This window comes from Thalia democratica, chromosome 7, assembly GCF_965202585.1.
Source record: "Thalia democratica chromosome 7, ktThaDemo2.hap1.1, whole genome shotgun sequence".
In the NCBI taxonomy this organism is placed as follows: Eukaryota; Metazoa; Chordata; class Thaliacea; order Salpida; family Salpidae; genus Thalia; species Thalia democratica.
In genome coordinates, this window is record NC_139171.1 from 37996127 (window position 1) to 38140305 (window position 144179).

Sequence of the window (144179 nt, forward strand, 5' to 3'; positions counted from 1 at the left end):
ACACTAACACACGAATCAGGTCAAGTGTTATGAAAAAAAACGTAATGTTACTGATAACAGCAAAACAACCCAAATAGCCTTGAAATTTTAGTTATATATAACACGATTTAGTCATAGTAAGAGATATTATCTACTAAATTGTATGTACCATCAAACCTTTTTTATAATCGTACTAGATTTCTATAAATTAGTATAAAGATATGTTCAGACTATTTAAGAATTTGTTGAAAAATGAATAAAATATTTTTTTTACTTAAAATTTACTTAAAATTTATAACCGAAAGGTTCCTTTGTACACCAGTCCTTAGACCAAACTTTTTGAGCGCTTTTTTTTTATTGTTCAATAAACAATACTTGAAACGGACCATTTGTAGTTGTAGTCAAGATTTTGGATTTTATTTTTTTATGTTAAAAAAAATAGAAAAAAAGTAAGTTATTTGTTTATTAGTTTGGAATTTGTAACTTTTATATCAAGTAACTTTTATAGTTATGGACAGCAAAATATAAAATAAATCTTTTATATTTTTTCAAAACATTTTAACCCTATTAAGAGTATATAAATAACTCTGTAAGTTTTAAAAAATAATAAAAATGCCTAATACCTGTTTTTGTTGATTAGCATCTAATAGCTTTTTAATGTATTTCTTTCATAGTTTTTAATTAGAAATAGTTTCATCTGTTGTTTCAAAATATAACTTAGTTTCTAGAGATTATGTTAGCTAACAGTGATTTGAATAGATTTAATAAAAAAGGCACAGAACTATTAAAACACATTTGAAAATTAGAAACAGCAATGTTAGCTTTAAAGTAGACTTGAAATAACTTTACTGAAAAACTAAAAACCCTCAAAATTTTTGCAGCGAATGTCAAACACAGAAATGTATAAACATATGATCAAATAAATAAATAAATGTTATAATAAATAAACCAACGAATAGGGGCAGCATATAAATATTACAAAATAAAACAAAACTTTTTTTAAAAGCAGAAGTAACACACGAAATGTGGTTTTCTTTTCCCTATTCTTACAGGTAATAAAATTGAATATAAAATTGTAACATTAGAACGATCGGAATGTAGTAGTAGGTAGTCTGCTTTTTTTTTTTTGATTAATTCTGACAGTTTTTGATAATTTGGTTAACACAAATCGGTTAAAAACCATTAAAATTAATTTTTTAATTCTTTATAATAAAAACACTGAGCAAAACATCTTTCGTTTGCTATAAAAACATTATCAACTCTGTTGATTTTTTAATCGACTTTATTTATAAAAATCTAAAACAATGATTTTTTATTTTATATTTTAGCTGCGTTACAAGCTGAATTATTTAAAATTTGAATTTTTTATAGTTTAAACAAACTTTAAATAAATATTTAAATTTTATAGGAATTGTTTATACAATGTTGTCTTGAATTAAAAGTTTGAAATGAGTTCAAGTGAAAATTAGTTCAATTTTGATTATTTATATATGACTCATTAGTTTTTTACGACTTAAAATTATACTTGAATATTTTTAATTCGTTCGTAATTTTATTTTATCAATACTTTTCAATGAAGCAAGTATAAAAAGATTGTATCCAATTGTTAAAATTATTTTTTAACTATGACTAGTTAAGCAAAGGAAAAAAAATATTATCAGATAGAAAATTTAAACTGATTTACATTTAAGATATAGTAAAATTTGATTATTATTGATTGAGTTTGTCATACAACTATGCTTAAGTTTAACCTTATGAAAAATCCAACTAATAGTTAAAGTTTTAATTGTAATAAATAACAAAAAAAATAAATTATAGGTTAGGACTAAAGTTGTATTTAATAACACATTTATTAATAACTTAAAACATTAAAAAAAAAATAAGCGTAAAATTCCGAGATGTAGAAAAATTTGACATAAATTCACAGAGTTTGTAGTAAAACTAAAGCTTGATAAATAAAATTGAACGGGACTTTAACCAAGACTATTTCTAAATTTAAAAATGAAACAGGTTGTGATTTTTTCGATATAGTTTGTAGCTTTTGCCAATTAGCTTGTTAAACTTACAACGATAAAAAGTTTAAAGTTACCGACTTTAAATTGATCATTTTAATAATGATCAAATCTAAAGTGATAAAGTTTAAAAAGATCGATTTTAAATATATTGAGTTTAAAATGATAATATTAGACAACTAAATTTTTTTATTAATCAATTTTGAAAGGATCAAAAGTAAGAAATGATCGGCTCTTAATAAGCGGCACTCACTTGTATAGTTAAAATAAAAGAACAACATCTTCATGTCCAAGTGTATACGTAATAACTAATTTATAAAAATACATTGAGCACTACAAACTAGAAACTTAAATCTATTGCATAGTAAAAAGGCATTGAATCACGAACAAGGATAAATGTTGTTCAATAAAATATTATCTTAGACTTTTTTTAAACAATTTTTATTTTGTGACTGAAAGTTTTTAGAACTTTTAAATATACTCTCAATCACTTTTCTGATGAACTTTTAAACAAACTATTTTAACTACACACTATTATTTTATTTACTGTCATATACCATTAAAAAGCATTATTGAAAGTTTAAGTGTTTTAAAGCTTTTTTTAACAGTATTTTGCTTAAAGCTTACTTAAACATTTTCTCAAGCTTATATCTAAACATTCTTATGCTAGTTTCACGTTGATAATATTTTCTAAAAACCAAGGTTTGGATATGTGTGATTTCAGCCTGCTCTATAATTTAAATAATATTTCCTGCAACAACTCATGCAGAACATATAAAACTGAGCTTTTAGTACACAATAGAGCTTTTAAACAACTATTTTGTTAAATTTTTGCTTTAAAACAGTTTGTTTTTAATTTAGTTGTTACTATTTTTGAAATTACGTTGCCCAAAAATACTTTTTTAAGAAGTCTGGATTCTTTATTTTGTTTAGCAAGAGTACAAGTTGTATAACTTTAACAAGTAGAAACCAGCTTAGTTATATATTGTAGTAGTTACGTAAAACTTTTTGTTAAAAGTTTTTAATGTTTTATTTAGGTCTAATAGTGTGTTTTCTACCCCAATTCGTGTGAAAATGGTGTTTTTCATAAATAATAAAATAATAATAAAAGGCCTTCTATCAGCCGGGATCGGCTATACGTAAATGTGCATAGAGAATAAAAATAAAAAGCCTATTAATGCAATAAATATAACATACAGATGATAAATAGAAAAATAAATAAATAGAAAAAAGAAATTATTTTGGTTGTCATTTCTTCATTTTCTTCGGTTTCTTAAAGTATTCTTTTTCCCTTTCTTACAGTCTTTTGTGTACAGTACTCTAAACTCTAACTCATCAATTCTTATGTTCAAGCTTATCATGTCACGCTTACATACGTTCTGAAACGTAATTTTGGACGACCTCGGTTGCGTTTACCAGAGAAACCATAAACGTTAGTCTTTGTGCGAATGCTTAACTTTTAGTTATTCCAAACTCTTGCACTCAAAAGTGCCTGAGGCCTTACCAATGCGACTATTTATTTCTGTGTCCATAAATGTGTTTGACACAATATTTAAGCCAAGGTATACAAAGTTTTTTATATTTTCGATATCCTAGCCATTGTTTATTTTTTATCTGTACTAGAACTAAAATAGTATATTTTGAAGAAATATCTTTCCGATTCTCGTTTTAATGATTCCCGTGTTAATCTTGCGTTTAGATAAGTCTAAGATAGTTTTATAACGTATTTATTTTAATTTAAAACTATTTTCTTAATTGTATTAATTTCTTTTAGTTTATTTATCTTAGCGGTGGTTCGTATCATGTTGTACTACTTAAGGTTTAAAACTTTATTTTACAAGATAAAATTAGCCTTTCAGTGTAATAGTTTTGTTTTTGTTTAAAAGTGTGTACACCTATTTGTGTACTAAACTAATGCTATTTTTTGTAGTACTAGATAAAAGTTATTATTTTGTTACTCAATGGACGCCCTTATTCATATGATCATGTTGTTTTGCATTAATATAGGGTTTAAGTTGATTCTTTACAAGTAAGACGTACAGAACAATGTTGCTTTTTTTCATCTAATTTTTTTCATATTATAGATTATAATGTATATTTAGTTTTAAAAACTTATTAGTATGTAGAATATATCTTTAATCATTTATAAGATAACTTGAACCTATTTTAATTTTAGTTAATAAACTTAACTTATCGAAAAAAGTAAAGCATAAATAACCAATTTTAAATATAATATTCAATGTAGTTTCAAGTTAAACTATAACTAAATTTTACCTCAATAGTTAAGTAAAAAACTAAAAAAAAAACTCTTTAAATTTTTTTTTGTCATAGTTAGTGCTTTTCTAAACAATTTTTTGTATGAAAATAATTTTTATTATTTATAAATTTACAAATTTTTTAATAATTACTAATAGAGTTGTTTTAAAACTATCAAAGACGCTACTATTAGTTTTTAGTAAAAATAACTTTATCATAAGGTTTTTTAACATTTTTGAATAAAATTTATTAACAAGAATAAACGGTAAATTTAAAAACTTGACAAATAGTTTTGTTGACCTAGTTTTTAACATACTAGCTTAAGAAGCAAACTTACTCTTTATTAAAGAAGTAGATTTTGTTTGAAATAACAACTTGAAGCACATTATTAACAAAGAAAGTACTTACAATGAACAAATTCGGGTAGTGGAACTTTTTTTAACTAAGTTGGTTAAAATCATTCGTAGTTTTCATAGTTGGCTTAAATATGGGTACCCAACCTTTTTTTTAGCTGGGCTATGTTTTGAAGATAAGTATTTATGCAGGCGAAAAAAAGTCTTGATTCAGTTGAATAAAATTTTTAGTAAAGAACAAATTATGTAAGTAGAGTATGTTCTGTTTATATACCTAAAAGATTGTTTATTTTATTAAAAACTGACAAAAACACATATACCAAAAAAGTAATTATGAGTTCTTAAATAAATTATTTATTGAGCAGTTTTCCTTTAAACCTATTTTCATCATAAAACCCGCAAGCTACCACGGAGACCTCATTTCCCCTTACACATTCCATTGGTCAATGGTCAGGTCATTTTTGGTTTTACTTTCATGTATTTTCAAGTGTTTATCAAACATGATTTTTAATTCCACTAATCATATTTATTCGAACTTTACTGTTATATTAAAAAAAAATCAACAAAAACTCAACAGAAAAAATGAAAAATTATGTAAGTAATACTTAGGTGTTAGTATATATTTATATATATATATATAAATGAAACATTAAATTTACTTAGTTTTGTTATGTCATAAGCTTATTTCTAAAACGTTCCAAAAAATTATTTCATATAAAATAGATCTCATGGTTTTGTTAAACGAAAAAATCAAGAAATAGAAATACTTCATTGATTTTATGCATTATATTTTTGATCATTTGAGCTCAAAAGCTTTTACTTATTGAAACGGTTTTAGATACTTAATTTATATTGACCTTAGTACAAAAATTTTAATATTCGAAGATTAACATGATGTATCAGTAGAAGGTTACACTAGTTTATTGTTTAACTTTTATTGCGTTAGCTGTTTCCCTGCAGAAAGTATAAGGTTACAAGAAGTTAAAAAGAATAAGGTTTTATCTTATATCAAATACGATTTTCTGAATATTTTTATAAAATGTTGTCACGACTTAAATCTAGTGAGTTTGTTTTTATCAAACTTTAAAGGAGTACTTAAGTACAATTAAGATTATCATTTATGATAATCAATTGTAATTTGTTTAAAAAAAAATTTTCTCTAAAAATAAGCAGGTTTAAACTTTATATTAACAATTTTTATTTAAATTCAACCGTTGGAACTGTTTTAGTTTTAGGTTTTACTGTTGTTAATCTATAGTTTGAATAAGTTAGGTCAAGGTAATAAAACATTTTATTGTTTTACAGCTACGAGAAATTAAATAAAGCCAATAAGAATTTTTTGCTCCATTACGTGCCATTTGCTATGTTTTTAATATATTAGGTTTTTTTTTCACTAAAATAATTTCTTATGTAAATACTATTTTGGCTATCTTACTTAACAAAAAAACAGACTTGTAAATTGTTTAGTATCGTTTTTAAAAAAATAAGTGAAGAAAGTAGTAAGACTGTAGTAAGAATTAAGTTAGGTTATACGTAATTTTTTTCATTATGTATAACAAGCATTTTTTTTTAATTTACATTTAAGCTTAATACGTAGACTTAAATAAATCAAAATTATTAAAATTAAATAAGAAAATTTATTTATTGAAGACTAAAACCATAAGTAGTAACTTTAAGTACACATTCGTGTAGAGAATAAAGCTTTTTTTTTACAGTACCTAAACTTTATTAAAAGTATGTCACAAAACCCAATAAAACTTTTCTTTAAATTGCAAAAGTATCAGCAAAGACTGTATTTTTTGCTATTTTTTTCTGCAATTTTTAATGCGTTTTTGGCCTTAATACCAAATGTTGCATTATACATTCCTGAGTTTGAGTGTGACCTTAAGGATGTACTAAACGTCAGTGTTCAAGCTTTGCAGGTAAGTGTAGCTTTTTTTTGATAGAGCTATTAAGATTCACAACATAAATACATACAAGATTTAGATATGAAGTTAAATTTTAAAAACATACAAACTTTTGATAAAGTTATTTATAAATATAACTTTTAAAAAATACAATTTCATTATTACTAATAAATTATAAATTAAAAGTATCGTTTTTATACTAAACTTTTAACTATGTTAAATAAACTTGTTACTTAATTATAGTCGTTTATGAAACGAGTAACAAAAAAGTTTGCTTCTGTACATATTTTTTCTAACCATATAAACTAGTTGTATGTTACGTTATTTTATAACTATCAGGAAAAGTATTAACTTAAGATCCTCTTTTTACTTGTTTTAATGGTATAATGTTATTAAAACCAATAGATTTCTACCAACAAACCATTTTTTAAATTATTAGTCATAATAGTGTAAACTGTTACTTATTTTGCCTACCCTCAGTAAAGCTGAGATTTTTTACGCCGCCATTGAATAAGAACTAGACTGCACCGAACGACCATCAAAAACAGTCCGTGTGAAATTCTACAACCTGTTTTAGTTCTTATTGAGTCTCACCATGCATACATAATCGCGAACAACCGTTGTGTCAGTCAAGTGAAACGGTAATAAATGTATATTCATTGAGATTTGAATGATAACTTAAATCTCAGATAGAATTAAAAAGTGTTTAGAAATGCACTTAAATAAAACACTTTTTATTTAAACAGTTTAAAAAGTTGTATCAAAGTTGTTTGAATACTTTTATTTTGTAAAGATCGTTTTAAAATTATTTTTTTATATTTATATGTTTATATCGTTTTGTTATATTATATATACAAAGCAAGTTTAATTATGTATTATTAAACTATTTTTATATGAATTAAAATTTAACTAGAAACGTACTTTAAAAGCAGAGAGTTTACTCGAAATATTACCAAACTCATTATGTTATTTAACTAAAAGTCAGTAATAGAGGAATAAAAATTATGCAATTAAAGCATAATTTAGTTTTAAAAATTTTAGATACTAATTAAGTTTATTGCTGTTTTTTAAACAAAACACATTCATTAAGAATTTAATGTGTTATTAAGCAAATTTTTATCCGTGTTTTTATATTTAGGGTTTAAAAGATTAGTGGTGAACATATCATAGTTGTTTTAATTATTGAGCAAATTTGTTTTCAATTTTTTTAGTCTTTGTACAGAGTGAAAAACATCAAAACAAAAAAAAAACTTACTTAAGAAAATTGAATTTAATTATTTTCTTTATGACAAGAAAAAACAGGACCAAAGCGTGAAAGACTTTTTTCTGTTAAAAGAAAAGTCTGTATATGGAAAAGAAAAGTATTCTGGGTGTAAAATGTACGACAGAACTTGGCAAGATTACATAAGTTTATCTTCTTCCACTTTACTAAATTGTAAGTTACACTTTAATTATTTTTTATTCATAAATATAAATCGTTTTTATGAATTATTTTATGGTTTTCTGTTTACTATAATGTAATATAACAGCTATTGCGTATTAACTGTTAAAATATTTTTTACTGGTGTATATGAGCTGAAAAAAAAAATAACACAATAGTTTTTCTAACTGTTTGAAAACTTGTGGTTGTCTCGGTGTTTGAAAACCAAATTTATAGAAAAATTTATCTGAAAATTAAGCTTATAACAAGCATTAATAAGTGGATCAAAATATTCTAATCCGTGGGAATTGAACTTAAAATAAGTTTTTTCATTTTTACTAAACTTAAGTTATAATATAAAAATAAGTTAATGTTTGCTATGTGCCTGGAACCTTACATGTAGTGTAATTGGAAATTAATTTGTTTTACATGTAAATGTTGATGAACAGTAAAGTATTTTTAAATAAAAACATACTTTATCTTATCTTTTTATCGGGTAAAGATATTTTATCGAATTTGATACACTATATGCTAATTAATTTGTAAGTAAAAATAAAATATTTTGAAACAGGAACTTATTTTTTCTATCTTTTTATCGAGTTATGATAATTAGTCAAATTCTATTACACTATATTGCTTTTGTAAAGAGTTGTTTACTTTATTTTCTTATTTGCATAAAATAATATTAACCTGATGCGCCCTGCACAGTTTTAAAAAAGTTTCAAATAAACTGGCTTTTAAAACTAGTTTGTTTAACTACTAAATCATGCTTTTAACAACCATAAAAACTTTTTTTACTATTATTATTAAACAAATTTAAAGTTTATCTAGTTACATTATTTTAATAAACAATAATTAATTTAAAGTTTGCCACTTTTTATACATATACCTTTTTAAAAAAATTATATTTGTTATTTAATTTAGCTTGTAATTTTTAAATATTATTTTTTTTTACAAAAATGATGGGCAAAATATCAAAGTTTTTAAGATTTTTTACCGCCTTTGTTTTTAAGTTTACATAAAACTTTGTTCAAAGTTTAGGTTTCAAAAGCGAAGCGCCTTACTTATATAACTACAGAGGTTTTAAGTACATAAATCATTTAGCTAAACTTTTGATTTAAATGATCATACTAATACATAACAATTTTTTCTACAAAATAATACAAATATTATTAGTTTTTTTATAAAGTTTAATTTAAAAACTACATTAAGTTTTTTAGTAGTTTTATTTTTAAACTACTTTCCTATCATAATTTTTTTATTTTTTTATTTTGTAATCACTTATCATTATAAATAAAAGTAAAATTCAAAAGTTTTTAACATTTAAAATGTACTTATAATAACATTTTGGATTAAATTTTAGCAAACATAACTTAAAATATTTTAAGTTAAATCATAAAAAAAAATCGTTTTTGAACAATTTTTGAAAACAAAAAATGCGTTAAAATTAGATGAAAATTTTACGATTTTTTAAGTATAGTTGAATAATTTTAAAGGTAGAATAAAAGTGCTTTCGCTTTAGAAAATTTTTGTTACCAGTAAATTTTTAAAACTTTTTTAACATAGGTTTACTAAATAATACAATGATAAAAGTAATTATTTAACAAGTCTAGTAGAAACTCAGGTTGTATTTTCGTATAACAGTAAATGTTTTTTTTTTCTTTTTTTATTTTAGAACTAAATAGATATATATGCTAAAGTAAATAAATACAATATTCAAATAAATGCTGTAAAGTATTTTGATCAATAACATGTATTTAAATAAAATCATAATTCTAAACAGCTTCTAAATACAACACAGCTGTGAGAACCTGTCCGAAACAACTATTTAAATTTGAAAAAGGTGAAAATTCAGCAGCTGTTGATGTCAGTTATTTAATTTTAAATTTTTTTTTTTATAATAAAATTTTGTCTTTGTATTTTGAAGTTTTTTTTTTTGAGTAGAAAATGCAAAATTTTACTTCATTTTAATTATTTTTTTAACTTAAGATTAGTTTAAATTCGATTACTTTAAAGTTTGAACTATATTGCGACAACAAAGACAAAAAGAATTATGTAATCACATACTATATGCTTGGAATGCTTGCTGGGTCTTTTTCAAGTGGATATTTATCAGATAGGTTAGTAATCTTTGCTGTATAAAACCTGACAAAAACGATAAGAAGTGTACAAGTGATTGACAACAATTTTTTAACAGTTTGCACTATAATATAAATATTGCTAAAATTTTTTGTTACTTTTTTAAAGTTATTACAAACTTTTGATTGCCTAAAAACTTGTTTTCACAGATTTGGTCGAAAAAAAGTTTTTCTTTCCTTTCAATTTCTGCAATTTATTATGTTTTTTCTCGCCGGTTTCGCATCTAATTATGCTACTTACTGTTTAGTAAACTTTGTCTATGGGACAAGCGGACTTGTAAATTATATGACAGCTGTAGTACTAGGTTAGGTTTTGGTTTTAAAAATTGTTAATCAAGCAGTAAAACGTTTTAAAATTTGATTAACAGGTAAGCAAAATTATAAAAAAAACTTTTTTCAAGTTTAATAAAAAAAAGTAAATTAAGTAACCATAGATTAGCATGAGAAGTACTAAAGATGATGTTTAAACATTTAAAGGAGCTGAAATGGTAAGCAAAGAGTTCCGAAACTTAATGTCGATGGGAGTACAAATTGCCTTTGGTGTCAGCTACATGCTGTTTGCTTTCTTTTCTTACTACATAAGAGACTGGAGGCAATTTTATTGGGTTGGCGGTGCAATAGGCTTGGTTTACATACCATACATTTGGTTAGGTTTTTTAACTTTCATTGTAATTTTGATCGAGGTAATAAAACTCTTAATACTTGAAATCCTTATTTTTTGTTTGAACAAACAGCATGTTTAAAATCAAAACACAATTTACATTGAACGGTCTTTAAAAATTGTTTTTTAGGCTTATAGACGAGTCACCTCGTTGGCTTCTATCAGTTGGTAAGAATGAAGAAGCGCAACAAATCATAACCAAAGTGGTGGAAATCAATGGAGATTCAAAGTTTAGAGATGAGATGTCGACAACTCGCCTCAGCCAAGTTGAATGTTGCGATCGTGAGAGTTGGGCAAAGCAGCTGAAAACTCTGTTGAAGCACAAAATTCTTTTTTACAGGCTGATCGTCATGGCTTCAAGCTGGTCAGATTCACTGTTTTGGGTTATGTTTATTTTCAGTGTTAGGGTTATCATTTTTTACTAAATTACAACTTTAACCGTGTTAATTACTTTTAATTAATAGGTACAGTATACTTAAATAGTTTTATCTAAAAACTTAAACATACAAGTATGCTTTTTATTTATAAAAATCAGCAAGCAAGAAGATAATTTAAAGATTGAAAGCTATTCTTAGAATTAAAAACAAAAAAGTTTTATAAAGCTAAATAGTGTTTTTAATGTAAAAAAAATAAAATTGAGGAAAGTAAAGAATTTAAATACAATTTACACCTTAAAATGTTGCTTATTTGTTGGAAGCTATTGATGTAATAACAAGTTAAAAGCAAAGTTATATATTTTTTTAACATTATTTAAATAATTAAATTGTAAGTTATAAGTTGTATTTAACTACTACGTTTAAATTAAAGAAAATGATAACGTATAACCAATTCAATACTTTTTACTTTTCTATGTAATTTACTTAATTTATATGCTACTAATTTATTAAATAAAACAAGTTTTATTCGGTTAAGATACTCTAAAATGTTTTTCACTAGAATTTTTTTTAATACTTTTATTGTTATGTATATTTATAGATCATTTTCTTTTATTTTATTAACTATTACTACTATGTTTTACTAGTTTAAGAAAAACAAAACAATGTAGTTGTTATCTAATTTATGTTTAATTGTTTGTTATAGAATTTAATGATTTAGTATTCGAACAACACAACTAAAAACAATTTAATAAATTGTAAAAGTTTTACAATTTATACTAGGGCAATACTTACTGTGATGTACTACGGTATTGCTATGACAACGAACGAACTGGAAGGTGACCGGTTTCTCAACTGCTTCTATTCAGGACTTAGTGAATTCGCGTCCTATTTCATATCGTACGTTGTAGTTGAGGTTTTTGGTCGAAGAAGCCCTTACATTTTGTGTAACACCTTAGCTGCTGTTACAATCGCTTCAGCTCCATTTCTCGGACTGAGTAAGCATAAATTTAAAAAATACATTTTTTGCTTATAATTTTAATTTTCATTCAAAAACAACCTTAAAAATAATAAAGTTAAAATAACTACGTTTTTTTCATTTTTTAGTATTTAATATTTGATATGATTTTTTTTTAATAAAATTTTATTAACATAATTCTTGGTCGCAAGTAAACGGTTATATCAGGTAAGTTTTTAAAAAAAACTATCTGTAGAAAAACAAAATTTTAACAATTTTTTTAATTATTGAAAGATTTGTAAACACAGAAAACAAATCTTATTAGATTTACAGTTAATCGCTTTAACAAATTGATAACTTGTTATCTTTGAGTTTTTATAGATTGGATCAGATATATGATAAGGCTTAAACTTTTATACTTTTAAATTTTATCCTATTCTTTTATGGCTTTAAAGATTGACTTTAAGTTTTAAATAATAATTTTTTCAATTTGTAAAAACTTTGTAGTCTTAAGGCAATAGTTTGTAACATAAAACTGCAGGCAATTTCAATAATTAACATTTTAGAATTTACACTGAGGTTTTTGAAGGTGTTTTTGATTTTCAGAGATTTGCTTAACATAAATACATGTAAAAAATGTTTTCTTTTTTTAAATTTAAGATGAACTGTAGATGCTTAAAATAATGTAACTGGACAAAATCGTTTGAAAATTAATTATGTCTGTATATATATTCAGTGTTTAAAAAGTACTGGTTTAAAACTTTTAAAAACTTTTTAAAGACGACTTGTTGGTTTTTTCAAACAGTTTTAAAGTTTATAAAAGTTGATTATAATGTATTTCAAACATCGTTTCAAAACATCTTAAACAAGCTAAACTCAGTTTGTTTCTTAAGCAGTACGTTAAGTATATAAAATGGTATTTAGTTTTAGTAGTACTTTAGTTATTTCTATTATTAAGCTAACTAATTTTTTATAAATACTATTTAAAACTTTAAGCACCAAGTTTTTTGAAACGCGAAACTTAGTAAAACATTTCAAACTAACAGTAAATCCAGCTTTAAATACATTCACAACGATTGTGGCCAAGTTTTTGTGTTCTATTAGCTTCTACATCGTTTACGTGTATACTCCCGAGCTTTTTCCTACCCAGCTTCGCCTCACATCTACAGCTTTCGACGCTGGTTTTGCGAGAGTAGGAGGAATAGTTCTGTCCTTCATCATTTACTCAGGTATGTTTTAAACTCAAGTTAAAGACTTTTAAAACAAACTTGTAAATTAATCTTGTTTTACTTTCTCTAAAAGGTGCGTTGAACTGTAAATAATTTCATTAATTATGAAAAAGTAAAAATATTGAAGTAAATACTACAAATAATATCTTATCTTTTGAGTTTAATGACTCAAGCATTACGAAAATTTATTAAATTTTTTTTTTTGTTTCCTTTCAAGTTAAAAAGACCTTTGTAGATAAGTGTAAAATAATTCAGTATAACTAACTTAAATAATTTTGTGTCACTGAAAACGAAGCTTTAAATAAAGTTAAGTAAAATTAACAAAGTATTTACGAAAATATACTTAACAAAGTTAATAAACTATGAGAATTTAATATTTTTTTAGTCACGTACTCGCTTAATATTAGCATGGTGTTAAATTTGCACACTGCTAAGCTTTTACTTTGGTCTCTAACTTAATTTTAGATTTTAATTACTATTCCCTTATTAAGGTTTTAGAGGTTTAATGTATAAATTATATGCTCTGAGGTATACAGAAGCTAGTAAAAAACATAAAAGATTCTGTGCTTGAAGAAACATTTAATACTTCGTCAAACAACCGCATCTATTTGTTTTTCGTTATACAGATAAACTTTTGTTTATATCCTAATTTAAAAATAACTACAACTTATTACTTACTTAACTTTACTAATTGTAACTACTTACTAAAACACTTTGATTTATTGAAAAAGTTAAGCCAAGACTTTAAACTGAAAAGAATTTTGAACTTAAAAGTTTCTAAAAGTATTTTGAATAATGTCATCTAGAAAGTTGGTATATATTTTCACAGACAAGTTTATAGTTTCACCAATTGTTGGAGTTTTAGTACTGATTCAAACAGCCTTAATGCTCAGTATTCCAAAAACTCACAACGTTGCGTTGCCAGAAAGCATACAAGAAGCTCTTGCATTGAACAAGTTAGTCTTTATTGTAAAATACTTAAAGCAAAAAGTTTTATTAGTCAAAAAACGTTTTAGCTTATATGCTTTGAAACCGTTCTTATCCATTTCATTATAGCTTAGGTTATCGTAATCTAAAACAAAGAAATAAGCTTTGTTGCTATCTTACGAAATTTTGTTCAAGATATTTTTAAGTAACTATCTGTAAAAAAGTACATCAATTGAACTGTAGAATAAATATTTTTTATACCAAGCTACTTATTTAAAAATTAAATATTTTAAGTATAATAAAAGTAAAATATGTTTCCTAAACTATATATTTTTCATTATAACAAAACACTACAACAACAAAAAATCACAAAATAATAATTATTGCTCAACCTAGACGAAGAGTATAATAAGCTTTTTCATTGTAGCTGTATTAAGAAAAATATTAAAAAGTGAAATGACCATATAATCTTTGTATGTATGTTGTAGCAGTAAATTAGTATATTTTAGTTAGAAGAGATGGTAAGCACAATTTTTTTAAGTATAAAAAAAGCGAAGAGACAAAGTAGAAAGTAAAGTTTCTAGAAGTTAGTATTTTTAGACCATTTTTTACAACTTTGTTCGGCTTAACAATAAAAATTAATACCTTTGTATACTACAAAAGTCAACTTTTAACGAAAGTTAAATATTAGAAATGTTTCTTGTACTCTGCATTATTTTGAACTACACATTAACTACCTTTAGTATACAGCGTAGACAGTAAATAAAACTATTTTCTTATATACTTAGGAATTAAAGCCAATTAATATTACTTAAAGTAAAATATAAAAAATTTTACGATCAAAAAAATCGAACGTGTAATTCCAAGGTATATATGACTACCATAAAAGCTTTTGTGGCATGAAAACAAAATATCATTATTTTAACTAAATATTTAATTTAAAAATATAAAAATTTACCAGATTTGCTCATAATGTTTTTTTAGACTAAACTTTTAGAATAACGTAACACTTAATATTATCAATATTTTTAAATTTTAGATTATATAACCAATAAAAATGTACTAAAACATATAGTTTTATTTTTTACAGAGGGGTTTTATTTTTTCAAAGCAAAACTGTACTCAAAGATGAATTAAAAACGAAAATAGATTTAGAACCATCTGAAATTGAAGAGCTTGTGCTTAAAACAAATCAATAAATAAGTACGAAGAACTATTTTTTCTTATGTGCAGTTTTTTAATTAAGCATATATTGCATAGTTAAAGATTTTTACTGTATATATATTCATATACGTATTGCTATACAAATTTCGATTACAAAATAATGAGGTCAGTACAAAATAATTTATTCACTACGTTTATAATGTTTTTTTGTTTAATTTACACTTCATAATAAAACACAGATATTTTAATTTAATAAAATTATTTGTGATTATACTGATTTTATTATTTTTATGAATTTTATACGATCAATAACTGTTTTTTTTTTTTTGAATAACTTTTGTTTTATTAGTAAAAAACTTTTTTGTAAATCTATTGTTTGTTTTTCAAGTTGTTTTATTTAAATATAATGTTTATTCATAATGTTTATTGAACGACAAAAAATAACCGCTCAAAACCTTTCTCCAAGGAAATGGTGAAGGAAAAACTTTTCAGTTTCAAGTCACACACAACGGATACAGTTTAACGTCTTATCACGTACATAACTTTAAATTGTAATAAAATATTACTTTAGTATTTATTTTAAACAATAAATTTTTGAGGTGTCGTAGCAATATATATATTTTTTTTTTATTCAAAAAATTTTTTATACATAATATAGGTGACCGTTTTCAAAACCAAATATTTAACAGTTATGATTAAAAAACTAAGTAATAATCTGAAAAAAGTGTTTGTACTAATAACGAAAAAACTTGCAAAAATATTCTGAGAAATTAACTTAATTATAAACTATTATAAATTCTAACTTTAGTTTGACTAAAAGTTATTCTAGATAGTTAAATAAGTAAAAATTACGAAAAATACGTGTCTATCTACTTTAGACTTTTAGAAACACATAATATGTTTTATTTTTAGAACTCTAAGTACATACTTGTATAAAATCTCGGCAAAATTTTAAATGTCTTGAAGTTTCACTAATAATAGTTCAATCACAAAGTTTTTAATAGTTTATACGCTTTTAAGGAAAATATATTTTAATTAGATGGTTTAAACAGTTTTAAAATGTTTTGTTATCAAAAGTTTTACACGATGTCTCAAATTGGAAACGAGTCAAAATTGTACACAGACAAAATTGCAAGAAAATAATTTTGCACCAAGGGTCAGTTTTGCACGAGAGTAAAAAAAAAACAGAAAAAATATAAATGTTATTATAAAAAATACGAAAACCATAAATGAATAAGTAAAAATAAATCAATTAAAAAGAAAAAATAGCTACCGACCGAGGGTAAGGGTTAGGGGTAACAATGATAGTAAAAAAAAAGATAACAAAAAAAATAATAATAATAAATAAGTTACCGACCGAGGGTAAGGATTAGGGGTAACAGTGATAGTAAAAAAAAACTTAATTTAAAAAAAAATTAAATTACTAGAAAAAAAAAATTAGAAAAAGTTCAACACGTGCAAAAATGTCTCTGTGCAGAATTGTCTGCCCGTGCAAATGTGTCTTCGTGCAATTTTATCCTCTCGTGTAAAAGTGTCTCTGTGCAGAAGTATCTTCGTGTCATTTTATACTCTCGTGCAATTTTGTCCCCTCGTGCAATTTTGTACGCTCGTTCAAATTTGACAGCTACCCCTTAAATTAATTGTACATTTTGGACACTTTACACTAATCAATTATCTTTAGTATATAAAAATAATTACAAAACTTGTATTACAATTTTTACATACCATGTAAAAACTATACGTATGATATCATATCACATTATTATTCAATTAGCAAGAAAATAACTAAAACATAATATTTTTTAGTACGTAAATGGTAAATAATTTCTTCTTCAAACAGTTGTTTGTCTGTCAACAAAAACGAACAGTTTTACGTAGTATGTAAATATCAAAGTTAAAACTTTCTTTAGAAAAAGCATGAGAGGAAAAAAACGTATGCAAGATTTATCTCTTTATCAGTTTATTTTATCTATAAATATACCTTTAACGGGGATAGGTCTAATATGCATGAAGACATTTTTGCACGAAGGGTCACTTTTGCATGAAAGTCACTTTTGCACGAAGTGTCATTTTTGTACAAGAGTATAAAGAATATACAAAAAATGTTTAAATAAATAAAATAACTACTCAATAAAAAAAGCAAGAAAAAACGTTACTGACCGAGGGTAAGGGTTAGGTGTCACAGTGATAGAAAGAAAAAAAAAAAAATAATATAGAAATTATTAATAAAAATTTAAAAAAAACAAGAAAACTTAAACAATTGATAGAAATGATTTAATAAACAATCAAAAATGCAGAAAAAAAATTTACCGACCGAGGGTAAGAGTTAGAGAAAGTGATAGTAGAAATTAAAAATACCATTTTAAAAAAGAAATAAGAAAAATAAGAAAAACTAATAAAATAAAAATTAAAAAATTCGTATAAAAATGTCTTCGTGCAAATGTGACCCTTCGTACAAAAGTAATCCCTCGCGCAAAATTATCTTCATGCAAAATTGACCCTTTGTGCAAAAGTTTTCCTTCGTGCATATTTGACACCTACCCATAATTTACATACAGCAACAAAAGTTTAAATTTAATACTTTTTTTTATTAGTAATTATTTTCACTCATGTATTTTTACAGTAATAAAGTTTTTGCGGTTTAATTTTTTGCAGCTTTTAAGAAATTAATCAAAGCAAACATTTTATATCTCCAACTCTTTTAATTATAATAGTTATTTTTTAAACAAGGTACCTCTGTCTCGAATACTAACACATATTTTAAATACTTTAATTTTTAGTTTAGTTTTTGAAATAGGACTCTTTTAAAATTAATCTTTCTAGCTGTTAAAAATAATAAGGCATACTTTACAAATAATTCTTTTATAAGTTGGTTTTTATTTAGTTACAGAAAAAATTATTCATTTTGAACTTGTTTTATGATGTGTTTAAAGCATGCTTTCTTCAATTTTCAATAACTGCACAATAGGATAGGGTATATACTCAACAAAAATTAATATATTTTTTTTAATTTACTACCGTTTTGTTCTATAATTCTTTTTTCTGATCATCTACAGTTTTTATTTCGCATCTTTTTAGGTATGTCTTCTTAATCGCTAAACTTTTCATTAAAAAAATTAAATAGCTTAAAAAGAGTCGTCTTATTTACCTTAACTTTTTTGAACAAAACTTTAATGTTTAAGAAGTTTTTTAATAGAGTTTTTTTATGCATACTAAAACTTGAATAAATTTAGTTAGATACTTTTTTGTTTTTTTCAACTTAATCATTCTATCAATAATGTGGAATAACAGATATACTGTCTTTTTTATATATAAAAAATGTTCAAGCAGAAGCATTTTAAATTATAAAGAGTTGCTTTTATGAATTTTTGAAAAAAAAAAGCAAAAGGTACATAAAAATTACAAGGAGTCTCCTAGTTTTAAGTTGAAACTGTTGTTATTTAAAATTGGTTGTTTTATGATTAAAATATTAAGACTTTGCCTACGGATAATATATATTAATAATTTTTTTTTTAGATATTCAGACGAAATATAGAATAAAGACTTAATTTGAGTAAAAGTTTCTACAAACGTGTTTATTATTATGTTTTATCTAAAATGTAAAAAAAAAAAGCGTACAAACATTCAAAATAGAAATGGTGGTCCATGGTTATCAAACGATTATTCTTTGTCGCCTTTTTTAGACAAAATCCTAAATTCTTAAAAAAAACCCTTAACATTTAAGCTGCTCTTGTTTTCGGTAACAAATTTATTTGCAAAGGTGAAAATTAGAAGTTAAAACTTCATTAAGCAACAATTTATTTTGAATTTTGAGCTTTAAAAATACTTCTAAAAACTTTATGTTTGTCAGTAGAGAAAAAAAATGAATCAGTAGTATAACTCAGCTAGTTTAATGCCAAACATACGGCTGAGTCGCTTTTGTTAAGCTTAGATTATTCAAGCAGTTAAAATACAGAACATGATTTTTAAACTAGAAAGTCACTTTTAACTAGAATTATCATAGAATTATTAGCAACCATGTGAAGCATATTTTTCACGTTCGTAGATAAGAGTGTGTTTATGCTGATGATCGCAAAACTATTCATGTTTGTTTTGTGCAACATCTTACTAAAATCTTACGTAGTATGTTATGTAATGTGTAAGCACACGTATTATAACTTAAACAAAAGCTTTGCTTATTTGTTTTTAAGTAGAGTCAAACTGTATTGAAAATTAAAGCAATTTGTAAGAGTTAACACACTATCATTAAAAGTATCTGATGTTTTAAATAATCAAGTTATATAATTGTGTCCACAAACTCTTAAAATAAAATAAAAAAACTTTAGATTAACCTTTTTAATAATGTAGTTAACTTAAAATCACATTAAGAATTGTATTTATTAAATAAACATAACAGAGAGAAAATTTTATTTTATGTTACTAGTTATTTGGGACACGTTCAAAATCAACCCAGTCGAATTCGAGAACCGCTTACCGATCGAGAGTAAGGGTTAGGAATAACAGTTAGTAAACAAAATAAATAATAAATAAAAAAGATGCAAACAATATATAAAATAGATTAGTAAACAAAGAAATAAAAATCGAATGGATTTTTAACGCAGGTGGATTTCGATAGTATACCAGTTACTTAGTCTCAAATATTAGTAACAGATATACAATTTATAAAGACTCATATTATATATAATAACCTTTTTTACCAAAACATTGATTTTATGTTATGTTATAAATATTGTATAAGCAGGTGAACAAACCTTTAATAAACGTTTTATTTTGCACATGCTCTATATGTTTGATATTAAAAAAAAAGGCTTTCAAACTATCTATTATGGTTTGCAAAAAAATTTTAAAGCATACAAAAACTTGAATTATTTTATTAGCTTACTGTAATTGTTATTTTTTTCGTGTGTTCGCTATCACTGTGTAAAGTTTATTAAGTAGATACAAACTTATTTGTTTGTATAACTATCAGTGGCTTTAAATTAAAACTATAGACGGAAAAAGATTATCTCAACTAAAAGTTTTATTAGCAATACTTATTTCGCACTCGTCTATTTTTAAGAAACGTATATTTACTTAGTTTTTAATGTTGAATGTCTGCAAGACTTGGTCTAACAATAATTGTTTTACATTTATGTTACCTGAAATGTTATTTCATGCACATTTTAGAAACAACAAACTATTCTAAAATTTTTACAGGCAATATTTGTATGTTGAAAAATTAAATGTTTTTATTTATTTTTTGGCTCCAAACTTTCCAACCAATCTCTAATGCTTCAGGTTAAGCAACAAAGCTTATAAAAAAAAAAAAAGATTTTTTTTTTGCTTTCTGGTGCGTACAATTTACCACAATACTCCTATTTAGCTCATCACAAAACAAACGAGATGAAGGTATTTAGCGGATCATTTCTGAGTATTATTTTTAAATTTGGTAACTAACCAACCTAAATAGGATTAGTACAGTAGGTTCATAACGGTTTAAGTAAATACAAAAACCGAAAGGTTTTTTTTATACTAGATCCAAGGACCATTTAATTTAGGCGCTTTTTTGTCGTTAAATAAACAATACAGTTGTTTGAAATATTTATTTGAAGAACATGATTAAATAAGTTTGCTGGTGGTTGTATTCAAGGGGTCGCTAAACTGTGGCCCGCAGACCAAATGCAGCCCTAAAAACCAAAATTTTCTGCCTGCAAGGTAATTTTTAGTTCAAAATATACCTTTTTAAAGTATTTTAAAAGAAAAGAATTTCAATATTAGCTAATAATTAGGTTTTTAATTTAATCATTATTCATTACCAGTGCTCTACTATTGCTTACCTTATCATGTTTTTAGTACAAAATAGTGTTTTTTATTGATTAATACAAAAACTTTAAAACATCTTCGTACGCGGAAGACTTTTCCAAGGTAAATCAGCCCACGACTTGTAAAAGTTTGCTGACCACTGTTGTATTCAAAGGTTTTGTTTCTAAGATTGATAATTACCTTTTTACTATTAGAATTTGTTCATAGACAATATATAAAGCATATAAAAACGTTGTTGGTATTTTATGAATCATAATCACTTGTTTTGTTGAATTAAGTAAATATTTTTAAATATATATTAAGACTATTTTTTAGTGCTCCTTTATAGCATTTGATATTAAAAATAGGCAAAAAGCTCCAAAAGCATAAAACTAATAAATTATTATGAAAAATGAAATATGAACTTTGATATCAATAATAGTATGTAGTACACATACACTTCATATAAATGTTTTATTGCTATTCATCATAAATAAACAATGAATTAATTACTTTTAAAAACTAGTTACAGTAACAATAAAAACTTGCTGACAAATATGACAAAAGTACAATTATTATAACTATTTAACTTGAACATACGATACTATAAAAGTTTCTCTTTAAAAGAAACATTTTTAAAGAGAAAATAAACTTGAATGCTATAAGCAATTATGATAAAATCTTTAACTTTATTCTCCCATAAGTCCATGAAAAAAAAATACAAAGCATAATTATAAAAAGTTTTTATCTTCAAATTATATTCCTATAGTTTTTTTTTTAAAGACTACCATACTAACAACTATATAGACTTTTTCAACTTTTAGCCCTAAAGAAAATACATTGCTATTTATATTTTATCTCATTTTAGAATAATTTTACTAAAAAAGATAATTTATACGTACAACTTTTTTATTGGCGACGTCTAACCCTTGTGTAAACAAAACGTCACATATCAATGAATGGGCAGAACAAATAGCTGTCAAGTATGTAAATGCTACTCCATTTGGTATTCCAATTATGCAATAAATCTCAATAACCACTTCTGAGAAAATTTTACCGGCTAAATGTCAATTTATTTTAAAAAGTGCATAATCACGCACTGACCGTTACACAGTGGCCGTACAATAGAAAAGAAAGTGCAATGACCTCATTTGTACGTGTCATTTTGCTGTTTATGTATTGCGTCATTTTTACGGACCATGACTTTGGCACATCAAGTGGCGTAGTTGACAAGGGTGGTATAAAAAGCGAGCTAAGATAGTCAGATTTAAGTTTTACGAAAAACGATAAAAGCTACTTGTAGATGAAATTTAGATACTCGTATTCAATACAATATACTTCTAGTATGCAACATTTCAATCTTTACTTTTTTTACGAGTAGTTCGTAAATTTGTAGCTGAAAATAGTCTATTAATTTATTAAAATACACATTGTAAAATAAAGTAAGACTTGTTAAATAATTATATAATTACTTGTTTTAGATAAAACTTTAATTACTTAAATTAATATAGTTTTTAATTCTATTTATGATTGATTTAAATTGTCTACATTTTAAACAAACTAAAACTTAGATTTCAAGTATATACTAAACAGAAAAGTTATACTAAATATCTTTAACAGAATTATAGATAAATTGAACCAAAATGACCTATTATACGAAGCAATCTCTTGTTCTTCTTATATCAGTGATGTTAGTAATTTGTTGTTGCGAAGGAAAAAGTCTAAAGTCTTCTCGTGTTAGTGAATCTAAAACCTCAGACAAGTCTGATGGAAGTAAAATGGTTCCTGTACATTTAAAAGAGCAAAGACACAAAAAGGTAAATGTTAAAAGTAACGAACTTGTTAATTTTTACTAATTATTGTTATAACCATTTAAAGTATTTGTTTTATAGCGTTTAGAAAGAAGTTACAAGATTAAAAATATTTATACAAAAAAAAAGTATTTAACTAGCTGAAATACTTCACATCAATATTGATTGTAAAACGTGTACTAGATTGTTTGTATAAAAATGTTTCTTTTTAAGTTTGAAAGAGTTTACAAAAATATTTTTTATGTAAATTGAACAATATTTCAGCACAGCCACACGAATCGACATAACAAGCAAAAAAGTCTATACCAGAAGCTCTTAGCTGAGAGAAAAAGAAAACTAAGTAGTTCGTCAAGTAAAAAAATTAATAATCTGCAAAAAAGAAAAACTCTTTCAAGACGGAAAAGAGTTGCTGAAAATGAGCTATTACATATTTTAAGAAAGTTACAGCAGCGAAAGTTCTTTAACAGCTTAGAAAACGAAATTATGAATCAAATGTTAGGAAATAATTACTAATAACTGTAACAAAAACAATGAAAGTAAAAGTATTAGTTTGTATATTTGCCCAGTGCTGTTTTAAAAAACTTAGCTTAATGCTACTACGATATTGTTTATTTTTGTTTTTTTTTTGTTTTTTTTTTATAAGTAATTGACTTTGCTACTGTCAACAACAATCATACCATTTTTAGTAATTTAAATGTCTGTTTAAAAAGCTGTAAGTAAAATCTTTTAAAGCCTATTGTTTTTACTTTCTTTATAACTTAAAAAAAAATTATGTTAGAAAATCTTTATTTTTTTAAAGAAGTATACTTGTTTTTTAGTCTATTGATTTTTTTTTCTTTACTAGACTATCTAATATTAGTAACATAAAAATAATAACTAAAAATTTATTTCAAAACTTTTTATAAATAAAATTGTGATAAAATGCATCAACTCTTTATTTTAAAACTAATTCATACCAACAATTGTTTAGTTGTTTTTTTTTACTTTATTTAAATTTATAAAACATTCTGTTTTTTAAATAAACAAGCTAAAAATATTCTTTTTGAATTTTATTGAAAAATAGTAATGTTCTTTGAACTTTTATACAACGTAAAAATTAAATTTAAAAGTTTATGATTATTTTTAATAAAAAAATCCTTTTACCTAAAAAACCTTTTTTTTTTCATAGAAAAAACTTTTCAATAAAAACGTACTTTTACTTGAATCTATAAACAAAAATGAATGTATAGTACTCTATAAGCAACTTATGTGATAAACTTTTTTAAACTCTCAAAAAACAAAAAATAAACTACAATAAAACTGCGGTCTTAAGTTAGTTAATAGTTTTTAGTTAAGTTAGTACCTTAATTGATGCACTAACTTTTAAAGACATTAATCTAATAAGTAAATTCATTTTCACACAACATTTTTTTTTCCTTTAACCAATAACTTTTTATAAAACGACTTAAAAGCCTCCTAAAAATGTTTATAATTTTTTCGCGCTTATTATCTTATCAACTAATTTAAGAATAGACTCTTTAAGAAAGTTTTGTAAACACTATTAGTATCGTTTTAAAACTCAAAAAAGTTACAACCTTAGATGCTTAGTGTAAAAGAAGTATTATATTTAACATGAGTTTGCTTTTTTAAGCTTATTGACTTAAGAATTAATTTAGTCGAATTCTACAATTAAGTTCTTACTTTTCCTTTACGCTTAAGCATTAAATTGATTTCAAGTTTAGTTAAGAATTAATTTTTTTTAACTGTTTGTTTAATATTTAAGTTACCTATTTTATTGTCTTAAAGCAAACCATCTATTTTATAACGTTTAACCGTTAAACCGTAAGTGTACAGCACAACTTTAAAAAAGATTTATTATTTCTATCTTTTTATTTTTAGCTTTTAGTTCTTTAAATTTTATTTACTAAACTTTGAAAACTTAATAGATAATTAACAATTCGTACATACACTTTTACAACACTTAGGCCGATCAGACTTTAGTTTTTATTTTTTAAATTCTTGTCCTGAACATAATTTGTTTTATCTAAAAAAATTTCATCAAAAAAAAAATATCTACTACCCTCAACTTTATTAAACATTAGATGTTAAAACTTTTAGCTTCTGTTTCAAAACAATATTTTTTTTGTTTTTCAGTTTTTGTACCAAATTTTAAGCATTAGCTAAAAAGTAATGATTCAATTATAATTATATCCTCCATGGCTTTTATACTTTGTAAAAACCATTTGTTTTATGCACTGATGAGCTATATAAGCGAACTTTGTTGTTAAAATAACTTTAAAAAAACCTATGTTTATTCATTTTCATGAAGTAGAGATCGCTTACTGTTTTGCTATCAATTAAAATTTCTATAAGTAAAAGTATGCCTAAATGCTTTGGTATTTAAAGTAGATTTTTAAAAACGCATTTTTTTAAATATTAATCTTACAATGTACAAGTAGTATGTTATTCAACAAAAAAAAATTTCTTGCTGTTCGTGGATAAAAATTGCTGTAATAAAATAAGCTAGTATAGGGATCGGCAGAATTAAACATGCGAGATACTTTTCCGGTAAAAAAATACTTTTATAAAACAAAAAAAAAATTGTAAAAATTTACTATTAGTTCTTATTTAAGAGCTTTTTTACGGATTCTCTACTAAAATGCTAGTTTTATCCCAATTTAAAAAAAAAATAGTAATTTTTTTACTAGTTATAATATTTATTTTAAACTATATCGACCCACGGAAGACTTTTTTCTATATAGTGAGGTACGCGAACAACTTTTTCTAAAAAAATTGTTGCTTATAAAAGATTGAGGACCACTTAAAAAGCATTTTTAATAATTATAAAATGTTTAAGTACATTTTACATAACAAATTAAAATGCTAAACTAAGTAATAAAATATAACACAACTGTAATAATCATCTAAATAAGCATACGTATAATCAGTATAAATTATACAAAGTAAACAAAATAGTCAAATTAACAAACACAAGAGTGGTTTATAAAACCAATAAACTATTCAAAATAAATAGTAAAAAATATCCGCCCACAACTTTAGTCATGCAATCCATGTATGTTTTTGTAAACAAATATATTACGTAGAACAATCAAAAGTATAAAAGTTAAAGTCTTCAAAAAATTTACCTAGCAAAATCAAATTGTAAAATAATAAAAACGACATTGGGAGGTACAGAGCGTTATTTAAAGTAACTCAGCAATCGGTCAAAATTTAACTAACAGTTCCAACTTTTTTTAGATTAAATTACGGATAACTTCAAAGTAATACAAACAAAAAAAGCAAAATTATTCATCTAAAAGATTAGAATTAATTTACGTTTTAAGCCCAAAACGTAAACTCTGTAGGCAAAAGAAGTTAGTTTACTCGACGAATTTGTTCGCTTCGTTGAATGAACACTGATGTTATAAATGCTTTATTTTGTTGATTATTAGAAGTAACGTTTAAAAATTTGGTCCAAGGACCTCGTGCACGAAAAACCTTTCGGTTATTGAATAATGCATAGATTAATTATTACAGTTGTGTTATTGTTTATTTAACGACACAAATACGCTCAAAAAGTTTGGTCCAAGGACCTGGTGCACGAAAGAACCTTTTAGTTATTGAGTTGTACACCAGAACAGTTTAATGTCATGTCCAGGACATTTTATTAGTAACTTTGTTTTTAAAAGTTATTATGTAAAATATGTTTAAATGATTCTGCTTAATTTCGCTACTACTGTGGTGTACGACTCGATAACCGAAAGGTTCCTTTGTACACCAGGTCCTTAAACCAAATTTTTAAGTGCTTTTCTATCGTTCAATAAACAATAATACTAGCTAATTTTATTACAGCAATTTTTATCCGAAATTTAAACACTGAAGAGCGTTGAACAAAAACAGTTTTTTTTTTGTGTCAAACTCATTTCTAGATTAAACTTATTTGTGAAATGTTTTTTTGAATAAACTATTCTTAGGATTAAATATTTTAAAACTGGTTATAAAAACTTAATATTGGCTGTTAAATTACTAAAAAATAATTTTTGCGCTGCAATGTTGTAGCAATTACAGTTAAATATATTACTGATAGCAAAACCTAGCTTGTTAACTACAAATAAAATACTATTTACTAATTATCAAAGAGTTATTGTTAATTTGTTTAGTTTCAAGTATAAAAAATATTAATAAACTACTGAGTAATATTTGCTACAAATGTACATAAACTTAAGCAAATGTCACTGACGTCAAATTATTGTTCGTATTACTTTACAAGTATTGAACTTTATTTAGCATTGAGTTTTCCTATATATATTTGTTTAGTAACAAACATTAAGAAAAATTAATTACCAGTGATTTTTTTAAAATGATACGTTATTTTTTTCTATACATTACAACTTTATTTAAGAGAACTTTTATAAGAACTTATTATAGGAAAAAAAAATTAAATTGGATACAAGTTTATTTACTTAATAACTAATAATAAACGGCACTTTGTTTTTACAGATTTACCACCAATATCTAATATCCCCTCTTCAATTGTAACGTTAAGCAAAATTAAAGAAAGCTCATCAAGTGTAACTTCAGCTACCCCTTTGAGGAATAACACAAAATTAGAGAAAAATAGAATTATTTTCTTAATTAAAAAAAAACTTTTAGTGGCTCGTTATTTGGCAAACACCCACAAGTCTAAATCTCAACATTAAAGACAACAATGATAAAATCCTGATACTAAAATCCAAAATGTAAGTATGCACCAAAAATGCACACCAAAAACTTGAATATTTAACTTAATATCATAACAGAATTAGTTAATACATATTTATACATGTAATATAATTAAATTTCAGCAAATCAAATTTTGTCAACGAGAAATGTGTTAGATTTTGGGTTTAGAGCAGGCACACGACAGATATATCTCACAGTATAATTTTAAAGTGTTTGAAAAAATGTACATAGTGTTTAAAGAAAATAAAAATAATGCTGACACTTTACTTAAGCATCTAGAAAATACTGAAATATTTTTTTTCTGTTTGTTAAAATAAGTACAGCTACTTTACAAATTAACTTTTAGTAAAATACCTTTTTGCTGTTAACTAAAAACAGTTCAAATAGTTTTAAACTTATATATTTTTTTAAGTAAGTTATTCAATTTTATTTTTAAAGTAACCTATGTTTGAGAAGTATTTCAGATATGTAAGATCTATTAGTTAGAGCAAAAGATCCAGTTAGTTTTAGAAGCAGTATACAATATAATTTTTAATTTCTTTTAATAATAATTATTATAAACTGTTTTTATTTGAAAAACAATCTATTTAGTTATACATTGAATTGATAAGTACATAGAATCTTAAGTATCTATGTTAATATACCCCTTCATTTTTGAAACGTTTCTATCATTTAAATAGGTAGTTGAGACATTAATAAAAGCTATGTGCACATTTAAAAAAAGACTAGTTAAAAAGTGCACAAAAATTTAAATCGAAAATAACGTATAAACGTCAGGTTAAAATATGTTTTGTCATCTAAAATTGTCAATTCCCAGCTATTTTACAGTGGTTAGTTACTTTTGTAATTGTTTTTGAAAAATGTTATTATTAGTCGTTTTCTGCAGCATTAAAATAGACTTATTTGATATAAAACAAAAAAACAAATACGGGTAATAAATACACTTGAAAAGGCTTTCAAGAACTAAAAATTTTTTTTTAAATAAAACTCTAAGTTTTGTTTTCAAAAATTTTGCATATATTTTTTTTTGTTAATACTTAGTTTATACTCAAAAGAGTTTTCATAATACTTTAAGCTATTTGAATTCTAAACTATCGACACTATTTTAACGTATTAATATTTTTTAACTACTTACTTTGCAATATCGCAGTATGTCTTAAATTAATATTTTACAGATTACTTATTATTATAAAAGTTTGTACTTAAAAACAGATTGTTTTTTTTGTGCTTCTATTTACATTAAAAACTTTTACAGTAAAATCTAATACTTTTAATTAAAATGTATAGCATATTATTGCAATAAAGATACAAAACACTTGAACAAAACTTTTTTGAACAAAAATTTAGAAGTAATGTTGTTTAAATTAAAAAGACAAAAAATTGTTTGAAAACTATTTATCATCCAAGTCTAATATACATTATTCAATAAGCTTGTTTTAGCTAATTTAGTTCTGAAAAAATATTCTTAAAAAAATATTCAGATTTAGAGCTCTTACAAACAACTTTCAATCCAAATTAACTTTTAAATCACTCTTATTTTTTAGATTAATTTTAAGTACGTACAAGTAAGCGTATCATAACAATTTGGTTGTAAAAAATCTAAACTGTCTTAAATATAAGAATAAAATCACTTGAGTTTTACAACCGTTAAACAAAGTACACTTTTGAACTACTCTGTGCATTTTTATTTAAAAATTTATCAAGTACAAAAGAAAGTTTAAATGTTTTCAATCATTTTATAACTAATTCTTACAAAAAGCTTTCGGTACCTTCAAATCACACTTTATCTTTTACATATTAATCTTAGAAACAAGTTGTATAACAAGTTGTATAGTATAACTTTTCTGTCAATTTTCTACCTCGGTACCATTTTCAGCAACTTTTACTTTTTTAATGTTTAAACAGTTTTACATAAAGCTTTTTGAAAACCTAGTAAAATTAGACACTACTCAAATGTCTTATAGTGCAAGAAAAATATTGTATAAATAAATGTTCTCCTCATGTACATTACTTAAAATTACGAAAAAATATTTTTTAAGTTTGTTTATTAAGCTACAGTAAAGAGGTAGCAGTAATACGACATAATAAATAAACCAACAAAGTAGCTACAACAAAAAAATAAATATTAAATACAAGCGAAAAACAGTCGTGTCATATCTAAAAGCTTGGGAATTTCTACTGATGCAGCGAGCAACGCTGAACCGAATAACGAAAAGCAGAATGTCGAAGTTTCTCTTTCTATCGCTGTACTCTGTGAGGCCGCGCAGTTCTACTCCAAACTGCCACAGATGTCTCGAACGTTTTCTTCTACGACGATGCCCCTGCTGTTTGTGCACCAGCACTCGAAGTCAGTTGTGCACTGTGCATATTTTTAGAATTACTATTTAGCTCCTAGTCAACTTAGTTTAAATGTTCTACAGATTAGTACATGGAAATTGTTTAGTTAGGTGATAAAGTTATTTTTGTTTTAACTGCGCTTATTTTATAGCTTATTTGCAAAAGTTTTATTTTAAGTTTTTTTAAGTTATAAATACAATTTTAGTTACAAATAAATGATACACATGATAGAACAAACAAAGAGTACAATTACATGTAATTAAAGTTTTTTTATAAAACTTTTCGTTTCTTAGAACAAAAATTAATCATACCTGAGGAACAGTTGTTTCATACATACCCTCATCATCGCAATACGGCTTCCAGTTTTTCCTATGCTTATTTTCAATTGTTTCCCAGTGTTCGTAGTGGTCGTAACATGGTTCCTATAACGTTTTCAGTAAGGTAAGTGATTTATCATAACTAGCTCATAAGTAGTAAATTTTGTTTACTGTAGAATGTTTTATCCGCTAGCGTGCGATAATAGCCAGTACACTACCAACCTCTGAACTTGAAAATTTCTTTGGAATGTGGTTTTTATCAAAGGGGCTGCCAATTGGTGTTTCTTTTCTGTATTTTTCGTAATCACTTTCTTCTATCATCAATCCTGCCTTTTCAAGAAGGTCTATTTGTTCTTCGTCACCTGTAGATTTAAAAAGAAAAGTTATATTTCGATATGTTAACTATTTTGGTATCAAGTTATGATTATAACTATAGAAAACTTGGGAGTAGTTTAACAAATCGAGATAGTCAAAAGATTGTGTTTTAAGAAAAAACTTAACAAAAGCTCACTGTGTTTAATAAGATATACCTTTAAAAAAATGTTTTTACTTATAGTTATGCTTTTTTTTTGTAAAGTTCCTTGTTTTTTTCATCATTTAAAATTTACAAGCTTTCAGAAGTCTATACTTTTTATTTTCTTAAAAATTTTGAATTTTTGCCTTGGGTTATAGATTTAGTTAAAATAACTTTTTAATAGTGCATTTCTATCGCAATTAAGTTAGAGTATTATTTCAGGTTGTAACCTTGTGTTCTATAAAAAAAAAAATATTAATTGAAATGTGATAATTTAAAGACCAATTATTAGTAAGAACTATTCACTTCAACAGCCGTTTGATAATTATTGCTTGAATAGACTAACAACTTTTTCATATTTTGATCTATAGAAAAAAGTAAACAAATCAAACTTGTTTCATCCAAGTTCTTGTTGCCGTATCTGCGGCCATATTCAATCATCAAATCGAAAGCTTTTTTGTCCTGGCAAGCCGAAACATACAAGTCTGATCTGGTGTAAGGTGACAAGACTCTCGATGATTTGGTCGGATAGCAAACTAACCCATCGTCGCAAGGAACCAGCAAGTATTTGAAAGTGTCACATACTTCATCTGGTAATTTGTAAATTGTATAAGTACTAAAGTTGTGTAAATTTTTGTGAATGGTTCGACTAAATAAATGCTAAACGTTTTAGTTTTACAGTTAGAAATTTCAAAATTATTGTATACTAATATTTTTAGAATATATCTACCATTTATACTTATAATTACACTTTTGTTTAATGAAACAAGAGTCTTATGATTATTTTTATTTTATACTGATAACTTTTTAAAGCTTAAATTTCTTTTAACTTGATACTTACAAATCCATATTACCTTTTTCTATCACACAAAAGTCGCACTCGACTCCGTAGTACGTCATTTTCCTCACAGTCCTGCATCCTTCAGTGGTAAGCGGTTCGCAAATAGACTCGTCATAGGTTTTCGGAAGCCATATTGGCTCTTTGAGTATCTCCGGCTGCACTGCTACGTAGTCTTGGTCGTCAATCTCTTCTACTACGGGTTTGCCCGCAGCATACAAACAAAAAATCGAAACAATGAGGAGCGTGATTTTTAACATTTTTATCGATCAGTAATGTCTGTCAACAAAGTAGCGATGTAGTATTTTTTAATGATATGTTTGATGTTCTCTTAAACTTTGAAAGCTTTTATACATGTTAGATTTTTTCTCAACTTTTATGTCTATAACATATGCCTCTCTCAATTTCGAATGCGGCTACTTTGTCGCTCTCGTTTTGTCATCTTACGAGTTACGCTTGAGTAAGCAAAGTTTAATTGCGCGACAATATTGTTACTCGCTATAACTTAAACTTTTTTAACTTTAAAATGAATTAAGAAAAATCAGTAAGAAACTTATTCCTTATTTTTTCTTTTTTAACCATAATGTTTTCAATAATGTTACATAAAACAATAAAGTTATGTAAGTAAAGTTAATAAGATAAATGCTATTTAGAAAAAACTTATATAGTATTCGAGCAGATAATTTTTTCAGTAGTCGTTAAACTTTTTTAAATAGAAAATAAAATCAATCTAACTGTAAAACTCACTAAATTACACAAATTTGTTGTGTTTTGAGTAAATTTTTAACTCTTTATATATTTTTATTGGAAAACATTACTAAATAAACAATTCTTGTACTATCTTCCATAGAAAAATCTATAGAAATTAATATATTTTTTAAAGTTTATTATTTAGAATTAAGTGTAAAAGTATATAAATTGACTAACATTTTCAAAAAAATAGAGTACAATTCTGTTCACTATATAACAAAAGTATTGTAAGAGGCATTTTTAAAAGGTAGTTCGTGTGTACAAAAGAAATAATAGATTTAAAAAATACTATACTTAAAAAAATCACGTTAAGCTTTATCTAACTTTTGCTGCAGTATGCAAATGCTCCAACAAAAACAGTACATAAAAATAATTTTAATAATATAAAAATTTCAAAATTATTATTTTTCTATAAACTTTTTCTACAAACGATTTGTTGTAATTGTACTATTTTAAATTTTCTACTTAAATTCAAAAAATGTTAAGTTAAAGGTGTTTTAAATACTTGTAAATTTCTCGCACCCTTTAACAAAAATAGCACGCGTCACAATTGACAGTAAGTTAACTCATCACTGAATGTTCATTAACGAATAAAAAAAAAATTTTAGATTAGTAGTTTTCACGGTGTGCATAGAAATTATTTACTGTGCTCAGTAAATTTTCGTGAAATGAAAAGGCATTTTTAACACCTAATTATAACATAAGTCAAAGTTCTCAACACGTTATCTATATATTGAGAAACTAAAAACGTATAAATAAGTTATACGTTTTTAAACAATAATTAGTTTTCTCTTTTGTTTAGTGTGAAGATTAGTTGTTTTCTGGCAATTTTCTGTGCACAGCGTTTGAAAAATGTGAACCCACTGCTTTGATAGGTATTAATTTACCTTTAGTTTTTTCAGGATTAAAAAAAATAATAGTTTGCTATATATATAATAATAACATATATAATATATATAATATTGATACTAGCTTTTGTTAAAGCAATTTAATGTATAGCATTTTCTATGTTATAATTTTTCGTTTAGCTTAATAGTTTGATTAGATTTTACAGGTTTAAAAAAAATTTCATCAAAGTAGTAAAAACACATAGTATAAGTGCGAAAACTATAAGTAGTACGTTTTTTTTCATACAACTAAAGATATCTATGTTTTATTGCTTTCACGATTCCTTTTATTTATAATACTTTTATATTAGACATGAAAATCATGCTAAAAAGTGTTAACCAATGAGCGGGCTTCTAATCTAAAGGTTAAAAAGCCACCATGAACTGAGATTTGCTAGCATGATATATTGGCCGACTAACTTATACTTCCTTTACAGATGAACTTTGAAGCAATCAATTAACCGTTTCCGATAAAACTTACGGAAAACGTGACTGGCTTTCAGCCCGGCCCACATTTTTCGGCTCGTAATTCGTCAGATAACCTAATGATGCAACATGCCACCTACGATCAAAAGGCCAATGAAGAAAACTCATTTGAGCGGCGCGCAAAATTTGCTGTTTGATAAACAGGCCGCATCAAGATAGGCGCTGCAACACGCGAAGAGAGAAGCCAAGGTCACCAGTCGACGGCTCTTTTCATAAAATTTTCCGCTCGCGAGCGGCTTTTTGTGCGAAGCCGGAAGCCGCTTCGAGTGCTTGCTATAACCACACGCTAGTTTGCACCGCGGTCGAAGGCTGTCGGTGTGAATAGATATTTTATAACTTTTACGCAAAAAAAAAGAGTAATAGTTGCACAAGCTACAATCTTTACATAACTACCTATTCTAGGTAATATTAGGCTTACTTCGTTTGAAAAAAAAATTGCGCACCTTTATGTATATGTCGCTTTTTATGTTGTGAACAAAAGTTTAAGTGTGGAAAATCAAATGACATACAAACAGATTTGAACAAGCATTTTCTTTTCTTTGAACTCTTTGTAATTAATTTACTTTGTCAAGACTTTTTGCTTTGCACAGCTGTTTTTTAAAACACAAGAAGGCTGTTGTATTTAAAACACTGATAAAACCGCCAAGTTGTAACTTGTTTTACTAAAAAACTATGCTTTTAAAAACGAAAATAAAACTAAGAGTCTTACGCACTCATGCATTAGCATTTTTTATTTTGCGGTTTTTATACGAAAATTGTTTTGACATAAATGTATTAATATTTATTATAGTGAGGAATTTTTTTAGTTCAGAGAAATATCATATTCTAAACAAACTTGGAGTGTTTAACTGGGAATTTACCGAAAAATTCCACTTTAGTTCCTTTTTACAATATAGAAAATAATTAAAATGTGAATTTTTTCCAAAATTCATAGTGATTTTAAGGCTTTATTGCTATTAGAAATGTTACAATTTTGTTCGTTTAAAAAGACACTTGTTTTGTTTTATCAATTGCTGCTTAATAGTATATAGGAACTTAAAACGTAAAAAGTTTCTGTTTAATTATTCAAGTTACAAGTATATTTTAACATCAAATTCGCTAAGCTATCATCAAAAAAAGGTAGGTATTAATTAGCTTAACTTAGCGAAAAAACTATTGTAAACATTTCTTTTATTACTTAGCTTGAAATTAATGCATAGCTAAAAACTTAAGCTGGGAAGTTTAGACTAACATTTCAAACCATAAGTTATTTTGTGCTTATAACTTTTGTAACAAAATTATAAATTTATCTAAGAACACTATACTAACTTATATTCGAACTACTTTATGCTAATTTAACTACAACTTTAGAAATTTTTACATTCAATTTAAATGTTTTATGAATAATTTTTTACAAATAAAAATTTGTACTAAAGTTTTTAAAGATAATCTTTCTAGTATATGTATGTTACTAAGAATAATAGTTTTAAAAATGTAAAGTAATTGCCATAATAACCAAAAATGCGGTAAAAGCTTAAACTATTCAAAACTTTGTGACTTGATTTTAATAATTCATTTAGTTAAACAATACTTATTTTCTCAATAATTGATCAATTTAAAGTCATACAATTAGATTGAGCCTATTCTATTAGCATGCAATTATATAGTGATATTTAAAAAAAGTTATTAGTCGTAATAGTTGAGACTTAAAACAAGAAAGTAATTTTAGTATATGAAACGCAAATTTAAAAGTAAATAAAATTTTGGTGTTTCTACCTTATCGAGAACTGGTTACAAAAAAAATTTCAAAAAGTTTAATTAATTTTTCTGAAAAACCCTATAAGTAACACTAGTATTTATTAATATGTTTTAATAAAGCGATTTTAGTGCATGATAGAGTTATCTCAAAAAAAATGATTGCATTTTTAATGTTTTAGTTACAAAACGTATACAAATAAACAGTCTAAATAACTAAACATTTAAAACTGGAATAAAAAATGGTGTATAAACATAACACAAGTATTTTTTATAAAATTTAAACTAATGTGGTTAGTTTAACTGTTTTTGTATAACTTTTAAACTTATTATATATGCTATGAAAAATAAAACTACTTTTAAATAATGTTTTAGTGTGAATAATTAATATTTAATTTGCTTTATTTTTTATTAAAAATTAAAAACATTTCAAGTGTCAGACTGCAAAGCCAAAGTGAAACTTTAAAAAAAAGTCACATGAAATCAAAAGCGTTTCATTGGTTTTACAAAATATTCAAACTTAACCTAATAACCTTCCGTACATAAAATTGCTTTAGTCAGCCTACCAAGCATCTAACAATACACTAAAAAGTGGCTGATGCAACAGTGCGTTGTTTGAGGCCCGGCCAATGAGCGGCACTTAAAAGAGAAGCTTTTGTGTAGAGCTTTCCTGACAAAACCCCATTGACTAAAAGGTGTTGTAATCACAATAGCCATGTGACATTCCGTACATGCCGAGAACGAAACGCGGATGTAGTAATTTCCAAGTAAAAAGAAAGGCTCGAGGGTCGATTGTAGCCTTTAATGGCGCCTTGGCATTGACTCCGGTGACTTTTGTAAGTCACAAGACTGTAGGGCACTTGAGTCTCGGGCGACAAAAGGAAACTGCGGCTGTACTAACAAATTCACGGTAGGCCAGTTAAAATTACTATTTCGAGCACCAAGTCACGGGTTTTAAGACTGCGGTTTGCATTGCGTTGTACCAACACATTGTATGTGCGATCGGCCTTTCTCAAGAACTTTTCCGGTAATTGTGCGCTGCGCTTCCCAGACGTGCCTTTTACTTCAATTCAACCAAAACAAAACTTGCATAACGCTTATGTCAGCAGCTCGTTCGGGAGATAAAATCTTGAGGAAATTTACTGGATCGCAGTTCAAATACAGTTGATGAATGCCAAGTCATTTCCTACGTCCGGTGTGGTCTTAGTTTGAAAAAATTTTCAATGTTTAAATCGTTGAATTTTTAATTATTTTACAATATTAAACGGTTTCTAAACAGAAACTAATTAAAAACATTGAAAAAGTTTTTGATTGATTTCGTTTAGCTTAAAATATTTTTTATCGATATTGACTTTTATATTGCTCAATTTGTCAAAAGATTAATATAACACACTGACTTAACGCCTTTTTTGTATCCAATAAATGAGTTTACCTTAAATAAATTGATCGTAAACCACACCACACCTACATGTAGTTCAATTAAACAGTACCTTCATTAGTTTGACATAATAAATTCTAAAGTAAAACATTAAAGTGTCAAAAGTAGTAAAGGCACATTTTCTTAGTAATTAAGGACTATATTGGTGTGTACTTATAAGCATTTAATAAAACAATACTTTTTATTATCAATCTATCATTATTTTATGTTCTTCGTTTAATTCAGTCGCTAGAAGTGGATTAATCTTGTAAAACTTGTGTAGAAAATACGTCACTGTTGAAGTAGTTTGCGGTGTAATGTACAAGCTTGAACATCAAACTTTTGGTTTTAACTTTGTTGTATACCAACATTAAAGTTTTACAAGTGATTTTATATTAAAACTTGTGGAATGTAAAGTTATTTTTTTAATAGTTTATAGCGGATACTGATTTTAAATTCAAATACTTCAACTATCACACATCAGTTTAGTCAATTTTTGACTAATTTATATTTGAAAAGTTAAGTAATTCGTGTACTTGTAAATGTTTTCAGTATTTCACAGTTACGAGTTTGATTTGCAATCTTTTTAAAAAAGTTTGTTTAAGTTTGCTATTTTTAGTAAAAAACATATTAGGTATATAAACTTTGAATATTTTTACAACTATAAAAATTACTAGAACGCATGTAAGCTTAAATTTAAAAAATTATGTGTAAAAACTTTTTATTTTATCGAACGAAGCTTGTAAATATTATTATTAACCTTTATATTTTATTTCAATAAACGGTTTTATTCGAAACAATTTTATTCTTCATGTTATTTTGTTTTTTGTTTTGTTTTATCTGTTAACATGAAGACATAGTTTTTATCATTTTTTTATGCATTGTTTTTTAAATCTTTAAAAAAATATTACAACTTATACTAATTAGGTAAACTATCTGTACAATTAAAAACTTAAAATTAACTTAACTGTTAATGCTTCAAAAAGCTAAAGTTTTTTTTTAATTAAGACTTTGTATATTTTATCTTTAGCACCGTGGTCTTAATTATTGAACCTTTATGATATTTAGTCAAACATTGTAAATTTTTAAAGTTCTTTTCTGTATTTTTATTGTAATAAAACTTTAAATAAAAGGTAGAAAAAAGATAAACTTATATGCTGATTTTTTTTGATAAGTATAAATAGTTTATGTACCTTCCGAGTTTAATAGATAGATAAAGTTGTAACATTGGAAAGCGTACATAACAACTATAACAACTATATAAGAACAGTCGTAATACATAATTTAAATACTATTTTAGAAAACAATTTTTATACACTTGGAAAAAGTGCTTTAGTATACTAAGCGATAATTATATATTTAGTTAGACACTTCAGTTAGACACTATTACTCAGAATGATTTAAATAAAATTTAATAATAGTTATTATCATCGAGTCTTTTGTATATATTGTGCATTAAAATTTGTTCTATATATCAATACAACAAGTAGAAATCAAAATATTATTAAATTAAAATTTAAAGTTTTTTGGTTATATATTCCACAGTCTTATTTTTTGACTAAGCCTTAATATACCTAAATCCAACTCATTTTGTTTATCTACTTCCTTTCTAATAGTAATTGTTTTTGAACAATACTCGACAACTCATAAAACTGTATCCTGGTTTGTGACTTGATAACCAAAAGGTTTTTTCGTACACCACGTCCTTTGAAAAAAATATTGAGTGCTTATTTTTTTCTTGTTCAATAAGCTTAACATTTTAAAGACATTTTTACGAAAAATTTTCTTATGAAAAACTAGGTATATTTCAAAATTGGTATTTATTTAAATCAGTTCTAAAACAAACCAATTGTTCTCTCTAAATAAAATTATGTTTCTAAGTTCATAAATTTTTTTATAATTATATGATACATTTAGATGTTCTGGTAAACTTAATTCAGCAAAATATAAGTTCAAATTTTTAAACCATGTTGTATTTTTTTTTGGAGCAAGTTTTTACAATAAGTCTTTTTAATATCTAAAAATGCATAAAATGACTTAAAGCTATTTCAATTTTTCATAAAATTGAGATGTTATCTACAAACTCTTGTAATAAATACCCTTTAAAAAAAGTGCGTGTAAAATGTTTAAGTAATTGTGTTATTTTTGTATCGTTCGATAATGGAACGTAGAGGTCAAATAAAGTTATAGGAAGTATGGATGTAAGTATAAAAAGGAATAAAATTTCTCCGCACCTTTGTTTAATATTCTAATTCAACATTAGCATACAAAACTCAACGCAACAATCCAATTGGTAAACATTGCGACTTTTAACATCTGCTCATAATCACATGCAAGTTACGACTTGCAATTTTTTTTGTTAATCCAGCCTAATTTAAGTGTTAAATTAAATTATTATCAAAAACTTTATTTTTCTAGTTATTTGCAAATCACATTTTTTCGTTCTAAACCACTAGAATAAAACTATAGCAGCTTTTTTTTTTTTTTAACTCAAAATTTTGATTTTCAATTGTTTGATATTTTTTTTAGTTTTGGATTTTAGCCTGAGAATATTTACTCGTTCTTTAAAGTTATAAAATAAGTAGTAATTTTGACTAAAACAATATGTCTGCTTACCAATTTTATTTTAAATAAATTTATATACTAACACTAGTTTAATGCTTAATTACTTTATTTAGTTTGCCAAAAATTACTTAATTATATATTTTTTTTTATAAATTATTTTAATATGTTCTGATTGTCTAAAAAAACTAAGTTAAATAATAAGAAGAAAATATTACCAACGAACTATAACTAAATTAGTTTTTATGAGTCAAGTCTACTTAATTTTTTTTTCTGTTATCTAAAAATATTATTAAGTGTTTGAAATAGTAGTCGTAAGCTAAAGACTTTTTAATTCATTTTTGTCGGGGTTTAAATGAATCTATACAAAAGTTAAATTCAAAAAGTTTGATATTAAGATTCGAAAAACATAATTATTTTGATTACATTTAGTACCATAGTTGTTATAAAATCTTTAAATTATAAAAATTTAGAAAAAATAATTATTTAACTAGTTTTAATAAAAATAAGTGTTGTTGGTTACTTATTTTTGACAAACAACCCTACATAAAAGTTTTAAAATATGTTTAAAAACAATAAATTTATAAATTTTTTCTGAAAAAAAATTCTTATCGTCTATATTGATATACTAAAAAAGATCAAAGCTACTCTGTTTACTACGGGGTAAAATCGTGATAATGAAAAAATACGCAGTTTTATCACATCTCAATTTCTTTGTTCATAAAACAGTTTGTATGCTTCGACAAAGTAAAGCTCACTTTTGAAAAATTCATCCAAGTTGTTTTTACTAAAAGTATAAACAGAGTTATTAGCTTCATATTACAGTTTTGAAAGCAATTTTTAACAAAAATTAATCGATTTTTAATTATTTCGAACCTATTCTTGAATTTAACATTAACTAGAACAGAGTTAATGTATAACATAAATTTTCAGTAAAAAAACATATATATTTTACGATAGTTTTTAAGTTTAAAAGTTACAGATCACAACTCACACAAAACTTTAGTAATCAAAAGCTTACAGTCTATTTTATTAAAGCTTTCAAGTTCAAAAACTCAGCGATGTTGATAAGACTTAAATAATCAAAAGTTATCTTGTACGAATAAAAAACGATTTTCCGTAACACAAAATAGTTTGCAATTAAATTTCTGGATAACCTAAATCTATAACCTTGATGTGCCATCAAAAGTAAAACATGAATAAAGTTTATAAATAAAACTACATAAAGTTAGTTCATTATAATGTATATATTTTTGTGACAGACACAAATTAGATCGAGTAAAAGTTAAACAATAGATTAGATTAATTTTTAATCTTTATAGACTCTATATTTAAATGTACAATGAAATACTTAAAATAGATATAAATAAACTTAAGAACCCTTTTCAAATTTATTTAAGACAATAAAAAAAATTAAGTTGTAGTACTTTTTATGGCAATCACTAGATTATAATAACTATTATTAACACTCAGACAATATCTCAATTATTAATTCATTCAAAAATTAAGAAAACTTAGGTGTATGTTAACAAATTAATAAAAATGCTTTTGGACTTATTTTAAAATGTACTTGCTGGACTAAGGTCAATTTTTTAATGTAAAAACTTGAATTTTTAATGATTAAATTAATAAAAACATTTTTTACGCTTAATTCGTTTTAATGTTTCTTCAAAAACTAAAATTAATCAAGCTAACTCTATTTTTTAATCTTTATCCCTAGCTAAAAAAAGAAGTTTGTTTCTAATAAAAAGGTACATAAATCGAAATAAATTGTAGTAAGTAATGATTTTTTAAAACCATCAAAAGATATTTTGACCGCTTTTTTGCTAACATTTTTATATATAAACTAGCAGAATAAGTAAGCTCATTTGTTAACCAAAAAACACTTTTAATAAGTTATGATATCATGTTACTACTATTACACCTGCAATAACGTTATGTTACACCTGTAACTTTTGAATATTTACTTTAATGCAGTTAAAGTTCTTAAAGAACTTATAAATCTAAAGCAAGGCCTTTTATAAGTCGCAAGCCGCACTCTAAAGAGAAAAGTCTTTCGCGGGCCGTAGTCGTTTTAAAATGGTTATAGTGTATCATATAAAAACACTGTTTAAAAAAAAAGGAATAAAATAAGCAATAAAAGAGAACTAGTAGTTTAAGGATAATCATTAAATAAAAAGCCTAATTGCGAGTTTTTAAAGGAAAAAACTTTTCTTTTTATTAATAAAAAAAGTTATATTTTTAAATAAAAAGTTCCTTGTGGACCGCAGACTTTATTTTGAACCGCCACATTTGGGGGCGGGCCGAAGTTTGCCGACCCCTTAATTAAATTATTACTCCTCTCATATGACTAAATCCAAAATAAAGCGTTTTATAGTTTTTAAACACACATCATCCTCTTACCGTTTTCATTTTTTTGTTTAAAGCGTATATGTTAGTTATTAGTTTACTATAAATAAAGCAGAGCAATTTATATTTCCAAAAAAAAATCAAACACTGTTTTACTCACGTTTAAAGTTTAATCAATATATTTTTAGAATATATCAAAAGCTGGAAAAAAAACAAAAATTTATAAAGTGTACAATTTTTGAAACAAATAAATATAACTTGATAGTATATTTAAGCTTTCGAAAACGCTTTAAATTGAGTGAATTATTAAACTTTTGTTTATTTTTTTTAATAAGTAAGTTTCCAATAAACGTGCAAGTTTCAAAAAATTGCCCGGGCGAGAAACTTATAGTTTTACATACACGTTTTACATACACATTACTTATTGATAAATAATAATAAAATGAAACTGGTAATCTGAAAACTAGTAATCTAAAACAGTATTTCTGAAAACTGAAAAACTTAAAAAAAATTTCATATTTTGTAAATTTAATTTCTGTTGGAGTTTAAGGTTGCTGTTTTTAGAATTTACGGGTTTTTTCGTAATGAACACATATCTTTTTCTTTCAGTTTTTAATTTGTCTCTATTTTTCAACTTTTGTAATGTACGTAGTTTGCAGCCATTTTTTGATTTGAAATTAGCTCTTTTTCAGTTTATAATGTCCAATTTTATGTAGGAGTTTTATTTGTTTTTCATTAGGTTCTAAATAATAAGATAGTTCGGTTCAATGCCCTTTTTTATGAATGTTAGTTTGTAATAGGATGGGTTCGGTTGTTTGAATTTATTTCTCGTTGATCCGACAAAAATTTTAGTTCTATTTTTTTCGACCGTAGTTCTGGACACTGTGCAACCCCTAGTAAAAAAAAAATAAAAATAAAAAATGAAAGAGGTTCTAATTATATTATCCAATGAAAATTTATTTATTTTAAAGAACTACTTGTCTTTTCTTAACAAATTTTTAAATGTTGAATGTAAGAGTATGAAAAAATGTAAAACTAAAACATTTAATGTTTTCGTAAAGAAGTTTTACTTTTGTGCTGTGCACTAATTATAAACAGCCAATACTAGTTTAAAATTTAAAAAGAAAATATGTCATAATAAGTTTATAACTTTTGAGAGCCTGTTTGTAAAAGAACTTTTCAAGTAAACTGTAAACTTTTTAAATAACATATTAAAAATTTAAATAACATATCAGTAATCAAAATAAGATTATGCTCTATTAGATAAATAAAAGGGTTAGGGGTAACAGTGATAAAAAAAGTTATACAATTTGTTACAAACAAACCCAAAATTAAAGTTTTGGGTGAGATTTGATCGGTTGGGAGCTGTTTCAGCTGATAATTGGTTCGGGTGGAAATTGTGAGTATACCTGCAGCCTTTTTATCTAAGTTTAATTACATGTTTGTGGAAAATAATTTTTGTTAAGAAAACTTTTATTTGCTTTTAATGTAAAGCATTTGAATTTAAAAATTAAGTTGTATTAAATCAAATTTCCGCACACTTTTTAGCTATCCTTTCAAGAATCGCTTTTTAGTTTTAAAGGTTTTTATCATACTAGTTTACAAAAAATAATAACTAAAATTAATTAATATTTAACTATGTCGTTTCAGCTGCTCAACCAAGAAATTAGTATAGTGCCTTTTTTTTATTGGCATTTAACTTAAAATATTTTATCTATTAAAGAAACTTTAATAATGTTAATGCTTTAAATAGTATATTTTTTATAGTGGTTCTTCAGTTTTCATTAGTTTAATTAAACTATTTGTAGGTGAATATATCATTTTTCATTAAGCAAAAGCTATTATCTAATAATTTATAGTTACCTAGGGTTTTCAGTTCTTGTTTCAAGCTTTAAACATGGTTTTGTTTTAAAATACTAAACAACAGTAAATATCTACTAACAATATCTACAAAAGATGTGAAATTAGTTGTTAGTTTTTGTCTCTAACTTTTGATTTATTTTTTCTTAAGGTAACATCTACTAAAATATATGCATGTTTAACAAACATAAGTTAATTAAAACTTTTTAGAGACACTTTCGTCTCAATAAATAACTTAAATGCTATTTCAGGTTTATTTCTACTAACGAGGTCATAAAGTAAAACAGAGTTAATCAAACAACTCTAAAATAAAAACAAAAAAAAACGTAAATGTTTTGTTTAAAAAAATACGTCATTTTAGAAAATCTGGTATGTACACGTTTGGTAAACTAACTGATTTATTCATTCAAAAAACTCAAGTACTTCTCATACATTTCTTTATCAAGACCACCGGATTCCAGCTCAACAAGGTATCTCGGTTTGACCGATACCCCGTTTGCGACATACATATATTTTCCCTGTAAACTCTCCCTGCATAGTCTCCTGCACTAATCATCGTTTTCGAACTTTCTGGATTGTTGCGGTTCATGTACTTGCAAAACGGTCGGCGTCCACTTCATGCTGAAGAAGGCCGCAAACTTTTTCACCTTCAAGCTGCTCGAATCGGCAACCTCGTGAATTAAGACGTAGCTTTTCGCGTCGAAACGTCTTTTAGATCGACTAGAACACTGCGACGTCAATCGACTCCGTCATGTAAACTATCTTTCCAAAAAGCTTAAAAAAACTTAATAAGAATTTCTGAAGCCGGTTTTAAATGTTTTCCTGCTGTTTTTGAAGGTGGTACCTTGCAGCAGCATTCGGTTGCCAAATTTAACGTCGAGCTCGTCGGACGCGACGCTTCATTTGACTTTGTGAAATCTTGCGCATTCCAGGTTTACGAAAGACTGCACTTCTTCGAAGCGCGGTTCTTGCAAGCATTGCCTTTTAAAGGCGAAGTCGTTGTTTGTTTGTTCATCAAAAGGCATCAGTGTGAATCTGTTAAATTTTTTACCGCTTGTAGAAGTTGTTTTAAGGTTATTGTCTGATAAGTTAGTTAAATAGTTGGTGTTACAAAATTTTTGTACTTGATTATACTTATTAAATAATTTTTTAAACACTTTTTATTGTTCTTTTAGATTGTGAAACTTATATTTACAAGCTAAAACTAGAAGTAACTAATTAATATATAAAACTGTAAGATGGTGCTAAATTTTTTTTAATTCTATTAGTATAAATTAAACAAATTTAATTCTTTTTACAGGCTTATTTACAAATTTAATTAAAAACATAATTTTAATCTCATTCTTGTTATTAATTTAAAAACTTAGTAAATTTGTTTGAGTCTTTTATACAAACTAAAGTGATTTATCTTTAGAAATAGTTTATTAACAAAAATAATAGTATTCTAAAAACAACAAAAAAAAACATACAATCCTAATTTTATGAATAGAGTGTTAAGATTTTATTTTTGCTGTGTTAACACAAATTGAATTAACCTAAATCTAATTAAAATTAAATTACCAATTTAACTACTACTTAGTTATTTTTTTCAAGTATAACTTAGCATAAAGATAAAAAAAGCTAAAACTACTAACAATTTTTAGGATTCAGATTATTTAATTAATCTCATTTAAATATTAACCATTGAGGTTATTAATGTTTAAAATCATTGAACAATTGTTACAACCAGGTTAACAGTTCCTATTGAGTATTAACAGTTTTTACTCTTATTTATTTTATTGCTTTAAATTATACAGAAAACTATTTACATATATAGCGAAGTATTTTTTTAATCAAAAGCTAATTACTAAAGTTTGTGGTATCGGTAAAATGAATTCTGAAAACTTATTTTAAAATACTTACCAAATTTTTTTCACAACTTTTACCTTGACTCAAGCAAAAACATATTTACTAAAAAAGTTATACTAAAGTTGATATTTATACAGTCGACTTTAGATACTCGTAGCTTGCTTAATTTCTTTAATTGTTACAACTTAATAAAATATTCTTTTTTTTATTGTGTTTTTTATGTTAGTACGTTACTTTAAGTGTAAAACTAATAGTTATTGTAAGGTCATCACACAGAAACAAGTGTTGGTGTAATAAAGAAAGAGCACAGTGGAAATTTGTTATTATTATATATGCAGGTGAACTTGTTTCGCTTGGATCTGTATTAGCAAATGATTAACTTTAAACTTTGAATAGTTTATATATACTATTTTTATTATGGAACTGAGTTCTGTGATAAAAAATAAAAAATTTTTGCAAACATATGTTAATTTTGCTTTCTTTTGTTGATGCTGTACATGTTTTGCTAATGAAATAGTTTTCGAAAATAAAAGATAAAAACTGCACGACTATACCAAGATAAACCAAGGATAAGTTATTAGAAGAAGTCTAGTCTAGATTAAAAAAAGATATTATTTTCCTTTTTTTTTAATAAAGCATATTTTTTGAATATAAAGTTTTTTTTTTAAGTTATCTAATATGAACAATTCTTTTAGATGTATTTCGTTCATAATCTGTGATTGATAGATTCCTAAAAGTTATATTAACAACTTTTACATAGTTTTTATTAGTTTGAAATATTATATATAGTATATTAAAAAAAATGTAAAAAAAAAAATATATAAACCTTGTCTATTTTACTTAAGATAATATAGAAAATTATTATTTTATGAAATTAAATTCTAGATATTAAATATTATCATTGTGATCTATAAACAAAGAATTAAAAATCTATCTCTACCTATATACAAAAATGATAAATCTCTGTCTTAAAAAATTACTATCAAATAAGTAGTAAGATAAACTAAACTAAGGATTTTGAGCAGATAATTAATATTTATGAACAAAATGGCTCTTTATGTTGTAAATTATATTAATTGTAATTAATAAAATATAAAAATTGATTCTTTTCTGTAAAAGAAAAAAAAAACTGTACTTAAGTTTTACTCTTTTGGCTTCTAAACATTAAAAAAACAAGTGTTTTAATTTTTCTGTTGTTTGAAAAGGGTGTAACAGTCGAAAATAAAACTTATCTGAATTAAACTAACTCTTATACTAAAATAATTTACTAACAATGTTATGTTATGATTTTTAACTTAAAATTAAGCATTTTTTAACGGTTTTAAATGTTCTAATTAGATTACTTTTTAATACACTTTAAAATAAATAACTAAAAATAACTAATTGTTAGTACAAATTATAATTTTTTCATAGTCGAAATTATAAAATTAATACGCCGAAAAATTGATATATTTTATTTTATTTTTTTTAATATAAAGTTAAACGTCACAAATAAAAATTCTACTGGCTTTGAAAACTATCAAGTATTATTGGTTGTGGTGAAGTTTAGACTGGTTTTCTGGTAGTTTGAGATAGTGCTACAGCTGAAAAACTAGTGAGTGCAAAGTTTAAAGTAAATGTTCATATATCATTGTATTTATGTCGTGGTCGTATAGTTAAAATTAAATTGTCAATTTTATACAAGATATAAAAAACGGAACCTTGTTTTGTTTAATTAAACCATTAAAAAATTCAGTTAAAAAGCGTGCCAAAATCTATTTTTATATACCCTAAGTTTTGAATTTATATTTTTAATCAAATAAAAGTTTTCTGCACATAATTTATTTTCTACAAGTAAGTGTAAATCAAAAATTATAGTATAGCGTTAAACATTTGAAGAGTAAAACTACAGTTTCCAACTTTAAGATAGTGCTTTATCAACAATTTAATTTAAAACTTTTATGCAAATTAATGGGAGGTTTCTTTTTACAAACATACCTTATTCAAGTACTTAATAAAAATATAATAAATTTAAAATATTAAACTAGTTACAGCTGTTTTCAAAGTATTTAGATATTCTTATGCACTTTTTTATGTTATTTTTACATTCTACGAGTCAGTTTGTAAATTCAACATTCAACAGTTACAAAAGTATTAATAAACAACAAGCAAAACTGATACCAAATTCAAGTTTAATATTTATTCTTTTTACAGTATTTAATCTTATTTTTATGTATTTATTACAGGTTCCAGAAATTGCCCCTTTTTAGAAAGGAGCACAACTGCTAATCATTTGAACTGAATTAGTCTAAAACTTTCAAAATTTGGAACTAGTCTGAGTTTTCCTGAGCAGCCTCAATTTGTGTCAACTCAGAACTGGATATACTAGTTTATTAAGTACAAACTTAGCTTACAACAGTGGCGTGTCTAAGCTTTTTAATTGGGTTAGATGTTTTTGGTAGATGATGGAGTATTTTTTACAGTAACCTTTAGTCAAACTTTTTCAAAGTGATGATAATCACTATCTTCTTAAATTTTAATGCTTCATTTATAATTATAGAAGTAAGTATTAAAAAAAAGTTTTAAATTATCAATAATATTTTTCAGTAATTTATCTCTACTTAGACTTTTACTTTCTTATTGTTTCATTAAGAGTTTCTTACTGAATGATCTCATTATCAAAAATTAATCTGAAAAAAAGTTTAGGTTTAGACTTATGGAGATAGTCACTAGCTACTAAAAATATGTTTTATTTAATGTTTAACCAACATAAATTTATAAAAACTTTTTTTGGAACTTTTGAAAACTTTTTTCAAACTTATCAATCGTTCAGTTTATATATTCAAATTTTAGCTATAAGCTAATGTTTTACAACACTATCTCCATAAGTCTAAACCTAAACTTTTTTTCAGTCTCAACTTATAAGTTGAAGAAAAAAAAGAACTGAACAATTAATTTTCAATATCACGAACATAATCCTACTATAGTTTTTTTACCTATATAAATAACAATCTAATGTTTTTTATAAATGTTTTAATATATTTTAACTGCAACTCTCAGAAACTTACTGCAGACGTTTGAAATAAAACAATAGACTTTTAACTAAAAATAATAAAATTTATAAAACTACTTAAGTGATTAATGAGATTGCTGTGAAAAAAGCAATCAACAAAAACCATTTTTTAATTTTTCAAAGTCAATATTAAATATTAACTAATGCAAAAATTAACATTTTAAATTACAAATAAAAACAAAATTATTAAACCAAACAAAGAAACTTTTAAGTAAATAAAATAACCACAGACACTTTTAAATAGATAAAAAAACTTATAGTCAAACTCTTTCTGTTTACATAATTCAGGTTTATTTAAAAATGTTAAGATTCCTTCTAATTAAACCAAATCAATTGAATTTATACAATTGTTAATAACCTTAAACCTCGATAAATCATAGTTGTTTGTATAATCGACGTTATTAATTAGATGTTCTGCTATCAAAGATCTTTTTGTTGCATTTCTAACAGCTTTCTTCGTATTATTAGTCTTTTCTTTTATAAAGTTTAATATACATAAGAGTTGTATTTGTTTCAAAAATAGTTCTTAGATTGAAACTCAAAGACCCAATATCCTACCTTGATAAAAGTTGCATTATTTACAAATTTAGTTGCTTCTGCGAAAGAAGTTATATTAGGCAAACATCTAGGCATCTAGAAACGAGAGTGAGTGAACATATACCTAAGTATTTATTTTAAATTGTTTTTTTTATTATTTTACTTTATTAACTTTATGGTTGAGCAGTTGAAACGACACAGTAAGTTTTTATAAACTACAACAATTTAAACTAAAAAAAAACTATTCCTTAAAAAAAAGCATAATGTTAAAAGATGTGTGGGAATTTGATATAATAAAACCCAATTTGAAATTTAAATCGTTAAATATAAAAAAATATTAGAAATTTACTTCACAAAAAATTATCTTTCCTAAATATGTAGTATGTAATTAACTATTCAATTTGGAGTAAGACTGCCGTATCTAGTTTAAAAGTAGTGCGTAGACTTAATTTAGTTAACTAGTTCTATCATTTAGTTTTTAATTCAGTTGAGAGTTACTTTTTGCAAACAGTCTCTCAAAAGTTATAAACTTTTCAGGACTTCATGAAAAAAAAAATAACTAGTATCAGCTGTTTCTAAGTAGTGCACAAAACAAAAAATAAAATTTATCTGAATATATTAACTATTTTAATTTTAAACGTCGTAATTGAATTTGTTTCACTATAATTTTGTTTTAAACACTTAAAAGATTAGTAAAAAACACTAGTAGTTATACTAAAACACGTAAAATTCTCATGGGACAATTACTTTTTTTATGTTTTTTTTTCTTTTTTTCAGGAGTTGTACAGGCTCCATAAAACCAGTCTAAACACACCCCTGGTTTACAAACATATTGAAAGTTTTGAATAAATGTACTGCAGGTTAATAAAAAAAAATGGAGCTTTTATACATGTATGAGTTTACATTTTAATAGTGATTTTCAACACCTTTTAAAAGAAAACCCAGTCTGAATGACCAAATAGTAGCCTGAGTTATATAAAACTACCCTGATTCAGCCTGAGTTATTTATAGCTAAAAACTAATAGTAGCTTAGAAACTTTAAATTTCGGAAGACATTACTAAAGTAAAGCGCTGAAATTATAACCTTATAAAAGCATACAGTATAAAAAAATATTAATAACATTTGGTAATTAAAAGTCTGAACAAAACAGATTTGTAGGAATATGGAGCCCCATAAAACTGTGTCATTAATTCTAAGCTTTTAAAGCTGTCAATAAGCTGAGTATTTTTGATTTATTCTTGTCGCATTGTATAACAAAAAATCTTTTGCGGGCCGCCGTTAATTAATATATCTAAAATTTTAGCTATCCATCAAAACATACTGTTTCAAACAATAAATGAGATAAAACATGCAATAATAAAGTACAATTATGATTAGTCATTCAACTAAGAGTCTAACTGTAGTTTTTACCAGTGGCGTAGCGTGGTATTTTGGTCAGGGGGTGCGCTAATTTTTTTTTTCAAAAAGTCCCTTAAATTAAATATTTTGGGGTGCAAATTTTTCGGGGTCAATTTTCTCGGAAATTTTAAAAATTACTAAAAATTTATCTCCTACTTCATTTTTCAAGCAATCTTCTTCAAATTTTCAGGAAATGTTCCTCATATTAAAAGAAAAACGTTACTTATGAATTTAGATAATTAAAATAAATAAAAATTTTATAAAAAAAAAATTTTTTTTTTTTCAAAAAATTTTTTTTTTTTTCTACAATTTTTTTAATTCACAAGTAATGTTTTTTTGTTATTGTATAAAAGTTAAACTGTTAAAGTTTGAAGAACATTGCTTGAAAAATGTAGGAGGAGATAGATTTTAAACAAACTAGCCTTTTTTCCCTTCCCATAAGGAACCTATTATGCGGCCCGACTTTGACTGATCATATCTCAAAAAATACTTCGAATTTTTTAAAACAACAAAAAGCATCTTAAAGCTTAAAAAAATCTTTAAAATAGGGTCATTTTCTAAAAAACATGGCATACCCCCCCCCCCCATTGCCTAAAACTACAAATAAATAGTCAACAAGTATAACAATTGTTACCTCAAAACATTTTTCTCTGTGCAATTTATAAATAGTGTTCAATATCTATTTTATATCAACAAAATGTAATTGTATTAAACTCAAAATAACTCATACTTTTAGTTCGTTGCAGCTTTTAATAAACTATCTTTATCTTTTACATAAAACTGTTAAATCTTCCGTATTAAAATTGAAAGTTTTAAGTTTTTTGTAGAAGAAATCTAAAGAGCTAGTTTTTTTTAACTTCTACATTTTTACCTATATTATAATAAAAACTGTAAAAATAAATCTTAACAAATGAAGAAAATCTGAAATATAAACAAAATTAAAAATAAAAATTTCATACCACTTGAAATAGCAGTCTTGAGTAATAGCAATATCTGGTGTTGGTCTGCTATTTTTTAATTCAAGCTTTTGAACTTCAGATAATTTTCCTATCTGACATATTTTTATTCCATACAATATAACTTTGCATAAATTTTTAAATAATAATCTAAAAATTAATGAAAGCAAATGTTTACTTTTTCTTTAGTATTATAAAACATATTTTACAAAAAAAAAACAAAAAACAACTAACTTTGAAGATAACAGGATTGCCTTGCCACTCTTTGACTCAAAATAACTGTCCTGAGTTAGTTTAAAAATGTCATGTGTCATCAAAAGCATTTTAAATTCTTTTAAAGAATTTTTTTATTGTTTTTAAACTAATAGAAACTAGGCTTTATAACAAAGTTTTTAAAACCACTAAATCTACCCTGAGTTAAAAAAAACAAATCTATCCTTAATCAGTCTGAGCTTAAAAATACTTAAAACATTCTGAGTTATCCTGATTTTTACTGAGTCATACTAAAGTTTTCCAAAACTTCATAAAATCCTGAGCTATCCTGAGTGTGTGGAAAGATTTTACTAAATGTTTCTGATACCAAACAAAATGTTTAAAAGATAAATTTTAAAGGTCAACTTTTTCAATGCTGTTAAAAATTCACAAGAAATATAACTTTTCACTTATCTTAAAATCAGTTTTTCTAAGATCTTTAAGGGATAGCAATTTTTAAATACTACAAACAGTTGGTAGAAAGAATTTTTTTTAAATACCATTTAAAATTTGATTTAAAACTAAATAAATTTAAACTTAAATTAATCTATCATGTCTTTTAGACTAAAAATTTGTCTATTTTTTTCTGTTTTTTTTTTTGTTATTTTTCTTATAAATTATGTTGTTAACATTTATTATTCTTATTAAAAAATTAGTTTTATTTTATTAGCAGTCGTTTATTGCTATTTTTACTACAATTTGTTTATTTTTGACTCATTATCACTACAAAACAGGTTTAGCTTTATGGTTTGTTAACAAAATGTTAGCATTTGTCCTTGTAAAAAGATCTGTCATAAGGTTATACTACTGCGGTGCACTAACTAGTTGCGTACTGTTTGAGTCTAAATTATTATGAAGTTAATGAAGTTATAAAATTTTTCCTTATGGTGTTTTTCATCAACATTGGTGCGCATTTGCAGTTACGCACCGAATCAGTATACTGGGTAATTTCCCTAACTTGTCACTAATTGGTATTCGAAATTTCGTTTTACTTTTTGAATACTAGAAAAACATAGTAAAAAAACGCAAATTAAGCAGAAATAATAAAAAATAAAGGATATAGATATAGATATTGCATTTTTTTTTACTTCTTTTTTTTTTGGGTGGCACGCATGCGCCAGCGTCCCTCCCTACGCTACGCCCCTGGTTTTTACCATAGAAATGTTTTCCTATTATTTTTAAAAAGCATGTCTATAGCTTAAAATTACATCGACCGGCCACATATTTCTGGTTACATGACAATTCAAATTTGGACAACTCAGATTCCGACAATTCGAATTCTTAAGAAAATATTTAAAAGACTATATCTCTAAAAGTAAAATAAATTTTAAAAAGATAAAAAATGTATATGTAGATCTTAGTAATATCTACAAGCCACTTTTGTCTTTTTTAAAATATCCAAAAAAAATTTCAAGATATTTTAAAATTACTAAAAATAACTATATTTTTTACTTTAATAAAGCCATATCTCAAAAAATATTTAATTTTTTGCAAAAAGAAAAAAGTGGCCTGTATATATTAATATGATTTACATATGCATTCTTTATTTTAAATAAATATACATTATTTTTTTATTTTTAGCCGTTTAAAATTTTTATTAAGAATTTGAATTGTCGGAATTTGAATTGTCCGAATTTGAATAGTCGTGCACCCCATATTTCTAAGTTGGGTACCGCAGTTTGCCAATCATGATTTAGATTTATGATAAAAAAAATTTCAAAAAAATACTACTTTTGGTATGATAAAGCTGTAAGGTTTTGTACTTTAATCTATAAAACTACTCTAAAGAATTAAGTAAAACAAGAATCATTTATATTAGCTTTCATAAAATATTTTCTTCAAGAGTAGGTTTTTTTTACTAAATTATCAGTTAATCATTTACACCTTTTTACATCTAATACATACAAAAAGTTCGCTCTTTAAAGCAAAAATTATCTAAAAGTACTAAAAACTAGCTTAAATGTACTCAAAACTGTCAGACAATTAAAAAAAAGACAATAAAAATAGTAAAAACAACAATTAAGTTCATATGGTTTTTGTTTTATTACGGTTCTTAGTTACAATAATTTTATAAATAAACATTTAGCTGACTATAATACCTTTAAAATTTTATTTCAATTTTTTAACTAGTTAAGTAGAAACATTTGTAAATTCTACAACTTATTTTATAATTTTAATTTATAAAACTGTTAATTACGTTCGCTTTTAAGTAAGAATGAAAACACTATTGTATATTTTTGAGTATAAATGATAAACTAAAGCAGGTAAATTAAAATCCTTACAAAGACAAACAGAAAATAAGCAATATTTTTCAGGTTATTTCAAGCTTTAAAGAAATATGTTATCAGATTACCCAGTAACGAGTTTATTCGTACACTATATTGAAAATAACTATTTTCAAACAGCTTTAAAAACTTTATTTTAAATATTGCTAATAATATTTTTGTTATTATGATAGGAAATAATACAGTCATTTAACTTCATTTAAATCTAAATTTAACAAGTATATGCTAAAAGATATTATACAGAATTAAAACAAGGACTACAAAACTTATTTAAAAAACTAAAGTCATGTGTAAACATACAAAATCATTGATGCTGCTATTTAACTATTTATAAGTATTTTTCTAACTATTATTCTATACAGAACTTAAAAAACTGCATATTTTACATATGGCACTTTTGATGAAAAACTGAATAATATTTGTTTAATGATTTATCATAATCTAAAAAACTAATGTAAAATTAGTTTTTAACACTGTAAAAAAATTTTAAGTAAAGTACAAATACGTCGAAATTGTGTAAAAAATTACAAGAGTAAGGATTTAGTTGGTGGGACGGATCATTGGTTCAATGCCTTGTTGTTTGTAGTAGCCGGTCACTTGTCCTGGCAACTCTGCTAAAACTGCTCTTGCCAGCTCCTATATATATTTGAACATTTTTACAACACGTAATTGAATTATTTTCATTCGGCAATTAAACAACACGTAATTCAATCAATATTCATTTAGTAGTTTTTTCTTGCAACAAGAGTTTTAATAACTTTTAACTATGAGAGATAATTAAATAAGGCGTTAAATCCTAAACATCCAGACAAGCAAAGCTCGTCAAAAAATCAAAACTAACTGCTTTTACAAGCCAGTGCTTTATGCTAGCAACCGTTTTTCGCTAGATGTATAAAATATGAACAACACATGGAGTCTTTGTGATAAAAATTCCTTTATATGATGTTTCAACCAAATATATAAAAAACAAGATAAAAAGCTAGGAAAAAAATTAAGTAGCGATATTATTTTAAACTTTACCTTGGCACCTTGTCTATGACCACGTTTAAAGTCATTAAAAGGAACAAACTGAACGATATCTCGTCTGCATTTATCTCCGGTTATTGGTGATTTCAAAACTCCGTCATCGCCATCAAGCTCCTCCATAGAACTACATTATTTAAACATAATTTTAAAAGTGCTACGTATTAGCAGATATTTTATCTAGAACTTTTTGATAAAACCCTACTGAAAAATATGGGTAGCTGTCTAATTTGCACGAGCGTACAAAATTGCACGAGGATACCTTTGTATGAAGGGTCACTTTTGCACAAGCAGACAATTTTGCACGGAGACTTTTTTGCACGGGTTAATTTATTTATTTTATATTTTTTAATTTTTGTAATAATTTCATTTTTTTTTTAATAATTTTTTTTTACTATCACTGTTACCCCTAACCCTTACCCTCGGTCGGTAAGTTATTATTTTTTGTTTAGTTTATTCCTTTTTTTATTTATTTTTTTACTATCACTGTTACCCCCTAACCCTTACCCTCGGTCAGTAACTTTTTTTATTTTTTTATCTTTTGTTTTTTTGTTTTTTTTTTAGTTTTTTTTTCTGTATTTTTTACTCTCGTGCAAAAATGTAACTCGTGCAAAATTGACCGTTGGTGCAAAATCGTCTTCGTGCAATTTTGTGCCCTCGTGCAAATTTGGCTTCGTGCAATTTTGTGCACTAGTGCAATTTTTTTCTCGTGCAATTTAATCACGTTCCTGAAAAATATATGTATTACAACTCTTAATTTTTTCTTTATCGAAATATGTGGTGTAAGTTCCAAACCTACACATAAATACACATAAGTTTTTTTTTTTCTCTTAATCATTAACTCCAGAATATCTAGTGTAAGTTTCAAAACTCCCCTCAAATATGTATATTAGCTTTTTTTTAAGGGCTTTCAGTGGGCGATCTACCGGATCCATAACATAAGGATCCAGCCGGATCTGAATAATATTTTTAAACAAGATCCGGGATTCCATATCCGAATAATAATTTTAATTTAGAATTCGGCGGGATCCAAAAAGGTACTTTCCGGTCGGATTAAGATAGTTGCATTTTCAATTGTAATAAACCGCTTTCGTACATTACGATATTTCTTTAAAAACTAATCGTTAAACGTTTTGCATCCCAATCTTTATTTTTCCTACTTTCACAAACACCAACTTTACGCAAACAACGAACCCGAAGTTGGCGTCACCCACGCCGACGATGATGATGGACATGGGGAGCAGTGACGCGCTGCAGATGGCGTGCTTGGTCTCGTCCATGTCGGTGATCACCCCGTCCGTCAGTATCAGCAACACGTAGTAGCTCTGTGATGTTTGATTGCAATGTTGAAACATGGGCAGAATGTTTTTGTTTAAATTCATTTTTTTATCTTTATTTTTTTAATTACTACAATTCATTATAAAAAAGAGTTTGTGAAAAACTGATTTTATCGAAAATATCAGCAGTAAGTAGTAGTTCTGATTAGATTTGTAGGAAAATATTTAGTTTCAAAATTAAAACATGTGCGGAATATTTTTGTTTTAGATTCTTACACAAGTGTTTTTTTATTTAAGGTTTAGAAAAGGTTGATTAAAAACTATATTTTAACCATTAACTAATAAGTTTTGTTCACCCAGTAAGTAGCTGTAATTAACTTAAGTGCATGCTATTTGTTAATGAAACAAGTAAAGAAAATACTTTTATTTCTGTTTTAATGACTAATATTACAAATACAAAATTATTACAACATTCATTAAATAATCACTTGTAAACAACTCACTTGATAATCAATTAAGGTCATAAGGTGGTCAACCTTGTTTTTTACAATTTAATCTTATTATGTAGAGTTTTATCTTAGCTATCAGAAATTTTTAACCGCTTAAAACAAAAAGTAACTTTCGGAGATATAAACGATCAACAGGTTCCTTATAGAAGGAGGAAAAAACGCGAATTAAGACCATTTCACTAAAAACATTTCTTCTCCTTTGTTTTTTAACCTATCTCCTATTTTTTTACAGTAAATCTTTTACTAATATTTTTTTTTTTCAATTTATAAAACTCAGGAAATTTTTAAATTAAAACTAAAATATTAATTACAAAAACATCTGTTTTTTTTTAATTTTATCTAAAAATTTTATTTTTTAATATTTTTTTTATTTCAACTTTTAAAGTCTTTTAAACTATGTAAGTAATGTTTCTTGAGTATTCGAGGTCTCTAGCTCAAAAAAAAAAGGAGAAGATAATATTTTAGTGAATATTTAAATTTTCAAGGAAATTAACCATAACAAACTTGCGGTCTATACTTTTGTATCGAAAGCATTTTTACAAAAATTAGAATATCTCAAAAGTTAAATACACTTTTTTATTTCTATAAAACTGGCTTGTAGTATATCCTTAAAGCTTTCATATTTAATCTAAAATTAATTTTTTATAAAAAAATGTTGGACGCCCTCCCCTTATGACTTTAACTTAAAAACTGAAATTAAAAACAACTTTTAATTTATTTTACATAAATTCTTTTTTAATGAACTAAAACACGATTTTGTAACTTTCATTGGCTTATTAACTTTGTGCATTTAAATCAACTAAAATAATCATTTTTATTCATATTTACATACACAAACCTAAAAATAAAAAAGTTAAAAGCTGTGTTTTTATATAAATAAAAACATTAATTCACTATCTAATTCTTAATAAAATTGTTACCTTAGTTAAATATCCTTAACTTCTAACGACAAAGTTTTAACTTTGTTTTTTTTTAGTTAAGATGATAAAAACACTTTTATTGTCTTTTCAACATCAAAAAATAAATTTCTAGGACTAAATATAACACATATTTATGCTTTAAAAGTTAATTATTAGCCTAAATTTTGTGAAAAATCAGATTTAAAGCTTAAGAAAACGCTTGTTTGTTTTTATTTCCTATAATGACTAGTTTGACAACTCTAATAAGCTTAACACTTTTGTTATTTCTTGTTACAAAGAAGTAATGCAGCTTACTAAACTTGAATTTTATGAGAAATCAATAGAAAAGGTTTTGTATGTTTTAAAAGTTATTTAATTTACTGGCTTGTTGGCGTAATGTGTATTGACATGATACTCTTTTGTTTAAAAATTTGCACCAGACGCGAGTTAGTATATAAACGAGAAAACAAAAAACTAAAACATAAGATTGTTTGCATTATAGTTTTAAGGGGAACGGGTCTAAATTGCGCGAAGACAAAATTGCACGAGGTTACTAAATTGCACATGGGGACTAAATTGCACAAGAACAAAATTGCACGAGTGTACAAAATTGCACGAAGATACTTTTGCACGAAGACTAGTTTGCACGCAGGCACAAAATTGCACGATGGGACAAAATTGCACGAAGACTAATTTGCACGGAAGCTCTATTTTGCACGAGTTACAATTTTGCACGGAAGGTCAATTTTGCACGATAGACAGTTTTGCACGGAGGGTAAATTTTGCACAAAAAAGTACTAACTTAAAATAACTAAATAATAAATATATTAAAACCTTTATATTTTATAAAAAAAATAAAATAAGCAGCTTTTAGTGTAGTATATTTTAAGTTATTTAGGTTTATATTAATTTTATTTATTTTTTTAACTTACTTAGCTTTTTTTAAATTGAAACTAAATCATTGTGTTTAAAAACTTATAAAAAATTAAATAAATTTTCAATAAAAATAAAATAGGGTTTTATTTTAATAAAAATATCCCTTATTAAAGAATAAAAGTGTATTGATGTAAACTTAAATTAAATTAAAATTATACTAAACTTCAATATGAAATAAAACAAGATTAAAAATACTAATAAATAATTATTATTTACATGGGTAAGTGTTAAAATTGCACGAGCGTACAAAAATGCACGAGGGGACAAAATTGCACGAAGATACTTTTGCACAGAAAAAAACGAGCATGCAAAACAGTGTATAAATTAAATAAATTTAGAAAGGAGAAAATCCGTCTGATGAAATTTTTATTGTGCATTGTACAGAAAGTTCTGTTATGGCTGTGTACTTCCATAAATTATACTTAAAATTTTTTTTTTTTATAAAACTTTTAAACATAATTTATATATCATTATTTCCTATTTGTCTAAACTTTATTTTAGTTGCATTACTATTTGCACGCGTTTTACTCTAATTACATCTTAAGTTTTTCCTGCTCTGTTTTTTCTCTTTATCTAACCCAGACTTGCGCAAAAGCACTGGCAGAAGCAATTTTCTTCTTACTTTGTTAGAAGAAAAAGGAGATACAAGCTTTTGATTAAAATAAAACAAACAAAATAATACAACATCTAGAATTACTTAATTTCTATTTTTAACAAAAAAATATTATTAGTATAAACAAAACTCTTTTTGGTAATTATATTTTAATAACGGTTAGAATCTAATTTTATAACCTAATTTTATTTTTAATTTAATAATTTTTTTTTTTTTTGATTTTTGTTTATTATTTAATTCGTTCATTTTGAATTTTTTAATTGTTAGCATTTCTTTTAAACTTTTTTAATTGTTTATTTCATTTATTTTAACTTTTTTTAATAATTTTATTAACTTTTGTTTTGGACTTTTATTTAATGTATTTATTATTTAGTTTATTATTTTTTATGAATCTTATTTATTTTTTGATTTTTTCAAAGTTTATTTATTATTTAGTTATTTGATTTTCTAAATTCTGACTTTTTTTATTATTTACTTTAATCTATTTAACAATTAATATTTATTTTTGTTTTAAAAATAATTTTTTTTTAACTTAAAAATATTATTTTTTTTATTCTTCTACTTACTATTATTATTTTTTTATTAATTGATTTGTTTTTTTCACTTAATATTTATTTACTTTTTTTTTTAATTGTTTTTTTAACTTTTACTTTAAATTTTTTACTTATTTTTTTTTTTTTAATATTAAATAGTTTTTTTTTGCATTTTTATATTATCTAGTTATTAATTTTTTTAATTCTGATTTTTTAAAAATATATTATACACATTTTTTCGTCCAAAAAAGTTTTTTCGTGCAATTTTGTCCCCTCGTGCAAAAATGTCTACGCGCAATTTTGACCCGTCCCTGGGTAGGAAACAAAACTCGTGCAAAATTGACCCTCCGTGCTAAATTGTCACTCGTTCAAAAATGACCCTTCGTGCATAAGTGTCTGCGTGCATCATTGTCTGCTCGAGCAAAATTGTACCCTCGTGCAAAAGTGTCTTCGTGCAAAAGTGAACCTTCGTGCAATTTTGTCTACGTGCAATTTCATCTTCGTGCAATTTTGTGCTCTCGTGCAAATTAGTCTTCGTGCAAAAGTATCTTCGTGCAATTTTGTGTTTTCGTGCAATTTTGTCCCCTCGTGCAATTTTGTACGCTCGCGCAATTTAGACAGCTACCCAGTTTTAAGATTTGCAAATCAATTTTAATATCTAAATCAATGGCACCTTCGATTAAGATTATTAATACTAAACAAACCAAGTTAATAAGTTTGAAGTGGTGAACATATATTATAATTAATAACAAAAACTAATAACAACAAAATGTAATTAATTTTTTCTTTAGTGTATGACTTAATTAAAATACTACTAAAATTGTAAAAGAAAATAAATAATATTTCATTCATGCTAAAATTTTTACAAACCAACCATAATTTACAAGCATGTACACAAGTAATTATAAACAATTAAACTTAGTAAAAATCATACAACTAATGAACTGTTTCAAACTTAAATTTAAAAACAATTATGGCAAATTTGGAATTAATTATTTACCCAAAATAAGTGTTTTACGACCATGTACAGAAACAATCATAAATACTGAAACTAAGGAAATTTCATAGATTTAATGAACTGTGTCAAGTTAACAATTATGGCTAATTTGTTTTTAATTATTCACCAAAAGTAAAAACAAAATGTTATCTAAGCATTTTACATTTTAGAAAAACATGCAAACATAAATTATACTTTAACCTTTTACCAGCGAAACTCACATCGGCTTTCTGAAATATATACATATATTTAAAAAAAAAATTCTAAAACTTTCAATTTCAGAAAACTTCAAACTTAAGCAAATAAATTTCAGCTAGAAAAGCAAATAATAGCTTAGAAAGAAGAATAGTTTTTGTAAACACATGTTGATAGTAAATACGTATTTTTAAATGTTACATACTAGGTTGATAATAAAATTATGCTTAATTTTTTAATTAATTCTAGATACTAACAAAAGAGGGTTGCCAAAGGATTTTTTGATTTTTTTTTTCCAGGTTTTATGAATGTCTTCCGGGTTTTATAAAGTACAAGTTTTGTCCACTTTAAGCATAAAACTAAATTTAAAGTAAAAAACTGTGTTAAATAGCATCAAAATATTGAAAAGATACTGTAATTTTCCTCAAAATGTATTTTATAAGAAATAAAATAACATATAGTAAAAAAAAATCATGGTAGATTTTTCGTATCTAACCAAAAATTAATTATTTTTCATGTTAAAATTGTTTAAAATTATAGCTTATTCTAGTTTTTTTTCCAGGTTTTCAAGTTTTTTGGCAACCCTGTAAAAGTAAACTTTTTAAACTACAACGCAAATTGCTGCACATAATAATGTTTTGCTATAATTTTTATAAAATACTAACTAAGGTTTAAATAGAAAAACTCTAAAACTTTAATAACTTTAAAACTGATTATAAACAAAAGCTATTATGTGACAAGTCAACACATAAAGTAAAAGTTGTTTTTGTAGATGTAGCAAAACAAAAAATTAAAGAACTACTTTTACCTCTATTTCTAAAATTACAAGTTATTAACTTTATGTGTTAAAGCAAACACTATTTAAAAATTTGCTATTTATACATTATTGTAGTAAATACTAGGATTGTAATTAATAGACAGATTTCATAAAATTTGTACTACACATATTAAAAATTACCAAATTAACAGACATAAACATTCAAAAATTCAAGCTAATCGTTTGTTATTAATAAAGATCCTGGCGAAGCAGGAAAATTTAAGAAAAAGACACAAACGTTTAACTTTCAGAAAACTAACAGAATTAAAACATCGCAGAAATTTTTTAAACAACGCACTTGCGTCTCTAACTACAAACTAACAATATAAAAACATGTAACAGAAAACTAACAGTAGCAGAGTTGTGTTGCTGCCTCGCAAACGCTGCAACGTGGTTTATGATGGGAGACATGCAGGTTGGCGCTGCGAGTTTCACGTGGTGGACCGAATGGGTGTATGCTGCTGCTATACCCTGGATACCTGGATTAAAAATATTGAATTGTGAATGATGGTAAGCGTGCTTTGAAAGTTTAGCCGGACAACGCTTATAAAAAAAGCAATGTCACAAGCAGATTATATTTTTAAAACCATGACTAACAAAGTTAGTCAGCTTTATGAGTGCTTATTAGGTATATTGAGTACCAAACACTCATACATGAAATTCTGAAAAAGAAAATGTATGAAACTTTACACAATTAAAATTTAGTTAGAAGACAATGAAAAATAAAAAAATTATTAGAAATAACAAAATCATAGCAAATACTAAAAATTAAGAGTGTTTTTAATAATTTGAATTCGAGAAATGTCAGTTTAATTAGAAATATAAATTAGTTTAAAATTATTTTTTTTAATATACAAAAGCTTTTGTTATAGGCTAAGGTAAAATCACATCAGTAACTATGTACAAAACAATAAGAAAATTATGAGAAATATTTTAATTCATACATTACTGTTAAAATGAGTTTTTGTGCTAAAACTTTAAAAAAAATTAGTTTTTGTCTGTGACAAATTTGTGTCAAAATTTGCTTCTTTCGCTACAGAAAAATATCACTTTACATTTTTGCTATTTTGGCTATCTAAGTTAAACAAGGTAAATGAATTTAGTAAACTATTTTTGTTTAGTTTAGCAACCTATCTTATTGCTGACTAATAAGCTTCATCTTTATAAAAATATTTGCTTATTTCGGTTTATCATGTTATTATTGCAAATTATAGAATGGAAATAAATCTTTCTAAGCCAAGAACATTTTCTTTTGAAGTTCTATCTTTAAAAATTTACACACATGCTTATATTATAAAAAGTTTTTTTGGTATTTAAACGAGAGGTTTTGATTGTACAGTTGAATTGCAGTCTGCGGGCCAAATAGCTTTTAAATTCTTTGTAGCTACAAATTTACTCATGCTGTAGAAACAATTTCGAGCATTTTAATAATACAAGTTAACAAACATGTATTTGTTTTACTTTTAAGTATACTGCTGACTATTTTATGTTTATTTGATTACACATTGGTCTTACACATATATATAGGTCTTATTTCTATAAATTAAAAGGTTCTTTTTCTTTTAATGTGACCTGCAAATAATCTGCAAAGTTTGCCCCTACTCCTGCTTTACCTTCTGTACTTTTACCACACGTCAGCTTTAGTCTAGCTCAATACTTCCCAAATTAATTGACAAATTTCTGATTTTTTAGATTGAAAAAATAAAATCCGCTTTCTTGGTTTTATGTATTTAGCTAAATATTTAAAATGGAAAAATATCTTTTACATTTATTGTATTATAAACTTTATTAGCATTCTCGTATTTAATTTCATAATTTTAACACATCAGCAATATTTTAAACACTTTATAAATTTTTTAAAACTATTAAAAAGGACCAAAAAAAGATTTTTGATAGAATACAACAAACATACCTATTCTTGTTTTATTTATCAAAATTCTTTTGAGCATTAGAAAAAGTTTTTATACAAAATAGTTTTAATGTTTGGCATGGATAGCAAGAACTAGTTGCTATCCCGTTAGCAAAAAAAATCGTAAGTAGTAAGAAAATTAACTACATACTATGAACATATTAAACAAACAAAAAGTTTAACATAACTTTATGTTTAATCTATGCTAAAGAGATTAAAATAATAAAACAATTTCTCCAAGCATTTTGAATTTCAGTTAGCTATCATAATTTTATAACAGAAAACCTGTCTTTAAGTACCACGAAATATTGGTTTTAGTATATTTTTTCTTTAATTTAATCCTTACTTACATTTAGAATTTACTAATAAAAGTATTATAATGTTTTATAACTTTTATTTTATTCAAAATCACTTTAACATAAGTGAATATAACTTTGCTCAGTTTAAAAATTTTTGAAGAGTTTGAGATAAACGATTTAGTGATTTCAAAATTATTTGCAAAACTATAGTTTCGTCACTTACTAATTTACTTAAAAATTAACACGCCTAATTAGTTTTTTTAATTATCGTAACTGACGAGCACTGGTAGTGTTACTACTACGAAACTACAGTTTTGCAAACAAACTTAAAATCACTGAATCGTTTGATTTTTACTTCAGAAAATTTACTTTAATTTTCTTTTTTTTTATATGATCTCATAAATTAGTAGCTTATTTTTTGATAACTCATATAAAAAATAAAAATTTCTTATTAACTTTAAATCTCCCCTCTTGTGCCAATTTACTATTTATTGCACACTGAGGTGGTAAAACCGTCTAAAAGGGGCTATGCTGCCTAGTAAATTGATTTATGTAAATAAGTTATAATTTGAAAGCCCTTGGTATACCTCAGGGTTTGGCAGCCTTTTATAAGTGGCGAGTCGATTTTGCTCAAAAAAATTGCTTGCGAGCGGCTTTGTATTGAAAAATTCCAACTCAATAATTACTGAGTTATTAAAATAATAATAATAGTAATAAATATAAATATTGCATTTTAAATAAAATAAGCAATTTAGAAGAAATAACTGGTAACTATCAAACATAGAACTTAACTGCAAGTTTTTTCAATGAAAACTTATATTTATTATTTTAAAAAGTGTGTTTTTAGCTCATAGTACCTTGCGGGTCTCATATTTGCAGTTTGCCGACCCTTAGTATAGCTAAAACTACAAAAAAATTCAACACTAATCATGTTTAATTAGCAATAGTTTTGTGTTTTATAAATAGTAAAAATAAAGTATTTCTATTTCTTACTTGTTGTAGTTTTTGTACTTTTCATACTTAGAATCATCAGGGACGCATGAATTTTCTGATTTGCAACATTTTTAACAATTATCTTAAAAAAAACAGTTAATACTAGACATGAACTAAAAGTGATTTATTGTTTAAAGAAAAACAATTTACAAACCAGGACAGAAACAAGATTTGTAAAGCTACTTAACCAGTGCTTAAACTCAATGTGGCAATATTATAATTGTTATAAATTGTTTAGAAAAAATATTATTTTAATAAATTTAATTTAGTTTTATTTTTGTCTAAGTTTTATAATGATTATAAATTTCGGTCTATATATTTACTTTTAATTTTCATTTGAATCATTACTTAAGTTAGACTAAATTTATATTTCAACCTACCAGCAAACTATTCTAATCTTATTAATACTAACATCAATGATTTTATCCAGTGCCAAAAACCATTTGTAAGACTTTTTACATAAATCAACTAATAATTGATACACTAACAGCTAAAACATTTCAAGTTGTAAATTAAGAAAAGTATATTCATAACAGTAATAAAATTGAACAACTGTGTAAATTATGCGAAACATTTCTAAGTTTTTACGTTTTTTTTAATAATTGCAATCTAACGCAATCATGACTTTATATAATACTAAATTAATAATAGTTTTACTTTATATCATAGTAGCTAACATAAAGGCTTCATAAAAAACTAATGTTGCAACCAAAATGCGGAAGTGAAAGATTAAAAAACTTAGCATGTAGTCTAACCTTATAAAATAAACTTAATTAATTACGTAAATAACAGCTTACTGAGAAAATTAATGCGCGCTTGTACTGATGTTACTTGCATATTACTATCCATTTTGATTTTTTTAGCACCTTTTGCGCTTATTTTATAAAAATCTAGTGTGCATAAATTTAGTTTAGTGCTTTTCTAATTTAGTTGTAAACTTCAAAACATTAACAAAGTCAAGTACATGATAAATTTGTTTATGTACAACTAATGTTCTAATTCTGCTAAACTTTTACTGATTAGTTGATTTTTATATAGTGCTAAAAACAATACTGAAAGTAGCTTTAATACATCATTTTTTTAGTGTTTTCACTAATCTTTTATACGGCAATTTATGTAAAAATTAGCTATTCTTAAGTACATTAACAAAACTTAATAATCAATGTTTTAATTTTTAATTGATTTTAAAATTATATATATGATGGACAATGCTAAAGTGTGGGTCGCTACAAAATTACCTGACTTTTTAGTCATTAATATCATGATAACCAAGTGCGTAATTAATACCTACTGATGACCTTGATTCAGGGTTGCCATAAGTTTTTGAAAAAAAAAATTCAGGTTTTCTGAATTTCTTTCCAGGTTTTTAAAAGTAAAAGCTTTTTTTCTCAATTTAAAGTATAAAACCTAAAACTAAACTAAAAAATTGTCTTAATTATTATAAAAATATTAAAAAGATGTAATGTAATGCTTTTAATACAAACTCCAGGTTTTTCAAGGATTCCGTGTTTTATGGCAACCCTGTTAACTAGATAAACCACACGTAAGATCATGTTGCTCACAAACATTTTTATAATACAAACTAACATTAAAAAACACTTTTATAAGACGTTAACTTTTTTAAACCCAACTACAACTCACCAGCGCAGTACGGGTTGGCGTGGTTGAAGTTGAGCGCGAACTCGTGAGAAACACTCCCGTCCGGCAACTGGCCTCCGAAACCGAATGCTGGAAACATCTTGTCGCTTTTCGTAAAAAAAATTGTTACAAATGTTTGAAAATATCATAAGATTAAGTATAAACTAATAATATCTATTTTGGAAAGTATTGTAAAAATAATTGTAAGATACTTACTTAAAATACTGTTCGACTCTTAAAGTTTTTATGGAATAGTATAGCAAAATCAATAATTAACTTTAAAAGGATTTTCAATAAACTTTTTTTAAATAATGAATTACATACTTATTTAAAACTCACAAACTCTAGCTTTGAAAAAAAAATATTGAATAGATAACATTAAGAAACATCTAGTTTTACTTTTTTTCAGAAATACCCAATAACATTTTAGTAAAAGTTAGTAAAATATTTCGCACTACTTCAAGCGAAGCGAAAAACAAGCGAAAGTATTTCACAGTAACACTATTGAAAAAACACGTCAAATAATTAACATTTGAAAAACTAACTAGTCGTAATCTTGCACAATGTTTCCGATGGCGTACAAGCTCTGTTGGTACTGATTAAGCTGACCCGGTTCGCTATGCAAGTAATGCAGCGATCTCGGCTCCAGTGGGTTTCCATTGGATATTGTGAAATCTATACCGACCTGAAACATTACTTTGTAGATAAAATTATGCATACAAAATATTTTTTTAAGATGCTTCTAAGTAGCTCAGGTTTTTATTGCCTGAGTCCAACATCGCACAATAAACATTATAATAATTTAATTTAAAAAACTTTTGAACATAAAAACACTTAAGTTGATGGTTTAAAATTTGTGCTTAATATTTTTTTTGTATTTTTTTGTTTATGTTTAGCATTTTTGTCTTTTTCCCAAATAAAATAAACTTAACTATCATAAAAACTATGAAACTTAATATAAAAGTGTTGAATTTAAAGATTATAAAAATATAAAAAAACTTTTGTACTTATTGCTCATTAGTTTTACAAGTACTACCACCAACTGTGAAGTTTAGTTGCAACCCTCCAAAGAGAAAATCCAGAAAACTATAATTCATCACCAACTGTGTAATGTATTTTTTTTTATTTAAGCAAATTCTATTAATCAAAAATATTAATTAATCAAATTGTTATGATATCGTAATTTGCTTTAAATTAAACAATAGAAAGTTCTCAATTTATGTAGCTATAAGGAGACGAATTAGATTTTATTTTTGCATATTGTTAAAAAAAAAAGCAATGTTTAACAACCGGAGATCTCTTATATTTTAGTATAAGAGTGAAACATTGTATTGTTTTTAACAATCTGCAAAAATAAAATATAGTTTAATAATTATGCACGATAAAAAATAACATTTTTTTTATGAAAGTTTATAAACTAAAAGATACTTTACAACGATTGGCTGTTAAAACTTCTTAAATTTGTATTTAGAACTAATTTTATCAACAATGTTAATTGTATATGAGATTTATATATATGTTGTCTAAATTTTAAAAAAATCGGAAATTTTAATCTATTTTTATACTCAAATTAATTAAAATCATTAATAAAAAAGTAAAAATAAAAAAAATAAATTAAACAAATATGTTAGTATAAACAAAACACTATTTTTTTCTAAAGTATGAATGATTAGTAAAAAAACCGACTTTATACTGATCAAGAACCAATATACCAGAATGTTTGTAATTCTTCTTTTTTGCTTTCTTCTTTGGGCTTATTAACGGAAAACCATCCTGTTTTTAATAGAAATCAGGCTTAGTAAATCACCCAAACAAAGTGAGTAAACAAACTTTTTAAGCTTGTGTTCAAATTTATACCAAAAAATAATAAAGATAAAGATTTTAAATAAAAAGAGCTTTAAATAAGCTAATTTGTAGGTTAAGAAAATATTGACAGGACTTGAAACTTTGTAAAACTTAAATAATCAAAATGTGTAGGTGTTTTACCTTTGGTGCAGCTTCCAACTGTTTCATTGTTACGTAACATTCACCAATTAGATCATGACTGCCGTCTGAATCAGCATCATAGCAAACTAACTGTTTGAAAATCAGCTATTTGTAACTTACTTTTATACTTGATCAAAAAGTTTTGTTACAATTTTTTTTTTTTTAAGTCTTACGAATTTTAAGTTTTTTAAGATAGTTTAATAATATACAAAGTACAGTAAAACTTAAACACGCAAAAAATAAATATAAAGTTTTTTTTTTCTTATACTTTTAAACCTTTGATACAAAACTTATGTTGTAACTAACACTTTTAATTCTAAGAAAGACTAATTCTAAAAGTTAAACAAAAGTTTTAGCTTATAATTGAACAATTAACAAACTTTAAACTTCTTAAAAGATTTCAAAAGCACAATCAATATTTAATATACATTCAGTATATCTTAAATACATATGTAAGGTTATAATATATATACACATATGAATTAAATGTTATTTTTTATATATAAATTTCTTAAACAATAAGCCATATAAAAGTAGTAAAATTAGTTTATGTATTTAATAAAACTTGTATTAGTTTATTTATCTAAAGATTACGCTTTGTTTCTACTTAAACTTAGTTAACTTATATTTTTTTAGTCTAGATATAAGTAAAAATACTTAGTTTTATTTTACTCTTTTTTTATTATATAACTTGATCTTATTTCAATAAAACAGGTAATAATTAAATTAAGTAAATTAGGTAGTATTTTTAAATAACAATCGTAAAACTATGATTAAAAACTAAAAATTTAATTACTTTAACTTCTTTTTCGCCTTCTTTGCTAGCTAGCAAGTAGTGAGGTATATAAAACTTCTTCCAAATTGGGTTTAAATCATTTTTTATCACCTCAGTTCTGTTTTAAAAAAATTAATTGATTATCACTAAGATCAATTTTCAAAGAACTTATTACAATTAACTAATCTTTTTTATTAACTATATTACAAAAAACAACTTCCCTGTAAACTTCAGTCTAGTTTTACTTTGAAAACGAATTTTAAAGTCAGTTGATAAATTTAACTTACAATTAAACTTAGATAGTTAAACCGTTTTTTTTTATATAAAAAACAAAAAATAAAATGTTTTTTTAGCTCACAACCACTAATTTATATAATTCTTAACAGTGGTAAAAGACAAAAAGTAGATTTAAACTTGTTTTCCTTTAATAAAACAGTTATTGCAAAAAATGAAGTTTAAACCAAAATGATGACTAATGACTTGTGATTTTAAAACATATAACAGACCGACTCTTAAATGTATCATTTGTTGAGTTTGTTCAAACTATTGTTAAGTACTCCTTTAAGAATGCGTTTTATCTAAACTGCTTTGTTTAAAATATTTACTTCAGCCTTGTCGATAAGTTTTTGTAAACACACTTTTTTATTATAATTATGGATTCTAAACTTAATATTTCAAACAAAATTAAACCTGTAACACAAACTCCAGTTGTCATTATGAAGTCTCCAAAACTCCAAAAATGGATCTGACTTTCCAAATAAGTCCTGTAAAAGGTATAAACACAGAGGTTATTTAGCTGAAAAACAGACGATTTAAGGTGTTTTGAACAAAACTTTGTATTATCTAATAACAGAGCCTTTTAAATTTCTACTTATATAATCAATTAAAATGTAAGAAAGTCTAGAATTAAGTAATAAATTTTCTAAAGGATTCAAAAATAAAACCAAAAAGTCAAACTTGTTTGATAAAAATATTTTGTTTTGAAAAGTGATAAATCAAGTAGTTTTTCTTCGAGTTAGTTATTTATTTTGTTTACCAATTTATAGTCTAAAATACTAAACATTACATGAATTACAGATTGGTCATTTTAAAATATGCAAAGTAGCTTCCTTGCTCGTATGGAATCTCTTTTAAGAAATTTCAAATAGAATTTATTTTTAATAATAACGTTCAAGCATTTTCATACAAAAAATTTAAATAAAAAAAATTTACTTTAAAACAAAACATGTATCAAAGTTTTAAAGGAATAAAATTTAAACTCTTTGTTTGTTTTTAAAGCCAATAACAGCAAACATTTTAAAGCAACAATTGTATAAAATTGTGGTAATCTAAGATTTCAAAAATTGACTTATACTCGAAAACATAGTGCAACCTTTTCATACAAAGTTATTTATATTTTTATAAAATTATTTCGTACATGTTTTAGCTATTTTAGTTTTCTCATAATGTTAATTAGTTTTTTGTTCTGAGCATTTTCAATTAAAACTAAGCTTATATTATAAATTAAGTTTTTTTTTTAATACAAACTAAATGTTTTTAAATAACTTATTATTTTATAGCTTACGATATCCAATTGAACTTAAAAGTTCTTCAAAATTAATTCAACACTTTTTTTTGAAAAATTTGAATTTGTTGAATGTTGTTTTATTTGAGTATTATCAAAAAAAAACTGTAAATATATTATGTAAAATTAATAAACTGGTTATAAAGCTTACTTTTTTGTCTACTCCAATGGCTTTAAATGAAAAGGCAGAGCTCCTTTTATCAGTAACTTCATCTGCATTTATCTGTTTTTATTAAAACTTACTAAATCTCTAAAAAACAGTTTAAAATAAAATTAAAATTTGATATGCCTTTACTCAAAAACAAATTATTTAGTTAAAGATGGCTGTTACCGTAACATTTTTCTAATAGTTTCTTTTTGTAAATCACATAACTTACAAACAAAATCTTGTTTTAACTATTTATAACTATGCATAAACAAGCGAAATTCTTTTTATCATGTTACAGTAATATATTTAAATAAAAAAAATTCAATTCTAAACAATATTATAATATAACCAAATAATCAGAAAAAAAATTTCAAATGTTCTTATCAATGTTTTTTCAACTCACTGTAATTTGACCATCTGATTTTACTTTTTTCTTTTTCATTAAAGGAACTGACTTCTTTTTCGAAGAAACAATCTACTTTTTATGATTTTTAGTTTTTTAGTTAGTAACAAAAATTTATTTAAAAACTTAACATTATGGTAAAAACATATGTTACTAAATAACTTAAGTTAAAACATGTTTTAAATTCTGAATAATGATTTAAAAAAGTTAATAAATTTTAAACAATTAAAACCTGATTTTTTTGATTTTCAGTAAAAATTTAAAATAATTAAAGCTGCTTAGAAAAAACAATAACAAACATGGTTTTATTTAATTATAAAAGCAAATACATAATTAAACTTTAACTTTATTATAAATTTATCTTTTGATAAAGGAAAAAATCAAAGTTAGTTTTATAACAGTATTTGAAACGAAAATAAACATTTAAAAGTGTAACAATTTTATAAACATAAAAGAAAAAATATATTCAAAGAATGTTTTATGGCTTTGTATAGTAAAAGTTCCTTTGGTTAAAATTTAACTAAACTTTAATAATAAAACTGGGGTATACTGAAAAAAAATTTAAACTTTTTTGTTTTTGTTTCTATTTGTCTAAACAAATAAGTATATAAACATATTCCACAACCTTTGTTTTGTCTTTTATTGCTACAACTTTTTTTGATACTTACCTTAAAAGATAACTTGATAAAGACCAAAACTCCTTTTTTTAAATTGTTAAACTCACTAACTTCAGATACATAATTCACTTATTTTATACAACTTACATAATTCAGTTAAACTATGCTTAGTTTTTGAATTTTCTTATACAAAATAATATAAAACTTTTTGAAACATTTTTGTAACTTTGATGTCATTTTGACCTTAAGTAGACCAAAAAAATTGATTAAAAAAAAGAAAATTATTGATTTTAAAAAGTAGTTAAAATAGATCATGTTGTTTTTATATTTTCATGAACAATTTAGTTTCAGGAGACCTTATTTGTTATGCAGCCACAAATTCAATTTAAACTGATATTAATAATACTTATCAATATAAGGAAGTAGCTTATGAAAAAATATTTTAAACATAAGAAATAAATTTGTAAAGCAACCATCAAAAGTTAAAATATTTACGAATCCTTTGAAATAAAATGGGGACACACTATTTTTATAAGTAGTCCTGGACAAGAGGTTAAAAGGTATCCAAAAGGTGTGCGACTTGATAACCAAAAGGTTTTTTGTGCACCAGGTCCTTAGACCAAATAATTTTAGCGCTTTTTTGTTGTTCAATAACCTACTAAAATATTTTTTTTTTTTTTAATGTAGTGACAACCATAAACCAATAAAATAGTATACCATTATTATTAATAAAACTCAATCTGAAAAAAGTTTTATTTAACTTGTTTTAAACTTACAGATTGAATTAATCAAACTATGCTACATAAGCAAACAAAAAATTAATCATAGCAAACAAAATCAAAATTGACCTGCCCAAGCGTTAGATAAGCTTTTCCTAAAAAATCGTCATCTTTTAAGGTAGAGCTTGAGTTGTCTACATCATAAATACAAATTTTTAAGTCTTGCACTTGTTCAAAGTAGTAGTTCAATGGAATTCGTTTACTAAATATAGGATTCAAAGATTCCTTTATTTGCTCAGTTCGTCCTACCTAAAATTTAAAGTGATGATTGTTTAAGTATTACAAAAGTATAGTTACTAAAAAACAATACAAAAAAGAAGAGTATTTCAAAATAATTATATGTCAATATTTTTTTTTTAACTTTTGTTCTGATATAAATATTTTTGTGATAGGTTTGTTTTAGCCATATTTTTGAGTCCTTGAGTTGTGTTTATTTGATAGTTATGTACAATGTTTTTTAATTAGGTATCAAGTTTATTTTTTAAGTATTAACTCAATAAAATTAAAAGAACCATTTATTTTAAAAGAATTTATTTATTGAAAGATTTAACAATTTAAACTGTGAATAAAACTAAAATTAAATGCTTAAGATTAAGGGCATAGGGGAGTCCAACATTAACTTTACAAAAATTAACATTGGCTCTTATTTGAAAGCTTAGATTGTAAATAATCTATAAGACACTTTTTATAGGACAAAAAAATCGATCAACTTTTAAAATATAACCTGTGTTGTAAAAAAAAATCAATACTATTGGGTCAAAAGTTTTTAAGGCTGATTTTCACAGCATTTTGAAAAACTCATTAAAATCCAATCATCTCCTTCATTTTTGAAGCAATTTACTTTAAACTTTAAGGATATGTACTTTTTAATATTACAAACAACTTTAAGGAAGCGGAAAATTGAAAATATTTTTTTTCTATTTTCATAACCAAAATTTATAGAAAAAAAATTGTTTATATTTCACAAAAAAAAATTAGAAAATAGTTAAATATCTGTTTCCTACCAGTTGTTTATAATTTATTAAAGAATACTATTAGAAAGTTTAAAAACAATTTCTCAAAAACTGAAGGAGGAGAAATATCTTTGGTGAAAAAATCTAATTTTGCCTTTTTAGTTTGTACCTCCCATAAGGAGCCTATTGTACCCTCTACCTTTAATCACTTATGTCTCAATAGTTATTTTGAATTTTAACAAGCAGTAAAAGTAACAAGTAGCTTATGTGAAAACAAGACTAAATTTCAAAAAAGTGCTTTACCACCCATTTGCCCTTAATTTTTAAGACTTAGTAAAACATTACTTTTCTATAAACTGAATTCTAAAAAAGTTATACATATTACATGTAGTAACCTAACAATTAAAAAAATTAATTATAAACTTCAGATCTATACAAGTTAATTTTTATCAAAATTACTAGTTTACAATAGTTTAACTAGCACTAAAACTTTTTTTTGTTTTTAGTCAAGACTGTGTTTATATTGTTTGGTTTTAATTAATTCAATTAATTAAAAACACATAAAAAGTTTCTTTTAAGTGTATAGCAGATAGTTGTATATTTTCAATTTACTTAAACTAACTGCTTTTATTAAAAATATATGTCCGAGTAAAATTAAAAACTAAAAGAATAAAATAATAATATAATAAAAGATGTTTTTTTTCAAATTACCTCAACATATTTTCCAGCAGAGTTCTTTTGCTTAATAACACAAATTGGATCAGATTTTGAAGTGAGATCTTTGTTTGCAAGATTTGTACATGATATTGAAAGCTCAATTTTAGAGCAAAACTCCTGCTTACCTCCTAGCAGATCCATTACTTAATTGAGTTTTTTTTTACTGTAATATATGTTTTCTGTAAAAAAACTTAGTTTAATTATAAATAATTTGCAAACAGTGAGAATGTTTATTAACGTATTTTTTGTTACAAAACATCATTCCAGAGATTTTAAACATAAAAAAAGCTATTTATAACATTACAAATATTGTATATCTAGTTCAGCATCATTAAATTCAAGATCAATATTCTATTTCGGAAAACTGTTAGTCTTTCAACTTTTTAAAGTTTTTTCAAAGCTTTTACACCAACCACTAGAAAGTACCGCAAGCTTCTGTATAAATAAGTAAAACTACAATTAAATATGTGCAGTCAGTTTTTGTGTTAAGTAAGTGTTCCTCAAAGTATGCTCATAAAATACTTTATAAAAACCTTGACGCATAGTGAAAACATATTTCAATACATATTTTGTAACTAATTATAATTTCACTACCTGTTTTTTTTTTTTATTCGTTGTACTAGCATAGTAAAAAATGCAAGTAATACACAATTAAAGTAGTTTAAATAAAAAATAAAAATACTTTTAATTATTAATCTAGTATACACTGAACTTTTTTAAAGTTATCTACCGTGCAGTGTGCAAAAAAACTTAAGAACTACTTGCTAAAGTAACTATTTTATCATATTCTTTCTATTGCTTTTGATACTAGTATATTAGTTGATATTCTCTAACATATATTTATTCTTCAACTAGGAATAAGCATGAAACAAACCCATTTACAAGTTCAAGAAACTATTCAAAGTAGAGTTTGTCAGTTTGTAATTTTGATTTTTTTCTGGAGTCTGCTTTATTAACAAAAAGGACAGTAAGTATGGTTTTAATCGAAGTTTTAGATTGACTTGCAAATAACTTTTGCACTTGAAATAGTCCATGGCATTTTTTTTCATTTGTTTAGGTCAAAATCAACTTCTTCATTTCTTACTTGCACACTTCTCAATAACGTAGTTGAGGGCACCAGAGATTAAGATTATTAACCATGAGCATTCTGATCAACATACCTTTGGGTATCCTTTGTTCATTAATCAGACGTTTCAAAGCCAGTAAAGTCTTGAATAACAAATCATTATGAACATAAATGGCAGACATCATCTCATTGGAAACAAGTCAACTTTTGTACGGCGTCATTTTTGCACAAGAATCACTTTTTGCACACGGGGACACTTTTGGACACTTAAAGAGGTAGCACCTGCGTTAAGTACATACCCACATAAAGTTTTCCCCACGTTAGTTATGTGTTAAGCAGCACTAAATCTTGAAATAAAAAATACAGAAAATTTTATGATGTACTTAAAAGTGTACTTACAAGTGTGTTCGTACTATGCACGGGTTCCTACTTTTTGCAAAAGCAATGCCTCGCACCATTAACCCTGCGTGTAAAATTCTAATAAACCCACCTGTATTTGGTGTCCTGCTTATGCAGGATATCAAAAGAAGATTCTTAAACAAAAGCATATTGAAAACATCTACTATTTTATCTAGAGATGCATATGATCTCAATGATTTGCTTCTCTATAGATAAGAACAAAACACAAGTGCTTCAAACTAATTCCTTAGTCTTTAAACTAGCTTTTAAATATTTATCACAGACGTTTTCCAAAGCAAGCAATAGTAGTGTCTACTTTACCAGTTTGTATGTCTCTAAACACTCTAATAAATAAAAAAATATTAAAAAAAGTATAAAATTTGGCACCAAAGATCTGCAAGTTTAGGCCAAGATTTAATAATCTAATTGAAGTCTTTCTATAAACTTTAACTTGGAATAAAAAACAAATAAAAAGAAAATAGACCACACGCATTATACCTTTTAGTTAGATAAAATAGGAAAATAAAAATATGACTATAGGTATATTTTTAAGGCTAAAGCAGAATTTAACTTTAAAGAAAAAACATGGAAAATTTTGACTGACTTTCTTGATAAATTAAAAGACTTACTCTTAATTTTTGACACCCAAAAATTTTAAATAAACAGTTTAAACTAATGCATTATGTTGAAACGGACAAAAACTAAGTAGAAATAAATTTAAAAAAACATTTTAGTAAAAAATGTTTAGAGAAACACAATTTTTTGTTTGCAAATGCATCACTTAACAAAAATTACTTAAAGTCAAGTTATGTGATTATCTCTTCTAAAACAATACTTAGTAACATCTTTAAGTTAATAAAATTATTTAAAAAGTAGCATTGTAAGCTGTTACTTGTTATACCTATTTTACTATTGTTTTCATTCATTATTTCATTTATAAGTTATTACCAAAATTAAAACTTATAAATAACTTTTTAGTACTACAGATATTAAATAAAAATTTTAGACAAGATTCATTCAAAAACATCTTTATTGAGCAAACAAGTAAAATATATTTCAGCTAACCCTTATCGACTACTTTTGTTAGAAACTAATTTTAAAATAAATGTTGAGTAAGTAAACAGCTGTAGGTTTCATAAGAAAACACTTAATTAATTAAATTAACCAAAAATAAGCAAAATTAACATTTGATAATTACACAATTATAAATTAATCAGTAATTTAACTAAGATAAGCATATGTACAAAAACAAAAGTAAAACAACAATAAGTAAAATAAAATAAGCAACACACAACATTTATAATAACTTAAAAAGATAAGATTTATAAATGTACTGTTGCTTGCATAAACTAGGTCTAAATATTTTTGTAAATAAATATTCTAAAATATTTAGATGAGAATCATTATATGCTTTACTTAAAATTGAAAAATGACATTCATTATAATTCTTTGCACAAGCATAATTTTTCAATAAGTGTTCAGCAATTGCTGATAACCTAACTGATGGTTTATTCTAACCCATGTCCATCCAACTTCTAAGAGATTTTGAAATATGTTCTCTCTTCTAATATGAAATCTTTGGGACATTCTGCCGGTATACACACTATCACAGTGGCATTTGAACTTATGAATGACTTTATTTTTTTTTAGATTTGCAGTGACACCCTTATTTATAAATTCAATTCAAAGGTTTTTCTTGTAAAATGGCTAATTTCTAGTTGTACAGGTCTAAAAGTAGAGTTGACAATGTTTTTGACATTCATTTCAAGAGTTATAGCTTCTTTACTTAAATATAGCAGTCTTAAATATATAGAGCACTTTCTTGGTCCTTGTTTAATAGGTTATTCCAAACTAGAGATCATATTGTTAACAGTTTTATTGAAGATATATGTTGAATAACCAGGGGCTTCAAATATACTTTTAATTTTATCTAAAACTTATGAAATAAAAAAGTACCATGAACCTTATTAAGTTTCAAAAACCTGTTTGTTCAGGTTTAAAGTCTAAATTTCACTAATAAATCATTTTTTATATAACCTCATTTGAAAAGTGTCTGCTCTGAAAAAAGAGTTAGGATAGAATTAGAAAATAAGATAAAAATAGCTTACTCTAGCAAGTATGATTCTAACAAATACTAAGAAGTCTGAAGCACTCTTAATTGAGTGTCAGCACCTAGGACTGTATATGCAATTTTCAACCTAGGTATTGGTGCCCTTTTTAAACATAAGATACAGGTTCATGTAGCTACAATAAAAACTCAACAATTAAGCATATAGGGAATAAATCACTTTTTTTTTTATAAAGTATTATTTTCTACATAAAATACTAAGCTACTAGTTGCTTTTTATTGATTTAAAAAATCCAAAGTAACTTTTGATATATAAGTGGTCAATGTCAGAGGGTTACATAGGTGCTTTATGGAAAGAGCAAACTAAGAAGACAAAAATTGACTATTTCACTATAAATATAACTTCTCCTTCAATTTTTGAGTAACTGTTTTAAAACTTTTTTAAATTTATCTTTTTTCTTTAATTTAAAGCTTGTAGGGAACAAACTGTTTAATATTTTAATAATTTTTGTTTTATAAAATACAAACAATTGTTTTTTTCATTTTATTTCTTGTTTAGTGGACAATGTAGTGAACGTTGCACTGCAAACAACAATGCTGACGTCACCAATGCCAGAAAATGGCTGATTCATGCTTGCATGTATAAATCTTTTGAACTGCTCAAATTATTTGGTCCTAGGACCTGGTGCACAAAGAACCTTTTAATTAACAAGTTGCACACCACGGATACCTTTTAACCTCTTGTTCAGGACAGCTTAAACTTCTTTTAATTCTTAACAACGTTGAAACTTTTAACGTCTTGTCCAGGATACCTTTCAACGTCTTGTAGATTGAAGACTGCAGGTTTTTTTCAGTTATGACTGACTGTTAGTCCTAATCAGGAAAAAACTGGTCTCAGTCTATCAAAAGCTTGTGGTCTGATGATCAAATTTGTGTGATCAACCCTCTTGTTCATTTTAATAATATTTTTTTTATCGGCTTCTTATAAGTTGTTTGTAGTTCTAAAAAGAAGATGTCCTTAAAATTTTAAGTAAATAACTTTAAAAGTAAAGGACTAAACAAATCTTTTTGTGAATTTTTCAAAATTCTAAGAAAATCAGCCATTGTTTTTATTTCATTCAATATGGTTGTATTGGATTTTTTTCACAAACTTAGTTATATTTCAAGGTAAATTGATTTTTTTCTTATTTAAAAATCAACTTATAGTTTATACTCAAAGCTTTCAAATAATAAGAGACAGTGTTAAGACAGTGAAAAAATGTTGGACCCCACACTATGACCTTAAACTAACAGAAAATGTTGATCATGTAAACCATAGTTTACCAAAAAAGTGATAATAAAAAAAATATTTATTTATACTTTTTCATTCAAACTTATCCAACAATTTATTGTCAGTCTGAAAATTATTTTTTTGATTTCAAATGCTTATATATTAGTATTTAAATTATTTGTTAGCAAAGGGTGTAGTAAACAAAGCATGCTGCATTATTCTCAAAAAGGGGAAAGTTAAAATAATTGGTAGTGGTTGTTTAACCACCACCATTTGATCGGGTGATGTGTTCGGGTGGATTTTGATCGGGTGGATTTTGAACGGGTGGATTTTGATCAGATGAATTTTGATCGGGTGGATTATGACTCGGATGGATTTTGATAGGGTGGATTTCGAACGTGTCCCAGACCCCGTTTAAACTTTTAAACTTGTTAGTAATACTCTAAAATTAAAAGTTAACATATCACATTAAACTTAATCTTGTATGGTTATTTGGAGAAGCTTAAAACTTATATTTTCAATCGAAATTCGATAAGCGCCTCAGTATTCGCTAGCAATAGAAACTATTCAAATGCTTTTAAAAAAAGCTTTTAATTTTAAACCTTGATTAGACTATCTGATTGAAAATTACTCTTTCCTCTTTAAATCTTGAGAAGTGTATATAATATACTCTCTCTTATAACTTTTAAAACTCGTTTAATTATGCCTTAAATTTTTAACTAATCACTATAATTATTGAAAACTATAGCATGGTTATTCTCTAAAAGCCTCTACTCAAGTTGAAAATATAACTTAACATATTACAAATACAAGATCAGAAAAAACTGTAAAATGGCAACTGCTATTAACAGATGTTTTTTTGTTTTTTAACATCAAATTTTACAATTACTTTAATTTAAAAAAATGATGTTATGCTTTTAGTTATATATTGAATAAAAATAGTACTCAACTTATATAAACACAAATATAGAAATTTTTGAGCAGTTGTTCAATAAGATTCTATTTACAAAACAATGTCTTGTTTTGTAGGTTTCTCAGTTATAAACTGAATTAGAAAAAGGTATTTAAACTAGTAAGTGGAAATAAAACAAAGTTAACACAAATTAAAATAAGTTAAATTGGTTTTTTTCAGTGTTTAAAATTTATTTTTAAACTAATAAAGCTAGTAAAAAATAAAAGTATACTAAAACAGAATTACTTTTGTCGTTTTAATGGCTACTATAAAATAATATATAACATAATTTTTTATACAAACAATTTTTTTTAACAGTTTGTTTATATAATACAGACAAAAGAGCTAAATGAAATATATTAAGATCAAATGTTTTTTTTTAATTCTCAATGGGTTATCTTTAAAATCTCTCAGTTGGTTATAATTAAAGTTTTAACAAAAATTCAGCTTAGTAATCAACGGTGTGACACCGACAAAGTTCTCAACTAAATTTCATTAGGTTAATACTGTCTTGCATAAGTTATATTTCGAATTGTTTTAAACTCATAAATGACTTTAGAGTCTAGAATTACATATTAGATTGAAAAAGACAAACATTTAAAAAGAAAAAATTTAATCTATCTAGACTTAATTTAAAGAATTCTTTATTGTTCTGGCTAGCCTGCCGTCTTTGTAAAATATTTTTAAGAAGTCGTGAATAAATGATATGGAGTTAATATTAAAAATATGAACATATTAGAATGAAATACATTTGAAAATAGACCTTTTAATACAAAAACATTTTAAAATAAAAATAAAGATATTTACTATGGTACCAAAGTAAAATAATTAAATTTTTTAAATCAATCGTGCACCTAAAACTGTGAGTGTTTAAGTTTATCAAACCGAAATCTTCACAGTTTTAAGTATTATATTTAATCGACTACAAAGCCTTGTTAATTACGTAGAACCACAGTGTGTACTCCATCATGTTTAACAAGAATTGATTTTTTTCAACATAGTTAATATCACAAATAGTAAATAAAATTTTAAAACCTACTTATTGTAAGTAACAACCCGTGACTTTTTAAAGAGATATAAGTAATAAAACTTTTATTTTACTCTTCTTTAAACGCGAGAAGAGACTCATAATAAAGACTAAAATAACTCTGTATTTTATTGAACGACAAAAAAAAAAGCGCTCAAAATGTTTGGTCCTAGGACCTGGTATATAACTCTTGTATTTTTAGTACAAATTTATATAAAAGCGAACCTTGGATATTACATGCTGCTCAGGAGCTTAGACTAAACATCTATTAAAATAAACATAAAAAAAATTATCAATATTTAACATAGTTTAAGGTGATTAATAACGCTTTTACATGTCAGATAAATAACAAGATATGCTGTATTTTCTTGTCTTAATTTATTTCAATCATATAAAATCTTTCAATGGTATAACATAAAAGTATAAAAACTCATAAATTTTGTCTTAGACTTTAGTTGATCATTTTTTAAGTACACACTTATTTCCACAGTTTTAGTTTATTTCTTTCATAAACAAACTTGATCGTTCTTTTTTTAATTTAAAAGTTTTTCACACTATGGTTTGTTTAGATAACTTTCATATGTTAATTTTTAGATATTTGTAATTTTACATATCAAACTGTTTTCTTTAAACGATTAGAACCGTTTCAAATGATATCCTTATTGAGGAAAAATTTAAAGTACTAACAAATTCTGTAGAAATAAGCTTGACTGTTATATATTCTTTATTCTTCTAGACTCTTTTTAATTTTTATCCATTCTATACTTTATTAGTTATTAAACACTATTGTGTAAAACATTTGCTAATACTATTACTGTGCTTACTTTATAAAAACTTCCTTATAAATACACCAGTTAATAAACTTGTGTAAATACAATTAAGACATACTTTTTTGTGGAAACTTCAAAATTATAAGTTTTGCAAAGATAATAATAAAATATCTTAATTTTTTTATTTTTTGCTTTTATCAGCCTATTAAAATCTAAAAATTATTGTACTTATATATTTAATACTAAAGAATACTGTTCAATGTATTTGTTAATATTTTTACTAATTTTACTTTATAACACTTTCCAGCAAGTACATCAGTTTAAACACACACAAACAACAAAACTGTCAGTTTTTAAAAAGCTACAAAAAAATCTTTATTCTTCTAGTTGATGTTATTTTACAATTTTAGATAGTACATTATATAATGTAATTTTTGCATTCAAGACAGTATAAAAAACTATAAATTTATCAATTTATCAATTTTTCCTTTCATATTACATAAAAATTAAATACTCATTTTGTGATAATAAAGTACCTATAAGTTTTAACATTAAAAAAAATTAAAATATATTCGAAAAGTGTTAGTTTTTAACTCCAAACAAAAATTGGAAATTACTTAAATTGTATAAATTTTTAAAACCAATATTTATTAAAGTAAACTTCACTTCATGAAACTTAAAAATAAGAAAACTAATTTACTTTTTGGAACTTAACTATTTAAAAGTCAACTGTATTGTATAAATACTTTTTCAGTCTTTCGTAATAAAAGTTGTTCAAAATTATTACTGTAAAATTTTTAATTTTTGTTAAGTTTATATCATATATGTAGGTTGTTTTATAAATTTTGTTTAAACGCAAAAGACAAAATTCGTTTAAGAAATTACGTTTATACTAGAATTACTTTTAGTAAGTAAACTTTATTCACTATAACTTGTTTTTAAACAGTATATAATTTATCTTGTTATTTTTCTAGTAAATAACATAGTTTTAATTATAAAGCTTTGTAATTATTCAATAAAAATCTGAAGAGTTGATTTTTTGTTGTTTTATACTAGTTGAAAGAATTATATTACTTTAATTTTTCTGAAATCAGTCAAAAATTTTCAAAACACTTAATATCTTTTTCGTAGTTTATCGTTACACTATAGTTTAATCAAAACTTTTATACAGTAAATATTGTAGTCATGGCTTTGTTCCTTAATTTATTTTTTCTTTATGTTTAATAAAATTGAGAGTAAAACTCAATTACTCATTTTGTAAGTACTTTTATAATTAAACTAGTTTAAAAAGTGTTCAATTCAAATTAACAATACTGTTTTTTTTGTGCGTAGTATTTATTTAAAAAATTTATTTATTTCATTAGTTTCACAAAAAAGCTTTTTAATTAAAATTATTTAAGTGAAAACAAAACTTTTACCAAATAAATAAAGTATCAACGTTTATCAGTGTATAACTTTAGTAACCAGTAAACTAGAAAGTTATGACTATTGTAAAAAAGACTTACAAATACAATCATATTAAAACTAATTCTGTTACACAGTATGCTTTACCTTAAGTATTTTACTTGTCTTTTTCTTAACTATACTGTTGCTTATAAGTACTAGGTTTAACTACTCTTATACAGCAAAGTATCAGTTAGTGCTTTAAAAACGCTTTTATAAATGCCAAAAAAATAAAAACAATTTTAATTATTTTTCTTCTTTTTAAAGCGAACTAGCTATATGCAAACTTTCACTCTTGCTACTTATAGTATTAGTATTTTTTCTGTAAATTTTTATATAAATACTTAATACGGACGATAATAAATGTTTTATCAAAAATTTACGTTTTTTAAAAATTGGTAAAACATTTTACAGTCTTGAATTTAAAATTCATTATCAATTTTAAAATATTTGTGTTTATTATATATTTATGAACAACATTGAGATAAAATAGTACGAAAATGTATGGTAGAACTTAGTTTAACCAAAAAACTACAAAAAACATGTAATTTCTTCTCGTGTATAAAACAGTTAATTGGATTTTTTTATAAAGAAGCTCTTCTTTTTTTAATTCTTAAACATGATGTTTGGACTTCATTAAAGTTAGAGAAAAAACTATCATTTTCTGGTATTTTATCTTCTGAATACCACTCTCTTCTAAGAACATCGTTTTGATGTTTTTTAATATCTTCAAACAGTACATGTCTTTGAATTTGAAAATTTTTACTTACTTTTTTATTACTAAAAGAAGCATATTCATTAAGATTATTAACACCTATCTTATTAAAAGCTGGCGATTCCTTTTTTCCTTTATTGAACCAAAGACCATTCAAAAATTTAAGAAACGTGTACTGCTTTTCGTTTAAGATTTGAAAAATCAAATGTCTGAACGCCACTGTGACGTCATCAGAGTACGTAAACATGCTCCAGTCATCGGTGTCTTCAGGCAAAGCACAGCCGCTGACCAGGTTGTATAAAAGCTGGCCTATAAAGCGCATGTCTACTTCAAGGTCACTCCTGACTTCGAAATTGATGAATTTTTCAAAGCTGTGCGCTGAGCTCTTAGCGCTGAACTCGTTCAAAATTGTTTTAGTTTTTTCAGTAAACTTGAATTTGTTGCAGTTGACAATCAACTCTCCTTGTTCGTTTACCGAAAGTTTGTCAACTTCGAAGTTTGTCAACTCAACTTCAACCATTTTTAAATAGCTTAAAGTTTTAAGAAGTTTTCTCAAAATAGCTCTCGCTTCATCTTCTGAAACTGGATTATCCAAGTAACAGTCTGGAAACTTTTTACGTTTACTGTACTCTTGTACTATAGTTATGCAGTATCTGTTTTGATCAACAAACAAAGACTTTACAATTCCCGGATTAATCAGTTTCAAGCTAACGTTCATTTTCTGTCGCAGTAGTTTTAAATCGTTCCAAATAAATTTGCTTTTGTCGTACATGCGTACAACAACATAGTTGTTCTTTTGATCAGAATGCAAACTTTTTGCCAAATATACTTTATGACCGACTCCTTCTTTAAGAGTTTTAAGTATTTTATATGGATTTGCAGCACAAAATTCTTTTTGTCCTTCTAGAAAACTGTCATTTTTTTCATTTTCGTTTTCAGCATCATCAGAGCCATAAACTAGTTTGTTCAAGTAAGGAAACATTTAGCTAGCTTTATATTGTATCAGCCAACCAATAATTATAACTAAAGTTTGCAATGTACTATATATGCTACGTAAACTAAAAATAATTTAATTTAAGCTAAAAAAGATAAACTTTAATTAAATACAAACCAAAAAATGTGTAAGTTATTGATTTTATTGTAAATAAACTTTTATAAATTATTTAATTAGATTATAAAAGTTCTAAGGATATTTTTATTCAGATTATTATTAAACTAGTTTTTATTAGAACTTGTTTAAAAAATTTAAAGCTACTTGTTGCAGTCGTAGAAAACAAACAGATTTTGTGTAAAAATATTTTAAACATTTTGATAGTGTATTATCATAATATTAAAAGATTTGTAAAATGTTTACTTTTATCGAAAATTAATTTTGAGGTTTTTTTTAAGCTTCTACTTTATTAATTTATATACTTTTAGATTTTATTTTTTGTTGTATGAAAGTAATTTGATTATTGTTAAAAATCTTTACTACTTTAAAGATTTTTGTACAAATATAAAAAGATTAACAAGAGAATGTTTACCTGATAAACAAAACTAATTAAAAACTAAAATTAAACTTAGAACAGAATTATTAGAACTAAAGTTTAAAAGAAGCAACTTTTTTAGTTTCCTTTTGAAATTAGCTTACTAAAACAGTTTATACCGATTGCTTAATAATTTATTTAAGATTTTTTAAATATTGTTTTTTGTTACGGTAAACTTTGTTTTCTAAATTTCTTAAATAAAACAAAACATCGGCAAAACTCTATCAATAAAACGCCTGGAATTTTTTGTGCTGTGAGACAAGCTCATGTTAACATAAAATTTTGATGAAAATGTTATGCAAAATTATTTACAGATATAATTTTCTGTTTGCAGCGTATAAATTTAACTAAAAAGATTTTTAAACATTGTAATAGTATTAAACAGCTCTGTTAATTTAATAATTATTTTGGCCTAATTTTTGTTTTTAAGTATCTAGCTTTTACTTTATTTATACATTTATTTATATACTTATAACATTTATCGTAAATGTTGTAAAATTATATCATTTATGCTTTTTATTTTTTTGAAATTTTTTTATGCTTTTAAACTGTATAAAAATTATATAACTATTCAAAATATAAATTTAAGCGTTTGTTAACAAAAGATCCTAGCGAAACAAGTTCACTGGAATATATAATTATAACAAATTATACAGTATCCTTCTTTTATTACACTGACATATGTTTATGTGTGTTAAACGAGTAAACACATTTCAACTGAGCTCTGTAAAAAAATAAATATTTTAAGGAAAGAATAGAAGCTACAGTAGGTATATATATATATATATATATATGTTCATTGAAAATAAAAATAGTTACTATAGGTTTTATAGGTTAACAATAGATAAAATACTTAATGTTAAATCCGACTGTTATAAAACTATATAACATTTGTAATTATTAAGTCTAAATTAAACAAATTAAAGTAAAAATACAAAGTAAGATAACAAATCATAATATAAACTACTTACATGAAAATAAAGGAAGTACTAATTCTAAAATATTTACCGGTTGCTAATCATTGAAAATAATGTTTCTAGTTGTGACGTGTTTATTAGATACATTTTTTCAATGATTAGCAACCAGTAAAAATTTTAGAATTCGTACTTCCTTTATTTTCATGTAAGTAGTTTATTTTATAATTTGTTATATTATTTTGTATTTTTACTTTAATTTATTTAAATTAGACTTAATAATTATAAATATTATATAGTTTTATACCAGTCGAAATTAACATTAAGTATTTTATCTGTTATTAGCCTATAACACCTATAGCAATTATTTTTATTTTTAATGGACACATACTTACTTAGCTTCTATTTTTTCCTTACAGTATTTATCTTTTTACAGTGCTCAATTGAAGTGTTTTAATCCGTTAACACACAGAAACATATGTTAGTGTAATAAAAGAAGGATACTCTATAATTTGTTATTGTTAAAAATTATATATACAAACATGATAACTAAACACTTTTTATTGTTTAAGCACGTTATTCCAAACATTTCAAAAATAGTTTTAAAGAAATAAAAATGCTAACAAAAATCAAGCTGGGTCTTCTTTAAAATAAAAAAGACGCAGTTGACTGACACTTTAGTTTTATTTTACATTGCGGGACAACAAAACAAATCAAGCAGGTATCTAGTCCTGGTAAGCGGGCCACAGGTAGGTGCACCTCAACCTGGTTCTGTTACCATACTGCTTGCAGGTGCACTCCTGAACTATCGAGCCCTTCTGCCTCGTGTACACGTCACCCGGCTTGCTCGTCGTTCCCCTCACACTGTCCCTGCAGACCATCTGACCTGTTTGCGGGTTGATTGCTGACGTTTCGTGCTCAAAATATGGTTCGGTAGCTCAGTAAGTAAAACAAAGTATACTTTTTTGGTTATCTTAACACTGACCTAATGCTTATAATTACAAAATTTGACGTTATTTTAACGATTAACAAAAAGTTTTTGGTTTTTAAATGAAGTTTTTTAAATCCAAAAGTTGAATAAACACTAGAGGACTAAGAAACTAATGATCTTACTGCTTGTCTTGGGCAGAGTGCACTCTCCGACCGAAGCCCTGCCCCTCTTACACTTGCATTCTGCCAAACGCCCGCGGAAGTTGTACCAAGTCTTCTCATCCAAGTCCTTGTATGTTTTCGTCTTCGCATCGCAGCAAGGAATGTCCGTGGCTTTAAAAGATCGAACAGTTTTACTTTTAGTTCACGGCTAATTGTTAGCGGTTGGAAATTGCAGAATTTTTAACCAGCCATCATTGTGCTTAAAAATCTGCTCGTTTTTGTGTTTTTGTAAAAATTTAGTTTTAAAGAATTTAAGTGAACTTCTAAACAACCTTTTTTTCACTTATAAGTTTTTTTACAAAGAAATATATTAATAACTAAAATACGAAACAGACAATATATAAAATTTATCATATACAAACTTGAACAGTTTTACACATTCATGTTTAAACATGTTTTATGTTCCAAACAAAACAGAATAAGGTCAAGTTTAACTTATTAAAAATATTAACAAAAATATTGTGACTAATTCGTAAAAACATTTTAAAGCAAAAAGAAACAGAACTTTTAGAAAATATATGAAGTATGAATTACTGTATGTTTTTTTTTCATTAGCGAATGTTTCAACTTTAAAAGGATACACTGCTTTGGATTTAGTTTAATAACAGTTTAACTGTTCTTTTAAACTAAAACTTAATCAATATTTAAACTTTAAAATATTTTTATTAACTTTTATACATTATATATATTTTTGAAAACAGTAGAAATATTTTTAAACTTTGAGAAAAAAAAAACCTTTTTTAAGTTATTTTAGAGTTTAGCGTTTACAAACTATAAATTCAAACTTTTAACTGCAAAATATGCAAACCAAATAAAACATAAACAAAACAAAAAGAACCATTTTTTAATTAACCTGAGCACCTAATTCGACCGTAACTACATCTACATGAGAATGTTCCAGTTATATCTTGAGTTGAAGACATAGGCCTCGTTCTTTCATATGTTTCACCGTGTTCTTTTTTCTGCTCTAACCAAGGGTCGAAGCAATCTGAGATAGTCAATTTTAATTGTTTTGTGTTTATGATAACTATAACTTTTTTTACCGGTCGATATTTTAATAAACAATGTTTCTCGCATACCTTTTTCATACAAAGATTAAATAAAAATTCTTATTAAAAATATTAAACTTACTAAAGATATAAAGCTACTTTAAGTTTTTTGATTCTTACTAAACTACATTTTTTAAGTCTATAATTAGAATGTTTTTATTCAAATTATTTATCAAACAGTTATTAATAAAATCATTAAAAACAAGTGCTTTAGTAATTGTACAAAAACTCTTACCATAATAACCCAAGTCATCTGGATAGGTTACATCTGGAGAGGGCGGAAGATCACAACTAGAGAAGCACTTAGCAACCAGAAAAACTGACAACACAAGCAAACTTAAAAACTTCGAGTTAATCATTTTGTTTCTATTCTGAAGCTATATAACATAATTAAATAAGCAAAATTTTGTAGGTTTAGATCAAGGTTTTAATTTTAAAAGGTTCAGTTATGCCTCAACTATATATGAAAAAGCTTTAGTACACTAGAAAAATTTGTATATCATTTTATAATTAAAATCGAAACCTTATAATTATCGGGGTTGAAAAACTAGTAACAAAGACAACTTGACTTTAGCATAACTAAGTAAACAAAATTTTGAAAAATTTTCATACATGTATGTTACGATCGAAACTGTTTTTTAAAATAACATAATTTAAACGGCTGTTCTTATTTTCTGCTGTTAACTTCTTAAACGCCTTTTTATAGTAAATTTTTGTTTATGGCAATGACCTTTTTGATATTGATTGTTAACTTATATTTCAATGATTAATGCATTGTTTGGGCGTTTTAGTGTTTGCATACAAATAAAAACAATTAAGTTACACAAACAAGCAAATATTTTACATTAATTAATGCTGCAAGTTGATTGCAACTAACCGGTTTACATAACTATTGCAACCATTTCTACAAAAAGAATATAAGCATACGTTACGTACTAATGTTTTAAAATTTAAGCTACCTTGTTTACTTTACTAATTTTACAAATATTCAAAAGGCCTACATAAACTGAAAACATTCCCACAACAAACTAGTTTATTTAAAAATGCCCTACAATTTTTAAAATAAAAAAGACAGTTAAATTAACAAAAAGCAAAAAATCCTTAAACTAAGTAATAATCTTTAAAAAAAAGATTAATATGTTGTTAAAACAATTAATAAGTTTTGTGGTAATGTTTTTTATAGTTTAAATAAAATTAGTTAAAAATGTACTATTAAAAATTGTAGTGAAAAGAATTGATCAAAATATAACAAAACTTATTTAACAGAAGTTTTAATTTTAGTTTCAAAACAGTTTAAGCTACATTAGAATAATTGTTTGCATTATCTAAGAAAGTATTGCTTAATAATGAAAGATGACTCTTCAAAAACAAAAAGACCTCGGCCAACGCAAATTGTCTGCAGGTCAGGCTAAAGAAGCAAAATGCAGTTTTTGAAGCAAAATCCTTTGTAAAGATATAGGTGTTCATTAACGTATTTTTGCTAGGTCACGCAAAAAGGTCTTAGAAAATCTTTTTTAAAAAGGTAAAGGTGTGTCAGTAGTGGGTAATTTTAAAAAGTTAAAAACCGGCAGCAAAACTAATCAGAAATATATGCGTTATGTCAAACTTTTTCACTGATAGTCAAGTAGCTAGTATAATATTGGAGGTAGTTGTAAGTGTTGTAAAATTAAATCCGATAAATAGTTATATTTTTAATGATAATGTAAAAGTTATTAACCAGGTTCTTTTTTTTTCTTCAATTAAGAAAAGAGGAAAAAGCGGAACGCTAGTTGTAAAAATGCGCTTCACAAAACAATTTCGTTACAATATTGCTTACTAACTGTAATCATTAGTGTATTGAAACTTTATACTAGTTTAGACAGTTCAGACTTTTATAGAAGTTATTTAACTATAAACTCAAGAGGTTCTGTGTAACATCAATGTTTGAATAAATCAAACATATACATACTTACTCTGAAAATACGCATATAATTATATATATAAAGTTTCATAATTATATATATACACTTTTTCTCTATGAAAATTTCAAATATAAAAAACAGAACTTATTTAATAACTTCTGCATTAAGAAGTTTTAAATAGTACGCACCTACAAAAGCTTCTTAGATGGGCCTCATCCTACATGCCCTTATGTAACTAATAGACAAAAGATTTAAATACTGATTTCCAAAATTCCCAGCGACATAAAAACAACAGCTCGAGTTATATAGTGACAGTCTTGATAATTTTTCTCAAAATAAAATTTTCAAGAACAACAAGCTGCCTTCTCGGAGCTTAACAAAGTTTAATCTTTTATTTCTGTTATAGCTTTAAGTTATACGGTCTAAATTTTGAAAGGAATCCGTAATTAACTTTTCGTTTAGTTGATACGTTTCTGATATCTTTTAAATGCTTTAACATTAAAATAATTTTTCATATATTTATTGACAGGTAAAATATGAATTCAGTGTAGGATTCGTACAAGTTTTTTTAATAAGTGTCATTAAACTAATAGTAAAACTTAAATGTACAAGTTTTCCACGACTACTTAAATAAATTTTGTAAATATTTGTGACAGTCTATACATTTTTGAAAATAAATAAATGTTTTATTTTTTGATGTTAAATATAATTCAATAAAACAAAGCGATAGTAAAAAATGTAGATGTTTAAACTGTTTTTTTTTTCAAGACTTAAACATAATGTCGTTTTCTTTTTATCAAATGATAGTAAAACAATTTATAAGTTATATGTTGTCAAGTATTCATCAGGAAAAAGTATAAAACGGCAAAAATTAAATAAAAATTATCTACCTGATAGCTGTATGTATCAATTCAAATCATATAACTAAAGTATATTTAGTAAGCACACTAAAGCTATACAACAAAATATAATTTTAATTGACACAAATTTGCTTTTATTTAATGCCGTAACGTGAAATAACACTATTTAGTTTTACAAAGCCTAGGTTTGTTTGAAAAATTAACTTTTTTTTTTTTGAGATCATTTAAATATGAAATGTTTTAGCACAGCCGTAAAACTTTGTTTTTTTTTTACTTTAAATTTATTGATCAAACGTTCCGCTATGAAGTATATTTTAAGAGCTTTTTTACTGCTGTGTTAATTTTCTTCTAACTGACACCAATAAATGATTAAAAGCACTTGTTTTTATAATCGTGTTTTTAGATATATTAAAATTTGTTTAATGTAACTGCTCTCACAGTGGCATTTGTATTTAAAAAAATATTTTGTAATTTCTTTGGCCTTTTTCTCAGAAAATTAATTTCAATCTGACGATTACTATAAGATCGATTGCAAATATATATGTCTAATTATTACCCATTTCAGTCATTCGCTAACAAGCAAAGAAAGATTGGTTTAATTATAATCTTCCAATACAAGGCGCATATTTCTACTCACTACTATTTTCGATAACATAAACAATTCTTAAAGTGAAGGGTATTCAAAAATGTTAATAACGATAGTTATTAGACTACATTTTTTGAACTTAAGAAAATAAAAATTTTTGATCCAGAAAAATATCATTTTTTAAGAAGCTGCATAAATTTTTGTGAACCCAAACATAGTCGGGATAAGTATAAAAAAATTCCCAAGAAAAACACTAGTTAAGTACTTTCCCGAAGAAATATATGGTAAACTTAACTTAGGAGTTTTTTCGAAAACAACTTTTTTGTCACCGATTTTTTACTAGTTTGATGATTTTATATCCACTAGTAATTTTCCTAATATTATAAATTCATCATATTTTTAATTATGATTTTATAATTTTTTCCTCCTGTGTTACAAAGATTTTGAACAAAACTGGACTAGCACGTATCAAAATAGACTTAGTCAAGAACTTTCTCCAAAAATTTTAACGAGAATAAACTCTAAAGAGTTAAAATTATAAAGTTATTTAGTCTACTACTAAAACTGTATAATATTAAAAAAAATAGATCACTAAGATTAGTTTTAAAGTTTTATTTAAATATTTACAAACATAGTTTACACTAAGAAAGTTTTAATTTAAGGAAAAAAGAGGTAGTTTAAACATATGTTGTTTTATTTTTTTTCAGTAATTTAAAAATTTATAATACTTACATAAATAGTTGATTAAAGAACACTTTTATTAATGGGTTTTAATCGCTATATTTAATTACCAGCTTTGTCTCAGATTGTACTCATGCAATGTAAAGATTTATATGGTACTTATATGGTACTTTTACAAAGTATTTTTTGACGTATGTCAGCAGATGTAAGGTATTTCCATTTTTAGACTTAAAACAACAAATAAATATAAACAATATCAACGTATACCTATTTATCTTTACTTACTTTACTTTAGCTGAAAACTGATCATTGCTCTCTATCACGATACCAAACAAATTTCTTAAAACTTTAAACTGAAATTTAAAGCATACATCGACGTTTAACAACTAAGTTGCGTTACAAAAAACGTTGCTTTTTACTACATAGTTAAAAGGTTTTAAAAAAATAAAGAACGATTATGTTTTATTAGTTTAATGAACGACAAAAACAAAAGCTGAAAATATTTGGTCCAAGGACCTGGTGCACGAATATCGTTTCGAATATTCGCACATCTCCTGGATACTTTTTAATGTTTTGTCCAGGACAAAGTTTAGTGCAACTGTTCTTGTACTTTTAAATGTGCACTTGTAATGTGCCTAGAAACTACTTGACCCAAAACGAAAGTTTGTTGCATACTATTGTTTTGTTATCTTATATACTTATAATAATTTTAAACAACTAGAACTAATATAAATCTGAATAAAACTAATATTTTGTCAAAACTGTTCATTTAGTAGGCTGATATTTTGCTCAGTCTTACTAAAAAGTTGAGGGCAACTGGTCGGAATAACTTAGAAGTGACCGTTAATAAGTTAGTGTTAAGCATTAATTTATAAGGTATTTAACACGATAGGCAAGTTTTTTTTAACTTTTATTATTGGAATACAGTAATCATTGTTACCACGAGCTCTGATTGTCATTTTTTTTCATAAAAATAGTTCGAAATAATTTCAAAAATAAGTTATTGGTTGTAATAATTTTTATAGCCGAGGATTTTTTTTATCAGTGAATAAAACTTTTTTTAAAGGCTAAAGTTAATATATTTAAATCATTTTAAGCAAACTATCTTTTTTATTGTAAATTGTATTAAGTTGAAAAATATGTATTAAAACTTGAGACAGTTATCTATTTCAAATTCAGACAGTTATTATGTTTTCCAAACGGATTATTCCTTTTTTTAAATATCTTCTAATAATCTGTTCGGAGCTGAAACTTAATAGCTGTCTAAGTTTGAAATAGATTTCAGTATAAGAATCTTCAACTTGACTTGTTTCCTTTGGTAAATTTGTACAAACCAGATATGTTATACTATTGACTTGAACTTTAATGCAAAAAGATTTAGCGTTTTTTAAATATTGCAAGAAGTTGGCTCTACATTTAAGTAGTTTGAATTTATAAATATATTTACAATTTAATCAAGTTTACCATTACGATAATTTGTTTACTTTGTGTACACATTTTTAAGCTTGAGTTTAGACCTTTAGTAATATCCTTATTAAACACTATTTTGAACAATAACTAAGACATTATAATTAAAATCTCACATTGTTAGTCTGATAATCAGTTTATTAAACATCGTCAGCAGCTATTAGTATTTGATATTGATGTATTCAAAACTGTTAAACCAAATTTTCAATTAATCCGGTTTCAAGATTAATGATTTTCTTCGACTAAGGCTGATTAAGGTAGGTCAAAATTTGTTTACAATTAGCAAACCATTTAACAAACCTAAACAAAAAATTTATTAAATGTTCAGTTGAGTAGAGTATTGAAAATATATTTGTTTCAAAATGCGGCAGTCATTCAGTTTCACCGCTAAACGGATTATCAAACTGCGATTCTGCAATAAAAGTTTAATAAAATGACAAACTATACAAAAATTGGTAAAAGTATAGTTAATTTTAGATACTATGTAGTAGCTATTTAGATTATTTTACAAAACTATAAGTCTAATAAGTTACAACTTTTAAAATTTGCTTAATTAAAGCAAAAAATATATACATATTGTTCACAAATTATTTGTTATGGTTTTGAATTATGTTAATATGCTTAATACCAGGGACCCCAAAGATGATCATATGGCCCCCTTGTGGACCATAAGCAGCAAAGGAGGGAGCATATGCAGTAAAGAGCCCACAAGGGAGCCATTAGGCCACAGTTTGAAACTTTCACTAAATATTCTGGAGTTGATGGTGAATAACAAAAGTTTTTAGGTAGTTTTTTGAAAAGTTTTGTCGGAGGAGGCTATAGCTCAGCTTTATTTTTTCTTTAAAGGGATCAATATGAAAGCCTATACTATTTAATGTAAACGGTTTAAAAAAAAAGCTTGTTTTAATAGTCAGGGTGGTATTTTGAACATGCACAGATGTCTTTGATTAAAATGAAGATAAGTTCAGCTGTAAACTGAGTAATTGCCTGGTTTTGTAAAAAATATTTTTCTATGTAGGAGTTTTCAAATTGAACTGTGTTAAATCTGTTTCAACGATTTATTTAACAAATGAAGTGTTTTCGTCAGTGTATTATAATGCTTAAAATAAAAAAATAATGCTTAGTGTGTACAACTCAATCTGTTAAGGCTTCATATTGCACTATTAGATAAAATTTATAATTAAAAGAAACGAACACTTACTAAAAACCCGCTTTATATTTACAGATTAACATTTTACAAATGTAGTGCTGTTCTGAATAGGCAATCTTTGCCAAGGCTAATAATCCGTTAAGCGAATGTTAAGTATTGATTTTTTGATTATACGAATTATTCTTCAATTTATTACTTAGTTAAATCTATTTAGTAGTTGTTTTCAAAATGGCCCCTCTATTGCGATAGGCAGCAAAGGAGGTACCAGGAGATCATGATTTGAAACCTACGCTAGAAATTCTAGATTTAGTTATAATAGGTATTTTCAATAGTTTTATTTTGGAAAGTGTCACAGCAGCAAACGGGATCCTTTAAAAAAGATTAAAAAACCCACAACTTCGATCACATCTTCAATAAGTTTTAGTTATTTTTCGTCTGAATGCGATAATTAATCGTTTTATTAACCAAATTCGATTACACTAATTTATACCTCTTCAAAAACTCCCTTGAAGTCTCAAAGAAAGACCTCATCCTGCATATATAACTACTCTCTACTTACTTAATTTGCAACTCAAATTCATTTAAATATGAGCTAAAGCGATTTCTTTTCATGAAGATGTAAATGCATTAAGAAAAATTTTGATATATGTCAATTTCAAAAAGAGAAAAAACACAATAATTTAACATATATGAGGTAATAGTAAATTTTTATTTTAAATTTCAATTAGTTTTTGAAAAATTAAGTGATCAAAATTAAAGATATTAATGGTTCTTTTAAGGACAGGCAGAGACAAGTTTCTGGATAGTTAATTTTTAATATTATGAAGTTGTAATAAACGGATTTTAAAATTTATGATCAAATAAATACTTTTGTTTAATCAAAATATAAAATTAAAGCTAGATTGAACAGTTTGAAGTTAGTTAGATTGAAGTTGTTCGTATTCCATTTATTATTTATTTTAGTAAGTATTTAAACACTGAAAACTTTACTTTAAAGATTACTATTTAATAAAGATAAATAACATTTTACAAATAAAAAGAACAGTTATTTTTTCTACAATTTATTTTGCCTAAAAGAAAAAATTTATGCCATGTTTCTCTTTCTCCAGGCATCTAATGGTCCCTTGTTGGGTTTGTACTGACAGCTGACACCATCTGGAATGAGAGTTCCGTTGGCGTACCACTCTTCGTAGACTTCACGGTCCCATTTGGTGAATCCCCACTTTTGGGAATCGTAGATCTGAACAGATGAATACTTTTTAGAGTTTGCTAAAACAATCATGTAAAAAGAAAAATTGAAGTCAAACAAAATTACAGCTATCATTACAAAACGGTTTTAAACATATGTAAATTACGACAAATAAGATGGATATCCTATTCTATCTGACTCATGTCAGGAAGTTATTTAATATAAGCATTTACTACACTAGACTTCATCTCTCCAATAAAAATAGCAAACTTAGACATAGTTAAGATTTTGAATAAAAATAACCTAAAGATGAAAAGTGACTTTCTATCCATTATGCAATTTTATTGATATTTGAGCATTATTGTTGAATAGATTAAACAATATATTTCAATTACTTACTCAACACTTACCCCTAATCATTTATGAATTTTAAGGTTAATTACATTACATTTAAAACATATATACTACTATAGTTGAGTAATTTTTGTAACAGATAATAGAATTAAAAGTTTAAATTAAAGTTCTAACAGTATCAAAAAAATTATGAATGAATGTGTATTAAATAGAATACCATCAAAAGCAAACAATAAAGTTGATAGTATCAAAAATATTTTATACTTTTAAAGTATGATAGAACTGATATGCATTGATGATTATAGCAGGCTTATATTTAACAGCTTTAAATGACCATAGATTTTGTCAACTTGAAGAAAATTAATTTAAAAAAAGTGCTGATTTTTATTACTTAATTTAAAAATTTTAGTAGCAAAAAATCTATCTATATGGAGAAAGAAATTTGACACTCTGTTAGATGTAGCATATTTAATGATGAAACCTTTGTCGAACTCAAATGTAGAATTAATTGGTATTACAAGATCTAAGTTACTGATATCAGGGTTGCCACTCATTTTTTTAAACTTTTTCCGGGTTTTCCAAATTTCTTCCAGGTTTATTAAACTACTTATTTTTAGGTCTATTTGTAGTTTTAAGTTAATTTCTATTAAAGAAACTGTGTTAAATAGAATAAAAGCATTGTAAAGATAATTTAAATGTGTTTTTTAATAAAAAAAACTTTTGATGACAAAAAATTTTAATTATATATTATTTTTTGTGTCAAATCAAAATTTTACAACTGAAAATGTTTAAATTATTAAAAGTTCCAGGTTTTTCCATGATTTTTGATGAAATTTCCAGGTTTTTCCAGGTTATTTTAGCCTAAATTGTCAAATTCCAAGTTTTTCAGGTTTCAAGGTAAAGTGGCAACCTTGTGATACTAAATAAATTTTAAGAAACTAGGATGAATTTCAAAAAAAAAATTATGATGAAAATTTGCATAGATCATATTTTCATTAAAAATTATACATGAGTTTGACAAAGATTATTTATCAATATTATTAGCAAAAAAATTAATTCTATTTTACCTCTAATTCTTAATAAAAAATGCGACATATTTTGCCTAGATTCAGTTAACTTTTGTAATTACAAATTTATAAGACAAACATGAAAAATTTTATTTTATTTTAAGACTTTGGTTCTACAAGTCAAGATTAATAATTTCTTTAGAAAAGTCATTTGGTGTAGTAGATATAAACAAGCTAAAATAAACCTTTAGCTTTATTTGAAAATAAATCTAGTTACAATAAAAACTTTAAACATAGCACACAATTTTAACCAACCTTTTGCCTTCCAGGGAACTTGAACTTTGCCCTACGGAAAGCCTCAATAGCATGGGCACGGTTGGAGTCCTTGCACCTCATGGAAATAATTGGTTGTCCAATCTTGACACGGGCCACAAGACCTTGGGGTTTACCGTATGCTCCTCTCATACCAGTTTGAAGCCTAAAAATTTATTTGTTTTTTAATATTAGTTAAGAGCAAAAATATACAAATGTTAAGTATCTAGGCATCAATCAGAAGTGTGAAGAGTTTTCAACTCATTATCTTTCAGAGAAGAGACATGATATGTATCATCACTTGATGCCATGTAAAAACAAAGTATAATATAACTTTTTGAATCATAATGACTCATGTTTAAAGCAAATACGGGTTATACAGGCAATTACAAAAAAAAAAATGAAAACTTGATTCTTAAAAATAGAAGCTGTCTAAAATTATTTAAGCAAAATTTACCTATCAGCTCCGGCACAACTCAACATTTTGTTGATTCTGACAACATGGAATGGATGGCATCTGATCCTCATGTGGAAAGCATCTTTACCACAAGTTTTGACCATGTATCTGTTTAGATAGAGCATGCTTTTACATAATGTATTTAATTAAGATAATTTGATATTACAGATAATTGACTCAGAAGTGTGAAGTGGTTTTCTACTCATTATTTTTCAGAGAAGAGACATGATAGATTCATCAAAGTCAAAAAGTCATCAGTTGAACAAATGAATTATTAATTATGAATTATTATTTAATTGACACTTACTTGTTGGCACAGATACGAGCAGCCTCCAAAGCTTCTGAGCTCAGCTGTTCTAACTCATCTGATACCATGTGTATGCACAGAGGGAAGTCTTGGACATGTGCTTTCTTGCGTCCTAAATCATAAATACGGATTTTTGGGTCTGGTACACCACGGCAAAATCTTGACTTGGGATAAGGCTTGTTTTTGCAGTACCTATAACTGAAAAGTTATATATGCATTAGTATTATAATTTAAAATTTACTACAGCTTGTAATAAATCAAATTTTAAAATTAAGGCATCAATCAGAAGTGTGAAGAGTTTTCAACTCATTATCATTTCAGAGAAGAGACATGATTATTATCATCACTTTAATGCCAGACAATATATTAAAATTAATATTTTAACAGCCAATAACTAGACAATTATTAGAGTTTAAAATTATACAACATAATAGAATTATGAAATCCATATAAAAAATTCTTTAAATACTAAGTTTTAAATACAAGCTTATATTGGCTCACTGTTTTTTTTACAGATTATCTTAATATTATTGTATTTTTCTAATTATATAAACCATATTTCACGTTTTTATTTGTTAAAAAAGTAAACTATTATTACAATAGTGAATAATAAATTCATATATTATAACATGTAACTAAAATGTAATAAATAAAAATTAGTTTAATCATTAACAAGTTTATAGCAGTTGTTACATCTGTAAAACATCTGTATGGCAATAGAGACTTATTGAAGTTGTTTAACAATATAGTTTGATAGACTATTTACTAAACAAATTGGTAAATTTGGTAAAACAAATTCACATGTGGGACAGCACTTTAAAAAAATTTAATAATCAAACATTAACTGTATAAAATCATTCAAGGCAATTTAAAAAACAGGCGTACAGTTTAAATATGAGCTTTTAATAACATTTAAGTTCTTTTAGCAGACCTAAATCAAGCAAAATAAATAAAACAGGATAAAGTTTTAATGGACATAAGTAAGTCAAGTTTTAATAGTCACTATATTAGATAAAGAATGACAAATATGTTAAGGTTATACTGAATAAGCTATTTACAAACTTATAATGCTAATATGTCAATCAAAAAAAATTATAAATAATATTTTATTTATATTTAGATAATCAGACTTTTTATATCTATTTAAAAATAATTATAGTGTAATAGTTATGTATTTAATAATATATGTATACAGAAAATAAAATAAATGTTACAGGGTGGTCACTGAAATTAAAATAATTATTATATATTTTCTGGATTACAACCAGGTTTTTTAAATAAGTTCTGACTCTTAAATAAAATTATTCAAAATTAATGCATATAAGTACATTATATTAAAATTATAAAAATGTACTGTTATGAAATCTTTTAATGTACTTTATAAATAAATAAAATTCTGCATTTAATAAAACTTATTAAATCTCATCTAACTTCAATATTTTTGACCAATTGAATATATTTGTTTTTTTAATATTTACATTAAGTTGTAAATAAAAATGCAACCCTGATAACATGGAAAAATTCAACTATTACTTCAATACTGTATAAAGTAGAATAAATGCAAAAATATAGTAAATTATTGATCACCATACTAAATTTGTTTCATCAATTTGTTTAAAATGAGTTATAAAACAGATCTTAAAGCTCATACTTCAAAAAATTACTTTTGATTTGCAAAAACTATACATCTACATATACTTAAATTCCATCCACATTTCTATCTATTTAATAATAAACTTAAAGGGATATATTTAATACTCACAATATAAACAAAATCTCAAAATTAAACTTTAATTATGAAATTCAACATTGCTAATATAGAGTAGTCCTTAATAGGTTACTGAAAATTTAGAGCTAACATTTCTTACATCTAAAATTTGTGAAAGCATCATACTAATAAAATAAAGTGGAATTAAAATGCTGGACAACATAATTTTCATTTTTTAAGCTCCAATCAAATATATATTTAAGAAACTTAAACAATGAATAAATAAAAACTTGTAAAATAGTTATAAGGTTAATAAATGCATCTTTCTAATAGTATATCAGATTGACATATTTTAAGGAAGCAAATATATGTGTGTAAATTAATTTTGTATAACTATTATTTCTGTTACTTAAAAATTGATGAAATGCATTTAAGGTTATAATAATGGATTTCAAAAACAATCAACATATTAAAATTAAAAAACATACAGAAAAATAATCAACATTTAAAAGATTATAGTAAATTGTTAAATTATTAAATCAATGTTCATTACACTCTCTTGATAGATTTTTAGATTACAAATTAAGACTGCATTAGTGTTTAAAAACATTAAGAGTACTAGCACTGTACAAAAAGTGAACATTTATGAAAACAAACTAATACAAACTTGTAAAATATATACATAAATATAACTTAAATTTTAAAAATTTTTCCTACTTTGAACTAAATATATACAAAATTAAATAAAAATACAAAATACTTACCAACGAGCTGGTCTCCTTCCCATTTTTACTGTTAATAATATCAGCTACAAATGTAAAGAAAGACTACCTATCTAAAATGAGCTGGTGAACCAAATTGGTTGTTAAAGTCCAAAAAAGTATAAAATATTTATCAGGGCACAAATTGACCTTTTTTTACGTAATTATTTATTTAAACTTATACAAGCAAAATTTCTTATGAAAATGTAGTTTTTGAAGTTTTAACAATTCTTTTTTTTAACTTTTAAAGAAAACGTATGACTAAAACAAGAATTTTTTTCGTTATGTATTTAATCTTATTATACAAAGTTTTCTAAGTAGTTTTAAACTAGTTTTTGTATTAGAACAAAACTTTTTTTTCTCTTTTTGAACAATTTAAGTTGTTTAGCTTAAATAGCTTTCTTATAATGGATTTTGTTTTTATTTAAATTAGTTACAAAAACATAACATTGTAATGGTTTATCTTAACTAAGTTAAAAACTTATGTTAGAATTTAGTAAAATAAGTTTCTTTTCTAACTCGAAAAGATTATCTTTTCAGTGTTATTTATTTTATAAAGTAAATATTAGTCCTTTTGTTACTTTTTAAGTAGATATTTATTAAGTAGTTTTTTAATTTCCATATCTCTGTAAAAAAAATCGACAAACTACTTTTCAAGCATAGCATTTCAAATGAAACAATTCAGTAATTGTTCAGTACTCAGAACTCTTTATTTCTGCAAATCTTACAAATTACAACCCGCCTTATTACAACACTTGTTATTAGAGTTTCAAAAATAATGAAATATTAATAATTTTCAGCGTTTGTTTTTACTTATATTGTTATGCTCGAATTATGTTTGTCGAAACGCTCATCGCCACATAGGTTACTATCAATAAATTTAAATTTATTTCTCATTGATAATTTTTAGTTTTTATGTTATTAAAAACTTTTGAATTTTTTTTTTGTCATAGCAACTTTCAAAACTCAAAATGTTTTATAAACTTTAGAATGTTTTCTAATTCAACTAGAAAAATTCTATTTGTTAATAAATATATCACCTTTAAGATTTTTTTTATAAGACGAGAAATTTTTGTAAGTAAGAGCAGTTTTTCATTTAAAAATTTATAAGTTAGTATTTTATACAACTGTAAAAAACATACTAATATTAAAACTAAGCTTTTACTAATTTCTATGTTGTATACAAACAGCAAGTTTTAAGTTGCAATAAGAATTTCATTTAATTATACATTTGTTTAATGTTTACCTAACTTTATCTGTTCGATATGGAAAGTTTACTTAAAGTCAGTCTGAGCTGAAAAAGTTAGGTTAGCATTTTTTTTCAGCTTTTTTAGCTCAGAATGACCTTATAAATTAATTATAATAGCCGTTCGATATTTATTTTAATAATTAAGTTTTTAATAAAATATTTTTTGAAGTTATAAATTTTATTTGTTAATTTTTCTAAACTCTTTTTAACTTTTAAAGAAAAAGTATAACTAAAATAAGTAAATTTTTTGTAATGTTATAAATCTTAAGTTACAAAGTTTTTTTTAAGTAGTTTTAAACTAGTTTTACATTTGCTAATTAATTTGCTAATTAATTTGCTAATTGCAACTTTATTACATACCCTTTTTATTTGAAGAAGTATATTTATAATAAAAATTGGCAAATTAAACAACCTCTTAACTTAGTACGATGGTGTTTAGTTAGTTTATTTGTTTTTATTAACAATTTTTTGTAATTTGTTTTTAAACATTAAATAAGTAATGACTTAAATAATAAAGTGTAAGTTGTAAAAGTAAAATACTTCACATAAGTAGTTTAGGAACTACATCAAAATGACTTAACAAATATATTTCGTGTTTAGTTTAAAAAGTGACTTTTTTTCTTATTTAAAACTTAATAACTGTAAACAACTTAAATATTACAAAACAATACGATTTTTTTATTATTCGTTAAAAATTTAAGCTTTAAAAAGATATTTTGATAAGAAAAAAAAAATACTTCTTTTAAGTTGTTAAATACATTTAATATTAATATAGATAGTTTTATAGTTTAAAAAAGTTGTAAGGCTAAGCTTTTTTTTTGCCATCGTTTTACTCAGATGTATTTTTAATTAATAAAATTTTAGTAAGAAATATTTTTAAATTCATTAAATTTATTTATTTGATTTTAGAAAAATTATAAAAAGCAAATAAATTCTTCCATAAAGCTTTGTATTATACATCGAGACTGGAAATTTTCTATAAACAAAAAAAAAGATAATTCAAAAAATATATAGTTTTATAAAAAATATAGTATAAATATATAATAAAAGTATATAGTTTTAAACATGCAATAAATCTAAAGCATGATTCTTAATTAGATCAATTAGCTTAACGACAAAGGGGGACGGGGAACTAAACATTTTGAACGCTTTGGTAGTTTTTTTTTGTTTAATGACTATTTAAAAAATTAGGATAAAGTTTTAAGTAAAAGGTTTTAAATTGATTTTTATTTTAACTATTGTTAACACTTAATTAAAATGATAACCTTTTACTCTGACAAGTAAAATAAACATTTTTTTGGTTTTCATATACTAACCAGTATTTTTTTGTCAGATCAAAAAATCTAATTTTTATTGTTTTGTTACCTCAATTCAATGTTTAATAAACTTTAGGCTCTAATTTAAGATGTGTGTTGTTTTATGTAACCGAAAGGTTCCTTTGTACACCAGGTCCTCAGACCAAACCACATGAGAACTTTTTTTATCGTTCAATAAACAATAAAAATATTTGCGCACGTTGCTATAAAATTTTAGTATAACTTTTTTTTTTCATACTATTAAGTTGAAAATATGCAAAATAATTAAAAAATAAAGTAAAAATATATATAAAGATATTTTTTAGTTTTAATTCGTTAAGTCTTGGTAAAAATTCCGAGCAAGCATCAAAGTTTTACCTTATAGATAGCACAATAAAATTATTTAGAATTACATTAAAAATATTTTTGAACTTCGGAAAACTATAAAAAATTGTGCATATTTGTACCTTGATATATTATAAACGCAAAAATATTTTTATCAGATTTATAGTCAGTTTTTAATTGAAATAATCCTTAATTTTTCCAAATTCCTTAATTTCTAAACAAGAACGAATAAGATTAAAGAAAACATTGGCGAAAGTCTAACAGAGCATGGTCTTGGAATTTCGTATGCAGTTAGACAAACTCAAGTTAACGAAAAGGTTTGATCTTACCACTTCGATCATCAGACCACAAGCCTTCAGTAGACGAGACCCAGGTTTCGTTCTTACATTTTTTCTTGGTAAAACATAATAAATCGTTGTAGTTTGACGACTGCAAGTTTATTCGGTTGCAACTGACTAGCTCTACCGAAGGCTTGTGGTCTGATGATCGAAGTTGTAAGATCAAACATTTTCGTTGACTTCAGTTTGTCTAACTGCATACGAAATTCCAAGCCCAGGCTCTGTTAGACTTTCACCAATGTTTTTTTAATCGCATTATTTCATTTAAAAACTGACAAAAAATTAAATGAAAATATTGTTACGTTTAGTATATCAACGTAACTGTTAATTTTTTATTAAGTATTATGCACAATAAGCCTTATGTGAAACATACATGAAAAAGATACCCGTAAAAAAATAACAGTTTTTCAAAAAATTAAGTTGAATTCATTTTAAAGAGATGCTAGCAGCTCATAAAGTTTTTATTAATTGATAAAATAATTGTGCTTCTGTGTATTGTATCTCAAAATATTAGTTAAGTTGCTGCGCGAAAAGAAAAACACTTTTCACAAAAAAATCATAATCTTTGAAATCGTAGTTCAAAAACTTTATCTTTTTATAAATGTTAGATATAATATGCCTACACGTTTTTATTTCACGTTTTTATTTTACATTTTTTTAAAATTTCAGACATATTCTATATATGGCTAAATATAAAATACAGCTAGTTTAAAAATATTATTAACTTTTTAAAAAAAGGTATAGAATACTTTTTTGAGTAGTTACTTCTGAGCTGAACACCTTTTTAATAGTTTGCGAACTACTAGTTTATACCATAAACACTTTCATTATATAAGACAAAAAAGTTTTTATGAAAAGTTATCAGTATACAAAAAAAAAACAAGTTACTATTGTATTACTTAGTATAGATACCCACTTTTTATAAAACTAAAGCTTTTTTACTGACTAGTACTTTAAAACAAATAATCAAAAAATAAAACAAGAACCTTGATAAAGTTAATTTTTTACAAGACAAAATTGTAAACGTTTTACAAAATATCACACTAAATAATTATTGGAGTAAGCGAAAAGAATCTTAAAGTTTAAACTTATGGTGCAAAATTTAATACTTGAATATATCTTATAACAGCACTACAAAAAAGAAATTAACTATATTAACCATAAAAGAACAAATGGAATTTTTGTTGTATTTATTATGATTTTATTAAAATTGCTAGCAGCTTATAAATAAGTATAAGATACTTACGGTATGGTTATAGGATAATTTAAAACAGTTTAAAAACTTTGATATGTACAAAAAGTTCTTTATAAAGTTTATGTTACTTATTTTCTTTAAGAAAGTTCGCTAAATTGTGTGGGATTTAAAACAGGAAATAACTATTTAAGCTTTATATATTAAACTAAAAGAAGATAGAAGTGTAAATATAGAAGCAGTTATGAATTATTATTTATATATTTCACATAGTTTTTTAAGTAATAAACACAGTTTAAAAGTTGTAGGAGGTACTATAAATTCTAATTAGCTACATAAAAAGATAAAAATTGTTTATAGAAATTCGGTAACAAAAAAAATTAATTATTACTTACAGCAAGAAAGATATTTTAAGTTTAAAGAACTAGAATAAGAGTGCTTTTTATTTAAAATTTTCAATTTTTTAAAGATTTGAACAGAAAAGTTATACTTGTTTTTTATTATCTATTTTAACAATTGTCTAACTATAAAATAACTTAAACAAAACTGAAAAAAACAGTAGTAGAAATACTTATATAGATTACAGAAGGTCAAATGTGCTGTTTTTTAACTTTGTATAATCTGCCCCCGTTCCTGTTTTCACTTTTCACCGGAGCTGGATTAATAGTTCTGTAAGTATATATGTTAAAACAACTTAAATAAAAACTCCCGAATACACTAGACTTTAGTATGTACTTTAACACTAGACTTAGTACGGATGTAAAGTCGTATAGACACTTCTTAGATACATAAGTAGTATTTTTTCTGATGTAAAAATAATAAAATCTCTAACTATCAAGCTTGTTTACGAAGCTAAGTTAGAAAAATTATAACAAAGTAACTTAAAGCATGTCATACTAAAGCTTTGAATAAAATAATATAATAATAAAATATTTAGGTAGTTTTGCTTATAAAAGTAAGTATTTAAAAAAGTGTATTTTTCTGATATAAATTTGATAATGCTAAAAAAACTTAAGATCGTAACTAAAAATAAAAATATTAAACTAAGAACTAAACTTTTTCTGTGTATTTATTTTATTTTAATAAAAGTAATACTATTCATCTATGAAAAAAAATATGTTACAAATCTTTGTGAAGGATTAATAATTAACTTTTTTAGATATGGAGTTGCTCTTTCATTAAAGCATGTTGATCCTATACCTAATTGGCCATTTGTCGGTGAAATAATTTATAAACAACCAGAGTCTTTATTTTTCAACTTCTTTGTTATCTGGACAGTTGTATGTGCCCTCATGACAGTTTATTTTTATTTTCTGTTAGTTTAGAAGTTGACATGTTTCTTTATCATTAATAAAAGTATGTTAAAAGTTTTAAAACTTAAGTAGCGTTTTGTTAAACTTAAAATATATTAAACAGTTTTATTATAGCAAAAACTCAAGTATCAATTTGTTAACAATGTAAGTTTTTTTTGACAAAAAACAAGCATAAAAAGCTTTACAAACTAACTCTAGCTATTTTTGAACTATAATATATGGCTTTGAGTGAATAAATGATTCATTTTAAAATTAATTTAACAAATAAACGTGTATGCATATCTACATTTTAAGCTATAAATACTTGTTTTTTGATAAAAAAAAAAATTATAGTAAGTTGAATTAAAAAAAAAAAGTTATTTAAGAAGGTATTTTTTATAGGTATATGCGACAAATTTCATGTGGGTCTCAGCTGAACAAAATGGCATTTTACACAGGAATTGTTTCAGTTGCTAGTTTTACAGTGGCTGCTTCTTTTCCAGTAAGTAAATATAAAGTCTTTTTTTTGTGTTTCATATAATATCAGTTAAGACAGCGGAGAGTATAAAGCAAACACTAAGTTGTCGATATTGACGGTTAAAAGCAGACATTCGAGATATTAAAGTAAAATTCGAGATATTAAGATATTAAAGAAAAATTAAATCTAAGGACTTAAAACTAAAATCAAAACTTTGTTTATAAAAAAGAAAATACATAATTTAACATTAGCAAGGAAGTTTTAGCCACAACAAAAAACACATTTAGCTTAAAAGAAGGCTGTACTTTTCGTAACATGTTATATCATAAAAAAAAGTTTGTAAAACTAGTTTAAAAATTGGTGTTTAGTGATAGAAAATATTTTTACGATAGTTAACAAACTTTTCTATCTGTTTTATTAAATAATGTAAAAAAATTATACCTATTTCAGTATGTCTTATTACAATTTCATAAATTCAGGACTTAAAACGGTGCTTTTAAACTGTAATTAAAATAGTGTAAACGTCTATTTTATAATTTTCTCAAACTGACTGATGGTAAAAACAGTTTTTTATTTAAATTTTATATTCTCAGCCACAACATTTGTCGTAATACTTTCTACTTCTTAATTATTGAACAAATTTAAAATTAAAGTATCTTAAAATATTTAGTATTGATTTTTTTGCAGTCAAAGTACTCCTACGTTCCGTTTTACTTGTTTTGCTTTGTCGGCTACATCACATTTATGTTGTACATGTGGCTTCTGGTCACCATGAACAACAAGTATGCAGCTCCGAACAACTGCAGTCAGTTCAAGTTTACCATTGCAATCACATACACGGTTGCATTAATTCTCTGTAAGTTCTGTATGTTTTTAAAGAAATATTTTAAACTACAAGACATATTTATATATTCGTTTAATTTATAACTTATTTGCTAATGTTTTTATTGTTTTGCCCAAGATTTATAAGGATTGTTTTCTAATTATTTAACTTGTTTTTTATGTTATACAGTTTTGTAAACCTAAACATTTTTAAGAAAAATTTCCGATGCAGTTAAATTTTGTTTAACTACTTAGACAACTCTACAAGCTAGAATCAATAAGTAAATTAAAAAAAAAAAACAATTAATCTAATTTTCAGATACTATCGCTAGTGCTCTACATGTGAGTTTGATTTTTAAAAATAAGCATGCAAAAGTATTTATGCAACAAAATAATAATACTTTTTCGTATCACTATTTGCATATAAATTGTTGAGTATCATTTATACATATAACATCCAACTATTTTAGCACAAAAAGTAAAATAAACACGTGTTTTATCATAAATTTCAAACATCAAATACAAAACACATCAAAAACTTAAAAGTAGTTGTTTTATAAAAGTTGCTTAGTTTTATTATCTGCAACATTTGAAAAGTCATATACTTGTAATTGTATAGGTGATAAAGAGAATAATAAAATTTAATTTCAGTTTTAACTAAGTTGTTATCTCTTTGATTTAAAGCATGAGCTATGATTTTTACATAAAATTGTTAAACAATTTGTTTATTTTTTTTGTTTTTATATAAATTTTGATACATTTTCTAAACATTAATTTTTCTATAAAACATGTAGGAGTATCACGGCGGTAACAAGAACTTCGCGTCTTCAACCCAGTGGATCCTGCTCAACCTCATAACAGCGTTCGTGTGCTCATTGACACGTGACTTGTCGTCCGTTGTGAGCGGCGAAACGGAGCTGGTGCTGGCGAAGGACGATTACGTCAGCAGGTCTTCTTCCGTCAGCAGGTACCAGTCTTCCTCGTCCTCTTCGGACAGTGACGAGGAAAGAAGAAGAAGATATTAGTGAAAGATAATGAGTCGTTTTAGTATGTAAAGTTTTCGTAATGCACCACAAATGTTTAACTGTCTTGAAACATAATAAAACATGGCAAACAATAAAAAACGTCTAAAATAATTAGTTTTGCGATACCTGCTGTATTTTTTGATTAGAAAAAGCGAATTGCTATGTATTGTAAAAAGGTCATTTAGTATTTAAAAAATTTTAACAACTTATCTTTGACGTATCGCTTACAGTATATAAAGTATTTTAAAAGGTTTAAAGTCTTGTAGAGCGTAACAATAAAGAATAAAAACTACTTGATTACAGTTTCTATTGTTTTAATTGTAGGTATGATTTCATTTATTACTATTTTTAGAAATCTTTTAACACATTTTGTTTCTGCGGGCAAAAATTTAATTTAAAATTATCATATAATATTATGCGTAATACAATTTTGTATCTTAGATGGCGCCCCGCACATCGTATTAGGCTATTATAAACATAATGAGAAATAATTTTGTTTTAAAATTCTATAAATGCTGATTATCAATTTTTTTCTGAAAAATTGTTACAAATTTTACTGAAAAGCTAGATAGCTGTTCTAGAATATGTTGTACTAAGAAAAAGGAGGTTATTTACCAGATAGTATTTTATTATAAAGCATGATACTTAAAAATTGTTATATGATAGGTTGCAATTTAATTTATACCAGCTATTAGAATATTAAGCATAAAGCCTAAACAGTGAGCTGTTATTAAAAAGTTGCATGTTAAGTGTATACTATCATTATCAACCATTGTTAAGAATGGTTTATAACTTACCTTTAGTTAATTTAAAGTATACTTTGATGTTATTTAGCTTAAATTTCTGCAAAATATAAATAAAAACTCAATGGTCATTACAATATAAAAAAATGTAGATCAAATCCAGAATTAATTACATTACTATTTATTACCTAGCAAAACAAAATAAAAGAAAACTAAAATTTTAAATTAGAATAAAACATAATAGTTTAATATTTTTATGTGTTATCTCGAAGACTATTAAAAAGTAATATGAAGTTTACAATTAAATTGACAACTACTTAATAAAATAGTACACTACGTTTCTTTTAGGTAGGTAAGCATTTTTATGTCAAATCTCTTTTAAGGTATTAAATTGAAATTAATTTTAGAAAGATTGGAACTGTTTTGTTCTTAAACCGTTGTAAAAGTACTGTCAGAAAATTATTTAGAGAACAATACTGTTAAATAATTTAGAAAGCAACAAAAAAATCGTTTTAAGTTTTAATTTAACTATCATGTCTGTTAAACTTTAAGTGTCAAACGATAGTCCTGGACAAGATGTTAAAAGGTATCCAAGTGGTGTGCGATTCGATAACCGAAAAGTTTTTTGTGCACCAGGTCCTATGACCAAATATTTTGAACACTTTTTTGTCGTTCAATAAACAATTTATATACAAAGTATTATGAACTTTTTGTAAAACTTATAGCAAGTACGTAATTTTAAACTTGGGTAAAAAAAAATTCATAATTGAATTATTCAAAACTAAAAACGACTTAACTGAAACTCTTGTTCCTATGATTTGCAACGACGGTTACTTAAGTATGCATGATAAACAGTATTTCAAACAGAAGTTACAACTTGACTGCAGTTAAAAAATTGACTACAAATATAAAAAAAGCTAAGATAATGTATTTTTTACTAAAAGTATTGCCTAGAAAATAGTTTAGTTGCACAATTTATTTTTAACTTTTAAATTATGTTAAGGCTTTTCAAAATAGAGTTCAGTCGGGCTGAGGTATTAAAACAGTGCACCCAGCGGTAAAAATATTTAAGATGTATGTTTTAGAAACACTTTTTTTTAAGCGTTTAATGGTGACTTTTCAATGAAAATAAACTAATTATAAACAATTTATTAAAATATTTTATACTTTAATTTAAGTAGTATTTTCATAAATGTTGTCTTAAATACATAAAACGTTAAAAGCATGATACTAATAAATGTTTTTTTAAGAATTAAAGTGTTTTAAAATTACTAAATAAACTTTATGAGTTTAGCAATTTTTTCAAAAAAGTAATTGTTGGTAATACTTGGAATTTAGCTAAAAAAAATGTCTCATATAAAATTTAAAGGATAACTGTTGTTGTAGCTAAAAGTTTTTTGTAAATAAAAAAGTTTTCCTTTTATACTAAACATTATTAATGCAAGTTTATTGTCAATACGATGGAGTCAGGTATCAAAACTTAAGTCACTTAAACTGAAAGACACTTAATAAAAAGATGAAAAAAGAAAATAACACAATAACACAAAAAGTTCATTTTGTTTAAGACAAAAATAAAAATGTAATTTAATTTAATCTCAGTATAAATATAATTAAGCTACTTTAATAAAACTGATTTTTAGAGTAAATTTCTAAATTAAACTAACCATTAGTTCAAACTATATTTATAATTTAAACAAACTTAAACTACATTATTGACTATATTAAAAACAGACAAATGAAAAACTAATGATTTAAATAAATTCAAATAAAGAAAAATAAAGCATTTCAAAGTTCTACGTAAAACTAATAAAGTTTTTTGGTAGCAATTTTATTATTAAAACACCTTATGCTACACAAATATTGTAAAAGCTAAATCATGTATCTTGTTTTAGAAAATTTTAAGCAACGTTTGAAGTAATTTATATGCTAATTAAAAAATTAATGGTAAAAAACGATTATTGAAAACTACAACATTTTCCTTATATATTTACATCAAGGTTATATGTAAGTTTTGAAAACATCAAACTTTTCTACGTTTATAATGTTAATCAAATTTTTTCATCAAGTTAATCTACTTAACATTTTCTATCAATTACTCGTAAAGAACTCAATGTTTTTTTTTTAATTCAAAACTTTTTACAAGCAGAAAAAATGAAAAAAACATATGTTTTAAGCTTTTTTGTGCATATTATTTTTTCTTTATGATTTAACAGCTCTTTGTTTTATGCTTTAAATAAATGATGACTTTAGTTTAAAAATTTATGCTCGCTCGAAAACTTTTTGTTCGTAAAGCCACAAAAGAGTATAAACCTTATAGATGGTAGGTGATAAATCTTTGTTTGACACAGAGCTATGGCAAGGTAGAATATTGTTATTTTTTTCGTATAAAATGTTTAACTTAAAAAATTATCTCGTTTATACTTTTTTATTTACAGTTAGAAATTTTTTGTTTCCGCATTTAGAGTTGCATCACCATTGTTGTCATATTTATTTACAACTAGCAGGCCTTAGGCATGAACGTTGTTTCAACGTTTTGCTGGAGATATATGTACTGAAGAAACAGTCAGAACTTTTAATTATTGTAATCAAATATTCAATCAAAATTTAAAAAAGAATTAGTTGTAACTAATATGCTTAGTATAAGTACAGTTGCTAGTTTAAGTTAGGTTTATATATATGAATTTTTTTAATAAAAATAAATGACTTTAAGAGCATATTAATTGATGCATCTAAACTAAAAATACGTTTAAACTTATGACTGAACAGTAAACATATACAAATAAAATCTGTCTCGTTTATGAAAGAAGAAATACTTCAATGTTTAAGACAAAAAAAAATAAAGGCATTTTATAGTACTTTTTATTTAAATTGTTTTATTGCAACAAACTTAATTGCTAAAAAAGTTTAGAAGTAATGTTAAACTAATCCTTTACTTAGTATAAACTTACTTTTTAGGTGCTGATTAGTAAATAAAGGTAAGTAGAATGTTTTGTCAAAATAACGAAACAAGCAGTAAAGATGACAATGAACTTTTTCGACCTCCTAACAGATGCAGGAAAGGTTTTTTTAAAAACACTGTTAATTTTTTTATAAATTACACAATAAGAATATTAAAAACAGTCATAAGATGGTTTTTTATAATATGCAAAGTATTTCAAGTATTTTAATGAAATTCATTTAAAAATGCCATACAAAAGCGATAAAAGTTCAAGTTATTGAGAAATATTTTTATCATCATGCCTAAACAAATTAGTCTACGGATTACAGTTTCTCTATTATACAAATTGTATTTGTACAAGTAGTTGTATAATTAAAACATTTTCGAACATTAAATTGTATAGTTTAGTTATAATGCGTTGTACAAAACTGATATTGAAAGATTCCTGCAATAAAAAAAAACTAAACAAAAATAGTTTTTATAAAGACTTAACTTCAACTTATATCAATATTTTTTAATTATTATTTTAGTTCCTATAAAGACAAGATTTATATAAAATTTTCAAATCAGTCCAGGAAACAGTGATTATTACTTGTGATTTTTTCCCCATTCATCAATATTGACAAAAAATCAAACGATGGTTTAAAAAATATACTAGTTTAGTTCAAAACACTTTCAGACAACAGTCCATCTTCAAATGAATTACTTCATCTTTAACTATGAATTATCAAAAAATTTAAAAAATCAAAAATATGATACGTATTTAATTATTATTTGCATACTTTTATATTTGTACTTTATACGTTGTTTTTGTAGGTAGGCATATGTATAGCAAAAATAAGGTTTCAAAGAAAACGTGAAACTTAAACCTTTTATTTACTTACATCACCTACAACGGAAACTGATGACGCGATAAATATATTGATAAAATGATACATTTTTGATTAAATTTCAAACAGGTTTTAAAATAAACATAGAGAAAGCAACAGAGTGATTAAAATCTTTTTTTTTTATTAAAAGCAGTAGAATTTTTTTAAAGGTTTTCTTAAAACCTTAATTGCTTTTTACTAGTCAAAAAAAGGGGAAAAAAACTATTATATGATACTTTATATACACAGAGCTTTTAGTTTATGAATAAATTGAGTTAGAATCTATCTCCTATATAAAGAGATCAGAAAGTAAAAGTTCTTTTTGAAAAAAATATAAGCGTAGTTGAAATGTGCTCAAGTTCAAAAAAAATATGCAGAAATACTAATTTATTTGTTTTTAAAAACAGTGTTTGAGTTTTTTTAATTTGTTTACTGACAAAAACGAATGCATGTGAACTTGTTTACGTGAATGGAAATTTATAATGACAGCATAACTGTTTTATTGATTCAAGCCAGTTGTATTTTTTTTTCTAATTAGCCTGAAGCATAACAAAATCAGTGAAATAAATTGTATTTGTATTTAATGAAAACTATCCGTAAGTTTTAAAGAAAAAGAAGATAAAAAGGTGGTATGTCAGTTTTTAAATAAATTTTGTCGTTAATAAGTATTTTTTTTATTATATTTTAATATGTTACAAATCAAAGGTTTTTTTAAGTCTATCTTTATGCTTTTGATAAGTATAAAACATGTTAAAATTGATAAAGTTTTTGGAGACTTATTTTTTGTGTTTTTTCTTTACGAAACTCAAACTAAATATTAAGTCGTTAAATTGGCAAAAGAAACTGAATTGCAAAAAAGCTACCCAGCCTAAACTTAAAATAGTTGATGCATACAATCAAGACGTTAATATATGTTTAAAATAGTTATAACAGTTTTAATGAAAGTACGTAATTATGATACACTAGCTTATCAGTTTATAATGAAAGTTTATTAGCATAGATTGTTCTTTTTCATACATGTACATTAAGTAAAAAAACTTTTTTCAGATAAATAAGTCTTTTAGTCTCTAACAAATAGTTATTTACTAATTATTAATAGTTTTTTTTTAGTTTTATTCACACGAATTTCTTGTAAAGTAAGACAGCATATTTTTACAAAGCTTAGCTTAATATCTTTCAGAAGAGCAAAAAATTATAATCTTAGGTTTTCTATCTATGGCTTATAAAAATTATGCAATTGAAAGTTCGTCATAAACTATTTATATATCTAAAAAGTTTTAGGTACACCAGTTTGTTATTCTGAAAGTGTTCCACTATAAAACTTACATCTATTAGCTCTATGTAAATTTACTTTTTTCTAAATAAGTCTTTTTTCTAAAACAATAAACTTAAATTTATATTTAAAAACCTTTGTTTATCTTTTTTTTACTTTTTGAAAATAAATGAAATTTTAGTTTATCTTTCTATCTATAAATAAAAACTCAAGTTAATGTATACTTTAATACTCGGTAAAAACTTTCCTACGATTTTTTAACTAAAGCTTTTGTAAAACAACTTAAAATGTTAGTTTTGTAACTTATTTTACATTTAAATGAAATAAGAATTTACAAACATGTTAAACTGATTTTATTATTGATGCAAAAAAAACTTAAGTTTTTATTGTACATTCGTATAAATAAGTTATTGTAGCGATAAAAAACTTAAACACTTAATAAAATAACTTTATTTATAAGTCAATATAAAAACACAATCAAAACAATTGTTAAAAAAATGCTAATGATTTCATGTATAGTGTTTATATAGACTGTTTTTGTGATGTTCAAAAAAACTAGTATGAAAAAATAATGAAGTCATATTACAAACTTTTGACGTAACTTTTGCGATGCTAAAACCTACAATTATAATTCTCTTTTTATTACAGTTTTTAAATAACTTTTTATTTATTTATCTTTTTAAAGACAGATGCTTTAAAAACTGGTTTTTAAGAATATTAGCTTTAGAAAACTATTAAGAAATTAAAAAAACAATTAATTTATGCCATATGGCTAAAACAGTATAGAATAAATTTCAAAAGCAAATAAAAGTTACATTGAAACCAATGAAATAAATTTAAAGTAGTAAAATAGCAACATACATCATCTACGAAGTGATACAATAAGTGACCAAAGATGTAGCTGCTTAATGATTTCAAAATTTAGATATATGAGTGAACTGCATTTGTGATAAAAAAAATATAGAGAAAATTGTTTAAACCAAGATTAAGTATGTTTTTAAACGGTATAAAACATGAAAAGAAGAAGAAGAGAATATATGTGGCTATGTAACATAAAAATTTAAACTTTATGTAATGTTAATTTTTTTTATTAATAGTCATTATTTGGTTCGTTAGGTTTTATTTTAAGATTCAAAACTTTAAAAGTATTTCGTTTAAGCAAAGTTTTCTTATGTTTCATTATTTTGCAAAACAATCGACTGCTTATTTCAATAGCGCTTTGTTTAATAACACTAAAGAAACTTAAAACTTCTTTTTGAAAAGTTTTGTTTAAGTCTTCATTGCTTTTTATTTCCCGTCATCAGCGACACCTAGTTAGTTTTGGTCGTCTTTTTTGTTATTTAATAACAAAGTCTTAGTTTATCAACGAAATCAAAGTCATGTAAAGTAAAACAGTTTAACAAAAACTCAAAAAATACTTGATATGTATAATTATTTCCAGGTGCTTTAAAATTATAGACATCAATAGAGAACTAAGTTTTACATCAGCTGAAAATTTTTTTGTTTAGAGATTTTTTTTGGTTAAGGTGGTAAGCTTTAGATAAAAATTTCAAGAGTAGCTTTTAATTAATACTTTTAGATAGGAATCTTTAAAAAAAATATATCTAAATTCTGTATTAGTAACATTTTACTTAAGTTAAATAGAAACAGGTAACATTTCAATCTTTTCATTGAAAAATATGCCTCATAGGCCTTTTTGTACAGCACATTTTCTTTATATTTTACGTGTTATATGTTTTTTTTTTATAGATGACTTGTCCAGGCGAAGTTCTTGTAAACAAGTTTGTTTTGTTATAGCCTTAAAATAACTTCAGAGTTAATATTTAAAAAAATGTTTTGCTTGTATACGCTCGGTAATGCAATAAAAAAAAACTAAAACAAACCTGTATAAAACTAATTACGGTTAGAAAAAAAACAACTCCTCGAATTTTTTGAAATCTTCTCAATAAAATTTCTTGGAGCATATCTTTGAACAAATTGATAAAGACTTAAGACGTTTCTTAAGAAAAAAAAGTTTAAATTAGTTTTTTATAAAAATTTATACACTTTAATAACTGAAACAGTCAGTAATTGTTATATTTTTTGAAGTGTACAGAAGCTACATCCAAGTAACTTTTTTTATAAGTAAAAACATATTTATTTTTATGTTCAAGTTGTTTAACTCGTCTTAATTAATCACTTGGATTTTTATAAAAAAAAACTCGGCGTATTGATAAAATATAAAACACTAACTTTTAGATAAAGTTTTTACAATTCTATGTAAATTATCGATGATAAGGAATAAAATTGTATATAAACATATATCTCATTGGCTTGCACTAAACAATTATCTTGATTAACTAATAAAAATGTCAGTTAAAATACTATTAGATTATAAACAAAGCAAAAAAAAAAACAAGCATTCACATACTTCTTTTAATATTTCTATTTTCGAGTTTGGCAAAAAGAAATAAATTTAAAGTAGAACTAAAAAACTATTGAAAAACTAATAAAATTAAATTTAGGAAAAACTTTTTTACAAAAAAAAAAAACGAGAAATAAGTTAAAGAAAATGATTAAACTTTGTTATCAAGCTAATTTTTTTTTTAACAATTTCATACTACAAAAAAACTACTATATTAGATAAAATAAACATAAAATGAGTGCGTGGTTAAAAAATATTTTGTTTGAGTTTTATTTACCGTTGTGTTGAAGCAAAGAGTAGAATTTAAATATATATTATTCATGCGTAAATATAAAAGACAAAGACAATGCATGTCTTTACAGTTGACTTAGTGTGTTAGAGGCTGGTTTTTAAGTTGGGAAAGGAAAAAGCAGTAGCATGAGCGAACACGATTCAGAAAAAGTAGTTAAAGCGAGGTATTTAGATAACATAACACTATAAGCTGACTAATATTCTTCGTGTGGTTTATCGTTAAGACAATTTTTAATAAATATTTCTTTTCGTTTTTGAAGTATTTGAAAATGTACGACTTATGTAACTAAAAAATAGAAGTCGGACCATGGAAAGCTTGCACCCCGACTATGCTCAATCCAAGGAGATACAGTATGAAAACATGATTGGTTCTCCTAGACAGTCGCCCAGAATTTCCCCCAGAAATTCACCCAGACGGTCGCCCAAACACTCCCCCCATGTTCGCCGTTGGGTGAGCAATGGTGCGGAGTTTAAGGTGGCGACTCCGGTAAAAAGGGAAAACAGATTAGACTCGAACGAGGCAGAAATAAATGAGTTGCTAGGTATTAAGCCGGCTGAAGAGATAAAGGATGAGCCTCGTTAGTAAAAAGCATGAAAAGTTTTTTTTTGACTTTGTTTTTATGATAACTACGGTTTTGATAAGTTTGACTATAATTTTAAAGCTGATTTACATTTAAAAGCTTAGAACATTGGAGTTTTGTAGTTTGAACTTGAGATTTTTTTTTATCACGTGATATTTGTAGAACTACTTAGTTTTACAAGTAAAGCTATTTAACTAAATATAATATATTAGAAAACTGTAAAACAAGAAAAAATTCAAAATAAAAAAGGCATGAAAATGTTGTTACTTGTGTTTTAAATTAGAATTTAAAGGTTCAGTTAAGATTCTAACGATTCAGTAATTTCAACAAATATCGAGCAAGTTATACGCAAATAGCAAAAAAATAATATATAAGTACTACATGCTGTTAGATAAAAATAGTCAAAGCTAAAAATTAAAAACAGTTTGTAGAGTATGTACTTAAGTTGCTTTGAAAGTTTTTTTTAAGCTTCGTTATCATAACAAGTATAACTAAAAACCGTTTATCTAAGTTAATAAAATATTTATATGGTGATAGTTTCTGACTAAGTACTTTAAATGTACTTCCGACCCATTCAATTTAAGTAAATGTATTAGTTTTTTATAAGCTCACGACACGATGATTACAGAAAAATTAATTATTTTCGAGTCACCTTGAATTAAATTATTGAGAACTTGTTTATATTTATATTGTGTTTCTGTTTCTATTTGTATTTTATTTATAAAGTTTCTATTACAAATATGTACGTTCAGTTTTTAATTTGAACAAAAACTTTTGAAAGAAACAATTCATTTTAAAATTTTACTTAATACCTAGTAAAAATTGATATTTTAATGCTTTTAATGCTTATTTTAATGAAATTATAAATTGCTTTTGTTTTAAAACAAGCTAAATATTAATGAAGTAATTCTCATTTTAGTTTTTCATTAAAGAATTATCAATACTTTTTATTTAATAAAAAACTTTTTTTTACTCGAACATAAACTAGGTTTTCAAATATTTCATTTAAATTTCACGGTTAAATAGTATTTTTCTTTCAGGTATAATGGACAATGACCCGTTTAAACTCTTTGAGGTAAAAATAATTTAAAGTTGAAAATATTTTGTAAAAACTTAATATATATATATACTTAAGTTCAAAAAGTTTTGATTTTATTTTACTTTAAACACAGATTAATGTTTTTTTTTAAAGAATTATTTGTTTATTTAGCATTTAATTTTTAAATTTGTTAATAAGCCATTTTATTAAAATATTTTTTACCTAAACAACAACTGTTTGATATCAAATTATTAAAAAAAATTTCACACTGTTTTGTTTTTAGTTAATAGTTTTGCAAACAATTTTTGGCTTTATTTAAAAAAAATGGAGCATAAAGATAAAAGCTTTAAAAGATTGTAGAATTTTTTACCAAACATAACAGTCAAAATAGTAGTTGAAAAAATTAAAGCTAAAGAAAATCAAAAAAATTATCTTTTTCAAACTGCATAAAAAGTTAGAACATATTGTTAATTTTTAGCTATGTAAAAATTAACTTTGCAACAAAAATAATTTCACTGGCTTTTTTCATAATGAACTTGACAATTTCACAGGTTGCAGTCGAGCCGTGTCACGTGATGAAGGTGACCGTCATCGAAGGGAGAAACATTTCGAAAGGAAGCCTTCATGACTTGAGTGAGCTGCTTTTCTAAATTATAAGCTTTTAAACTATATTTACAAGGTTAAAAACATTACAAAAAATAAGAGAAAGTGAAGTATTTTGGTATTCCGATTGAACTTTAGAGCTTAGATGCAAATCAACAATTAAAAACATAAAAACAAGCTGAATAAGTTAATTTAAAAAATAAGTTCAAATGACAAATACTTTTAAAAGAAAGTGAAAAATTTATTAAAAAAAACATTTATCACCATTAAGGAAGTTTTACAAATATTTTACTTTTAACCCACTTTTTTTGAAACTCTAATCAGTCAGAAGCTTAAGTGCAATTAATAAAGTGTATAGCAAAACTAAAAACTTTGCATATCTTTTTATAAAATACTATACATTACAAATAGTTTAATTTTCCTCTATTTTTTTGACAGATGTAGTTAATCATAGGCTGAAAATAGCTTTTTTTCATACAAAGTCTAAACAAGAAATGAAATAATAGCAAAAAACATTAGTGTATATGAAGAAAACATTATTGTAAAAAAATCTTTATTACAAAAATGTTGTAGGTTATACATAAAAAAAACTTTTTCAGCGTAAAAATCAAAGATTACTAAGAAAGTCTAGAATTACTTTAATAATTTTTTCTTAAAAAAAAAAAAGATTTCAAATAAAAATCTTTGTTAATAATGTAGAGTTAAGCTCTTATTTGAAATTATAACTAATAGTGGACGTACCTGATCCATACGTCATAGTACACTTAAGAAAAGCTCCGGATGGAAAACGTCAGACCCGCAAGTTTGACAACTGCACCGATCCCATATGGAACGAAATATTTGAGTTTTATCTACCTCCTACCACTAACACTCCTTCTATTGCTAAAGTTAGTTTGTGTTTCTTAACTTCTTTGATCTAAGTAAAAGCAAAGTTTTTAAATATACAAAACTTCAAATGATGGATGTTTACAAACACCTAAAAATAAATTGATGGTTAAAAAATTGACTTTCAATTTATCTTTTTTAACGTTTTTTGTAAAATTGACATTGTTATCGAAAACTTAAAAAAAATAATTTATTAATATCAAATGTACACAAAACAAAGTTTCATTAATCAAGTTTAAATTTGATGTAAAAAATAATATGAACAATATGGTATGTTGAAAAAAAAATAAGATACTAGCTTGAAGTATTTAAAACTCAAAAAAATATGACTGATTGTTAATTGAAAACAGATTACATTGATGGATGCAAACTATTTAATCGATGAGACAATTGGTGTGGTCGAATTCGACGTTGAAAAAATTCGATTAAACGAAAAATTTAGGAAAACTTTCTACTTTAATGAGGTCTTGTTCAGTAATTAGTGCATAAAGTATAAATGAATAATTTGATTTAATGATGCATATTATTTTTAAAAACTTTATTATCATTTTATAAAGCTATTAGAAAGAAAAACACCAACGATTTTCTACATTTACATTTTAAAGTATAACAGCTTTGATTGAAGTTAGAGTACTAAAAATTATTTATTAAAAAAAAAGTACAAAATAATTTTTGAATTTCATTGTAAACATTTTTGATTTAAGTTAAACAATTTATAAACTAATTTATTTTAAACAATTCAATTAAAAAGTAGCGTTTAAATACTGCACTGATATGTAAGTTTTTGAAAGTTAAGATAAAAGCATAGAAAATATTTTTTACCTAAAACTCTTAGTTTAATCAAGATAAATAATAATTCACTGTAAAATAGCTTAAAGATTAGAGTGAAACAAATAAAATATTTAACAAACAATAAAAAAAAACTCTACAACAGACATCAGAAGTAGAAATAGAATTCCAACGCTACGAAAAGTAAGTTACCTAACTTTAATTTTAGAAAAAATAACTGTTTATGATAATTGTTTTAGTTCGAAATGAATAAAAAAAGGATTGTTTTTATTTTGTAATCTGTGTTTTCAGAATTTACTATTTGTTTTTCATAATTGTCCTGACGAGCTATAGATATAATGTGAACTTTGTTTATAATTGTAAACGAATTAAAAAATTATTTACTAAAATATATATTTTTGATAGTTTTTTTTTCTTTTTGAACTAAGAGATTTTCTTAGATGGTCTGAAATAATCTGTTACTCTTTCTCCAAGCATAAGGTTTAATTTTTACAGAGTTACTAAATAAAAAAGGATATAAAGTTATTTATTAGTATCTACTTAAAAAATATCGCCTTAATTTTATAGAAACCTAAAATATAAAAATTAGTATTTTATTTTTAAAAAGTTTTATAACTTAAATATCTAAAACTTGATACTAATATATGAACTTTTTACTCAAAAACAAAAGCCCCAATACCACAAAATATAATTTTACACTGTTAGTTATGCCAGCATCTTAAACAACATCTAACTAGTTTTGTTACCTAGTGACAAGTACAACTTGCGGTCGAGCCTCGCCCTCTGCGCCAAAGAAAAGATTTTTCGCAAGCAGCGCAAACGAATAGTCAAGCAGGAGATGCGCAACATCATGGAGATCGGCTTCCCGCGCAACTTGAGGGAAACTCCCTCGATTGCGATCATGGGGAGTGGCGGGGGGTACAGGGCGATGGTGGGGTACTCGGGGGCGATTCGGGCGCTGAAGGAGATGGGGGTGTTCGATTGCGCCACCTACACGGTCGGCCTATCCGGGAGCACTTGGTTGGTTTTGTTTAATGTAATAAGATTTTGATTGTATTGTTGTTTGAAAAGGTTGAGAAAAATAAACATGTGCTCTATGTATGTAGCAATTTAGTTCAAAAGTCTTGGCTATTTGTATAACAAAGTTATAAAAAAATATTCTTGTTTTAAACAACTAACGTGACCACTTAAAACTAAAAACAGAACTTTAAAAGTAAAACCACTAATTTGTGATAATTCTTTTGATCAGCAGCTCTTTGTTGCAGGTTTATGTCACAACTGTACTCGCACCCATCCTTTCCAGAAGAAGGAACCTACCCTGCGACCCAGGAAATGAGGCAAAACATTAGCGAAAACTTCATTAAACTGGTGAAGCCAACAAGTCTTGCAAGATATGGGTAACTTAATTTTAGTTTGAGTATCAAGCTATTAAAATATAATGTGTAGGTCTTTTATAAACCTTAGAGTAACAAAGTACTTTTATCGATCATAGTGTAGCGTTAAGTGTTAAATTAATTTTTTTTTTCAAAAATGTAATGGTAAAGTAGAAAAAAATAGAAGAGTATAGTAGAACTTTTGAATTAAAACGAATTAAAGCTTTGAAAGCTAGCTTAAATGTGAACGAAAATGCGTTAATAAGTTATACAAATGTAAAAAATGATACTTATTTCTATAAAAGGGTAGGTTAAAGTTTAACTATATATCAGTTACTTTTTTAAATCAATAACCGGAAAGCCGGAAGGCGATACTCGAGTATTGCCTTTTGTGAATAAGCTTGTAGTATGTTTACGAAAAAAGCAAAATTTTATAATTCTGAAAATAAAGTAAGTATTTTAAGGCATCTTCAACAATAAAAATTCAAATACTTGCTCACTTTACTACATTGTGTGTTGTGTAAAATGTGTTAAAGTACCTTTTAAAAGATAATTTCAATTAAAATTATCTGCATAGTAAAAGTATTTTTTTTTATTCATTTGTAGAAAAAGGTTGAAAGAAAAAATGAATGCTGGCCAACCAGTTACGTTTACTGACTTTTTCGGACTGTTAGTTGGAGAACACATACTGGGACCCGAAGTAAATACTTTCATAATTTCATTCATAGAAAAAATCTTGTTTTTTAACTTTATTGGTTTTTATTAAGATTTTTTTTCTTAAAAAGGATCAATATTCAAGTTTACTTTAACCACATTAATCTTATCACCGACGCTGTTACTAAAGTTTTCTACTTAAGTTTATAAAATTTCAATATTTAATTTGATTATAACCAGCTAGAACTTTTATGGAAACAAAAGTTAAATATATTTTATTTTTACTCACAGTAAAAAATGTCAACAATATCTATACTCAACCTAAAAATAATACATACTTAAAATTTTATCAATCAAGTTTTACGTAAAAAAGTTGTAAACTGACAAGCCTTTAAATATACGATACACAGCGAATGGAAACTGCATGCCTGTCCGACTTCGAAGACAAAATCAGAGACGGGAAATCCCCCATGCCTTTGATGACGTGTCTTCACGTGAGAAGTGACGTGTCAGCTATGGTTTATCACGGTTAGTTTTTAGGTCAAAGTTGAATTATATATTAAATGAATAACCTTCAGTCTTTGAAACTTTTGTTCATTTGATATTCTTCGTCAAATAGAATAATATGTATTTTAAAATTATTTAAGTAAAAAATGTTAATTGGTTTAGGTTTTAAACTTGGTATTTAACAATCAATTAAAAAGAAAACCCAAGGTTTAATTAAATTAAAATAGTTTATAAGCTGATAACTGAAACAGTTATATGTTAAATGTTTAAGTTTACGTTCAGAGAGGTAATTAGATGAGTTTAAAGTTTTAAATGTTTAATAATGAATTTAAAAAAATTTAGAAACAAATTGAAATTTAAAAAGATTAAATGTTGAACCGACCTTAACTAATTAATTATTTTGAGTTTAAAAAAGAGTTGTACAAAGATATCTTTTTTTAGCTTTGTATTTCTTTAAGTAAACTTAACTTTTCTTTTGAGGTAACTAAATCTAAACAATGCTTAAAATTTCACTACATGCTTTAAAGTGTTTTAACATTTGTGAAAACGAAACGAGTTATAAACATATGTTAGCTAGGATATAATTTTACTGTATAAAGTATAGCGGAACAATGTAAACAGCATTGACATTTCAATCTTATGAACAAACTCATGAAAAATTAATTCTATCTTGTTTTGGTTAAATAAGGAGAAAAAACTTTGCGATATAACACTTTTATTTAAAGGTTATTTTATTTAACTTACAGTTTGAAACCTAATAAATGTTTATTTGTATAGTTGATTAATAATTTAGAAAAGTCTTTAAAGCTATTTTGTACTCCTTAAAAATATTTAGCACAAAGACAATGATAAAACACATATTTTAAGCGTTTAGTTAAAGTAACTAACTTAGTTGTTTAAAAACTTGTTTACATATTTAAAAAAAATTGTAGTATTGTTATTAATTTAGTACTCAGTAAAATATTTGAAGCTATGTTTTAGTTAGACTTGTTTACACGGAAAAATATATAATTTATTACATTAGTCAAAGCATGTAAAAAAAACTTAAATGTAAGATTTGTTGATTAAAATAAAGAATGGATTGAATTTTCCCCGTTTGAGATTGGCATGGCGAAGTATGGTACTTTTGTGAGAACGTCAGATTTCAACAGCAAGTACTTCATGGGAGTCATTTCAACTCACTACAAAGAAGCTCCTCTCCACTTTCTGATGGTTAGCTAAAGTTAAAGTCCTCGGTTTTTTACATTTTTTAAAAATCACAAAAACTACACAAAGCTTAAAAGGAAATTATGAAGTTTTTTTTAATTTAAAAGATAATTAAGTACGTAGTATAAGTAGTTTATTTAAACAATTTCGACTAGTTTCATTTTATTGCTTTTAATAAAATCAAAAAAATCTATTCAAACTATATTTAAAAAAAATCTATCAAAAGTATTATCACAATAAAAGGATTAGTATCTATTACACCTAATAAAGTAGATGCACTCTAAAAATTCAAAAAAAATCAAATTAAGTTTTAAAACCGTGTATAATAATTTCTAAAAATTAAATGAAAACATAGTGTTTTTTAAACAGACATAAACTTAACTTTTTTTTTTAGAACTCATTAAATATAAAGTGATACATACAACTTAAGTTTTGCCGTTAACTATTCATAACATTATATAACAAATTAAATTTAAATAAATTAAAAAATAATATTTTACCAAAGGGTGTGTGGGGAAGTGCGTTCTCCATTCTGTTCAACAGGCTTGTAGCAAAAACGAAACCAGGAGAGTCCGGTAGTAAGCAGAAAACTAAAGAAGTTATGAATTTACTCAGAGAAGAACAAATGCAAGGTAAAACAAAAATTAAATATTCATTATTCTTTTAAGAACTATTTTTTAACTATAAAGTTTAAATTTTTTGTTATTTTTAATGAGAAAATAGATTAAAAACGTCTTGTGTAGACACATCAGAGTTAACAATAAAAAAGGTAAAAACACGTTTTTAGTAGTCTATTGTTTTTTAATGTTAGTAATAACTTTTTTAAATTTGTTTAAAGAACAAAATTATTAAACTTTTATAAGAATGTATCAAAAAAAAAGAAACTTAAATTAAATTGTTTAAACAGTTTTTTTATTACTTACAGATACCTTTTTCGGTAAGTACTGTAATATAAAAAAATGTTGTTTTTGTATTTGTTTTTAATTTATTTTTCAAATACTACTGAAGTTCCAACATGGCTAAATAAACATTCAAATTGAAATTATGGTTTTTGCATGATTATATAAAAAAAGACAAGTTGATAAGTCTTTAATACGTTTAATACATCCTTGAAATGACGTTAAAGTGTATTTAAATGGTGTACGACTCGATAACAAAAATGTTTTTTTTTACACGAGTTCCGAGGACCAAGTATTTTGTAGTTCAATAAACGATATAATTATTAATTCATTTTAATCGGTGTATATTAAGCGGAAAGATGTTATTGAAAATTATCAGAAGTCCATTAAAAGTAGAATATTTTAGACTGTATGTTCAAACTTAAGTTTCCAATTTTATCACGCCTTTAAATTTACTAATAATGTTAATAAAAGCAAGAAAATGATAGTATTTAATTTGATAACTTACTATTTTTAATAACATTAATAACAACTATAAATGAATTGGTTGTTTAGTCTATTGTACTGCTTGCCACATACCTCCGATTTTACTCAACAACTATAGGGAGGTCATGCTACAGAAACAACTAAATTGTAGTCAATACAAATTTTGACAAAGTGCGACATTAGATTCTATATTCAAAAGTTAAAACAGGGTAAGATGCAAATATGATATAAGGTATTGTTGCATAGTAAGCAGGTTCTATTATAAGTTTAGTTTTTTTTCCCATTAAATAGGGTATTTTGCCTGCGTATGGTAGGTTTAAATCTGCATGCAATTTTTCCAGCTTAATTTTATTTTCTGACAAGCTTTCGTAAAAGACTTTATTTTTATACTTCAGAGTGACTCCGGGTATTAATTACTAGAAAAAAATTATTTATGCTACTTATTTAATCTTTAGGTAAGCAAGCAGAACAAATAATATGTACAATGTGATACAACGTTTTAAATACGTAAACTTTCCTTTTCATGCTACAAAAAAAAACTAAAATGCAAACACTGACCAGTTAAGGATAATTTTCTGTAAACTTTAGTCTCACCATTCAGAAACGATGATTAAGGAGCATTACCCAGAATGTGTAAAGTATTTTATTTCAGTTTTTAATGTTCAGGTAACAAAAGCAGTTAAAAATATACTTCAAACATCAGTATTTAAGGAGCAGATGATTAATAAAGAAAATTGTGCATTAAAGTAAAACAATACAAAAGAGTTCTGAATAAAACAATAAACGTTCAAATAATTTTTTTAAGTAACGCTTGGGAAATTAAGTGATTAATTTCTGATACAAATCTGGCAACTATTCGAATAAATATAATACCTTAACATTCAAAAGTTAAAATATGTGTAAAATAACTATGACTTGATTAAAATGCAAGCAATAACTATTTATTAAAAAAAAACAGAACTCTGTAATCGAAAAGAACTGATTATGCTATAATTTTTAACTAAAAGTAAAAAAGATTAAAAAAAAATTTCAAATAAATGATTTTACTGTTTAATTATAACTGTTTTTATGTTCTGTTTAGTTATACTCAATTATTAAGTTTTTTTCTTACTTTTTTTTATTAGTTACTTTTATGTTTATTTGATTATAAGCCATAAGTTAGTTAACTCATATCAATTTTACTAGTAAGTCCCTGATTAAATAGTTGAGAAATAAATCGGGTGTAAAAAAATAAAACTGAGTGGTTTTGTCTTGTTTTTCTAAATTAACTTTCTAAAAAGACTTATTATATTGTTACTAAAAAAAAAAATTTAGTATTTTTCATTATTTGTTTATTTTTTTATTGTTTGTTGTAGTATAATAAATGTTTCTATTTTGCATGCTTGTGAGCAAGTTTAAGTATGCTTGTTATACTTTTACCAGTTAATTATACGTTAGAAAATACAAACAAAAGTATACCTAAATTAAAAATTAGAATTACGAAAAATTTCAAGATCTCAAAAGTGTATGCAATTAACATACACCTATTTATCTATATTACATTAAAAAATATATACTTATAATTTGAATAATTATTGAACAAAAAATTAAATTCTATAACGTAAAATACTTTGTAAAATATATTTTTTTTAAACTAAATAATAAATACTATTACTTATGAGTTATATTTTAATTTTCGAACATACTAGTAAAAAAAATACATAAAACAGTATAAAATTTCTTAAACAGTTTTATGTCAGTCAAAACTAAATATTGTTATACCTTTTTTATTAAAAATTAAAAGAAAATTTTGCATAAAAATTGAAAAAGTTATTAATGAAACGAATTTAAAAACAGACTTTATAAAACTTTTTTTGAAAACAAAAAGTAAAAACAATAAATTTTCAAAAACAAAAAAACAACTTAAAAGCCTGAATAACTACCATTTATAAAAACTACTAACTGTCGTAATGTTTCAAATTAAAACTAAAACTTTTCAAATAGTAAACCAAAATCACGAGGAGGACGAAGACAGTGATGTTGATGATTCGATCCTTGAAGATGACAAGGAGAAAATAGAAGAGGAAAAAATAGAAGAAGAAGAAGCATCAAGTACAACTGAGTAAGATATTTTAATTTTTTTTTTTCTAGAATTCTTCAAATTTTTTTGCGTACTAGATACATATCATTTAATTCTTGAAATACTTTGTGTACAAAAAAAAACTTTACTTATTTTATTAATCATTTAAAACTAGTGTTTTTTAAATTTTTTCAATATTCAGAAGAAAGGGCTGGTTTGGTACGTTAAAGGGTATGATGGGTATTGGTACCAAGAACAAGCAAGAAACAAAAGCAGAAGTGACATGTGAAGATAGCTCCTCGGGATCGTATCTCGACTCCATTATAGCATCAGTACTTCAGTCCAAAATGTTCAAGGTAACCTTTTTGTTGTGAATAATTAAGTATGAAATAAACATGTTTTTTACTTGAAAGACTTTATAACGTATTAACATTTTAAATACCATTAGTTACAACGATCCAAGAGTAGAAAAAGAGCTATATAACTGTTTTAAAAATTTTAATTTCATGTCTAATAAAATATAATCTGTACAATTGTTAGAAAAAAATCAAAACAAAAAATTAAACACTGATGCAGAGTCGGGAGTATAGAGCAGGTAAAATACTCAACTATATGAGGGGGCTTTCGCTTAACGTTTGCTATCCAATTTCTCCATTTACTCCATCACCTGAAGATAAAAAGTCTTTTTTTAATTCAATGAAAGAGAAAAAAGAAACAAAAGAGCGAAAAAATGAGGAAAAAGAAAATAGCAAAGAAGGAGAAAAAGAAGGTTAGTGGAGTAAATAGCTTGTATGTAAACGATTGTGGCTCTGATTTTAGTTTTAGTAATTCAGAATATGTTATTGAAAATTAGTATATAAGTCCTATACTTTAAATTATATGAATATAGTTTTTTTTGTTAGTAAAACTTATAAAAAAGAGGCTCTGCAAAAAAAAATAAAAGTTCGAGTATTTATTCTTTATAAACGTGTTTTTTTTTTAACTTAAAGTACATACTTTAATAAAAATTTGTAAGCAATATTGAATAATTGAGTTTGAACCGGGTACCTAAAAATACTAAAATTTTCAAAACTGCAATAAAAGGACAGTTAAAATATCTTGGCAGTTACTGTAAAGTTATTTCTCTTTATTAAACGCTAGTTTTTGAGTTAATTTTGCAGTCTTAACACAATGAGTACAATAAGTTAATTTTTTGCTTTGTTTATATATAGTTAATTGTTAATTAATGCTTCTTCTTTTTTCAAAAAATATTACTGACGATCTGGTAAAGGCTAGCAAAGCAACTGTTTAAGAAAACGTTTCATTTTATTCAAGTTATATAAATATGTTCTTTTAAAGTAAATAACAATGAACCTTAAAAGAAGTCCTTTTCCTGATATTTAATTTGAAAATAAAAATCTTCCGTCCATTATTTATTAATAACAAAACTAAAATAGTTACACTATTCAGTTAAAGTATGTGACTATTCAGTTTAAGTATGTAACTATTTTGTGTCATTAAGGAATCTACTTATGGAGATGTAAACTAACAATTAAAGTTATTTAAAGGTTTTAATTTTGTAAAGTTAAAACAGGTACCGTTTTATTAATTTATTTTATGAATATGATCGAACTTTGATTCTTTTTGATTAGTACTTTTTATAGTTAAAAGTGTAATTTTTCAATCTATTTTTGACCCTAAATTTAATTTTGTTATTTACGTTCCGAATTAAGTTTCAAGTAGTTTTTTCTTACCATACTTTAATTTAATATTTATAATTTTGTGGTTTTATATTTTTAGTTATCTAAAAAGAGTTAAGGCATTGTTTAATAATTTTCAAACGGTAAATTATGTTTCTTTTATGTTGGTTTGTATTTTATACCATTTCATTGGAATAATTAAAAAAGTTAAGTTTTTCTTTAAAACTCTCCTACTATGAAGAACAATTTCGCTTTTGTATTAAACATATATGTACATAAATCAAAAAATAAATTTTATGTTAGTTTTCTAATATAAACGTTATTCTAGAATTTTTAGCTAAAAAGTAAATTAATATCAAAAGGTTTGAAATAAACAATTTTGTTCTATAAAATATTTTAAACCTGTAAAGTTTACAAATTTCTACAGATCATAACATATTTATAAAAGAAACAATTGCTTCTTTTATATCTACCTTCAAAGAATTTTCCTTTCAAACAGATTTCCACGAAACTGATAAGCCGATGCAAACTGAAAAGAAGAAGGTGTTTGTAGTCGACGCGGGTCTGACCTTCAACTCGCCTTACCCGGCCATACTTCGACCCCAGCGTACCGTCGACCTCATACTGTCGTTTGACTTCAGCGCTCGAACCACCGATGATAGCAACCCTTTTGCCGTGAGTGAATTGAAACTTACAAAACTTATTTAGAGAATTTATCACAAGCAAATGTATTTTCTTATTTGAAGATAGTATTGTGTTTAAATTTTTTGATGTGAGTTTATAAAGTGTTAAAAACATCAATTTTTTTGCTTATAATGTACGCTGTTACTTTTAGTTATTATGTAGAACGTAAGCGTATCTACATTAAAACTAAAACCAGTTAGATTTAAGTATTTAAAATATTTATTAATTTATTAAATTTATTTACTTAATGTAGTATATACTTAGAAAAATATATTAACTTTATTAACTATCCAGAATTTCTTGAAAATTGAAAAAATCATAGTGGTGAGGATAAACTTATTTTTAGAGCTAAGAAAATTTTAAAAATGTAAGTAAAATACTTTATAATATGAAGTTACGCAATACTCCTAGTGAAACTGGTAGAAATGTTGTATTCCTAGTTTTTATATTTAAATTTAAATAAGTTTAAAAACTTTACTTTATGTATGTCTTATAGTTCTTAAAATAGTTTAAAAAGAGTGTACTATAAAAGAATTTTTAAAAACTTATTGGACAAACAACTGTTATGCAAAATTAGTCAAAGTAGCAAATACTCTATTAACTTTTAATCTTATAATAATTTTTTTAAGCAAAATGGTAAAAAAAGTTTGAAAAAAGTTAGTTTTTGTTTCAAGACTATACAAAAAATACACAACAATTAGAAAAAAAAAAAAATTGTGAAAACTCACAGAGAAAGAATTAGAAAAAAATTATCATCCATTATTGACTATACTTTTAAAAGAGTTAATAAATAAATAAAAATGCTTATGCATGTTATTTCTTCAACGTTTTAGAAGCTATTTCTGTTTGACTTTTTCATTGAAAACTTTTTACCATCAGAATTGCAGATTTTGGTTTAAAAAAAAATTATACTTACCTAACTTATATATATATATTTAACTACTAAATATATTTTCAGTCTATATAAGCTTTTAAGGTACAAAAAATGACTACTACAATTGTATTATAAAGATAAAATTTTGAACTTGTTTTAATTAAAAAAAAAATTGTGTTAAATATTATGCAATGAATACAGTTGGCAAACACCCAAAAATAACTTAAATGCACGATGTAAAAAAAATTAAATGCAAAACTGTTTTAAAAAAAAAAATACGAAAATGTACTATGCAAAAATATTTTTCTTGGTAATTATCTACAATTAAATTAAAAAAAAATTACTATAATCAGCAACAAAAATTTTAAATTGCGTTTTTGTTTAGCACTTTAGTATGCAAAAACTAGCTAAGTGATTGAAAATCTGTGAAAAGCTTTTGACAGAATATAATTAGAATAAATTATTAAGTATTTAGCTACGTTAAAAAAAATATTTTTGATTCGATTTAATTGCCTTTGTTATTATAAAATAGGCTAAAAGCTATTAAGCAGTATCAAAAGTTTGAGTTTAAGCAGATGTAAAATATAACTCAAACGTGTTTCTTTTTGTTTAAAAATTTTTCTGCTCAAAGCAAAACATTTTTTTGCGCACCTGAATGTACAGGTGTATATTTTGTAAAATACTTGTATAGTTTATAAAGGTACTAGCATATAATAAATAATCTAAATGAATTAATACTTATAAATAAGGATTTGATGTTGTTTTTTGAAATCTGGCTGTTTGATTTTGTTCTGTAAATCCACTTTATCTTCATATTAAAATACTCACCCGATTTTCATAAATAGTTAAGTGTACACAAAGAAAAAACTGAGTTTGCTTGACCTCTTTTTAATAACAATTTAGTCTTAGAAAGTTCCTTACAAAAACTCTCGTAAAAACAAACGTTTGTGTATGTTTACATTGAAAACTATGTTTGTACAACAATAATTTTTAATCAAAATTAAAAACAAGACGTTTTATGTAACTTACATGTATACAGGTATATATATATATTAAAAAAATTAAAGTCATATGAAAAGTTTAAGTTTGATTATAAAATTTTAATCTATCAAAGTAAACTTTGCATGTTTTTATCTAAGTTGCAAAAAACACTAGGTAAAGGGTATGTTTCTTTACGTAATAAAAGTAAGACATTTTAAAAAACGTGTTCTGTTTTCAAAGTTTAGTTACTTGCTGCTTTGTGCGGATACTTTTTTAATTTAAGAAAAAAATCAACCTTTAGTTATTTTATATATTTTTTCAATTAAATATATTCTAAATTAAGTTTTAATTATTTTGTTTGGTTAAAAAAAAGTTTTTTGGTGTCACAAAATAGTTGTACAAAAACTACAGTAATACTTCTAAAATTGATATTAAACTTTGCATCAAATTTTTCAATAAAATTTTGCTTTTGAATAAAAAGCATGAAAGAACACTTTTAAATATCTGATTAAAAAAAAAACATAAGTTTGAAAATTTTATAATTTAGATTGTTTCGTGCTCCACTATTATACTAAAGCTATGTAAACTAAACTTATGTTCAAAAAAAAAAGTTGTAGTACGGTTGAAGTTAAAATAGTTATTGTTAGAAGTCTGCCTGATAAAAACTAATAGCTCCATAAACTTTTCGTGGTTTACACTTTAAATTAAAAAATAACCTTTTAAGTTTTTAACATTTGATTTCAGTTTTGAAAAAATATCTATTCATAACAAAAGTAAAGTAAATTTGTAAGGACATATCAAGTTAAGCTTTTTAAGTTTTATCAGTACTTCAATTAGCTCCAAACAATTAAAGTATGCTTAAATTACTTATGCTTTTTTTAATGGGGTAGGAACTGAAGTTAGCCGAAAAGTGGGCGCGAAAGCACCAGCTTCCATTTCCCAAGATAGACGAGGAAATATACGAGAGAGAAGGGATGAAGGAGTGCTACGTGTTCCGAGATGAAGAGGACGAGAGAGCGCCGATCATCCTTCACTTCGTCCTTTGCAATGTCAACTACAAAAAGTACTCTGCGCCAGGTTTGTTGTGATATTGATTACGTATCTCTACTTACTTCTATTTCAATTTAAAAATATATACAGTTTTATTTTAATTTATTTAGTTAGAACATTTGTTTTTACAACTAATAATTTTCAGATGTAATTTTTTAGGTGTAGTATTAAAAGTAGTATACACATGGCTAAAAAAGTTTAGCAGATAAATTTATTGGAGTGAAGACTAGAATTATACAAATGATTAACTATTTACTTTAGTAGTTGCCGGTTTCACCGCTAAACAGATTAGCTGTAGTAAGATAATAACAATTAAAATTTAATTTGTTTATTTTAATTCTTGTGTATTTGTCATTTTATTAAAAAAAAACAATAAAAATCACTAACTTGTAGTATTTGCATTAATTTTATATGTTTATAACTTTTTTTTGTTTTATTACAGATTAGAAGTTTTTCAATTGTTGACACACTAAGTCTTTATTATATTACAATTTATAAGTATAGAAATTAATTTTTTGCTTATTACAAATGTATAAGAAACTGCTTTAAGTTATAAGAAGTAGTTTAATTGAATACTCAATGATATAATGTTATATATATTATTGTTAGTTGATAGAATATAAAAAAGAACATAATGAATGAATTCTATAAACACCATATAAGAAACCGTTTTAATTTAACATTTTCTTAACAAAATAAACAGAACTTTTAACATTTTCTGGAAAATAGAAGCTTTTTATTATTCATAAATGATTTTATGTAATTATTTATTATTAATTGAAAATCTAAACTTAGAACAAATTTTTCATTAGGAGTTTTGAGAGATCCTGAAGACAAAAGTGGAGATTTCGAGTTGTTTGGAGAAAACACTCCGTATTCAACATTCAACTTCCACTACGAAAAGAAGAATTTTGACCGACTACACAACTTGATAAGATTTAACACACTGTTGCACAAAAAGGTTAAAAAAGTTTATAAATGAAAAATGTTCAAAAAATAATTATGAAATAATAAAATATATTTAACATTACTTTAGCTTATTATTGAGAATTTATTAAAAAATTTTTATAGTCTATTATAAGAAATTAAAGTACTTTTATTGTAATAAAAAACCATATATAAACTAAGTACCGTTTTTTTTACATTAAGCTACAATACTAAAAATTATTTTGTATTAATTGGCAAAGTTTGTTTGGTAAGCTCTTTTTTATAAATAGTTCGGAAAAAATGGTAAAAAAACATTAAAAACTAAAAAACAAAATGGTAAAAAATTTTAAATTTGTCTGTTACCGGAAAAAGTCTCATTATTAAAAAATGAAAACAAACAATAACAAAATGTTTTACCATCTAACAATATTTAATATTTTACTAGCAATAAATACTTCTAAAAGTTTATCTTCAACACGTTTTCAAGCAACTAACTCTACTAACTACTAGTATTTATAATTAGTCTCCTACTTGTTGAGACCTCTCAAGTTGCTAAAAAATCCATTATCTTAAAAACTCATACTATATAGAATTAATAAAAGTTTTTTAAATCGAATTTATTTGTTGTTTCCAAAAAAAAAAAAAAAATTAGTTTTATATTTGAGTTTAAGACTTATTGGTGAACTTAATGCTCTATCCGTTATTTATACTATTACATACGGTTTATCGAATATTTATAAAACCCTTTTTATTATAATAACAAAGTTTAAATTGTTTAAATTTTATTAAAAAAAAAAACAAAACATTAAACCTTTCAAGACGATTCTGGACAACATAGAGGAGTGTGTGAAGCTGAGGAGAAGGTGTGAAACCAGGTTGACTATCTCGCTGAAAGAAATAAAAAGCTCCTTGTATCTGAGTAGTAGCAAGAAGGCTGAGCTACTTGAAAAACTCGGCGCTAAGACTGATCGCATTTTTCTCGACCAACTATAAATTATAAGCACAAACTTGTCTGCCTTACTTAAGTTTTATAGTATTGTCTTATTTTAGAGATTTGTTTTATATTTTCAGCTTATAGTTATCATTTGTGCTTTTTTACTTTTAACATAACTCTACTTTGTTATATTTATTTTATTATCGTAAACTAAATAAAATAACGTTTTATTGTATATTTATAGTAAAATCTTAATTAAAGTCTACTACTATAGTAGTAAGAACAAATACGTTCTCTCAATATAAAAGTTTTCCAATTTTTTAATTTGAAGTGAGAAATAAAGGAAAATACTTTATTGCTTTATTTACTTTTACATAGAACTATAGTTTGCACTTATTAAATCAGAACAAAAAAACAGCTAGTTAAAATATTAACTAATGTAGAACACCTACAACTTACACTTAAGTATGTATTAAATCTTTTTTATATAAATTTAAAGTAAAAATGTTTTGTAGATTTTTTTTCGGGTTTATGAAAAAGTAAAAAAAAAAGTAAACTTGTTAAAAAAAACTACTTGGTTAAAACCATTTAATAAAATAATAGTTTTCCTAAATTTTTACTACTAATGAGCTTTAAATAAATAAAGTTTTTAGAAAACATAAATTACAGAAGCAACAAAAGCTAGTATTTAAGTTTTTTAAATAGCAAATGTAAATACTTATTAAAACGACATTACTGTGATACACCAGTAGTTATCAATTAAGAAAGGAATGTTTTTAAATAATAGTTTGTAAATGAAAATATTAAAACTTATACTTATAAGTTATGGTAACTATTTGACATTATTTAAAATGCTTACTTTATAATACTTTAGGTACAAAAACAGAAAAAAAAACTATTCTAATTAAAACAAGTTTCAAGGGTTTATTAATTTTGTTATTCTAATGTATTTTTTCTACAGAAAACACATGTTTGCTTTTCATGATAGAAAATCACAAACATGTACAAACTTTTTACATGTAAAGAAACTTAAAAAGTTTTAAAATAAAATTATTTGAAAAACATGAATCCAACTGCTTTACATTTTATCATACTTGACACTTACATAGCAGTGTTATTAAACAAACACTGTTGTTATACTTATCAAATAAAAAAAGTTTATTTTTTTTTACAAAGTTAAATTTTAAATATTTATTTAGAATTCTTTTTTTTTAATAGCACTCAAAAACTAAAAAAAAAACATTGTTATCAACTACTTAAATAACATAAGCTAGTTTCCTTTTATTCATTATTTATGAAATTTGTTAAAAAAAAGTATTTAAAACATAGCTTTAATCAAAAAATTTAAGATATTCTTAAAGTTTTGATAAAGTGTATGACGAAACTAAAAACGTGTATCTTTAATTCTAAAAAACAAAAACTAGAACGTACATATTTATTGTTAATGAATTGGTTTGGAGAAAAACGTTTCTTTAGTTTCAAAAGTGTCTGAGAAATTTTATGAAAAAAATTAAAGAAAAGAAGTAATTGTTAAATTGGACGAAACAGCTTACCTTCACAAAATGGATATAATCAGTTATCAAAAAATATTTCTTGAAAAAATTTCTTTAGAACATAAAAAAGCTTCCAGTGACACTATTAGACATTAATGATGAAGAAGAAGTTTTAATTGAAAAAAAAGAGGGATATATTAAAACTAAACGAATACTAAATATTTATAGCGATAAAAGACCACAAAATTAGATTTCCCTATAAAAAATATTGTAGACTAATTAATTCTTACAAACTAAATATAGGCATAGTAAGCAAAAAGATTTTGGACGATACTGTTCCGCAACTAAGAGTAAAATCAAGGCTTCAACAACGGAAACTTTTTTCGAAATCCTAAAATGAATTGATACAAAATAAAATAATGTTTCCTTTCATGACATTTGATGTAGTTCAATTTTACCTTTTTGTATCCAAAGAGCTCATTATAAAATTAAATTTGTGTCCTGGACAAGACTTTAAAAGCTATCCAAGTGGTGCGTAACTCGATAACAAAAAAGTTTTTTCGTGCACCGGGTCTTTTACCAAATATTTGGAGCGTTTTTTTTTGTAGTTCAATGAACAATTGCAAGAAATCGTGGAACACCAAAGGGGGTATCACCCGAAACAATTGTAAAACTTTATTTTTTTTACAACAACGAGTGCCGTATCAATAAAAACTCTTCAAATGACATGTTAGTCGTACCTTTTAGCAGCTATCATAGCACTGAGTCGTGCGAACTACTAGAATTGTTTATCTTTAACGAGATGAGCAAAAATATTAATAATATCAACTGTGAATTATGCCGGATATTTAATCACTATAACAAAGTTAAAATGAATTAATTAAAATAGAAAGTTGATTTTTTGGAAAGAGTCTACTCATAAGAAAAAAAGCTAAATAAATCTATATAAATTTCAAGTAAAACCATGCATTTATCAAAAAAAAAAAGAAATACCATTTGTTGAATAAAATAGACTATCTGCATTATAAAAAACAAAGGCAATCTTCCAGAAAACAAAACCTCTATATGAAGAGTCTTTGAAAAAAGTGGTTCAAAACAACTACTGACCTTTATACAAAACCACATTTAAATAAAGAGACTCAGAAAGAAAAAAGTCTTCTTTCAGTAAATCAGTTAAGAAGAACTTAGGAAAATAATTTATCAAGCTATTAAATTAGCCCTTTTCCAAGTCAGCCCATTACGGCAACATAGTTAAAAGAAATACCATTACCTAATCTTGAAAACCACTACTATAAGGTAATTGAGAACTCTAACAAAACATAATGATAGCCAAACTTATAATTGTAATTGTTAATTACTTGTCGTTTTAATTAGTTGTGTTTTTTACAAATGATATAATTTCACTCAACTTATTTTGTTATAATTGTAAGATAACTATCCTGTCAACTGAAGGTGTCTTACTAAAACAGTCATGAATAAAATAACAATTAAATAGAAAAAAAAAATATATATACATAGTTTCTACTAAAAGACAATCTAAAAAGCGGTATTACGAACATATGCAAACAAGAATAAATCCATAAAAGGAAAGTACCAGTCTAAGTAGCTATATGCAAAAAATTAAAAGTGACGATACTTTGATTGGGAAAAAAAGTTTATAACATCACACTAGTCAAAATAAGAAAATAAGCCGAAAAAATTTGTTTATCTCTATTAATTATAAAGATTGGAAGCTGCATTTGCGGAATACAAAAACTTTTAGAATTCAGATCTGAACTAAATTGAAAATACTTTGCAAAACGCTAATTAAAATCTTATGCTTTACTTTATTTTGTTCGTAGTGTTTAGTTATTTAAAAACAGTGTGTTTATATACTGTCCGTAAATATTTTGAAATTAGTTGTATCCTACTCTAATTTTGTAGTTACACTTTATCACACTTATTTTATTGTATATTTACTATTGTAACCTTGTATTGTGTTTTATTGTTTAATAAAACATTATAACAATGAACAATAAACATTAAAAAACAACTTTATGCAACTTAATTAAAATTGTTGTAGTATTGTCTCAGTTTTAAATCCATATATAAGTAAAATTTTATTGTCTTTTTCAATTTAATTTGAAAAATAAACCTTTGAAAAAAGTAGAATAAAAGCATTCAAAATTTTATAAGAAAAGTAAAACAAGCTTTTGTTCTTTTTATAACTTATAGATTCTACGTTTATTTTCGTGTAAAAAAAAATTTTATAACAAAACAGCTGTTTTTCTGTTAAATATATATCTATAACTCGTTTATATAACAATTTGAAGTAAAATTTATGTTATTTAAGTTTTTGAATGGTTTATTTAGTTTTAAAAGGTGTCCTGTTCGGTTGTGATGTGTATATTTGAAGAGTAACATTAATAAAAGTAGAAATTATAAACAACTCGTTTTTTTTTATAAAAAACATTTTTTAAACTAAATGGTGTTTCTAATTGTAATCTACAAACTTAAATATATATATCAAATACAAAAATTTTAATCAGTTGTACTTTGATCTGTATAAGTCAGAATTAAAGAAAATATATTGAATTTTCGAATACTGAATTTTTAAATATAATAATATTTTGAAGACAACCTTAATTTTTCGCCCTTTTCATATTATAAATTAAAAGCCAAAAAAAAAAGAAGTGTCCAACAAAATAGTTGACTGTTTACCATTTTCAATCTTTAGTTTGTTTTCCAAATAATTGTTAGCTATTTCTAGTATTAAAACTAGGTTTTATTTTGTTATAAGACAAAAAGTTAACAAAAGCTTCTAGTAACAATAATGTATTTAAAATTATTCGTTTTTTACTAAAGAAAATTTTTGAGCCTGGACAACTATAACAGAATAATTGGTCTTATATATAAAAAAAAGTATTTAAAGATTAGGAAAGTATGCAGGAAATTGAAGTACTTTCAGAAACAACATGACAGAATAATCTGATATTACAGAGATTTCTAGTTTCTAATAATATGACTTATTTAGACCAATCATAAAGTACTATCCGAAGTTGTAAAAATAAAAGTTTCAGTTGTGAATGTAATATCAAAAGGTTTTAGTTTTATAATCAATTTTCATTTATTTTTGATTATTCTATATTTTTAACAGCTTTTAGTTAAAAAAAAAGGGTTTCCATGAGTTTTTTGAAATTTTTCAAGATTTTCTAAATTTCTTTCAGGTTTTGGAAAGTGCAATTTTTTTTGTTTACTTTTAGTTTAAAATTAAACTTAAGGAGTAAAACTGTCTTAAACAGTATGAAAATATTTAAAAAATAATTTAATTTGACTTTAAATGTATATAATAATAATAATTTATAGATTATACAAAAAAGTATATGCTAGGATCCGTATCTAATCTAATTTTATTTATTTTATATGTAAAAATTGTTCCAGGGTTTTTAGTGAAAGTTCGAAAGACTTTAGATTCAAGTTTTATGGTTACCGTGATAAAATTTTGCTCTTAACTTAATAACTCTCAGAATTCTACAACTACATAAACAATTTTGTTGTTAAAAATGAAAAAACATGCAAAGTGTTATAAACACAATGCAATTATAATTACTACAGTTACTAAAACAGTATAACAGGGTTACCACAGATCAAGCTATAAAAAAAATTCAAACTTTTCCAAATGAAATTCTTAATTAAAACCGATTCAAAAATAAATAACTAAAGACTTGAAATTAAAAGTTTAAAACTTTATTTTCATAAAGGTTAAAACAACAGTTATTTTTCTCATAGAAATTTTTCAGAAAACAGCATTAGCAAAATGCAATTTCTAGTGATGATAAACTTTCTTATTAAGCGCATTTTTATATCAAATTTTATGACTTTTTTTCAAAAACCCCTATTTTTTCCTGACTTTATTTATTTTTTCATTTTTCCTGACTTTGATTTATAACCTAATTTATAACCTGACTAATTAAAACAACAAAATCTATCTTCAAAAATATTAAAAAAAGGAATATAACGACAAATATGATCAAAAAAACAACGATAAAACTTATAACTAACTAATATTTATTGCACAATGTAAAAATAAATCAGTAAATTTTCTTTTAAATTTTTTACTTTAGCATACAAAAAGTGAAATACTAAAATATTCAGAGTTTTTTACTTACAAATAGATAGGTTAAAATGAGTAACAATCTAATGTTTTAGCTATAGCAGTTGGTATATAACGATTCTAAATAAATACAAATAAAAAACAATACAACCTATTCTAAGTAAATTAACAAACAGAAAACTATGTACCAAACATTTTAACTGAAAAAAGGTTTTTAATAAAGAAAAAAATAAAACTTTTACATTAATGACACAAATAGTGTTTATAAAGCGTTAATTGGTCTCTCGAATTAAACTATTTTGCATAAAAAAACAGTTAAAACTATAACTTTTAAAATACACAATGATCAGAATAAAAAAATTACTCAAAAATAAAGTGCAAAAGGATAAGCTTATTAATCTTAAATATTTACGTACCTTGCTAATTTTATATTTTTATTAAAAATCTACCCTTAGTTAAAATTCAAAAGTAAAATAAAACATACTTATTTATGAGCTACCATAGCTAAGTGTGCAACGAATGAAAATTAAGTAAAGTAAAAAAAATCAATATATTTTATCAATATATTTTTCTTAAATCACCAGTAAATTGAAAACTACTTTCTAGGAAAAAAACTTAGTATTCAGTAGTATACTATAAATAATTAGCTTCAAATTTTTACATTAATTCTAAATGAAAAGAGTCAATATCAACCGATAAAAGTGTTTTAGAAAAAAATATTTTATGTTTGGGTTTATGTTTTGATTAAATCAATATAAATACATAATACTTGTGTTTATAAATTTAAAACACCTTATTCAACCATCTCACATTTACTAAATAAAAGCTTATTTAATGTACGAAACTTTTGAAGTTCAGTTTTGTTTCTTGGCTTCATAAACTAAATTATTAAAAAAAATATCTAAAAATTAACCCAATTTACTTGGATGTCTTTTTCAAACTTTCAAGTTGAAAATTCAAAAACCTATCAATCAGAGTCTTTTTTATCGGGAGGAAACATCAAAACGCTCGACCTCATGTACGAAATATCCGGGAGTTTCCCCAAATGCTCCCTGACCTCCGCACTCAACTCCTCCTCGGCGTTGCTGGTGGCAACCTCCTCCTTCCTCGTCGACTTGATGGTGGCGAGCAGCTTGGATATTTTGTCCTGGCCAGGGGACTTTCCCACTTTTGAATGTGACGGGAGCTGGGCGAGCATGAGGAGGTCCGGGTCGAGCTTGTCCTGATCTGTGGTTTGATTAGTAAGAGAAGTGATGAGAAACTTCGCTAATATTTTTTTTAAAATAAAAAAAGATAAAGAACAGCTTAAACTTTTACAAAAATTATTTGTTTTATTATTTTACTTAAACTAAAGCAGTAAAGATTTATCAAAGCAGTGTAATAATTGTTTTTAAAAACATATAAAAAATAGGCTGGGTTAAAAATTGCTTTAAATGTGATGAAATAATAGTTAGGATATTAAAAAAATCAAACTTAATTAAATTTATGTGAAAATGAAAATACATTTCAAAACATTTATATGTAATAATTGAACATTACAACCACAATTAAGAAATTAAAAACACACTATTAAGTCAAAAACAAATTAGGATAAAACTAAATAATTGATTAGAATAAATTTATTGCTATTATATTCTAGTACATTATACATTTTAAAACATATTTGCTAACTAACTACAAATGACGAAGTATATTTTACTTTTTATATACATCAGATAAACAAAAGTTTATTTTAGTTGAAAATATTCACTACTTTCTAAAACATAATTAATATATTTTCAACCATTTCTTTTATGAAAAATTTTAATAAAACTACAACGTTTTGCAATATTTAAAACTCTTCTTATATCACATTTTGATTACAAATAAATTATTAGTTTTATAAAACTACTTTGTTAATAAATTAAGGTATTCAATTTTTTTTGAAATTATGAAGAGTCATTTTATCTTGTACTTTTATCGCTGACTAACAGTGCATACCAAGGATGAAGTTTACTGTATCAAAGTTATAAATCCTCTCAAAAACTTAAATTTACCAAACATCGTACACGAACATAACGAAATGCCTCATAATAGAAATAAGTACCTTTTTCTTGACCGTTGTTTT

At 25.0% G+C, this 144179-nt stretch overlaps 7 protein-coding genes across 12 annotated transcripts in view; 3 read left to right on the forward strand and 4 right to left on the reverse strand.

Annotated features, from left to right (window-relative positions):
* Positions 1-6319: 6319 nt before the first annotated feature.
* Positions 6320-15979, forward strand: LOC145840306 (organic cation/carnitine transporter 2-like). Of its 2 annotated transcripts, none has more exons than XM_082947516.1 (11): positions 6320-6522; positions 7801-7942; positions 9711-9793; positions 9944-10047; positions 10216-10370; positions 10543-10711; positions 10857-11090; positions 11884-12098; positions 13105-13287; positions 14117-14243; positions 15305-15979. In XM_082947516.1, exons 1-11 carry the CDS (start codon positions 6337-6339, stop codon positions 15411-15413), a joined length of 1707 nt encoding a protein of 568 aa, XP_082803642.1. In that variant the 5' UTR covers positions 6320-6336; the 3' UTR covers positions 15414-15979. The 2 variants fall into 2 exon arrangements, with proteins under 2 accessions (XP_082803642.1, XP_082803643.1); XM_082947517.1 differs by having other exon boundaries at positions 7810-7942.
* A 13331-nt stretch (positions 15980-29310) lies between these two features.
* LOC145840597 (uncharacterized) lies at positions 29311-32008 on the reverse strand. The gene is made up of 5 exons (XM_082947905.1): positions 31694-32008; positions 31232-31429; positions 30548-30687; positions 30320-30430; positions 29311-30030 (listed from the first exon to the last, which is right to left on the reverse strand). Exons 1-5 carry the CDS (start codon positions 31935-31937, stop codon positions 29941-29943), a joined length of 783 nt encoding a protein of 260 aa, XP_082804031.1. The 5' UTR covers positions 31938-32008; the 3' UTR covers positions 29311-29940.
* A 21822-nt stretch (positions 32009-53830) lies between these two features.
* LOC145840788 (copine-2-like) lies at positions 53831-74806 on the reverse strand. 2 transcript variants are annotated; one of them, XM_082948120.1, is made up of 15 exons: positions 74626-74806; positions 73031-73210; positions 71566-71637; positions 71166-71237; positions 70141-70214; positions 69472-69568; positions 68676-68765; positions 68376-68462; positions 67733-67792; positions 67235-67374; positions 66693-66796; positions 62202-62329; positions 56269-56399; positions 55072-55201; positions 53831-54687 (listed from the first exon to the last, which is right to left on the reverse strand). In XM_082948120.1, exons 1-15 carry the CDS (start codon positions 74770-74772, stop codon positions 54592-54594), a joined length of 1608 nt encoding a protein of 535 aa, XP_082804246.1. In that variant the 5' UTR covers positions 74773-74806; the 3' UTR covers positions 53831-54591. The 2 variants fall into 2 exon arrangements, 1 of the variants encoding a protein (XP_082804246.1); XR_014370118.1 differs by lacking the exon at positions 53831-54687 and adding an exon at positions 61040-61068 and having other exon boundaries at positions 55075-55201.
* A 21866-nt stretch (positions 74807-96672) lies between these two features.
* On the reverse strand, positions 96673-101848 carry LOC145840958 (large ribosomal subunit protein uL16-like). Its single transcript, XM_082948315.1, has 5 exons — positions 101726-101848; positions 99254-99451; positions 98947-99054; positions 98493-98655; positions 96673-96867 (listed from the first exon to the last, which is right to left on the reverse strand). The coding sequence occupies exons 1-5, from the start codon at positions 101746-101748 to the stop codon at positions 96712-96714; spliced, it is 648 nt and encodes a 215-aa protein (XP_082804441.1). The 5' UTR covers positions 101749-101848; the 3' UTR covers positions 96673-96711.
* A 4857-nt stretch (positions 101849-106705) lies between these two features.
* Positions 106706-109852, forward strand: LOC145841002 (uncharacterized). Its single transcript, XM_082948362.1, has 6 exons — positions 106706-106812; positions 107301-107456; positions 107836-107935; positions 108599-108767; positions 109053-109075; positions 109528-109852. The coding sequence occupies exons 1-6, from the start codon at positions 106736-106738 to the stop codon at positions 109756-109758; spliced, it is 756 nt and encodes a 251-aa protein (XP_082804488.1). The 5' UTR covers positions 106706-106735; the 3' UTR covers positions 109759-109852.
* A 3630-nt stretch (positions 109853-113482) lies between these two features.
* On the forward strand, positions 113483-136803 carry LOC145840589 (cytosolic phospholipase A2-like). 3 transcript variants are annotated; one of them, XM_082947893.1, is made up of 20 exons: positions 118350-118440; positions 118574-118854; positions 119898-119932; positions 120448-120529; positions 121232-121386; positions 121735-121848; positions 122319-122356; positions 122924-123193; positions 123439-123570; positions 124153-124246; positions 124611-124728; positions 125783-125919; positions 126419-126545; positions 129282-129399; positions 129560-129713; positions 129934-130126; positions 131536-131711; positions 134466-134652; positions 135438-135586; positions 136372-136803. In XM_082947893.1, exons 1-20 carry the CDS (start codon positions 118403-118405, stop codon positions 136543-136545), a joined length of 2772 nt encoding a protein of 923 aa, XP_082804019.1. In that variant the 5' UTR covers positions 118350-118402; the 3' UTR covers positions 136546-136803. The 3 variants fall into 3 exon arrangements, with proteins under 3 accessions (XP_082804021.1, XP_082804019.1, XP_082804020.1); XM_082947894.1 differs by having other exon boundaries at positions 129563-129713; XM_082947895.1 differs by lacking the exons at positions 118350-118440; positions 118574-118854 and adding an exon at positions 113483-113561.
* A 5690-nt stretch (positions 136804-142493) lies between these two features.
* The window catches only part of LOC145840591 (uncharacterized), a 7537-nt gene continuing 5851 nt past the window's right edge, over positions 142494-144179 (reverse strand). The window contains exons 7-8 of one of the 2 annotated variants that reach the window (XM_082947896.1): positions 144159-144179; positions 142494-143299 (exon numbers count right to left, since the gene is read on the reverse strand). The exon at positions 144159-144179 is cut by the window's right edge and continues 132 nt beyond it. In XM_082947896.1, the coding sequence (XP_082804022.1) occupies positions 143040-143299; positions 144159-144179 (281 nt within the window). In that variant the 3' untranslated portion in view covers positions 142494-143039. The remainder of the gene's footprint in view (positions 143300-144158) is intronic. The other variant, XM_082947897.1, reaches the window with a different exon arrangement.

What these genes read in the sequence shown, in the direction of transcription:
- LOC145840306 (XM_082947516.1), top strand. Translation starts at nt 6,337, where the DNA reads ATGTCACAAAACCCAATAAAACTTTTCTTTAAATTGCAAAAGTATCAG. An exon ending in GTCCTTCATCATTTACTCAG is followed by an intron (nt 13,288 to 14,116) that starts GTATGTTTTAAA and finishes ATATTTTCACAG; the next exon opens with ACAAGTTTATAGTTTCACCA. An exon ending in GAAGCTCTTGCATTGAACAA is followed by an intron (nt 14,244 to 15,304) that starts GTTAGTCTTTAT and finishes TATTTTTTACAG; the next exon opens with AGGGGTTTTATTTTTTCAAA.
- LOC145840597 (XM_082947905.1), bottom strand. Translation starts at nt 31,937, where the DNA reads ATGTTAAAAATCACGCTCCTCATTGTTTCGATTTTTTGTTTGTATGCT. An exon ending in CTTTTGTGTGATAGAAAAAG is followed by an intron (nt 31,430 to 31,693) that starts GTAATATGGATT and finishes ACAAATTACCAG; the next exon opens with ATGAAGTATGTGACACTTTC. An exon ending in CAAGAACTTGGATGAAACAA is followed by an intron (nt 30,688 to 31,231) that starts GTTTGATTTGTT and finishes TTAAATCTACAG; the next exon opens with GTGACGAAGAACAAATAGAC.
- LOC145840788 (XM_082948120.1), bottom strand. Translation starts at nt 74,772, where the DNA reads ATGGATCTGCTAGGAGGTAAGCAGGAGTTTTGCTCTAAAATTGAGCTT. An exon ending in CCATTGGAGTAGACAAAAAA is followed by an intron (nt 70,215 to 71,165) that starts GTAAGCTTTATA and finishes TACCTTTTACAG; the next exon opens with GACTTATTTGGAAAGTCAGA. An exon ending in GGTTGCAACTAAACTTCACA is followed by an intron (nt 67,375 to 67,732) that starts GTTGGTGGTAGT and finishes GTAATGTTTCAG; the next exon opens with GTCGGTATAGATTTCACAAT.
- LOC145840958 (XM_082948315.1), bottom strand. Translation starts at nt 101,748, where the DNA reads ATGGGAAGGAGACCAGCTCGTTG. An exon ending in GGAAGGAGACCAGCTCGTTG is followed by an intron (nt 99,452 to 101,725) that starts GTAAGTATTTTG and finishes ATAACTTTTCAG; the next exon opens with TTATAGGTACTGCAAAAACA. An exon ending in AGTTGTGCCGGAGCTGATAG is followed by an intron (nt 98,656 to 98,946) that starts GTAAATTTTGCT and finishes ATAAATTTTTAG; the next exon opens with GCTTCAAACTGGTATGAGAG.
- LOC145841002 (XM_082948362.1), top strand. Translation starts at nt 106,736, where the DNA reads ATGTGCTGTTTTTTAACTTTGTATAATCTGCCCCCGTTCCTGTTTTCA. An exon ending in GGAGCTGGATTAATAGTTCT is followed by an intron (nt 106,813 to 107,300) that starts GTAAGTATATAT and finishes TAACTTTTTTAG; the next exon opens with ATATGGAGTTGCTCTTTCAT. An exon ending in CACGGTTGCATTAATTCTCT is followed by an intron (nt 108,768 to 109,052) that starts GTAAGTTCTGTA and finishes TCTAATTTTCAG; the next exon opens with ATACTATCGCTAGTGCTCTA.
- LOC145840589 (XM_082947893.1), top strand. Translation starts at nt 118,403, where the DNA reads ATGAGCGAACACGATTCAGAAAAAGTAGTTAAAGCGAG. An exon ending in AGGAAGCCTTCATGACTTGA is followed by an intron (nt 120,530 to 121,231) that starts GTGAGCTGCTTT and finishes TATAACTAATAG; the next exon opens with TGGACGTACCTGATCCATAC. An exon ending in CAAAGAAGGAGAAAAAGAAG is followed by an intron (nt 130,127 to 131,535) that starts GTTAGTGGAGTA and finishes CCTTTCAAACAG; the next exon opens with ATTTCCACGAAACTGATAAG.